Raw genomic sequence first — 144,179 nt, 5'->3', positions numbered from 1 at the left:
ATAACCCCTGACTTGAAGTACCATAGGGACTATCCAGGGAATCGCTACTGCTGATTCTCCCCTTTTGGCCTGTTTGCCGGCAGCGTGGACCAGGTGAGATGGCTTCTGGCTCTGTCTCCTTATGGGTCCCTGCGTTGCTGCTGAGGCTCGGACTCTGTATGGTTGGTGAGGTACCTCTAGTCCCCTCATCGGCAGGTTTAGAAGATCAAGAAATGGATGTCTACTCTAGGGACCTGTTCCCCATGCGTGCCTTGTCACCAGCAGTCCCCGTACTCGACTGCCTCTCTCTAGGTGTCTTTCTGACTGACTCACTGGTAAACATTTTCCCTCGCTAACGGCTACTCCACGTGCAGGGTCCGACTAGAGTGAGCGCGCGTCTGCGTCTCCTAGCAACCGCCGCTCACAGCTACCAGACTGGCTCACTCCACTTCTTTCCTGACAGCCTCTGCAGCTTAGCTTCCAGCCCCTCCACTACACCCCTTGATTAGAATTGAAGGCTAGCCTCCTCTAGAGGCTACCCAAGGGTCCCATCTAATGGTGTGGGAGACCTGGTTGCTATGTGTCTGTGTGTACACACCTCATTCTGGCCTTTGAAATTACCTGGAAGCACTGTCCCAGCATGGCTGCAGTACTCAGTGGTGCCTGACTAGGTCAGGGGCGCCACATAATGTGCTGCTGTAATTTTAACCATGCCTCTAGCCACACCCATTTACTATTTCTTTACACCCTGACAGGAGGATATGTCAAATCGGCAGTGGCAGTGAGGGACATTTAGCAGACCGCTGAGAATACAGATGCATAAACCAAATCCAGAACTGTCCAGCTATATCTAGGAAGGTTGGGACTAGAGATGAGCTGATGGATTCCCAGGACTTTAGTCCAGCATCCAGGTCAGTGGTTCCTTGTGGCTGGATGAGAGGCCTGTGAATCCCTTACCTTATGGCAACCCCAGTGCAGCTTTTGACTAACCAAGCCTGGCACGATGTCATTGGTGCATCAAGCTCATCTCTAGTTAGGGCCTATGGATTTATTTTTTTTTCATTCATTTATATTTATAACAGCCATTATCTTCTCTTTTTTACATAAGCTTGAATATATGACATCTTGATCTTTTATGTCTCTAAAACTGTGTTCACTGTGTTTTTTAATTTTATTTCAAGAAAAAATCTGACTTTAATTTTTCCTCTAGAATACAGGAATATATAAATATACTGCTATATATATACAATGTACCTCTATGTATCAGTATAATCTGTGTTGTGAATACTGTCTCATGGAGCTCCGCTCTTGGACTCCCTCTTGTGGTCATTGATGTTAGTGGGTTGGATATTGTTCCTCTGTTCTACTCACCTGGTTGGCAGCTCAAGCCTTGATTTTGAATATAGGTGTGTGCTGGCTGTTTGTCTTTGCCAGTTGTCTGAAATTCCTGAGACTATAGGAATCTGTCTCTTGTCCTCCTGGCTTCCCCACTATCAAGCTAAGCCAAGTTCTTGGTTTTGCTTCATACTTTTTGTGTGTTATTTGCTTGTTGCTTGTGTGAATTATCTCTGAAAGTTTTTTTTATTGAATCCTGTTTTGTTTGTGCCTTCAGATAAGGAAGATTTATCTTCCTAGTCAGTCTATGCTATTAATCTTCACAAAGGTTAGTCAGCAGGGTATTTGCTAGACTTTTCCTACCAGAGTCTTGTACGGATTGTGAACGTGCGAGTGTTAGATTACTCTTCTTTTTTGCACATTTCGTGTAGGAAGTTATGATAGGGTTTTTTGTTGTGAATGTCAGTTATGCTTTGGCTGTTGGGAGGCTCCCTCTTGTGGCCAGGAATGGTTTGGACATAGACCAGGTGTGTTGAGCAATGGGCGTTTCCATTACTAACTCTCTGCTTATTTAAATCCTGGTCTGATAGCAGGCTATAAAGGATGTCAGTTGTTCTTTGTTCACCAGCCTGCTTCATTCTGCTCCACACCACATCTACCTCAGATAAGTGCTTGCTCTTTAATTGTTGTTTGGTTCTTTTACTCTTATCTGAGTTTGTCATTTGCTGTGGTTGTTTTCAGTTTATTTGCATGCAGGGATCTTCCCTTTTCAGTTGCTTAGCTGGGAAACTCCCTGCAGTTATGTTTGGAGTATAGCTCCTTTATGTCCATGTGTTTGTGGCTTTTTGAATTTGTAATGATTCTAGTTTTCTGTTCATTGCTATGACAAGAGCGCCTGGTATAGGACGGAGTGCAGATCGTGCGATCTGAGGGCCTTTTTGTACTATCAGGAATTTGGAATTTTGCAGGGTTTTTCTCTGGCCACCATCAGTCCCTTTCCTGTCCTTTCCTATTTTAGTCAGTGGGGGCCTCACCTTTTGCTAATCCTATCATCTATCTGTGTATTGTGTTTTCCTATATCACCGGAGTCTTTGAATGTGGGGGGCTTGCTATACTTTATTTATTTTCTGAGGCAGAGAGTTATTCATCTTTCCTTCCTTTAGGATAGCTAGTTCTCCGGCTGGGTTCGTGGTGCACAGGATGTTAGTTCACCCCTCGGCTACTTCTAGTGTTCATGGTTAGTAAGGGGATGGCGGCCAGATTAGTTGCCAATGCTCTTGTCACCTTTTACCAATGATTTGTGGTGGTCTTCCATGGTTCCGGATCATAAGTTTTTTATGCCGACCGCAAGAGTTCCCTATCCTGTTTTTCGTATTTAGTATAGTGTGGCCTCTCTTTGCTCCATCTTGCTTTTACTGTGCATGTCTTTTCATCTTTGCTCATAGTCTGTACATGTGGGAGGCTGCCTATTTTCTTTGGGGAAATCTGCTCTGAGGCAAGATAGTTTCTTTTCACTTTCTGCCTTGTAGGTTATGTAGTCCTCCGGCTAGGTTTAAGGCATCTAGGTTGTTAGGCATGCTGCCCAACTACTTCTAGCGTGGTGTGGGCTTGCGGTCGGTACTTTATTACCTACGACTCTGGTGAATTGTGTTCATGTTAGTCATTGAACATCAGACTCTGACTCCTATCTTCAGCTGCTGCCTTGCAATGATAAAAGTTGTGGGTTTGATTCCTGAGGAGACCAAATATGTCCATGTTATTTGTGATGGGCTTTTTTCAAGTGCATAATAAATATAATTACAGTATGTAAATTGTTTTTCCTTATTTTTTTATTAATTTAATGGGGAGGTAATTAAATCTTACTTTTATTTTCCCTCTAGAGTACAGGTACATAGAAATATACTGCTATGTAAATATGTATCTCTATATACCCTTCAAATCTGTTTGTGGGTTCAGACCTGGCTGCAGCTTCAAGTAAATAAAATCATCACACTTTTCTTAGTGCAGGCTGTGGCAATTAGCTTCAGATGCTGCATGCAAGGATACAGGTTCTTGGTTCCTTTCCAAGGATAATGAGGACACAAGAAAAAAGGGAACTGTTTGTTTAATAAAATGCTGAATGTAGTGTATGCAGAGTAGACACACTGACTCTGCTCCTGAGGAGGAGGAGGAGGAGCAGCAGCAATGAAGATGCTGTAGAGAGAAGACATTACCTGAAGAGAAACTAAGTGGAAGTTGGGATAAAGCCCATACCTGGTGGGACAGCAGAACTGACCCTTCATATCAGGACAGTCTCGTTAAATCCAGAATGGCAGAGAGCTATGCATTAGGACCTGTGCAGCTGGGTTTTTTGCTTTGATTTATCGTTATTAAGTATTTGCTCTCTTTAAAATATGGTCTGTCCCAAGATTGATACTTGAAGCCTCTTGCACGACAGGCAGGAGCTTTAGCAATATTTAGATTCTAAAATATTCAGAGCACAAACAAAAGAGCTATAGAAAAACTAAATGAAAAATGGAAGAATGTGTGGAAGGAAAAAGGAAAAGGGTTAACTCTCTGCCGTGTGGACAAGAAGACATCCACCTTCGAGATAAAACTCTATTTGTGCCTTTTTATCTTTTCCAGCATAAAGTGATATCAACATCTATTGCTATGAGTAAACAATTGATAACCATTTTTTTACTGCTATACTATCTGTAGAATTTGTTCAGTGTTTTATGGCTTTCTTTCTTCATCTCTATGGCAAAGCTTTGAGTTGTGGTTCTCTCACTGTACAGATTCACCACAAAATGGCTGTTGCATTCCCTGCTTTTGCATGTATACAAATTATAATAGTTCCTCCTGTTTGTTCTGTTTATCATGAAGACTGCCGAATACAGCCAAGGTCATGCTAGCCTTGTCTGGCTGATGTAATAATTTCAATTTGTAAAATGTTGCCAACAGTAATGGGCGACTGTGGTTGGCACTGCGCGGTACTCTATCGACCATTGGGGTGCTCGAGATGCTCGATTGACTATTCTGGTACTTGTGCACTATGCTCGAGCCCCCTTCTGCAAGTTTTGCAGCTTTTATTGAGCCAGTAAACATACAAGGGTTGACTGTCAATTACGGTAGCGCCATAGCCATGCTGGCTACCGGCATTTCTGTGATTGTCCAACAGAATCGCAGCATCTGGTCTGTATAAGAGCCGGTGATGCCATGCTCAGCACATTGTACTTGGAAATAGTGTAAAGAGAAATTCAGCTAAAGAAGGGTCAGTGTGTTATAGCGTAAAAGTACCTGCTGGTGCAACATTAAACCAACAATTCTTTTGAGAGCTAATTATATAATAGCACCACTCTTAGCTGCATTTAGTTTACGACAAGCTGCTGGAGAAGCAATAGTGTATTAGAGGCATGTAGGCAGGGATTCTAGCCTTAGAGACCATGCTGCTGCCACCCAAAAATCTTTTCTATTCTTTAATAGTACCGATCTTAGCTGAATTTAGTGTTGGGCAAGTTAATGGAGAAGGGATAGTGTATTAGAGACATGTAGGCAAGGATTCTAGACTTACATACTGTGCTGCTATCTATTAAATCTATTCTATTCTCTAATAATACATGTCTTAGCTGCATTTCATGTGGGACAAACTGTTGGAGAAGGTATAATATATAAGAGTCATGTAGGCAGGGATTCTTGCTTTACAGACCTTGCTGTTGCTAACTAAAAAAAACTATTCTATTCTCTAATATCACAGCTCTTAACTGCATTTCGTATAAGGCAAACTGCTAGAGAAGAGTATTAGACACATAAAGGCAAGGATTCTAGCCTTACAGAACTTGCTGCTGCTACTTAAAAATATCTTCTATTCTTTAACAATACTGCTTTTAGCTGCATTTAGTGTAGGGCATACTGCTGGAGAAGAGATAGTGTATTAGAAGCATGTAGCCAGGAAGTCTAGCCTCAGGTCTTGTGTGCACACTATATATAGTTTTTACTGCATTTTTGGGTGCAGTTGTGGGTGCAGTTTGTGTCCCTAAACTGCATGCATTTCCTTCCCCAGCAAAGTCTATGAGAATTCAGAAAGACTGTGCGCACGTTGCTTCTTTTTTGTCTGCAGTTTTGGGTGCAGAAAAAAAACAAGTAGCATGTCACTTCTTTTTGCGTTTTTCACTGCGTTTTTTTATTGAATATAGTGAAAAAAATGCAAAGGCAAAAACGTATGGGCAAAAATGCACCAAAACACGGCAAAAACGTACTGAAAATGCAGCAAAAACGCATGCAAAGACTTGTGTTGGGTTGGAGAAGTTCTCACATGGTTCATGAATTTTCATTGACAAAGATCTCTAAGGAAATAAAAAAAAAGTTTGGAAGCCTATTCTACAGTCTGTTTGAAGCCTCGTGGCTGCCTGATGCCCTGAGTGGACACAGGAGGAATTGCCACTCACTTAGCTGGAGCAATATCAGAGTCAGATGTCTGAAGGTCCTTGCTGGCCATTTGTAATCTGAGTAGTGGGCTCTGGGACTCCTTGTTGTTGGCCAAAGAAGTTCCACTTCTTCTAAATGTAAGTCTATGTGCGCATGTTGCGTCCAGTACCTTGCAGAAATGAACGCATCCTCTGGCAGAATTTGTCATTGTCAAATTTGTTTTTGACAACATAAACGCAGGAAATATGCATGTGTTTTTATAGCGTTTTTGCCATGGTTTGACCGCGTTTTACATGCATTTTCAATGCTTAAATTGAGATGCATTTTCAATACAAATACACAACTAACTAAAGTTTAAACATTCAAACAGTAGGAAAAAATTAAAAAATAAATAATAGTTAAATCATATGTGACGCCCTGGCCGGGCCAGGTAGTCACAGATAGGCCCCTGCACTACACCTTTCCCTCACAAGTGACATCAGCCAACCTTCAAAACCCTAGTCACTCCCTTCAGGGCTAGATGGACACACCATTGGGCAGAACCAGGCAGTTGGAAGATGCCCACCAAGGAGTTTAGACAGCCCGGGGCGGAAAAGTTTGGAGTTTTTTGTTAGAGTTCAAGTTGGAGAGGAGTGTGGGCTGGAGCTGTGTGCAGCTCCAGCAGAGGCGAATACCCCAAGTTGAACGGCGCGAGGGTAGGAGCCCTGGTGCCATTGGCTAGGAGGCAGACAGCGGTCTCCGTCTGCAGGAACCGGGAAGATGGCTCGGTGGAACCAAGGTGGACCGGGACAGGGTAGTGGCCCGCCAATACCGACCCGGGGAACCGACTTGGAAACCGGAGCACATAGGGGGGTACTCGGACCCTGAAGCTGGGACCAGAAGTGACTGGAACCGGTTAATTTACCGATTGAGGCCAGGACTAGATGTCCTGTCCCACCCAAAGTCCCTATTAGAAGACAACAGCCCACCGAGGGGGATAAAAGGCCACCGCCAGGGCTCAGAGATCCCACGGGCCAGCGTCTGCGGGCAAGGGCTCCTTAGGCCACATCCAGCCGGGAGCGGACTCCTGAAGTTGCAAGCACAGGCAGTCCACCATTACACAAAGGTGCAAGAGAAAGACAGAGACCACCAGCCGGGTGGGGGACAAGAACGCAGCCGGCTGCGGGCACCGACCACCATCACCTTGATTTACCAGAGACTCGTGTGTTTCCTTCAATATTAAGTACACCAGCACCCTGCGGTCGCCCATCTCCCTGCACCACAAAACCCCCAACGGGTCCCGGGGCCACCATCCCTGCCCACGGAGGGGTTAACAACTTGCTGCATAACATCTCCCCCGGGTGCCCCGTAACTGTAGCGGTGGTGTCCGACCTCACCACACACTGTGGGTGGCGTCACAAACTTAGTAAGGCTCAGCCCATAGATATACATCCTACATCCACCACTACAAACCCCCCTTTTTGATTGAAGTGACCGCGAGACCCCCAGGTCCGGAGACCCTCGAGCCACCCACAGAAGGTCCGGATCTGAGCAGCTCGGCTACTGTGAGCAGGGCGGCACACATACACTATAATGATAATTTTACGAAAATGATTAATGAGATTTAATAATTATGTTCAAAATAAAGTAAAAGTATTGTTTGGCTCATTTTTTAAAGTCGGAATGGATGTGAGGGCAAATGGAAACCTCTTGACCTCACTATAATGCCAAAAACGCATGCTTTAATTTTGACAAAAAAAACATGCGTTTAGCATCAAAAAAAGCATGTAAAACACTATAAACTTCTTTTAGGATGCGTTTTGATAATTCTCATTGACTTCAATGTTAGCAAAACGCTGCCAAAATGGTAAAAACAATTGACATCTTGCTTCTTCAAACGCAGAGATTTTGACAAAATTTTGATACCAAAAACGCTGCATTTTTAAAAGCATCGTGTGCACCAGAAAGCCATATTTTCCATAGACTTTGCCTGGAAATCAAAACGCATGCAATTTTGCATAAAAACGCTGCAGTTCAAACCGCTGCAGAAACGCATTAAAAAACGCTACGTGCGCACATGGCCTAAATGTTTTCTGGATGCCCTACTGTATGTGTGTTCCAGGGTGTATTGTAGTTCCTCCTTATAATTTTTGGCATCCAGCTCCTTCCAAATGGGAAAAAAAGGTTTTCTTAGGCCATCATCTACGTGTATTCTAGTGTGTATTGCAATTCCTCCTTTCAATTTTTGATAGGCCTTGCAGTTAGGGCATAGGCTTCACCAGCCTACAAGTCCCACTCCTTACAAATGGGAAAACAATTTTCTGAAATCTCCTGCCCATGATTCCTTTTTTTCCTGAGTGAAATAGACCAAAATCCTACATTTTTTTTTAAATAAGGAGCATGTCAATGCTTTTGGTGTTTTTTCAACATTTAAAGCAATGAGAAATTGCAAAAAGGCAGCAAAAAAGCTACGTGTGAACATAGCCTAGGGAATGGAGGAGGTGTTTTTTTTTCTCTTGGTTTTTTTTTTAATTTTGCCTTATATACATGTCATTTTCCAAAAAAAAATGTTTCTTAATTTGTTTTCCAGTGAAATCTATTTTAGCTTCAGTTTTGTATGAAAGTGGCGTAACACTGAACAACATTGTTTTCAGAGATGTGTCCAGGTATCTTCCCCATGCTGTTCTCATTCCATTTCAATGGTGTTTCTGTTGCACAGCACAGTTTCTAGCTTCCCAGTTGCAGAAGAAAGTTCACAGAGCAGATTACATGAGATAACAACTCTTTACTTCTGGAACATGAGGTAATGATAAGCACAGCCATACAGTATTGCATCAGAAAGAGAAAGTGAAACCAAAAAGAAAAACAAGAGACTTTTTACAATTCAGTGAGTAAGGAAACTTTATACAACATCGCTATCTACTGTTAGATCAGTATAAAGTCCTCCTTTACACATATACAAAGAAGGACTTGTCTGTTGCATATACCAACACCCTTTCTCAACAGTAAGGACTTATTCAGTTAAGCATAATTTCTTCATTAGTCTCTGATGTCTATCAGTATTCAATGCCTTTGTGAAAATATCTGCTGCCATATCTTCAGTTGGACAATATTCTAATTTCAGGATTCCTACTGCTGCTGCGATGTCTGGCCTTGTAACAGTTGCTAGATACAGTAATTTTCCCATTGCTGTTCTGTACTCTTCATTATTTGGTAACACATTTTGCTCGCTAATCATCTCTTTAAGATAACTGGTTTCCATTGGAGACTTTACTGTTTTTGCATCCTACAATACAACTGTTTCGATTATGTCTTGAATCATGTGATTTTGATTAAGTAGGAAACTTCCATCGTCTTCTCTTTCTATCTGTATTCCTAGGTACTGTTTCACATTTCCCAAGTCTTTGATCTCGAAATGTTGATGCAGAATTCTTAGTATGTCCTCTTTATCCCTTTCTTTTTCAAAACAAACTAAAATATCATCAACATATATGAGTACATAGATCCATCTGTCAGTCTTTTTGTGTATAGGCAAGGATCAGCTTTGGTTCTTTGAAATTTTCATTTGTGAGCACTTCTGTGATTTTATCATTCCACGCTTTTAGCAGCTTGTTTTAAACCGTATATACTTTTCTGTAGTTTACAAACCATGTTCGGGTTACTTTTATCTTTGAATCCTGGAGGTTGTTCCATGTAAATATCTTCTGTTAAATCTCCATTCAAAAATGCTGTCTTTACGTCCAGATGCTTCAACTCCATTTGTTTCATTGCTGCAACTGCAAAAAAAGTTCTTATTGTAGTCTGTTTGACAACTGGAGCAAATGTTTCATCATAGTCTTCTCCATATTTTTGAAAATAACCTTTAGCTACGAGTCTTGCTCGGCATCATTCAACTGTGCCATCTGTTTGGTATTTTACTTTAAAAGCCCATTTACATCCTATAGCTTTTCTTCCTTCTGGTAATTCTTTCAGTGTCCATGTCTTTGAGTCATGCATGGATTCTATTTCTGTTTCTGTTGTCTTTATCCATTTATTAACTTCTTCTTCAGGAAGTCGAGATATGTCTTCCCAAGAAGTAGGCTCATAAATTTTGCTTGTACTTGCCTTGTATGAAAGACATCTTGGTGGTTTTTCTTTGTTTTCTCTTATTGGATGTCTTGGTTCTGTGTCTGTTTGTAGTTGTATCTCTTAAATTTCAGTATAATGTTTTTCATCAATTTCAACTTCTTTTTCATCAGATGTTCTTTCAGCTATATCACTGCTGTTTTTCTCATTTTTTGTTTCTAGTGAAATAGTGTCTTCATTTAGACATTTAGATCCTCAATGAATGTCACACTGTTACTCACCGTAACTCTGTCTGTTTTGGGATCTAGGATTCTATATCCTTTACAATTTTCACTATATCCAACAAATATTCCCTCTATGGATCTGTTTTGAAGTTTGGAACGTTTTTCTGTTGGAATAAATACAAAAACTTTACATACAAAAACTCTTAAATGATTCGCAATTGGTTTCCTACCTTGCCACAGTTCATATGGGGGTTTTTTCAGTTTTCTATAAAAAAAGTCGGTTTTGTAGGTAAATAGCTGTCATTGCTGCTTCACCCCAATATTTCTCTGGTAGTTTGGAATCTGTTAGCATACATCTTATCATTTCAGTCAGAGTTCTGTTTTTCCTATCTGCTACCCCATTTTGTTCAGATGTGTATGGAACAGTCTTTTGATGTTCTATACCATTTTGTCTTAAGTAGTTTCTATTTCGTGTCCTGTGAATTCACCTCCATTATCACTTCTAATGAAAATTGGCTTCCTCTGAAACTTGTTATTCGACTTTGTCACGTAGTCTACTAATTTATTGAACACTTCACTTTTGTTCTTGATCAAGTATGGGACTGTGCATTTTGAGTAGTCATCTATAAAAGTAACTATATATCTATTGCCTCCTGATGTAGTCACTTTCATGGGTCCACATAGGTCAGTATGCACCAAATCAAGTGGTCTTGTGCTTTTTGTCTCACTTTCTTTAAGTATAGATATTTTTGTAGCTTTAGATTTTATACAACATTCACACCTTATGGTAATTGAGCAATGAGCTATCAATAGATCCTTTGTCAATTCTTTCTTTTGTAGCTCCATTATACTTTCAGGATGTCTGTGTCCTAGACGTATATGCCACGTGTGAATACAATTCTTCTGATCATGTGTACACAACTTCATCTGTTCCTTTAATGAGTCTAGATGATATAATTGTTCATTACCTTGACATTGGTTATTATCTTATTTCCCGCTAGGATTGTACATTCATCATCTTTGAATTTTATAGTAAGTCCTTTAGCTGTTAGACGTTTTACAGATAACAATCCTCCTTCTAATCCTGGAACATATAATACATCCTGTACAAGTATTTTTGAATCATGCCCAAACTTATTAGAACAGTTTAGCATCCCTTGTCCAATACCTTCCGCAGTTACGGTATTTTGCTCACATCTGCAAGATAAATGGCTTCCTTCTTATTTAAATCAAGTTCAGTAAAGAAACTTTTAATACTTGTCATATGACTTGTTGCTCCTGAGTCAATAAACCAACCTGATGATGATTTCTTATCAGTTACTTTAAATGTGCCATTCCAATTATTTACACATGAATCAGAAATTGTGTTTTTCACTTTCTGTGTATTCTCTTTATGGTGTAATTTCTGTTGTACTGCTTTCCATATTGTACAGTCTTTCTTTAAATGTCCATTTTTCTTACATCTGAAACATTCTCTTGTCTCTTTATTATAGAGTCTCTTTGATTCTGTAGCTTTAAGAGCATTTCCACCATCTATTTCAGTAGAATCATTTGTTTGCTCTTTCCTTCTTTGATATTCATCTATGAGTCTGGTCTTCACAAACTCTAATGTAATGTCTCCTTCAGGTCTTGTTTCTAGTGCATTTATTAAAGCAGTGTATGAGTCTGGTAAACTGCACAATATTGCTGCTATGTGACTATCATTAATATCTTCACAAATTGATCTTAGCTGTGATACTTTCATCATAGCGAATATATGCTTTTGCATGTCATTGTCTGCACTCAGTCTCATACTGTAAAGTTTTCCTAGCAGAAATAACTTGTGATTTAAGCTGGGTCTTTCATGTAGCTTTCTTAATGCTTCCCACATTCCTTGTGCTTTATCCTCATTCCTTATGTGAATTACAAAACCTACAAAGAATTACAAGTGGATGAGCCAAATAGCTAAAAAGTATATCTTTATTAGAACATTTCTTTAAAAACATGCATATATAAAACAACATAAGGTCACTAACAGAAAACCTCAGGTGATCAAAAAAAGTTGTCTATAAGGAGCATAATGCAAAAATATGGTATGTGTGAAAAAGACTATTATTCAAGGAGCCTGAGAGAAGAAAGTGCTGAGGGTAGACTTCATGTGAAGGGTAAGTAATTAGAGCAAAACAGTAATAATGACTACTCAAGAACGAGACACACATAAAAAGGTGATAATTCATATCTATAGAAAAGAAATAACATGAAGTAACCTTTAAAAGCAAGGATAGCTGTCCCCTATTGCAAGATGTAGCTAGAGTTCCAACAGTAACAATAGAAAAAAGTGGACTGAAAACAGGGATAAATTAGGCTGCTAGTACAATGAAAACCTATTCAAAGAAAGCCACAATTTACTAAAGAAGTGCAAGAGGGAAAGATATACTTTTTTAGCTATTTGGCTCATCTACTTGTAATTCTTTGTAGGTTTTGTGATTATTTATGAGTGGAGCCACTCATTTATGACTTTCTTGGTCTAATATTGGTTTTCCTTATTCCTTATGTGAATTAATTGAGAATCTTCCACTAATATGCTGATAATAGGTCTTGCTTGTCTATTTTTCTTATCCCATGTCTGGATTATTATCATTAGGTCTATCTGTAGTGATTACTTCCCATAAATCATCTTTAGACAATAACATCTCCATTTTGAACTTCCATAACTGATAGTTCTGTGAGTTTTAGCTCTGTGCTACTCATCATTATTAACTTGTCTTGCTTGTTTGGAGAGAATTGTACTGAAGAATTCTTCTGCATTCACCAGGGTCTTGCTGAGCTTTTTGGTGTCCTGGATGTCTGAGATCTTGGGTGTCTGGGATCTTGGGTGTCTGGGATCTTTGTGTGCCTGGTATCCTGGTATCTTGGGGTGCCTGGGATACTTTGATGCCTTGTATCCTGGGAATCTTGGGGTGCCTGGGCCCATAACCTGTTTCACAGCATAGCTTCTAGCTTCCCAGTTGCAGAAGAAAGTTCACAGAGCAGATTACATGGGATAACAACTCTTTACTTCTGGAACATGAAGTAACGATAAGCACAGCCATACAGCATTAAATCAGAAAGAGAAAGTGAAACAAAAAAACAAAACAAAACAAGAGACTTTTTACAATTCAGTGACTAAGGAAACTTTACACAACATCACCATCTACTGCTACATCAGTATAAAGTCCTCCTTCACACATTTACAAAGAAGTCCTTGTCTGTTGCATATACCAACAGTTTCCATTTATTTCAGTGATTTTCAGGCCCTCTTAGACCTCTTGGATAGATCTACAGGAAAAATGCTTGAGTTTCCCATTGATTTCCATTATGCTCGCAACTCGACATGAGTACTCGAGCATTACAAATTGCTTGCCTTGAGTACCAGCATTTTAGTGCTCGCCCATCACCAGTTGGCAACCATTTTTGGCAATTTTCAAAAAGTGAATTGCAATCTGCTTGAATTTGCCGGGTTCATTGAATTCCTAACAATTCATCACAAATTATGTAATTTTTTGGAGTGGTTATTTACAGTGGTTCCCTGAATGAGCACACAAGTGGTTCCCTGAATGAGCACACAAGTGTTTCCATAAGCTTTCTGTGTCGTTTTTATTGTTTTTCAATGCCAAGTCTTAAGAGATGGCTCATATCTGTGTTTTTATTAACATATGTCCGTGTATTTAGTTTTAATTTTTGTCATACAGTTTCAATGTCACAAATATTTTAATTTTTGATGGTGTGTGCGGGTGAGTTTTTTAAATTTTATTTTGTTTCTACACTTTAATTGTTTTTGTTTTATTTTCGTAGGTAGCCTTAGATTACTGACAGCAGAACCTCAACTCATCTGTTCTCCTTGCTCTATGCCTGTGAATGTTAACTGCTGTTACCCTCTTAGGCTTTGATATGACTGATAGGAGAGATTTTGTGAGAAATTGATTTAAAGACATGCAGATGGCTGTAAAAACATTTGTATATTAGCCTAGGATATAAAAGCAAGGGGAACAAAATCTGATAAATGCCCAATAGTTACGTTTTTGTTAAATGTACTAATAATGGATGCTTTTGCAGCCCCCCCACCGGGCAGGTGGTTAACCTACTCATTGCCGGGCCATTGCAGGTTGGGCAAGGTGATGTTACGGGTGTCCTAGCTCGGTTCCGTTGCCCCGAGGTGTGTAGTAAATGAAGGGAAAGCGGTGTTATTGGGGAAACTTTGTCGTGATCCCTCCTGTGCTATGCAGCCAGGGAGTAGCCACTGCTGCATAATTCCTCACTGGGGCAGGTGTTATGGCAGCCGGAATGGTGTCGCTCCCCACATGCGGAGCGGGCCCTGGGGGGATGACAAAGGGTTTGGCAGTCCCCTGGGAGCGCCGGTGCGTGGAGCGATGGCGTTGCTAATCAAAGTCTGAGTCAGCAACTGTGGTTCCAGGTTCTTTAACTCACTGATTTAAAGCTGCATTCAGGTGCTGGTCTTTGCCGTTGTGGGCTCCGGTCAATCCCAAGCAAGTAAGGGGCCACCACCAGTGTTTGAAAAGAGAGAAAGAGAGAGTGTCCTTTTCCTAGGATGTCCCCTTCAGCAGTTAGGTACCCGGGCTGAGCTCCTGCTCCAAACCCCAAGCCTACTAAAGTCCAAGAGTTCCAGAAGTGTCTTGTCAGAACTATGGTCCCGACTCGTCTCTCTGATGTGAGTGTGTTGTGCCTATTTCTACTCCCAAGGGGAGCCCGCCCCCCAGGTGGCTGGCTTCAGTGACCGGGGAAATCCCATGCATTGTGATGGCCACCCCCCTATCTACACTTAGCCAAGCCCCCCCCCTCCGTGAGACGGCTCCTAAGCTGTATGTAGAGTGTGAATGTGGAACACCGGTGATTAACCCCACCCTTACTTGAGATGGATGCCGCATCTTAACTGAGGTGCAGTACCCTGTGGCGACCAGAGCCTCAGGGGCGCCACACTTCTAAATTCCAAAAGTATAATTAAACGAGTAAATCCAGAATCTGTCAATACATCAAGTGTTTTTGTGCATTAGTCATGGTCTTCTAGTGAAAAAATATTTGTAGCCTGAACTGGAGTTGCAATAGTCTATCACTTAAAGCACCCTGAGTGGTGCCAATGCAGGGACAGAATGAAGGACCTGATTATAAGGAGTGATTTGGCACTGTGAATGATCTGTGTTTGGTGTCAGGAACACATGCGATTGGTCTTTGGCTGTAGTTTGCCCTGTGCTTGTCTATTGGTGATGTGTTGGTATATTTAAAGCTTATTCATCACAGGTTCAATGGTGCACTCCAGGTTGTAGTGGTTTATTCATTGCAAGAAATGAGTGGTGATCTATAGTGAGTGGCAAATAGCTTAAGGAGATGCTACCTAGTGTGTCACCTGTTGTGTTAGAAGATCCATTGTTGAACAGTGTATATCACTGAATAAAGCTTGGAAGACATCACTGGAAGCAGACTGTGAGATGATCTAAAGAATAATTGCAGCTTTATAGTCTTAGTCACAAGAAAGGACAGATTGCAGAGCATTGTGTGGGCTGTTGCTGAAGCAGCGTTGGCTGAACGTGCTGTCAGCCTGCGGAATGGTCAATTCTAGTCAGTCTGTTGGGGCTGTGAGATATGTCAGCCCAGTGCAGAACTATGATAAGATATGTGGTGGTACATTAAACTCTGTTGGGTTTGCTTGGGCTGCTTCAGACTATGGCCTAGAGGAGAATGCTGACCTGACCAATGTATAACAGAAGAGTGGCCTCCCAAAAGCCTGCTGTGTTGCTTGATTATTTTGGATCTCTGATTCAGACAGAATAGGTGTGGTAGAAGTATTTGGTTAAGGACACACTCTAAGAAATAAAGCCATGGGTGGAAGTGACTAGTCTCCTGTTTAAGTATAAAAGTTGTATTGCAAAATTAAATTGTGATTGTGCTTTTACTGGTGTACAGAATTAATGTGAAGGCAACACTGTTCTGGATCTATATGAGATCAACATTGACCTGTAAGTTAAATCTTAGTTGTTGGCCCATGTCTGTTCTTGATTATGACTTGAGCAGTGCTATAAAGTGCGTCCCGCAAGCCACATCCAGTTCTTTGGCTGTTGCTGTTTAGCCCTCAGACCAGTAGTAATATATACAAGGCACTCCCGAATTCAGTAAAATATGATGATTTTTTTATTTCATACTCAGTATAGTCAAGTCAGACGTTGTGGCCCATACATGGCCTTCATCAGTAACTAGCACCTGAGATGAATAAAGATCAATTATAGTTTCACTATTTTCATTGGCAGTATTTGGAATACTTGCAGATATGTGACTGTGATCTGCAGCATGTTATTTCTGCCCTGCGCAGTTGCAGTAAGGCTATTAAGAAATTTTCTGTGGTTTTCAGCCTGTCATTAGCGGTATCCGCCGCTATGTGTTCATGGACATTAAATTGCTGCTATTGAAAGGAAATTTCAAGTCCCAGAGAGACAGGAGACTATGGGAGTACAAACTTATGATGACCTTTGACACATTCGGAGCAAGAATGAATGTGTCACATGGATTCATGTCTTTTTACATTAATTAAGAGATGTGCTCCTCAGAGCGTCTCGGGGCATCACAGCTCTGGACCAGACCCTAATCAGAAGACAATAAAACTTTCACACTGTTTATCTTTGAACTGCAGCAATATTTATGGCCACAACAGTTTGTCCTCTTGCCATACTGATAGTTCTGCTTCACATAGCTTGTCTTATTTACTGCTCTATTCTATGTCCTGTTGTGTATAAATATGTGACTCTTCAGATTTTGTGTTATACTGAGCCTGATGAAGAGACCTGAGTAGTCTCGAAAGCTTGCTATTATTACCATCTTTTCAGTTAGACATTAAAAGGTATCAACCACTGAGGACTTCAGTTCTTTTAAACATTTTTTTATGAATAGCAGAGAATCAAAGTGATGTCCAATTTTTTCACTGACATATAGACTTTCATTGCTGAGTTTGAGCAGACACTCTGACCAATATTGGACATGTTCCCACAACTTTACAGGGACCACTTAGTTCCCAAAAAGTCACGGACATATGAACAGCCCCATAGATTGTCATAGGTACTGGTGCTATCAATGAAAAAAAAGAATAGTACTTGTATGTGAAAAACTGGTGTGGGAATAAGCCCTCAGGCTATGTGTCCACGATGCGTTTTTACATGCTTTTCTGCAGCGTTTTCAACTGCACCTTTTTAATGCCAAAATGCATGCGTTGGTATTTCCCACCAAAGTCTGAGAAATAGGGATTTCTTGTGCCCACCATGCAGTTTAAAACGCTGCGTTTAATTTGCATAATTTTGGGCAAAAACTCAGCACTTAAAGAAGCAGCATGTAATTGTTTTTGCCATTTGGGCTGCGTTTTGATAACATTGAAGTCAATGGAAAGTTACAAAAAGCAAGCAACATCAAAATTCCTGCTTTTTACTTGCTTTTTAGGTGCAGAAAACATGCGTTTTGGACTAACAAAACGCATGATTTTTGGACATCAAAATAAAGATTTGATATGTCCCTTTACACACACACACACACACAATCCAACAATTAAATTAATGAAAAATATCAATTTATTGCTATTTTACCGCTAAATAGTATATAACCTCTAGAATTATATGAAATATAACTATTTTCTTTTTGTTTAATAAATTATATATGTTGTCCTTTTTTTTCTCTTTTTTCATTATGTTTGACTGTTTAATCTTTATTTAGCAGTGTCTATGTTCAAAACGCATCTGTCAAAACGTTATTGAAAAGCATTTAAAAAGCGCTAAAAACGCACCTAAAACGCGGTAAATACGCATGTGTTTTTAGCGCTATTTTATGGTAAAAAGCAACTTTGGCAATATCAATTACTGCCAGAGGGTGCGTTTAGAACTGCACCTAGCTCGACGCATCGTGGACACATAGCCTTAGACAGCAGTCACATATCCTTGTGAAATATCTGTGTGCTTACTGATTTATCACACAGCAATTAGACACATAGAGTATCGGATCAAAAAGGGATAAAAATAGGACATGTTCTAAGCTTCACGAATCTGATAAAAAAATCGGACAGCACAGGGACATACCACAAGGATATGTGAATGCACCATTTGAGACAGTGAATTTGGCCTTTAACGCCATTTTTAAGCATAAAAGATGTCAATCAAAATTAGCTTTATTAGGCTTTTAATATAGTTGATATTTTGAGTAATAGACCCCATCTTATTATATTTGTTATAGCAGCAAGATGTATCAAATTATAAAGGAATAATGCTCAAATTCTCAAACATTCTGCATGATTCTTTTACAGTAACCCTGTATCTCACTGACAACCATCCAAAAATGTGTGGTAATGATAGCAAAATAGTGAGCTTTCCAAATGTTAACTGTGAGATACTGTCACTGGTGAGTGTGATCATACTGAAGCAATGCTCACGACAGGCTGTCTAGCCTATAATATAGACAGCACTGATAGTTTTCCAGATAAATCGTCTCCAGTAGTATCAGTTCTGTCATTTATATCATATACACCTTAAAGTGTGACTGCAAATTTAACGGAGTTATTTAAAAAAAGAACAGCTAAAATGGAGATATAAAGATTGCAAGTGTATTTAACACAGAAATATGAAGATGACATGTAGAGATAGGGATTGGAGCACCAGGAAGCCTCATTTGCATATTTCCAGTGAATTCTGGGAAGAAAGAAGAATCTCCTTAAGCTGAATGATTGCTGGGGGTAGCCGTGTCTCGCTGCTTTGATGACATCGCAAAACCGCGCACCTAGCGGCACTGAAATTTGTCTGTCTCATACACTGGGACAGTGAACACACAGGTAAAGTAGAAAAAAATACACACAGGAATATTCATTTGAATTGAACAGAAATATGAAAACCCACATGGTGAGCCGCAACATGTGCGTCATGTTCACAGATCTACCGGACAAAAAGGACAACTTCACCTGCCACAAATGCAAACTAGTGGTCCTTTTAGAAGAAAAGTTGCAAGTGGTTGGAAGAAAGAATAGCGACATTGAAGCTCATTACAGAAGGTGAGGATTTCTTGGATGAAGCAAAAGCAACCCTTTAGGATATGGAAAGGGAGAAAAGCTTCAGAGCACCTACAGAGACAGAAAAATGGATACACATTACCTAACGGAGCCAGCAGATAACAAAGCTGTCACCACCCACTAGTGATGGGCAGTCCGGCTCTTTTTGGTGATCCGGTTTCCATGGCTCCACTCACCAAAAAGAGCCGGCTCACTCGGATCGTTCTTGTCTCCTTATTAAATATGTGTTCACCCCCAGGTGAACACAAATTTAAGATTATGGTAACGCCGCTGAAACCCAGCCAAACCGTGACTGAACCCCGCCTACTTAAAACGGACCAATTAGACTGTTGAGTGGGTGGGGTTTCATTCTGGTGCGCAGAGTTTCGTCCCCTGAACACCGGAGTTTTACGCCCAGTGACAGCCGTTAAGAGATTTTAGTGGCTCTCACTGGGGATCCGGCTCCTGTCCGCCACAGCAGGGAGCCAGATCTTTGTGTTAGATCGTTCCCGACCGACACATCGCTACCACCCTCACATCTTAGGAACCATTATCAAACCCTCATGCAGAATGCCAAAAATGGCACAATTCAGAAAAGAATAATATTCCTTTACTCTTTTATGTCCACTCTAGTGTTGATTTATTGTAGATTTGTAACCAAACTCCAGCCTTAAACCACTGTTCCTTTCATGTTTTTGGAGGAATCTGCCCCTTAAAAAAATTATGTAGATGGGCTATAGACTCCAGGGTAGATTGGTCACTATCCCTGGAGAACGATTTAAACAACCAGTGGATCTGATCAATGTGGATAATATTGTTTCTCACAAAATTAGATGGATATACTGATTTGCCTCAGAGATGCTTTTCAGGGTAAAGATTTGGTGACTGTAAGGGCCAAGGGAGCAAGGATAAGTCACTGTCATGTTCCTGAAATGAATCCATGAGTATCTGATTATCGTAGCATTGTGATGTTCTGCAGAAAATGTCTTTCTGCAATAAAATAAACAATAAGCTACTATTGTCTAAAAGTCCATCCCCGAGTATCAGAGGACCCAGTGTGTGCCAAAATGACACGATTAGTCTAATTACCACAACTTCTTCACCTTCACCAGCCTGAACTTCATGCTGCTGTGCTCTGCTTGTCCATCTAATCCAGTGGTCCCCAACTGTTTTGACCTTGAGAGCCATATTCAGCTCTGAGAGAGGGTTACGAGCCACATCCAGCTCCCCCCGCCCTCACAGTAGTGTCACCCAGAGCCCCCATCATTGGTATAATGACAGCTAAAGTTTCTTCACAGAAATCACACTGAGGTAGTACACCAAGATCCAGTGATCCTAGCCTACCACCATCCAGATCTTCTCTTCTATATGAAGCTACTCACAAAAGTCACTGGAGACCTGCTCTTCATAGCTGTTTGTTAGACCAGATACTTATGCACCAAGTTGCCACATGTGTCTCCCAAGCTACAAGTTGGGGACCCCTGCCTTAAAAGATGTCCTCCTTATATCCCAGGAAGATGCATATAGTGCTAAGGAAGGCACTACATTAATGTTAGCTATGTCGTTACCATAAGGAGTCTCTGCTCCCATTCTACAACAAATACCTACCCCTAGCCACACTTCTAACACCCCTGAGTGCTCGGAGTAGCTAATAAATTAGTATTAGAGATTAACAGATCAGGCAAAATTTGAATTTGCCTGTCCGCCTGTATTTGTGCCGCCCCTGCAGCGGTTGAACCGCTCGGATCAAGGGGGTCTGCTGTGGCTCGAGGGTCTCTAGACCCAGGGGCTCCCAGCCACTCGACTGTAAAAGGGGGGTATTTACAGGGGATAATAGTTTGTGACACCACCCGTGGTTCGCGGTAAGGGGAGTACTGCCACTGCCGATGGGAGTACCCGGGAGAGATGGAGTGGGGGCAGCCAGATGACATTTCCCTCCATGGGTAGGGGAGGTCCTGGGACTCTGGATGGTGGTGTTGGGGAGCGTGGTGCGGATTGGAAGCCGGGGAGGACCATGTACTCACTCAGGCAGTGTTGGTGATGATGCGACCGCAAAGCAGACTCTGACAACGAGGTGAACCAAGTCTCTGGGTGCCGCTGCACTCTTGGGGGAGCCCGTCCGGGTATCCATCCCCTATAGTACTGTCGGGTGGTCCGGAGCCTGCCTCCGTGCATAAATTAGAAGTGTTCATGTGGCCAGTTGACATAAAGCCACGGCTCACGCTTGGGATTTCTGTGGGCTGCTTGGGTTGGAAAGCCCTATCCCCCTCATTGCACTAGTGCCCCTGATCTCTGAGTTTCTTGGGGACAGTCCATAAAGTCACTATCCTCCGCAAGTTAATTGCCGGGTTGCCTGAAGCGTCTCCCCGACCTAGGGTCCAGTACCCCGCCGTGCTTTCGGCCCCAGACCGGCTATTGGACTGCAGCTGGAACGGTTATTAGACTCAGATGCCTCCTGTCCTCTAAGTCCGGGTCCAGGCACCCAGCCTCAATACCCTGCGATGGGGTCTCCGACTCCTCCGGCCCAGACCACCGTCTGCGACCCAACCTCTAACTCCCAGGGAGCTCCAACTCCCCAGCTCCTCACTACTCGAGGGCTACCACTCAACTGACCTACTTCCCTCCCACCAGTCTGCCTGACCCCTAGGTGGGCAGCCCTATTCCAGCACAGCAGCCCACTGGTGTGTCTGACAGGGTGTGGTGTGAGGTGTGGTTGGGATTTGGATGCTGATGGAGGCAGCACTATAGGTTGGGAACCCAGAACCATGGGAGGTTGAGTCCTGCACTAAGAGATAAAGAGCGTTCAGTACGCTGTGACGACCTGACTAGTCCAGGGGCATTACATATTCAATCGTAATTTTGATTCACAGAAAAGTGCTGCTTATGCATCAAGTTGCGCAGCTGTAAGCTACACATCATGGGCCCGTGAGCCACATGTGGCTCCCGAGCTACAGGTTGAAGACCCCTGATCTAATCGATTATTCTCATCTTTACCAACCCTTTTCATTAAGGAGTCCTTAGAATTCTTTTTCTTGACTTTATTTTACAAGAAAACCTCACAAGATTGCCAGGTTTTAAAATACTAACCCTGCTTATTCTTGCACCAACGATGCATCCAATGATGCTCATCAGATGACTTGATTTTCCCATTCTCATGTGGATTCACACTGAAACCGATTAATGGAAAACTTACCCGCGTGCTCTTATGCTGCGCACCCCAGTTACCTGCCTTTTTACATACATGGTTGCTGTAATCAAGAAAGTTCAAGTGTCTCTTATAAAGTGGCCATTCAGTGTCAAAAATGGAGATCTATCTGCTCTATAGGATTATTATAAAATGAATTAGCCCAGTATATTGGACCTAAACATTACATGATGCACAAATATTGATTCACTTAAAGCATTTTTAATTCTTATAGAAATATTTAAAGTGAACCTTTCATCGCATGCTCTGTGCTACTGTAGCGGTGCCGTGCACTGCGTGCACGTGTGACCGCTGGTGACGCTTTTGCGCGGGCACTGACTGCTCCGTCTGCTCCTCCCATCTATTTCCTGCTGCTGAGCAGGATGGGAAGGAGGTGACGTCCGGTCATCTGGCCAGCGAGCGTTTGCGCAGAACGCTGGAGGAATAGGCGAAAGTGCGGTCACGAGGTTATGGGCGGCACTTGCTGATGACACTCACAGCGCTGCCCATAACCTCGTGCCCGCGCAAAGCGTCACTAGCGGTCACACGTGCACACAGTGCACGGCACCGCTACAGTAACACAGCGCATGCGCGGGACCACGGGCGCCCAGGGGTGGCATCCTGAGGTTTGAAATTCAGCGTTCGGGGGCGGCGTAAATCTGAAGGAGGACAGCAACGTACATCAGGCAGCCCGCCCCCATGGAAGATTTAAGAAATTTGCATACGAAAAGGTACAAGTTTGTAAAGTATTTATTTTGGAATAAAAGGGGCCACAAAAACTATAGGAAGCTTCCTAGAATGCAGCCCAGGATCTGCAGAGGGGGAAACCTTTAGGTTTATAGCTAAATTTCTGATGACAGGTTCCCTTTAAGACTTAGGGATACTTTGCACACTACGACATCGCAGCTGCGATGTCGGTGGGGTCAAATCGAAAGTGACGCACATCCGGCGTCGCTGTCGATATCGTAGTGTGTAAAGCGTTTTTGATACGAATAACGAGCGCAAAAGCGTCGTAATCGTATCATCGGTGTAGTGTTCGACATTTTCATAATTGCGCGGCAGTGACGGTACAATGTTGTTCCTCGTTCCTGCGGCAGCACACATCGCTGTGTGAGAAGCCGCAGGAGCGAGGAACATCTCCTACCTGCGTCACCGTGGGGCACGCCAGCTATGCGGAAGGACGGAGGTGGGCGGGATGTTTACGTCCCGCTCATCTCCGCCCCTCTGCTTCTATTGACCGCCTGCCGTGTAACGTCGCTGTGGCGCCGCACGACCCGCCCCCTTAGGAAGGAGGCGGTTCGCCGGCCAGAGCGACATTGCAGGGCAGGTGAGTGTATGTGAAGCTGCCGTAGCGATAATGTTCGCTACGGCAGCGATCACAAGATATCGCTGCTGCGACGGGGGTGGGTACTATCGCGCTCGGCATCACAAGCATCGGCTTGCGATGCCGTAGTGTGCAAAGTACCCCTTAGACTATAGTTACTAAAATTCATATCCCTTCCCAATAGAAAACTGCTCTTTTGTCATTTAAAGGTGTTGTAATTGGCGCAACCTCCTGTTACCTGTAAAAGCAGTTTCAGTTGACTCTAATTACACTTCCAACATACAAAATGGAAACAACTTCCCTTAGGAGGCTTCTTTTTCACAATGATGATTATGCATCAGATTCAGCTATAATTAATCAAAGGCAACACTCCACTTACTGTCTGACAAAATAAAGAAAATGTGAGATTTATGAGTCAGTAATGCTCTTAAACAGCAAAATCATGCAAAATTAACTCTTTGCATCTATTAATAGCGACATAACATAAATATATAGTTTTGAGTGCTGTATAAATGGTAGATTTTAGACACTTCTTGTTGTGTCCCATGAATGGGAACAACCTGTTGTATATAATTCTTGCATTGCATATTTTTCCTCCTATCAGGAAATTCCTTATTGTTACTAGGTAGATTAGACTGTATGAAGTTTGTCCCTATGTACCTCCCTTAGTTGACTTCTGTATAGAAAGCTCCTCCCTTCTCCTTCAGTTTAGTCTAGAGGAACCATTACTGAAGAGACATGTCTGCAACCCTGTACAGATTATTCCTTTTCACCTGCCTTTACTTTGTACTTAATACAAGATTCTAGAAGAAAAACTACAGCGTTTCTCCTTGTCTTCCTACAAGTCATCGTTGGGCTGAGTTGAACTATCTGTGGAAGCTGGTAGAGTGAGTAAAACCATACAGTTATCTAAGGGACTGATAATTAGAGCGGTTGGATTCATTGCTACCAGAAGAGACAGAATAGTGAAAAGGACTAGCTGTGACCAGGATTAGTATTCATATATCAGTAAAGAACCTGTTTCCAGGAGTGCTGTACTGCATACAATCCAGAGAAAGGATTACCCCAAGGGGCTGATAACAAGCCACAGCATAAAACTTTATAGCAGCTTCAGACAAAGTGCCCTGTAAAGTATTAACCTGTTATCAGAACTGTGTGCAGCTATAAACATAGAATCCCCCATAAGCTAATTGTAAATTGCAGCCAGAGACTCTGCAAATACATCCTGCAAAACACAGACTGCTGGCTGCAGAGATTGCAACATTGTATTGGTTTCCATGACAACCAGTGCAGAGCAGCAGTCACCCTTCCCGATGGAGGTAAAGAGAACCCTTTCACTACCTGCTTTAAAGCAACAAGAGGAAGACATGGACTCACACTTAAATTACAGTGAAAGATCTAAGCGGTCGATCAAACCAACATGGAAGGTTAAAGAGAACCTAGAAACAGCCAGAAGTGAACTGTTTACCCAGACAGCATTATTGTGGCAAAGAGTGCAAAAACAAGTGACTGTTTTATCTGCGCCCAGTGCTCATGAGCTACCACCAGAGGGAGCCCTGGAACAACTGTACTCAGCATACCAGTCTTACAAAGAGAATTGTAAAAAATATTCCTCTACCCTGCTGAGAGAAAATACGTCTGAGTCTCATAAAGAACTACAGGCCTTCCGACAGCTTAATGCTGAACGAGACCGCACCGTGCGCGACATTGTGAGCGAGACTGAAGCAAAAATTGCGCAAATGTCAGGAGCGGCATCTTACAAATCCAGGTCCATTAAGAGCTCAAGGCACTCACTCAAATCAGGTTCATCAAGGTACTCAACCCTCAGCGAGCAGCTCATAAAGGCGCGTGCTGAAGCAGAAACAACAAAAGTACACGCCATCTTTGCCCAGAGAGAAGCAGAGATGAAAACAGAATCTGCACGCAAGGAAGCAGAGATGAAAGCAGAATCTGCACGCAAGGAAGCAGAGATGAAAGCAGAATCTGTATGCAAGGAAGCAGAGATGAAAGCAGAATCTGCACGCAAGGAAGCAGAGATGAAAGCAGAATCTGCACGCAAGGAAGCAGAAATTGAAGCCCTACAGAAGGAATGTGAACATGTGGCGGCCATGGCAAGGCTAAAAGTCTTTGAGCAAGCTCTGGGTGGGAGCCAAGAAGGCAGCGCCAGTTTGTGTGATCTCGACACAGAAGACTCACTTAAGCGTACAAGAGATTACGTGCTGAGCCAAGCCGACGAACTGCCAACTACCATCAACATTCGGGTCAGTGCTAACACTTCTCCAGAGCCTCAAGACACTGATCTACCTACAGCTTCCAGCCTTCCAGGTCAGTCCAATGCACCTCAGACTTTCAAGCCTGAACCTGCTTCATATTCCAATGCACAGCCACACCCTGCGCATCAGCAACCTCTGTATGCCCATGTCTACATGCAACCTAACATGCCGGCAAGGCGCTACACTCCCAACAACTGTGTAGTTCCAGCCCCGTATACAACAGAGATTGTACACACCAAACCGATTACTGGTCTAAACGCCTACGCCACTCCATACTTTCCCATGTTACCGAACCAAGAAGCTACGAATCACGCAACCAGCACCACGCAGCCAGCAAATGTGCCCCCAACGTCGGAAAGATCAGACATGTCCGACTTTGCGAGGTACATGATCCGCCGAGAACTCACCAACACCGGTCTCACAAAGTTCGACGACCAGCCTGAAAACTACAGAGGGTGGAAGTGTGCCTTCAAAACCACAACGCGTGACCTCGGCATTACGGCTGCCGAAGAGCTGGACTTGCTAATCAGGTGGCTAGGGCCACGGTCTACTGAGAGAATCAAGAGACTCAGATCCGTCTACATCAGCGACCCAACAACTGGTCTCGCAACCGCATGGGACAGACTAGAGAAAGGCTTCGGCAGTCCTGAAGCAATTGAAGATGCATTGCTGAAACAACTATACGACCTTCCCAAAATATCTGGCAAGGATGCTTCAAAGTACCAGGAACTCAGCGACCTGCTGTCCGAGCTCCAGCTGGCCAAAACAGACACACACCTACCTGGCCTCAGCTACCTGGACACCGCTCGTGGGGTGAAACCCATAGTCGCCAAGTTACCTTACAACTTGCAGGAAAGGTGGACCACAGTAGGAACAAACTATAAAAAAGAGCACCAAGTGTCCTTCCCTCCATTCTCCTACTTCTGCGAGTTCATCAACGGTATCGCGGAACGTAAGGCAGACCCCAGCTTCACCTGTGGAGAACCCACCGACTCCACTTCACCGGCTCCCAGATATGAGAGCCCTCATCAAAATGACAGCTACACCGTCAGCACCAGTCAATGACACTGAAGGCGGGAAGGCGGAAAATCCGAACCGCCAATGTCCTATTCACAAACTGCCACACCCCCTGAAGAAGTGCATTGGCTTCAGGAAGAAACCCCTTCAAGAACGAAAGGAACTCTTGAAAAGGTTTGGGGTATGTTTCAGGTGTTGTGCCTCTACAGAACACCTTGCCAAGGACTGTAAGGTTACAATTAAGTGCATGGAGTGTGACAGCACAGATCACATACAAGCGCTCCACCCATCTCAGCCTGATCCTGCACCTACACCTTCTCCTACCACAAGTCATGGCGGGGAGAGTACAGGCCAAGCTGCAAACCACCTCACAGTATCCTCCTTGTGCACCGCAGTCTGCGGAGAAGATCTCTGGGACAAGTCTTGCGCGAAAATATGCCTAGTAAGGGTATATCCCAAAGGTCACCCAGAAAGGGCCGTGAAGGTGTACAGCATCCTGGACGACCAGAGTAACAGCTCACTTGCCAGGTCTGAACTCTTTGACTTGTTAGGCTTAAAAGGAAATGCCTACCCTTATACACTAGGTACTTGCAGCGGCATCTCAGAAGCTTGCGGAAGAAGAGCCTGTGGTCTCGTGGTAACATCTCTTGAAAATACCGTAGAGATACCTCTACCGACACTCGTCGAGTGCAACCAGATACCGGCTAACCGGGAACAGATTCCAACACCAGAGGCAGCTCTTCACCACCCTCACCTGAGAACTATCGCCAGCAAGATCCCACCTCTTGATTATAGCGCAAAAATCCTGATTCTGATTGGAAGGGACATCCTCCGGCTACACAAAGTACGCCAACACATCAACGGGCCACACGATGCGCCATTCGCTCAGCGCTACGACTTAGGCTGGGTGATCATAGGAAACATCTGCGTAGGCAAAATGAAGAGTCCTGACGTGATCTCCTCCTACAAGACGCACATCCTCCCAAACGGTTGCGGCACTCACTTTCAACCATGTCCGCATCACTACGGGGTGAAAGAGAGGCTGAGCGACACCAGGTGGCGACAGCAGCCTCCCGACTGCGCGGACGCATATCATCTCTGGGATGACGACTTCGGGTCAACAGCGTTCGAGTCTACAAACAAAGACAACAAATTGGCTCCAATGAGAGAAGACAAAGAATTCATAAAGATTATGGATAAAGAGTTCTCTCAAAATTACTCTAAAGGTCCAGTCACACTAAACAACTTACCAGCGATCCCAACAACGATAGGGATCGCTGGTAAGTTGCTAGGAGGTTGCTGGTGAGATGTCACACTGCGACGCTCCAGCGATCCCACCAGCAACCTGACCTGGCAGGGATTGCTGGAGCGTCGCTACACGAGTTGCTGGTGAGCTCACCAGCAACCAGTGACCAGCCCCTAGCGCCGCGTGGAAGATGCTGCGCTTGGTAACTAAGGTAAATATCGGGTAACCAACCCGATATTTACCTTGGTTACCAGCGCACGCAGCTACACATGCAGAGAGCAGGGAGCAGCGCACACTGAGCGCTGGCTCCCTGCTCTCCTAGTTACAGCACACATCGGGTTAATTACCCGATGTGTGCTGCAGCTAAATGTGCACAGAGCAGGGAGCAGCGCACACCGCTTAGCGCTGGCTCCTTGCTCTCCTAGTTACAGCACACATCGGGTTAATTACCCGTTGTGTGCTGCAGCTAAATGTGCAGGGAGCAGCGCACAATGCTTAGCACTGGCTCCCTGCTCTCCTAGCTACAGCACACATCGGGTTAATTAACCCGATGTGTCCTGCAGCTACATGTGCACAGAGCAGGAGCCGGCACTGACAGTGAGAGCGGCGGAGGTTGGTAACGAAGGTAAATATCGGGTAACCAAGGACAGGGCTTCTTGGTTACCCGATGTTTACTGTGGTTACCAGCGTCCGCAGAAGCCGGCTCCTGCTGCCTGCACATTTAGTTGTTGCTGTCTCGCTGTCACACACAGCGATCTGTGCTTCACAGCGGGACAGCAACAACTAAAAAATGGCCCAGGACATTCAGCAATAGAGTTGAGCACGGTTCGAGGTTCGAGGTTCTCCAGTTCTAGGCTCGAGTGATTTTGGGGCCTGTTCTAGATCGAACTAGAACTCGAGCTTTTTGCAAAAGCTCGATAGTTCTAGAAACGTTCGAGAACGGTTCTAGCAGCAAAAAAACAGCTAATTCCTAGCTGGCTTTCCGCTGTAATAGTGTAAGTCACTCTGTGACTCACACTATTATGAAATTTCAGTGTATACTGTGCGTGAACAGTGCCTTCAGATCACTCCTGTTTGTATAATGGCGATCGCCATTTTTTTTTTTTTTTCCTCGTCTTCCTTCCCTAAGCGCACGCGTGTAGTGGGGAGGGCCATTATGTCAGCCAATCCCAGACACACACACAGCTAAGTGGACTTTTAGCCAGAGAAGCAACGGCATGTGTGATAGGATGTCCATGTCACATGTCCCTGCATTATAAAAACGAGTATCTGGCCGTCCGGACGCCATTATCTCTTCTGCGTCCTTGGTGTCAGACATCACTGGCGCAGCTCCGTCCTTTGTCCTATCGCCGATACTGCTGTATGCGCTCCATACACAGCGCTGGACAGCATAGGGATAGCACTTTCCATCAGTCCTTTTAAGGGCTCGTACCGGCAGGGTCAGAGCCATAGGTGACAGGTCCTGAAAACAGAGACAGCGTCTGTGTAGCTAAGGTCAGGGATTTCGTCGCTGCATTTCCCCATTAGAAGGGAATAGAAAGACAGGCTTCCATTCCTCTACCCAGAGCCCCACAATCCTGGCACTGTACCCTCCTGTCCTCTGCACACTCCAACTCATTATAACTAAGCCATTATACTAGCAAACACTCAGTGTACCTAGTGGCATCCTAAACGTGGCTATTGGACTTTGCTATAGTCCCACTAGTGCAAAGATATTTGCAGCACCTCTGCCTGCATTGCACACTCCAACTCATTATAACTAAGCCATTATACTAGCAAACACTCAGTGTACCTAGTGGCATCCTAAACGTGGCTATTGGACTTTGCTATAGTACCACTAGTGCAAAGATATTTGCAGCACCTCTGCCTGCATTGCACACTCCAACTCATTATAACTAAGCCATTATACTAGCAAACACTCAGTGTACCTAGTGGCATCCTAAACGTGGTTATTGGACTTTGCTATAGTCCCACTAGTGCAAAGATATTTGCAGCACCTCTTCCTGCATTGCACACTCCAACTCATTATAACTAAGCCATTATACTAGCAAACACTCAGTGTACCTAGTGGCATCCTAAACGTGGCTATTGGACTTTGCTATAGTCCCACTAGTGCAAAGATATTTGCAGCACCTCTGCCTGCATTGCACACTCCAACTCATTATAACTAAGCCATTATACTAGCAAACACTCAGTGTACCTAGTGGCATCCTAAACGTGCCTATTGGACTTTTGTCTAGTCCCACTAGTGCAAAGATATTTGCAGCACCTCTTCCTGCATTGCACACTCCAACTCATTATAACTAAGCCATTATACTAGCAAACACTCAGTGTACCTAGTGGCATCCTAAACGTGGCTATTGGACTTTGCTATAGTCCCACTAGTGCAAAGATATTTGCAGCACCTCTGCCTGCATTGCACACTCCAACTCATTATAACTAAGCCATTATACTAGCAAACACTCAGTGTACCTAGTGGCATCCTAAACGTGGCTATTGGACTTTTGTCTAGTCCCACTAGTGCAAAGATATTTGCAGCACCTCTGCCTGCATTGCACACTCCAACTCATTATAACTAAGCCATTATACTAGCAAACACTCAGTGTACCTAGTGGCATCCTAAACGTGGCTATTGGACTTTGCTATAGTCCCACTAGTGCAAAGATATTTGCAGCACCTCTGCCTGCATTGCACACTCCAACTCATTATAACTAAGCCATTACACTAGCAAACACTCAGTGTACCTAGTGGCATCCTAAACGTGGTTATTGGACTTTGCTATAGTCCCACTAGTGCAAAGATATTTGCAGCACCTCTTCCTGCATTGCACACTCCAACTCATTATAACTAAGCCATTATACTAGCAAACACTCAGTGTACCTAGTGGCCTCCTAAACGTGGCTATTGGACTTTGCTATAGTCCCACTAGTGCAAAGATATTTGCAGCACCTCTGCCTGCATTGCACACTCCAACTCATTATAACTAAGCCATTATACTAGCAAACACTCAGTGTACCTAGTGGCATCCTAAACGTGGCTATTGGACTTTTGTCTAGTCCCACTAGTGCAAAGATATTTGCAGCACCTCTTCCTGCATTGCACACTCCAACTCATTATAACTAAGTCATTATACTAGCAAACACTCAGTGTACCTAGTGGCATCCTAAACGTGGCTATTGGACTTTGCTATAGTCCCACTAGTGCAAATATATTTGCAGCACCTCTGCCTGCATTGCACACTCCAACTCATTATAACTTAGCCATTATACTAGCAAACACTCAGTGTACCTAGTGGCATCCTAAACGTGGCTATTGGACTTTTGTCTAGTCCCACTAGTGCAAAGATATTTGCAGCACCTCTGCCTGCATTGCACACTCCAACTCATTATAACTAAGCCATTATACTAGTAAACACTCAGTGTACCTAGTGGCATCCTAAACGTGGCTATTGGACTTTGCTATAGTCCCACTAGTGCAAAGATATTTGCAGCACCTCTTCCTGCATTGCACACTCCAACTCATTATAACTAAGCCATTATACTAGCAAACACTCAGTGTACCTAGTGGCATGGCATCCTAAACGTGGCTATTGGACTTTGCTATAGTCCCACTAGTGCAAAGATATTTGCAGCACCTCTGCCTGCATTGCACACTCCAACTCATTATAACTAAGCCATTATACTAGCAAACACTCAGTGTACCTAGTGGCATCCTAAACGTGGCTATTGGACTTTGCTATAGTCCCACTAGTGCAAAGATATTTGCAGCACCTCTGCCTGCATTGCACACTCCAACTCATTATAACTAAGCCATTATACTAGCAAACACTCAGTGTACCTAGTGGCATCCTAAACGTGGCTATTGGACTTTGCTATAGTCCCACTAGTGCAAAGATATTTGCAGCACCTCTGCCTGCATTGCACACTCCAACTCATTATAACTAAGCCATTATACTAGCAAACACTCAGTGTACCTAGTGGTATCCTAAACGTGGCTATTGGACTTTGCTATAGTCCCACTAGTGCAAAGATATTTGCAGCACCTCTGCCTGCATTGCACACTCCAACTCATTATAACTAAGCCATTATACTAGCAAACACTCAGTGTACCTAGTGGCATCCTAAACGTGGCTATTGGACTTTGCTATAGTCCCACTAGTGCAAAGATATTTGCAGCACCTCTGCCTGCATTGCACACTCCAACTCATTATAACTAAGCCATTATACTAGCAAACACTCAGTGTACCTAGTGGCATCCTAAACGTGGCTATTGGACTTTGCCATAGTCCCACTAGTGCAAAGATATTTGCAGCACCTCTTCCTGCATTGCACGCTCCAACTCATTATAACTAAGCCATTATACTAGCAAACACTCAGTGTACCTAGTGGCATCCTAAACGTGGCTATTGGACTTTTGTCTAGTCCCACTAGTGCAAAGATATTTGCAGCACCTCTTCCTGCATTGCACACTCCAACTCATTATAACTAAGCCATTATACTAGCAAACACTCAGTGTGCCTAGTGGCATCCTAAACGTGGCTATTGGACTTTGCTATAGTCCCACTAGTGCAAAGATATTTGCAGCACCTCTGCCTGCATTGCACACTCCAACTCATTATAACTAAGCCATTATACTAGCAAACACTCAGTGTACCTAGTGGCATCCTAAACGTGGCTATTGGACTTTGCTATAGTCCCACTAGTGCAAAGATATTTGCAGCACCTCTGCCTGCATTGCACACTCCAACTCATTATAACTAAGCCATTATACTAGCAAACACTCAGTGTACCTAGTGGCATCCTAAACGTGGCTATTGGACTTTGCTATAGTCCCACTAGTGCAAAGACATTTGCAGCACCTCTGCCTGCATTGCACACTCCAACTCATTATAACTAAGCCATTATACTAGAAAACACTCAGTGTACCTAGTGGCATCCTAAACGTGGCTATTGGACTTTGCTATAGTCCCACTAGTGCAAAGATATTTGCAGCACCTCTGCCTGCATTGCACACTCCAACTCATTATAACTAAGCCATTTTACTAGCAAACACTCAGTGTACCTAGTGGCATCCTAAACGTGGCTATTGGACTTTGCTATAGTCCCACTAGTGCAAAGATATTTGCAGCACCTCTTCCTGCATTGCACACTCCAACTCATTATAACTAAGCCATTATACTAGCAAACACTCAGTGTACCTAGTGGCATCCTAAACGTGGCTATTGGACTTTTGTCTAGTCCCACTAGTGCAAAGATATTTGCAGCACCTCTTCCTGCATTGCACACTCCAACTCATTATAACTAAGCCATTATACTAGCAAACACTCAGTGTACCTAGTGGCATCCTAAACGTGGCTATTGGACTTTGCTATAGTCCCACTAGTGCAAAGATATTTGCAGCACCTCTGCCTGCATTGCACACTCCAACTCATTATAACTAAGCCATTATACTAGCAAACACTCAGTGTACCTAGTGGCATCCTAAACGTGGCTATTGGACTTTGCTATAGTCCCACTAGTGCAAAGATATTTGCAGCACCTCTGCCTGCATTGCACACTCCAACTCATTATAACTAAGCCATTATACTAGCAAACACTCAGTGTACCTAGTGGCATCCTAAATGTGGCTATTGGACTTTTGTCTAGTCCCACTAGTGCAAAGATATTTGCAGCACCTCTTCCTGCATTGCACACTCCAACTCATTATAACTAAGCCATTATACTAGCAAACACTCAGTGTACCTAGTGGCATCCTAAACGTGGCTATTGGACTTTGCTATAGTCCCACTAGTGCAAAGATATTTGCAGCACCTCTGCCTGCATTGCACACTCCAACTCATTATAACTAAGCGATTATACTAGCAAACACTCAGTGTACCTAGTGGCATCCTAAACGTGGCTATTGGACTTTGCTATAGTCCCACTAGTGCAAAGATATTTGCAGCACCTCTGCCTGCATTGCACACTCCAACTCATTATAACTAAGCCATTATACTAGCAAACACTCAGTGTACCTAGTGGCATCCTAAACGTGGCTATTGGACTTTTGTCTAGTCCCACTAGTGCAAAGATATTTGCAGCACCTCTTCCTGCATTGCACACTCCAACTCATTATAACTAAGCCATTATACTAGCAAACACTCAGTGTACCTAGTGGCATCCTAAATGTGGCTATTGGACTTTGCTATAGTCCCACTAGTGCAAAGATATTTGCAGCACCTCTGCCTGCATTGCACACTCCAACTCATTATAACTAAGCCATTATACTAGCAATTGATGCTGCCAGTTTAAGGGCCGTAGTTGCATTGTCAGGGATATTTATTCTTTATTTTTCTGCTGTTAATAAAGCTAGACCACCGCTGCAATCTACACCACCTCTCAATTTTTACTACCACATTTTAAGTGCACAATTTTGTCGCAATCAACATGAGTGGCAAAATGACAGATGCTGGTGGAAAGGGGAAGAGGCGTGGTGGAAAAGGAAAAAAAGGGTTTGTCCGTGGGAAGGTGGCAAAGCTCCATTATCATCTGCTGAAGAGAGACCATCTACCAGCAAAAGTAAGATGTCTACTACTTACCGTGGACAATCCGATGTGCTCCCTTTTTTACGGACACGAACAACAGGAACAAAGGTAGATGATGGCCAAAAAAGGAAAATGCTTGAATGGATCTCAAGTGGTCCAACAAGTGCCCTCTCAGCCACTTCAAGTACCGCATCCAAAAAACACCAGTCCTCTGAGTTGTCATCCCAATCAAACTTGCTTTCTCGCAGCTCTGAAGTCTCCATCAGCCCTGCACAGCATGGTGGAACTGAGATGGCTGAGTCTGCAGAGCTGTTCAGTCACACTATAGCCTGGGAATCAGAGGTCTGCTCCCAAGCTACAGTGAGTACAGAACAGGAAATGGTCTGCAGTGATGCCCAGAACCTTTGTGACTCTGATTCAGGCCGTGAGGACCAAGTTTCTGAGCATAATGTTGACCCTTTGTCACAAACTGTAACACCTGTGGTTATAGACAATGAGGAACATACTGATGAAGATGAGACGCAGATACCCGATTGGGATGACAACTTAAATATTTGGTCAGGGCAAGAAGAGGCTCGGTCTGAGGGGGAGGGGAGTGCAAACACAACAATTGATGATGAAGTTCTAGATCCCACCTACTGTCAACCCACAGTCAGGCACTCGAGGAGGTCAACATAGGTGGTGGAGGAGGATGCAACTGATGACGAAGTTACCTTGCGCCTTCCTGGACACAGTCGGAGTACTGGTAGCACGTCTACAACTGCATCCTCAGCCACCACTCTGCCTCTGAGCATTATTCGGGGTGGATCAACAGGTCGCATGGCCTCTAAGCCTTGCCTAGCCTGGTCCTTTTTTGACATAGAAAAAGATCGCCAAAATTATGTGATCTGTAAAATTTGTCATGGTTCTCTTAGTAGAGGTCAAAACCTCAGTAGTTTGACAACTTCTTCCATGAATCGTCACATGAATAAATATCATATGTCCCGGTGGGAAGCTCACCGTGCTGCAATGCGGCCTAGCGGAGTGAACCATCCACCGCCTGCCCCTTCCAGTGCATCCGCGCGCTCTTCATCTTCTAGGACTGTGGGGACAGCTGTCACACCTGTTTTTCCACCCACAACTTCCACCACTGTAACCGCAACAGGCAGTTTGCTTGGTAGGTCGTCAGTTGGTTTGGAAGGGGAAATAAGTGAGTGTGTACAGCTCTCTCAGACATCGATAGCACCAACGTTGGATGAAGGCAACATCATGTCTCCGCCTGCACTTTCCTCACAAACCTGCATTTTTCCAGGGACACCCTACTCAACACCGTCTACACACAGCAGCCAGATCTCTGTCCCTCAGATGTGGTCAAATAAAAGGCCACTTCCTGTGACCCATGACAAAGCTAAGAGGTTGACTCTATCCCTCTGTAAGCTGTTGGCTACCGAAATGCTGCCTTTCCGCCTAGTGGACACACAGGATTTTAGAGACCTTATGTCTGTCGCTGTGCCCCAGTACCAGAGGCCTAGTCGCCACTACTTCTCTAAGAAAGGTGTGTCCGCGCTACACCAGCATGTCGCACACAACATCACCGCTTCCTTGAGAAACTCTGTGTGTCAACAGGTGCATTTCTCCACCGATACTTGGACCAGTAAACATGGACAGGGACGTTACATGTCGCTGACTGGGCACTGGGTAACTATGGTGATAGATGGTGAAGGGTCTGCTGCACAAGTCTTGCCGTCCCCACGACTTGTGTGTCAATCCTCTGTCTGTCCAAGTTCCGCCACTGCTTCTGCATCCTCCACCTCATCTGGGTCCTCCACCTCTGCCCCAAGCCTGCCTGGTCAGGCCACCAGCGTTCTCACTGCGCAGAAGGAATCACGCACCCCTCATTACTATGCTGGCAGCAGAGCACAACGGCATCAGGCGGTCTTTAGCTTGACATGTCTTGGGAATAAGAGTCACACAGCTGAGGAGTTGTGGTCAGCTCTGCGGTCCGAGTTTAATAAATGGTTGTCTCCACTCAACCTGCAGCCTGGTAAGGCCGTGTGCGACAATGCTGCAAACCTGGGTGCGGCCCTTCGCCTGGGCAAGGTGACACACGTACCTTGTATGGCTCACGTGTTGAACCTTGTCGTCCAGCAATTTTTAACACACTATCCCGGCCTAGATGGCCTTCTGAACAGGGCACGAACACTGTCTGCTCACTTCCGCCGTTCAAGTGCCGCAGCTGAGCGACTTGCATCGCTCCAGAAGTCTTTCGGCCTGCCGGTTCATCACCTGAAATGCGATGGGGCGACACGCTGGAATTCAACTCTCCACATGTTACAGCGACTGTGGCAGCACCGCCGAGCCCTGGTGCAATACGTCATGACGTATAGCCTGGGCCAACGAGATGCAGAGGTGGGTCAGATCACCCTGATGGAGTGGTCTCAGATCAAGGACCTATGCACCCTTCTGCACAGTTTCGACATGGCGACGAATATGTTTAGCGCTGACAATGCCATTATCAGCATGACGATTCCAGTCATTTACATGCTGGAGCACACGCTAAACACTATTCGGAGTCAGGGGGTGGGACAACAGGAAGGGGATGAACTACAGGAGGATTCATATGCGCAAGACACAACAACATCACCAAGGTCCAGACGTTCATCATCACCAAGGCGCCAGGCATGGGACCATGGGGGACAGGGATCAACAAGGGCGCATGGTAGCAGGCGAGATGTTGAGGAAGGTGCAGGAGAACATGAAGAAATGGAGGACGAACTGTCCATGGACATGGAAGACTCAGCAGATGAGGGAGACCTTGGTCAAATTTCAGTTGAAAGAGGTTGGGGAGAGATGTCAGAGGAAGAAAGAACGGTTAGCACCTCTATGCCACAAACACAGCGTGGACTTGGTCCGCATGGCTGCGCAAGACACATGAGTGCCTTCTTGTTGCACTACCTGCAACATGACCCTCGTATTGTCAAAATTAGAAGTGATGATGACTACTGGCTTGCCACACTATTAGATCCCCGGTACAAGTCCAAATTTTGTGACATAATTCCAGCCATAGAAAGGGACGCACGTATGCAAGAGTATCAGCAGAAGCTGTTACTCGATCTTAGCTCGGCTTTTCCACCAAACAACCGTGCAGGTGCAGGGAGTGAATCTCCCAGTTGTAACTTGACAAACATGGGACGGTCTCGTCATCTTCAACAGTCTACCCGTACCAGTAGGACCGTATCTGGTGCTGGTAACAGCAATTTTATGGAATCTTTTCATAATTTTTTTAGACCCTCTTTTGCAAGGCCACCAGAGACAACAAGTCTGACACATAGTCAACGGCTGGAGAGGATGATACAGGAGTATCTCCAAATGAACATCGATGCCATGACTTTGCAAATGGAGCCTTGCTCCTTTTGGGCTTCAAATCTAGAAAAATGGCCAGAGCTCTCCAGTTACGCCTTGGAGATTTTGTCGTGTCCAGCTGCCAGCGTTGTCTCTGAACGTGTCTTCAGTGCTGCTGGGTGTGTGCTGACAGATAAGCGCACGCGTCTGTCCAGTGACAATGTGGACAGACTGACGTTCATCAAAATGAACAAGTCATGGATCCAGAAGGAATTTACTACCCCTGTGTCATCCTGGGGAGAGTAAATGCTTGTGGATTTGGAATGTGCTTGATGCAAATCAAAACATCCTGTTTGCAACTAGGGCACAACTGCTGCCACTGAAGGCGTGGGTGTGTGTGGGGCCCAATTTTTGGAAAAAAGGGAGACTCCGCTTGGAGTAACCCTTGCTTACATTGTTTTTAAAAGAAGCCAAGATGAACAGAGCTGGGATCAGGAAAGACTTTGCTACCTACCCTGGTGTCATCCTGGGGACGGTTAATTATGGCGTATTTTTGAATGTGCTTGATGCAAATCTAGCTGTGAAGTGTACAACTGGGGCACAAGTGCTACCACTGAAGGGGTGGGTGTGTGTGTGGCCCAATTTTTGGAAAAAAGGGAGACTCCGCTTGGAGTAACCCTTGCTTGCTGTGTTTTTTAAAAGGAGCCAAGATGAACAAGTCATGGTTCAGCAAAGACTTTTACCTACCCTGGTGTCATCCTGGGGACGGTTAATTATGGCGTATTTTTGAATGTGCTTGATGCAAATCTAGCTGTGAAGTGTACAACTGGGGCACAACTGCTGCCACTGAAGGGGTGGGTGTGTGTGGGGCCCAATTTTTGGAAAAAAGGGAGACTCCGCTTGGAGTAACCCTTGCTTGCTGTGTTTTTTAAAAGGAGCCAAGATGAACAGAGCTGGGATCAGGAAAGCCTTTGCTACCTACCCCGGTGTCATCCTGGGGACGGTTAATTATGGCGTATTTTTGAATGTGCTTGATGCAAATTTAGCTGTGAAGTGTACAACTGGGGCACAACTGCTGCCACTGAAGGGGTGGGTGTGTGTGGGGCCCAATTTTTGGAAAAAAGGAAGACTCCGCTTGGAGTAACCCTTGCTTACATTGTTTTTAAAAGGAGCCAAGATGAACAAGTCATGGTTCAGCAAAGACTTTTACCTACCCCGGTGTCATCCTGGGGACGGTTAATTATGGCGTATTTTTGAATGTGCTTGATGCAAATCTAGCTGTGAAGTGTACAACTGGGGCACAACTGCTGCCACTGAAGGGGTGGGTGTGTGTGGGGCCCAATTTTTGGAAAAAAGGGAGACTCCGCTTGGAGTAACCCTTGCTTGCTGTGTTTTTTAAAAGGAGCCAAGATGAACAGAGCTGGGATCAGGAAAGACTTTGCTACCTACCCCGGTGTCATCCTGGGGACGGTTAATTATGGCGTATTTTTGAATGTGCTTGATGCAAATCTAGCTGTGAAGTGTACAACTGGGGCACAACTGCTGCCACTGAAGGGGTGGGTGTGTGTGGGGCCCAATTTTTGTCAAAAAGGAAGACTCCGCTTGGAGTAACCCTTGCTTACATTGTTTTTAAAAGAAGCCAAGATGAACAGAGCTGGGATCAGGAAAGACTTTGCTACCTACCCTGGTGTCATCCTGGGGACGGTTAATTATGGCGTATTTTTGAATGTGCTTGATGCAAATCTAGCTGTGAAGTGTACAACTGGGGCACAACTGCTGCCACTGAATGGGTGGGTGTGTGTGGGGCCCAATTTTTTGAAAAAAGGGAGACTCCGCTTGGAGTAACCCTTGCTTACATTGTTTTTAAAAGAAGCCAAGATGAACAGAGCTGGGATCAGGAAAGACTTTGCTACCTACCCTGGTGTCATCCTGGGGACGGTTAATTATGGCGTATTTTTGAATGTGCTTGATGCAAATCTAGCTGTGAAGTGTACAACTGGGGCACAACTGCTGCCACTGAAGGGGTGGGTGTGTGTGGGGCCCAATTTTTGGAAAAAAGGAAGACTCCGCTTGGAGTAACCCTTGCTTACATTGTTTTTAAAAGAAGCCAAGATGAACAGAGCTGGGATCAGGAAAGACTTTGCTACCTACCCTGGTGTCATCCTGGGGACGGTTAATTATGGCGTATTTTTGAATGTGCTTGATGCAAATTTAGCTGTGAAGTGTACAACTGGGGCACAACTGCTGCCACTGAAGGGGTGGGTGTGTGTGGGGCCCAATTTTTGGAAAAAAGGAAGACTCCGCTTGGAGTAACCCTTGCTTACATTGTTTTTAAAAGGAGCCAAGATGAACAAGTCATGGTTCAGCAAAGACTTTTACCTACCCCGGTGTCATCCTGGGGACGGTTAATTATGGCGTATTTTTGAATGTGCTTGATGCAAATCTAGCTGTGAAGTGTACAACTGGGGCACAACTGCTGCCACTGAAGGGGTGGGTGTGTGTGGGGCCCAATTTTTGGAAAAAAGGGAGACTCCGCTTGGAGTAACCCTTGCTTGCTGTGTTTTTTAAAAGGAGCCAAGATGAACAGAGCTGGGATCAGGAAAGACTTTGCTACCTACCCCGGTGTCATCCTGGGGACGGTTAATTATGGCGTATTTTTGAATGTGCTTGATGCAAATCTAGCTGTGAAGTGTACAACTGGGGCACAACTGCTGCCACTGAAGGGGTGGGTGTGTGTGGGGCCCAATTTTTGTCAAAAAGGAAGACTCCGCTTGGAGTAACCCTTGCTTACATTGTTTTTAAAAGAAGCCAAGATGAACAGAGCTGGGATCAGGAAAGACTTTGCTACCTACCCTGGTGTCATCCTGGGGACGGTTAATTATGGCGTATTTTTGAATGTGCTTGATGCAAATCTAGCTGTGAAGTGTACAACTGGGGCACAACTGCTGCCACTGAATGGGTGGGTGTGTGTGGGGCCCAATTTTTTGAAAAAAGGGAGACTCCGCTTGGAGTAACCCTTGCTTACATTGTTTTTAAAAGAAGCCAAGATGAACAGAGCTGGGATCAGGAAAGACTTTGCTACCTACCCTGGTGTCATCCTGGGGACGGTTAATTATGGCGTATTTTTGAATGTGCTTGATGCAAATCTAGCTGTGAAGTGTACAACTGGGGCACAACTGCTGCCACTGAAGGGGTGGGTGTGTGTGGGGCCCAATTTTTGGAAAAAAGGAAGACTCCGCTTGGAGTAACCCTTGCTTACATTGTTTTTAAAAGAAGCCAAGATGAACAGAGCTGGGATCAGGAAAGACTTTGCTACCTACCCTGGTGTCATCCTGGGGACGGTTAATTATGGCGTATTTTTGAATGTGCTTGATGCAAATCTAGCTGTGAAGTGTACAACTGGGGCACAACTGCTGCCACTGAAGGGGTGGGTGTGTGGGGCCCAATTTTTGGAAAAAAGGAAGACTCCGCTTGGAGTAACCCTTACTTACATTGTTTTTAAAAGAAGCCAAGATGAAGAAGTCATGTTTCAGCAAAGACTTTGCTACCTACCCCGGTGTCATCCTGGGGACGGTTAAGAATAGCATATTTTTGAATGTGCTTGATGCAAATCTAGCTGTGAAGTGTACAACTGGGGCACAACTGCTGCCACTGAATGGGTGGGTGTGTGTGTGGCCCAATTTTTGGAAAAAAGGAAGACTCCGCTTGGAGTCACCTTGCGGTGTTTTACATGATTTTAGAAGGGCGTGCCATGCCTATATCTGTGTCTCCTCCTCTTTTTCCTTGCCCTGCTCTTTTGTTTTCACATGAGTATATGTCCTTGTCACTTTCTCATGTGTTTGTGTTGTGTTGTGAGTTGTTTGTCACCTTTTGGACACCTTTGAGGGTGTTTTCTATGTGTTTTTATGTGTTTGTGAATGCCTGCCATTGTTTCCTATGCGGTTCGAGTTCGGTTCGTCGAACGTTCGACGAACCGAACTCGAACGGGACCTCCGTTCGGCGAACCGACCTCGAGCCGAACCGGGACCGGTTCGCTCATCTCTATTCAGCAACAACCAACGACCTCACAGAAGGGGCCAGGTTGTTGCTGGATGTCACACACAGCGACATCACTAGCAACATCGCTGCTACGTCACAAAAGTTGTTCGTTAGCAGCGATGTTGCTAGCGATGTTGCTTAGTGTGACGGGGCCTTAACAGTTGGGTAGCCCCATTACCCTTTCGGTCTCCAAGGCCAAGGTTGCCAAACAACTCCCAGCAAGCAACCGCAAGGTCCTCCTCTCTAAAACGCACTTTGGAAAGACATCCAGAGATGGAGAAATGCTTTGTCGAGATTACGCAAAATATCCTCGACAGAGATCATGCTGAACAGTGGCACCACATTCCCACCGAACAAAACCCAGCTGACCGAGGAATGAGACTCACTGCAGCGGCCAAACTCGGCGACATGTGGCTGACACCTCCAAGTATCTTATACGAGGAGACCTGCGATAACTACGCCGGCAACATGTACGAGCTGGTGGAACCAGAATCTGACAAGGAAATTAGACCGGTCATCTCCGCTCGCTATACTTCAGTGACATCAGAACAGAAGTTGAGACCTCATCGCTTCGAGCGCTTCTCAAGTTGGTCATCTGAGGTACGAGCCGTAGCTTGTCTTATTCACATTGCTCACTGTTTCACCGACTACAAGTTTTCAACGTGCCACGGCTGGCACTTCTGTGTGATTCGTCTAGTCACCGAACTCGTGCTACTTTTACCAAAGGAGGACGTTACATGAACTAACTTTGTCGTTGGACACTGCCATGGCGGGGAGCGTACCTTTCCTTACCCCTGCTGTGCGGAGACACAACTGTCCGTGTCCAATTGAACCTTGAACTTTTCCGTTGGATTATTGGGTTGGAGGAAGAGTTGGCATGTTTGCGGCTTCCCCAATCTGAAGATGGGTTTGTTGAACTTGGATTCATTTTTTACATTTTTCTACTTTTACATTTTTACGCAAGGACAATGCGTCATCAACCAAGCATGGACTTGAATTCAGTGCATTACTGTTGCATTTTTTGTGTTTGTCTCTTTCCTCGTTACAGGTTTCGTGACATCGAGGGACAGGATCGACTCCTTACGTCGTAGAAGGACTTGTGAAATCATATGATTTCAGACGGGGAGTGTTGTGTCCCATGAATGGGAACAACCTGTTGTATATAATTCTTGCATTGCATATTTTTCCTCCTATCAGGAAATTCCTTATTGTTACTAGGTAGATTAGACTGTATGAAGTTTGTCCCTATGTACCTCCCTTAGTTGGCTTCTGTATAGAAAGCTCCTCCCTTCTCCTTCAGTTTAGTCTAGAGGAACCATTACTGAAGAGACATGTCTGCAACCCTGTACAGATTATTCCTTTTCACCTGCCTTTACTTTGTACTTAATACAAGATTCTAGAAGAAAAACTACAGCGTTTCTCCTTGTCTTCCTACAAGTCATCGTTGGGCTGAGTTGAACTATCTGTGGAAGCCGGTAGAGTGAGTAAAACCATACAGTTATCTAAGGGACTGATAATTAGAGCGGTTGGATTCATTGCTACCAGAAGAGACAGAATACTTCTTATTATACATTAACCCTTTTCAGTGCCTTTTCAGGTTCCATTGAGGTTTTTTATTTTATCGCCAAGAATAACATTCATGAAATTAGAGTAATTTAGACTTTTTTTTGCTGTACAATCAACATTTGTCAATTAGTGAACATTATGCAGTACGCAATCTCCCAGCAATATAGCCTATTAACTATAGCTTGAGCCAAACTTTGATTGCACAAGTGCCCTGGGTGCAATTTTGTAATGTGACACTAACCTCCACTGCTACCTGGATAGCGTAGGGTTAATTTATATTAAACACGATTTGCCATAGGCAACTAGAGGTACCCTAACTTAAAACCTTTTTAAACCTTAACATTTATTAAATTACTTAAATTCTATCATTGTGATGCCTAATAATTAACATTAAAACTACAGCAATGGGGAAACATTATTCATATTGTCTCTTAGGGAATAACAGGCCGTGGACCTGAATTTCCTATATTAATCCTTTTAGATTGTCTCTCCCTTAGGCTATGTGCGCACATGTGCGCTCTGCACCGCACCTAAAAGGTGCGCTTCAGAGCGCAGCTGAAAAGCTCTGTTCTGAAGCGCATGGTGCCGGCAGAGAACGTGCGCTCTGCATGCAGCTCCTGCCATAGACAGAGCAGGGGCTGCCGGCAAAGCGCACGGAAGAAGTGACATGTCACTTCTTAGAACGCGCACTTCGGGCAGCAGTCTAAGACGCCACGTGCGCACGGCCCCTGCACAATCTCCATAGATTATGCAGGGGACGCAGGACGCATGCAGTTACGCTGCGCTACAAAGCGCAGCGTAACTGCATGTAATACGCACACGTGCGCACATAGCCTTATGCTGATGCTAAAACCTATCAGCTCATAGCCTCCCCTAATGTTTCACCATGTCTGGCTTCATCAGGGGAATGAGGCTACATTTCCCTGATGAAGCCAGACATGGTGAAACTCGGACCATTGTATTTACATTGAATTATATAGATTTTCAAAGCTGATTGAAGCATTGTGAAATTCAGTATATCCAGTGATTTAAATTTTTAACAACAGGTTCCCAATTTGTGTTTCTAAACCATGCCCATTGATAAAAATACGCCCTTTTGAATGTCACACCCATTTTGTTAGCCACACCCATTTTCACGCACTTTTCTTAACTACAAAATACAAAAAAAAGCAGCTAAAAATAAAAGCGCTTTCACTGTACCTTCATGTATAGTCTTTTTCCCTCCTGCCAAGTCTTTGCAGAAAGTAATAGAATTGCCCTCTCTCTCTCATTATTCTGGCATTTGACAAATATAAATAATTTTGGTTCCTAATTGACATAAAATGGGAAAGATTTATTCTCATTTCATGTCAGATAGTGAGAAAGACATGCAGATGTGTTTTTATACAGCTTATTTGTAGGTTACAGAGTTGAGTTTCTCTGCTACTAATGTGATTGTCAAACTCAAGTCCTGGGTTGTGGCTTCTCATTCCATGTCACTGTCTTTAGTACTTCATTTCCTCTCAGGACAATTTACTGTAGGGGAATATACTGATCACAGGCCAGCAATCTCCATAATTACAGATAGCACGACATCCTGAATAGTGAATTACAATAATATCACTATAACCAGTAGTTACGTTTTCAGCATTAATGCCATGGTTAAAGGAATGGCATATGCATAAGACGGAATGATGGCAGGTTGAGGTGGCGGCAAACATTTTAAAGAAACATGAATGAGATATCACATTATGCTACTAAATTGTAAAAAATACTTTAAGCTTTTGAAGAGTTATAACAGAGAAGCAAGATGTGTGTAAAAAAAGGGGGTGGTTTATCTAAACTAAGACCAAGGAACAAGCTTAGATTTGTTAGTGTCAACTGCAGTGAAATCCGTACAGTGAGGAGCCTACAACCAGGGCCACCATCAGGGCATTACTGCCATTTCTGGTGTATGGGGCCCAAGGGGGCATGGCCCCTACCTACTACCCATCAAACAGTGGCGCTCTGGCTCCAGAGGACGACGCGTGCGATGTGGGAGCAGAGAGAAGGTGAGTAGAATGTTTTGAGTTTTTTAAAATGCGTTTGAGACAGAAGGGTGACTATATATACAAGGATGTAGATGCATATACGAGCATAAGGGCCCAGGAAGAGGACATATATACCAGGATGTGGATATACAGTTAGGTCCAGAAATATTTGGACAGTGACACAATTTTCGTGAGTTGGGCTCTGCATGCCACCACATTGGATTTGAAATGAAACCTCTACAACAGAATTCAAGTGCAGATTGTAACGTTTAATTTGAAGGTTTGAACAAAAATATCTGATAGAAATTGTAGGAATTGTACACATTTCTTTACAAACACTCCACATTTTAGGAGGTCAAAAGTAATTGGACAAATAAACCAAACCCAAACAAAATATTTTTATTTTCAATATTTTGTTGCGAATCCTTTGGAGGCAATCACTGCCTTAAGTCTGGAACCCATGGACATCACCAAACGCTGGGTTTCCTCCTTCTTAATGCTTTGCCAGGCCTTTACAGCCGCAGCCTTCAGGTCTTGCTTGTTTGTGGGTCTTTCCGTCTTAAGTCTGGATTTGAGCAAGTGAAATGCATGCTCAATTGGGTTAAGATCTGGTGATTGACTTGGCCATTGCAGAATGTTCCACTTTTTTGCACCCATGAACTCCTGGGTAGCTTTGGCTGTATGCTTGGGGTCATTGTCCATCTGTACTATGAAGCGCCGTCCGATCAACTTTGCGGCATTTGGCTGAATCTAGGCTGAAAGTATATCCCGGTACACTTCAGAATTCATCCGGCTACTCTTGTCTGCTGTTATGTCATCAATAAACACAAGTGACCCAGTGCCATTGAAAGCCATGCATTCCCATGCCATCACGTTGCCTCCACCATGTTTTACAGAGGATGTGGTGTGCCTTGGATCATGTGCCGTTCCCTTTCTTCTCCAAACTTTTTTCTTCCCATCATTCTGGTACAGGTTTATCTTTGTCTCATCTGTCCATAGAATACTTTTCCAGAACTGAGCTGGCTTCATGAGGTGTTTTTCAGCAAATTTAACTCTGGCCTGTCTATTTTTGGAATTGATGAATGGTTTGCATCTAGATGTGAACCCTTTGTATTTACTTTCATGGAGTCTTCTCTTTACTGTTGACTTAGATACAGATACACCTACTTCACTGAGAGTGTTCTGGACTTCAGTTGATGTTGTGAACGGGTTCTTCTTCACCAAAGAAAGTATGCGGCGATCATCCACCACTTTTGTCATCCGTGGACGCCCAGGCCTTTTTGAGTTCCCAAGCTCACCAGTCAATTCCGTTTTTCTCAGAATGTACCCGACTGTTGATTTTGCTACTCCAAGCATGTCTGCTATCTCTCTGATGGATTTTTTCTTTTTTTTCAGCCTCAGGATGTTCTGCTTCACCTCAATTGAGAGTTCCTTAGACCGCATGTTGCCTGGTCACAGCAACAGCTTCCAAATGCAAAACCACACACCTGTAATCAACCCCAGACCTTTTAACTACTTCATTGATTACAGGTTAATGAGGGAGACGCCTTCAGAGTTAATTGCAGCCCTTAGAGTCCCTTGTCCAATTACTTTTGGTCCCTTGAAAAAGAGGAGGCTATGCATTACAGAGCTATGATTCCTAAACCCTTTCTCCGATTTGGATGTGAAAACTCTCATATTGCAGCTGGGAGTGTGCACTTTCAGCCCATATTATATATATAATTGTATTTGTTACGTCCGGGTGGTGGAAACCCTGGACCGTACACCGGTTTCCTTTGAGGAGGTCACCTCGCCAGAGGGTCTGGATGCACGGCAGCCGAAGCACTGTTGGTAGTCAGGCAGTCCGTAGGAGAGCTGGAAAGGTGGATGTCGTGGAACAAACGGAGTTCTGAACGGTAGTCCGGGTGACGAGGCTCAGGGTCCGAGGCCGGGTAGTAGGGTCAGGCGGGATCCGGAACCTGCTGAGCGATGGGACGGGTCACCAAACGGAGCCAGGGACTGGAGACTGGCGGAGCTGCAGAGGTGGTGGAACATCCACCGAAGTCACCGTCAGGGTACTGTAGTGGACGTGGTTCGGAGCGGCTGGCGTGGCAGAACAGGCTCTACGAGACAGGACAGGGTTAATACAGAGCAAGCAATATGGGGACCTGAACTCCTAGTCTATCAAACACGTAGAACAGGCCCCGCCCACCAGGAAAGTGAATCTTAACCCCTTAACGACCTTGGACGTACTGAGTACGTCATGGTGACATGCTGCTAAACGACCCATGACGTACTCAGTACGTCCTGGCGAAATCGCGGTCCCGGAGCCCCGGGGAGTGAAATTTGTTTACTTAAATGGTGGATTCGGGAAGGAGGGGACCTCTGCCTGACCTCAGGAGGGGTGGTGCCTCCTCCCCGAACCTACAGAGGCTGTGATTGGCTGACGAACGCCGCTCAGCCAATTACAGCCACTGTAATGTTCCAGCCATTGAAAATGGCTGGAACATTGAAATCCAGCCCTGATCAGTGCTGCTGTAGCACTGGCCATTGGCTGGAGCTGGGTGATCGATGCTTCACCCGCCCCCAGCTCTGATTGGAGAGACCGGTCTTGTGACCGCTCTCTCCAATCAATGTGGATCTGCGGCCTGTGACCGTCCCTGGAAGCCGAGGAGAGCGGTAAGTTGCTGTCCCCGCCGCCCGCCCCTGTCCCCGCCGCCCGCCCCTGTCCCCGCCGCCCGCGTCCCCGCCGCCCGCCCCGCCGCTGTCTCCGATCCCCCCGCCATGCTCCCGCTCCACCGCCGCTGTCTCCGATCGCCGCGCCATGCTCCCGCTCCACCGCCGCTGTCTCCGATCGCCGCGCCATGCTCCCGCTCCACCGCTGTTCCCGCCGCTGTCTCCGCCGCTGTCTCCGATCGCCCCGGCGCCATGCTCCCACTCCTCCGCTGTCGCCGATCGCCCCGGCGCCATGCTCCCGCTCCGCCGCTGTCGCCGATCGCCCCGGCGCCATGCTCCCGCTCCGCCGCTGTCGCCGATCGCCCCGGCGCCATGCTCCCGCTCCGCCGCTGTCGCCGATCGCCCCGGCGCCATGCTCCCGCTCCGCCGCTGTCGCCGATCGCCCCGGCGCCATGCTCCCGATCCACCGCTGTCCCTGCCGCTGTCTCCGATCCCCCCGCCATGCTCCCGCTCCGCCGCTGTCTCCGATCGCCCCGGCGCCATGCTCCCGCTCCACCGCTGTCCCTGCCGCTGTCTCCGATCCCCCCGCCATGCTCCCGCTCCACCGCCGCTGTCTCCGATCGCCGCGCCATGCTCCCGCTCCACCGCCGCTGTCTCCGATCGCCGCGCCATGCTCCCGCTCCACCGCTGTTCCCGCCGCTGTCTCCGCCGCTGTCTCCGATCGCCCCGGCGCCATGCTCCCACTCCGCCGCTGTCGCCGATCGCCCCGGCGCCATGCTCCCGCTCCGCCGCTGTCGCCGATCGCCCCGGCGCCATGCTCCCGCTCCGCCGCTGTCGCCGATCGCCCCGGCGCCATGCTCCCGCTCCGCCGCTGTCTCCGATCGCCCCGGCGCCATGCTCCCGCTCCGCCGCTGTCTCCGATCGCCCCGGCGCCATGCTCCCGCTCCGCCGCTGTCTCCGCCACTGTCTCCGATCGCCCCGCCGCAGCTCCCGCTCCACCGCTGTCCCCGCCACCATGCTCGCCACTGTCCCCGCCGCCGTCGCACTCACCTTTTTCAGCCGCTGCTGCCACCGAATCGGCCCCCACTGTTCCCGATCGGCGGCCGCCGCCGCCGCCTCCTTCATCGGCTGCCCCTTCTCCATCGCCACACCTCCTATCCCTCCATGTGCTGCAAGCCACCCTCCCCCCACGTGGGGGGAGGGTGGCTTGCAGCACATGTGGGGGGAGGGTGGCTGGCTTGCAGCACATGTGCTGCAAGCCACCCTCCCCCCACATGTGCTGCAAGCCAGCCACCCTCCCCCCACATGTGCTGCAAGCCACCCTCCCCCCACGTGGGGGGAGGGTGGCTTGCAGCACATGTGGGGTTAGGGTGGCTTGCAGCACATGTGGGGGGAGGGTGGGTGGCTTTCAGCACATGTGGGGGGAGGGTGGCTGGCTTGCAGCACATGTGCAGCAAGCCACCCTCCCCCCACATGTGCTGCAAGCCAGCCACCCTCCCCCCACATGTGCTGCAAGCCACCCTCCCCCCACGTGGGGGGAGGGTGGCTTGCAGCACATGTGGGGTTAGGGTGGCTTGCAGCACATGTGGGGGGAGGGTGGGTGGCTTGCAGCACATGTGGGGGGAGGGTGGCTGGCTTGCAGCACATGTGGGGGGAGGGTGGCTGGCTTCAGCCACCCTCCCCCCACATGTGCTGCAAGCCAGCCACCCTCCCCCCACATGTGCTGCAAGCCACCCACCCTCCCCCCACATGTGCTGCAAGCCAGCCACCCTCCCCCTACATGTGCTGCAAGCCACCCTCCCCCTACATGTGCTGCAAGCCACCCTCCCCCCGGGGCCCCCCTCCTCCATGTGCCATCTCTCTCTCCCATCAGACTCTGCCCCCCTCCCCGATCTGCTGCCTCCTCTCTCCCATTTTCCATCTACTGCCCCCTCTCACCCTCCTCGATCTGTTGCCTCCTTCATCTGCTGCCTCTTCTGTCTGCTGTGATCCTGCTGCCTAGATCCATCCTGTAAGGTAGGTATCCCCATCTCACCTCCCCCCCCCCCATCCTCTGCCGCTCCTCCATCCGCTGCGCCATTTCCCATCCATCCGCTGCGCCATTTCCCATCATCCATCCGCTGCGCCCTTTCCCATCCTCTGCCGCTCCTCCACCCGCTGCGCCCTTTCCCATCTTCCATCCGCTGCGCCATTTCCCATCATCCATCCGCTGCGCCCTTTCCCATCCTCTGCCACTCCTCCACCCGCTGCGCCCTTTCCCATCTTCCATCCGCTGCGCCCTTTCTCATCTGCCGCCCCGCCCTCTCGCATCGCATTATCCAGCGCAGTTGCTCGCTTCCAGACTGCAGTGGATGATGCGATGCGAGACTCGTGCATTGCTCTCACGTTTGGCACTGGTCTTGGCAGGCGCTCATTTTTTTTTTTTTCTACTGATGTCTGTATTTTTTATTTCGCCAAACTAATTTTTTTTGTATGGGGGGGGGGTCTAGTTTCCAAAATGGGATCACATGTGGGGGAGCTCCATTGTTTAGGCACCTCAGGGGGTCTCCAAATGAAACATGGCGTCTGCTAATAATTCCAATCAATTTTACTGTGAAATGGCGCTCCTTCTCTTCTGAGCCCCGCCGTACGCCCAAACAATTGATTTCCACCACATATGAGGTATCGTCGTACTCAGGAGAAATTGCACAATACATTTTATGGTGCATTTTTTCCTGATACCCTTGTGGAAAAAAAAGCTACCTGTTTGAAAAAACAATTTTGTGGTAAAAAAAATAAAATATTTTCACGGCTCAACATTACAAACGTTTGTGAAGCCTCCAGGGGTTCAAAGTGCTCCCTAAACAGCTAGATAAATTCCATGAGGGGTCTAGTTTCCAAAATGGGGTCAATTGTGGGGGAGCTCCATTGTTTAGGCACTTCAGGGGGTCTCCAAACGCAACATAGCGTCCGCTAATAATTCCAACCAATTTTGCTGTGAAATGGCGCTCCTTGCCTTCCGAGTCCTGCCGTGCGCCCAAACATTTGATTTCCACCACATATGGGGTATCTGCGTACTCAGGAGAAAATGCACAATACATTTTATGGTGCATTTTTTCCTGATACCCTTGTGATAAAAAAAAGCTACCTGGTTGAAGCAACAGTTTTGTGGTAAAAAAAATAATTTTTCTTTTCACGGCTCAACGTTATAAACTTCTGTGAAGCCCCCAGGGGTTCAAAGTGCACATCAAACATCTAGAAAAAATATTTGAGGGATCTAGTTTCCAAAATGGGGTCACTTATGGGGGAGCTCCATTGTTTAGGCACCTCGGGGAGTCTTCAAACCCGACATGGCGTCCGCTAATGAGTGCAGCTAATTTTGCACTCAAAAATTCAAATGGCGCTCCTTGCCTTCCGAGTCCTGCTGTGTGCCCAAACATTTGATTTCCACCACATATGGGGTATCTGCGTACTCAGGAGAAAATGCACAATACATTTTATGGTGCATTTTTTCCTGATACCCTTGTGATAAAAAAAGCTACCTGGTTGAAGCAACAGTTTTGTGGTAAAAAATTTTTTTTTTCTTTTCACGGCTCAACGTTATAAATTTCTGTGAAGCCCCCAGGGGTTCAAAGTGCACATCAAACATCTAGAAAAAATATTTGAGGGCTCTAGTTTCCAAAATGGGGTCACTTATGGGGGAGCTCCATTGTTTAGGCACCTCGGGGAGTCTTCAAACCCGACATGGCGTCCGCTAATGAGTGCAGCTAATTTTGCACTCAAAAATTCAAATGGCGCTCCTTGCCTTCCGAGTCCTGCTGTGTGCCCAAACATTTGATTTCCACCACATATGGGGTATCTGCGTACTCAGGAGAAAATGCACGATACATTTTATGATGCATTGTTCCTGATACCCTTGTGAAAATACTAATTTTTATGGCTAAAGTAACATTTTTGTGTTAAAAAAGTAAAATTTTCATTTTTTCGTCTACATTGCTTTGGTTGCTGTGAAGCTCCTAAAGGGTTAATAAACTTCTTGGATGTGGTTTTGAGCAGAGTGAGGGGTGCAGATTTTAGAATTGGGTCACTTTTGGGTATTTTCTGTCGCCTAGGTTTCTCAAATCACTCCAAATGTGATGTGGTACCTAAAAAATTTTTTTTTGTAAATTTTGTTGGAAAAATGAGAAATTGGTGATGAACTTTGAACCCTTCTAACTTCCTAACAGAATTTTTTTTTTTTCAAAAATTGCGCTGGTGTAAAGTAGACATGTGGGAAATGTTATTTAGTAACTTTTTTGTGTGACATATCTCTCAGATTTATGGGCATAAAATTTCAAATTTTGAAAATTGCAAAATTTTCAAAATTTTCGCCAAATTTCCGAAATTTTCACAAATAAACGCAAAACATATCGGCCTAAATTTACCACTGACATGAATTACAATATGTCATGAAAAAACAGTCTCAGAATCGCCAGGATCCGTTGAAGTGTTCCAGAGTTATAACCTGTCAAAGTGACACTGGTCAAAATTGCAAAAAATGGCCGGGTCTTTAAGGTGAAAACAGGCTGGGGGCTGAAGGGGTTAATATACCCTGTACCTGTCTAAGCAATTTCCTGTTTCTAGGTGCTGGCCCTTTAAGAAAGGGTCAATGGCCGCGCGCGCGCCCTAATGCGCATGCGCGAGGCCCGAGTACCAGAAGCCAGTCCAGGGAGCAGTGCAGAGGAAGCAGGAGTGCCCGGCTGGGTGTCCCACGTCGCAGAGGAGCGCCGGGAGCGGGGAGCTGGACGCATGGAGGGCGCAGGCGGGGAAGAGGAGGCCGGGACCGGAGTGGTGAGCAGGGGACGCCGCCGGGGAGCGGGGAGCGGGCCACAGGGACCGGAGAGCGGGGCCAGGGGACCGGGAAGCGTGACAGTACCCTCTCCCCCACGCCCCCCTCCCCGCAACCGGGACAGGAAGGCACGAATCAGAGGAGTGCCAACATTCTCCCGGGGCTCCCAGGACCTATCCTCGGGACCATAACCCGCCCAGTCCACCAGGAAGTATTGCCGACCTCGCACGGTCTTCATGGCCACGATATCCCTTACCGCATAGATGTCATCGTCAGCAATAGGAGGAGGAGCAGTACCGGCATCAGCGGAGAAGGGACCAAGGACAACAGGCTTGAGCAAGGAGACATGGAAGGAGTTGGGTATCCGCATCGTGGCCGGGAGCTGCAGCTTGTAGGAGACTGCATTGATCTTGCTGATGACTTTAAACGGCCCGATGTAGCGAGGACCCAACTTGTACGAGGGTAACTTCAATCGGACATATCTGGATGCAAGCCAGACCAGATCACCTGGGGAGAAACACGGGGGGTCCAGGCGTCTCTTGTCCGCATGTCTCTTCATCCGCAAAGAAGCACGTGCTAGGGAAGACTTGACAGAGTCCCATATAGCTGAGAAGTCCCGAACCAGAGCATCTGCTGCGGGGACATCAGAAGCCGAGGATACTGGCAATGGGACAGAAGGCTGCAGTCCGTAAACGACCTGAAAGGGAGAGCTGGAGGTGGACTCACTGATGTGCTGGTTATGGGAGAATTCAGCCCAAGGTAGGAGCGTGGACCAATCGTCATGATGGATGTTGACGTAGTGGCGCAGGAAGGAGGTCAGGATCTGATTGACACGTTCCACTAGGCCATTCGACTGAGGATGGTAGGCCGAAGAAAAGTCCAAGGACACTCCCAGATGTTTGCAGAGAGCCCTCCAGAAGCGCGAGGTAAACTGAGTTCCTCTGTTGGACACAATGTGTGCGGGGAAGCCATGTAATCGGAATATGTGCTGTATGAAGGAGTCAGCTAGCTCCTGGGCAGAGGGCAGCCCTGCCATGGGAACGAAGTGAGCCATCTTTGAGAAGCGATCCACCACAACCCATATGACCGTATGTCCGGAGGATAAGGGTAAGTCCGTAATGAAGTCCATTGCAATATGTTGCCACGGAACGGAAGGAATAGGCAAAGGCAGAAGACGTCCATATGGTAGGTGCTTGGGTGTCTTGTTCCGGGCACAGGATGGACAGGCTGAGACGAAGGTTGCGACGTCTTTACGAAGGGACGGCCACCAGTAGTGACGGACAATCGTACTCCAAGTCTTCTTCTGACCAGCATGGCCGGCGATCTTCGAGGCATGGCCCCAGTGCAGGACTCTCTGTCTGTCGGTATCTGAGACATAGGTTTTCCCAGGGGGTATCTGAGTTAGAGCGACAGGATTCACCGGAATGACTTTACTGGGGTTGATGATGGGCCGGAACGTCTCCTCCTCCCACTCCACGGACACGAAGGACCTGGACAAAGCGTCTGCCCGCACGTTCTTATCCGCAGGCCGAAAATGGAGTTGGAAATCAAATCGAGCAAAAAACAAGGACCAGCGGGCTTGTCGTGGGTTCAGTCTTTGGGCAGACCGCAGGTACTCCAGATTCCTGTGGTCCGTGTATATGATCACAGGGTATACTGCTCCCTCCAAGAGGTAGCGCCATTCCTCCAAGGCCAGCTTCACGGCCAGTAGCTCCCGATCCCCGATGGTGTAGTTGCGTTCGGGTGCCGAGAAGCTCTTGGAGAAGAATCCACAAGTGACCATCTTTCCGGAGGGGGAGTTCTGCATCAACACTGCCCCGGCTCCTGAGGAGGAGGCATCCACCTCTAAGGTGAACTGTCGGTTCAATTCAGGGCGATGGAGAACCGGGGAAGAAGCAAACGACTGTTTCAAGGAGCAGAACGCGGCATCGGCCGCCGGTGGCCAGTCCTTAGGATTAGCTCCTTTCTTAGTCAAGGCAGAGAGAGGCGCAGTCAAGGCAGAGAAATGCGGGATGAATTGACGATAATAGTTCGCAAAGCCGAGAAAGCGTTGAATAGCCTTCAGTCCGGAAGGAGGAGGCCAGTTGATGATGGCAGACACTTTCTCTGGGTCCATCTGCAGGCCAGTGTCCGAGATTACATAACCCAGGAAGGGAAGAGATGACTTTTCAAAGATGCATTTCTCGTACTTGGCGTACAGACGGTTCTCTCTAAGCCTCTGGAGAACTAGCTGCACGTTCTCTCTGTGGGTCTGTAGATCCAGAGAGAAGACCAGGATGTAATTCAGATATACCACGACACAGACATAGAGGAGATCTCTGAACACGTCGTTCACCAATTCTTTGAAGACTGCCGGAGCATTACACAGACCAAAGGGCATGACACAATACTCGTAGTGCCCATCCCGAGTGTTGAATGCGGTTTTCCATTCGTCTCCAGAGCGAATGCGAACCAGTTTATAGGCCCCACGGAGGTCCAACTTGGTGAATACACGGGCTCCTCGGAGCCGATTGAATAGTTCGGGGATAAGCGGCAGAGGGTATTTGTTTTTTACGGTGATCTGGTTTAATCCCCGGTAGTCAATGCAAGGGCGCAGATCACCTTCCTTCTTCTTGACGAAGAAAAAACCTGCTCCGGCAGGGGACAAGGATCTCCAAATGAACCCCTTAGCCAGGCTCTCGGTGATATAGGCAGACATAGCCCGTGTTTCAGCAGGGGACAAGGGGTATATCCTTCCTCTAGGAGGCGTAGTTCCTGGCAGTAAATCGATGGCACAGTCGTAGGGACGATGAGGCGGTAGTACCTCTGACTCTTTTTTATCAAAAACGTCCGAGAAGGACCAGTAGGCAGAAGGCAGTCCTGGTAGAGACGCTGGAACCGGAGGGCGTCGGACGGGCTGGATGGATTTCAGACATCTCTCGTGACACGAGGAGCCCCATCGGGTGATTTCACCTGTACTCCAGCTGACCGACGGTTCGTGTGTCCGTAACCATGGGACTCCCAGCAGGATCTGATGAGACATGCGCGGGAGGACATAGAAGGTGATCTTCTCGGTGTGCAGAGCACCGATCCGTACTTCCACAGGCTTGGTGATCAGTGAGACGGTGTCAGAGAGGGGTCTCCCATCTACAGAGGCGATCACCAGCAGTTTCTCTAGTGGGAGGACAGGCACCTGGTACTTATCCACCGTGGCCTGCTGGATGAAGTTGCCTGCTGCTCCGGAATCGAGATACGCCTCTGCCGTGAACCGGGTCTCTTCTGTAGTGACTTGAATAGTCCAGGTAACGGAGTCTGAGAGAGTCCCAGCACCTAGGGTGGCCTCTCCTACCAAGCCTAGGCTTTGGAGTTTCCCGGCTTCTCGGGACAAGAGCGTAGCAGGTGTGTGCCATCACCGCAGTAGAGGCAGAGACCCTTTGCTAGTCGTTCTGCTCGGCGTTGCTCCGACTGCCTCAGGCGGTCAATCTGCATGGGCTCGTAGGTAGACGCGCCAGGTGACGCCAACTGGGGAGCGATGGACTTCTGGGGTGGAGAGGAGTGCCTTATCGGACGCCTCTCGCGGGACACCTCTTTGGATCGTTCCTGAAAGCGAAGATCCACTCGAGTCGCTAGAGCAATCAGGGCATCCAGGGTGGAAGGCACGTCACGACCAGCCAGCTCATCTTTAATACGACCCGAGAGTCCCTCCCAGAAGGCGGCGGTTAGGGCCTCATTGTTCCACCCGAGTTCCGAGGCCAAGGTGCGAAAACGAATGGCATATTGGCCCACCGTCAGAGTCCCCTGACATAGCCGGAGGAGGGATGAGGCAGACGCGGAGGCGCGTCCGGGCTCATCAAAGGTGCTACGAAAAGCCTGCAGGAACTCCTGGATGTCGGTGGCTACCGGATCCTCCTTCTCCCACAAGGGGTTCATCCAGGCCAGTGCCTCTCCCTTTAGATGGGACATCATGAACGCGACCTTGGCTTGGTGAGAGGCAAAAAGGTGCGGCAGCAGCTTGAAATGGAGGGAGCATTGATTTATGACTCCCCTGCAGGTCTTGGGATCTCCGGCGTACCGGGGTGGTGAGGCCAAACGAAGCTTGGAAGCATCCGAGGAGGCTGCCACGGGAGCTGCGGCCGTGGATTGTGCAGTGGAAACCTGAGATGCCAAAGACGTGGCCGTTGCTTGCAGCGTGTTCAGGCGGGTATCCACAGAAGACATGAAAGACAGCATGCGGGTCTGGGTCTCGCGATGCCGTGTGAGTTCCTGCTGCAAGGCTGCTAGTGCTTCGGCGGAATCCATGGCCTGTTCTAGCTGTTACGTCCGGGTGGTGGAAACTCTGGACCGTACACCGGTTTCCCTTGAGGAGGCAGCCAGGCCGGTCACCTCGCCAGAGGGTCTGGATGCACGGCAGCCGAAGCACTGTTGGTAGTCAGGCAGTCCGTAGGTGGAAAGGTGGATGTCATGGAACAAACGGAGTTCTGGACGGTAGTCCGGGTGCGAGGCTCAAGGTCCGAGGCCGGGTAGTAGGGTCAGGCGGGATCCGGAACCTGCTGAGCGATGGGACGGGTCACCAAACGGAGCCAGGGACTGGAGACTGGCGGAGCTGCAGAGGGGGTGGAACATCCGCCGAAGTCACCGTCAGGGTACTGTAGTGGACGTGGTTCAGAGCAGCTGGCGTGGCAGAACAGGCTCTACGAGACAGGACAGGGTTAATACAGAGCAAGCAATACGGGGACCTGAACTCCTAGTCTATCAAACACGTAGAACAGGCCCCGCCCACCAGGAAAGTGAATCTTAATATACCCTGTACCTGTCTAAGCAATTTCCTGTTTCTAGGTGCTGGCCCTTTAAGAAAGGGTCAATGACCGCGCGCGCGCCCTAATGCGCATGCGCGAGGCCCGAGTACCAGAAGCCAGTCCAGGGAGCGGTGCAGAGGAAGCAGGAGTGCCCGGTTGGGTGTCCCACGTCGCAGAGGAGCGCCGGGAGCGGGGAGCTGGACGCATGGAGGGCGCAGGCGGGGAAGAGGAGGCGGGACCGGAGTGGTGAGCAGGGGACGCCGCCGGGGAGCGGGGAGCGGGCCACGGGGACCGGAGAGCGGGGCCAGGGGACCGGGAAGCGTGACAGTATTTCTGAACATGTTTTTGTAAACAGCTAAAATAACAAAACTTGTGTCACTGTCCAAATATTTCTGGCCCTGACTGTATATACACCAAGATGGGGACATGAATACCAGAATGGACCCAGGATAAGGATCATATATACAAGGATGGGCTAAGGATGAGGACCATATATACCAGGATGCGGACAAATATGCCAGGATGGGGAGATATATACCAGGAAAGGATGTGTATACAAGAAGGGGCCGAGGATGAGGGCATATATACCAGTATGGGAACATACAGTGCCTACAAGTAGTATTCAACCCCCTGCAGATTTAGCAGGTTTGATAAGATGCAAATAAGTTAGAGCCTGCAAACTTCATACAAGAGCAGGATTTATTAACAGATGTATAAATCTTACAAACCAACAAGTTATGTTGCTCAGTTAAATTTTAATAAATTTTCAACATAAAAGTGTGGGTCAATTATTATTCAACCCCTAGGTTTAATATTTTGTGGAATAACCCTTGTTTGCAATTACAGCTAATATTTGTCTTTTATAAGACCTGATCAGGCCGGCACAGGTCTCTGCAGTTATCTTGGCCCACTCCTCCATGCAGATCTTGTCCAAGTTATCTAGGTTCTTTGGGTGTCTCATGTCGACTTTAATCTTGAGCTCCTTCCACAAGTTTTCAATTGGGTTAAGGTCAGGAGACTGACTAGGCCACTGCAACACCTTGATTTTTTCCCTCTTGAACCAGGCCTTGGTTTTCTTGGCTGTGTGCTTTGGGTCGTTGTCTTGTTGGAAGATGAAATGACGACCCATCTTAAGATCCTTGATGGAGGAGCGCAGGTTCTTGGCCAAAATCTCCAGGTAGGCCGTGCTATCCATCTTCCCATGGATGCGGACCAGATGGCCAGGCCCCTTGGCTGAGAAACATCCCCACAGCATGATGCTGCCACCACCATGCTTGACTGTAGGGATGGTATTCTTGGGGTCGTATGCAGTGCCATCCAGTCTCCAAACATCACGTGTGTGGTTGGCACCAAAGATCTCGATCTTGGTCTCATCAGACCAGAGAACCTTGAACCAGTCTGTCTCAGAGTCCTCCAAGTGATCATGAGCAAACTGTAGACAAGCCTTGACATGACGCTTTGAACGTAAAGGTACCTTACGGGCTCGTCTGGAACGGAGACCATTGCAGTGGAGTACGTTACTTATGGTATTGACTGAAACCAATGTCCCCACTGCCATGAGATCTTCCCGGAGCGCCTTCCTTGTTGTCCTTGGGTTAGCCTTGACTCTTCGGACAAGCCTGGCCTCGGCACGGGTGGAAACTTTCAAAGGCTGTCCAGGCCGTGGAAGGCTAACAGTAGTTCCATAAGCCTTCCACTTCTGGATGATGCTCCCAACAGTGGAGACAGGTAGGCCCAACTCCTTGGAAAGGGTTTTGTACCCCTTGCCAGCCTTGTGACCCTCCACGATCTTGTCTCTGATGGCCTTGGAATGCTCCTTTGTCTTTCCCATGTTGACTAAGTATGAGTGCTGTTCACAAGTTTGGGGAGGGTCTTAATTAGTCAGAAAAGGCTGGAAAAAGAGATAATTAATCCAAAAGCCTGAAATACTTTTTAATACTTTAGGGGAACCAAACAGAATTCTTGTGGTTTGAGGGGTGGAATAATAAATGACCCTCTGAATAAACTTTTCACAATTTAAAAAAAGAAATAACATTCTTTTTTGCTGCAGTGCATTTCACACTTCCAGGCTGATCTACAGTCCAAATGTCACAATGCCAAGTTAATTCCGAATGTGTAAACCAGCTAAATCTGCAGGGGGTTGAATACTACTTGTAGGCACTGTATATACCAAGATGGGGACATATATACCAGGATGGGTGACATACATACCAGGATGTACCCAGGATGAGGACAATATTGTAATACCGGTATCTCTATGCTATCCTGATTTTCCACTGCAGCAAGAATGTCGACATACCACTGGGACCATTTTACATCCTGCCCTGCTTCTCTACAGCCATCCACTTGTGCTCCTGTTGCCTCCTGCTCTTTGGGTCTGTGCACACCACACAGGTCTCCAGGGACTGCGCCTAGGGTGAACACAGGTGCTCCTTCCCTGCTCTTAAAGGGCCAGCGCCCTATTACCCAAAAGTGCCTCTCAGCATATAGCTGAGAGGCACTAGCTATTTAAAGCATCCTTCCACTAGGGGAGGTGCCTGAGCAACATTGATATTTAGTTTCTGTCTAGCTAGCTAGTTATCAGGTTTTGCTTCTTTGTGTCCGTTACCTGTACCTGTGCCCGCCTTCCCATTCTTGTCAGTTACTGCCATGCCCTCCATAACCACCTGTACCAGCCATCCTGTCCTCAACAGCCTTCCTGGCTGCACCTGTCTGCACCGGAGACTGTACATGATCCCGTCTCTACCCTTGGGTTCAGCTGGACACTGCCCTGAGAGTGGCACCTGGCATCTACCAGCAGCCAAGCCCATCATCACCATCTGAGGCTCTGGTGCATACACGGTGGGCACTTAGTTAAGCCCCTTCCATGTTAAGGTAAGCCCGGGTCCTTCCTGTGGTCCAGTGGGTCCACTCCCACTTGATGTCTCAACACCAGTAAGCGTTATACATATATATAGCAGTATAGACTCAGGATGAGGACCATATATACCAGGATGGGCCTAGGATGTGATCTAAATCATGATGAAGAGTTACATCCTCAAAGATTAAGGGGTTAAAGGGGACCTGATATAGCAGATTCATGGTGCTTGCATGAATCAGACATTGGCTTTGTCATTTCATCCAGGTATAGTCAATTATGAAATGCCATTTCAGAAAAAAACCCACACATTTACAGTATGCGCTGTGACTCTGAAGCTCGGGTGATTGGTCTAAGAGGCATGTCCAGAGCTTCCCCTGTACTGTCCCTCATCGATGTATCTATCTACAGCTAGATTTTATTACTAAGGCCCTGTGCGCCCACTGCATTTTTATCCGAGTTTTTTGAGCGTTTTTGCTGTAGAAATTTCTTGAGAAAATGGTTTTAACCTTTCTGCAGACATTGCCCAGCAAAACCTATGGAAAAAAAATTAGCTGTGCGCACACTGCATTTTTTCTCAAGAAAATTCTTTTAGCAGATTTTCTTGAGAAAAAGAATGAGCATGTCACTTCTTTTCTGCAGCTAACTGTGTTATTCACTCCATTGACTGTAATGTAATAATGAAATCATGCAGGGAATAAAACAGTTAGCAAATTCTTTGCGTTTCATTGCGTTTCCTGCGTTATTCCCGCATTAGTTCACGTTTTTTGGGACATAATGTTCATCACTGCCCTGCTTTTTGCAAGGAAGTGATGTCATTATGACAGGAAGAGGAAGTTGAGCAGAGAGTAAACACACACATCACACTCACACACAGACATAGACATATAGAATACACATAGAAATCAAACGTACATATTAACCCCTTCACCCCCGGCCACTAAAACACCCTAATGACCGGGCCATTTTTTGCAATTCTGACCAGTGTCACTTTGACAGGTTATAACTCTGGAACGCTTCAACGGATCCTGGCGATTCTGAGATTGTTTTTTCGTGACATATTGTACTTCATGTCAGTGGTAAATTTAGGCCGATATGTTTTGCGTTTATTTGTGAAAATTTAGGAAATTTGGCGAAAATTTTGAAAATTTCGCAAATTTCAAACTTTGAAAATTTATGCCCATAAATCTGAGAGATATGTCACACAAAATAGTTACTAAATAACATTTCCCACTTGTCTACTTTACATCAGCGCAATTTTCGAAACAAATTTTTTTCCGTTAGGAAGTTAGAAGGGGTCAAAGGTCATCAGCAAATTCTCATTTTTCCAACAAAATTTACAAAATAATTTTTTTAGGGACCACATTACATTTGAGGTGACTTTGAGAGGCCTAGGTGACAGAAAATACCCAAAAGTGACCCCATTCTAAACACTACACCCATCACACTGCTCAAAACCACATCCAATAAGTTTATTAACCCTTTAGGTGCTTCACAGGAACCAAAGCAATGTGGAAGGAAAAAATGAAAATTTTACTTTTTAACACAAAAATGTTACTTTAGCCATAAAATTTTCATTTTTACAAGGGAGAAAAGAGAAAGTACACAATACAATTTATTGTGCATGTTCTCCTGAGTACGCTGATACCCCATATGTGGTAAATATCAATTGTTTGGGCGCACGGCAGAGCTCGGAAGGGAAGGAGCGCCATTTGAATTTTTGAACGCAAAATTAGCTGCACTCATTAGCGGACGCCATGTCGGGTTTGAAGACCCCCTGAGGTGCCTAAACAATGGAGCTCCCCCACAAGTGACCCCATTTTGGAAACTAGAGCCCTCAAATAATTTTCTAGATGTTTGGTGAGCACTTTGAACCCCTGGGGGCTTCACAGAAGTTTATAGCGTTGAGCCGTGAAAAGAAAAAAAATTTTTTTTACCACAAAACGGTTGCTTCAACTAGGTAGCTTTTTTTTTCACAAGGGTAACAGGAAAAAATGCACCATAAAATGTATTGTGCATTTTCTCCTGAGTACGCAGATACCTCATATGTGGTGGAAATCAAATGTTTGGACACACAGCAGTGCTCGGAAGGCAAGGAGCGCCATTTGAATTTTTGAGTGCAAAATTAGCTGCACCTGTTAGCGGACGCCATGTCGGGTTTGAAGACCCCCTGAGGTGCCTAAACAATGGAGCTCCCCCACAAGTGACCCCATTTTGGAAACTAGAGCCCTCAAATAATTTTTCTAGATGTTTGGTGAGCACTTTGAACCCCTGGGGGCTTCACAAAAGTTTATAGCGTTGAGCCGTGAAAAGAAAAAAAAATTTTTTTTACCACAAAACGGTTGCTTCAACTAGGTAGCTTTTTTTTTCACAAGGGTAACAGGAAAAAATGCACCATAAAATGTATTGTGCATTTTCTCCTGAGTACACAGATACCTCATATGTGGTGGAAATCAAATGTTTGGACACACAGCAGTGCTCGGAAGGCAAGGAGCGCCATTTGAATTTTTGAGTGCAAAATTAGCTGCACCTGTTAGCGGACGCCATGTCGGGTTTGAAGACCCCCTGAGGTGCCTAAACAATGGAGCTCCCCCACAAGTGACCCCATTTTGGAAACTAGAGCCCTCAAATAATTGTTCTAGATGTTTGGTGAGCACTTTGAACACCTGGGGGCTTCACAGAAGTTTATAGCGTTGAGCCGTGAAAAGAAAAAAATTTTTTTTTACCACAAAACGGTTGCTTCAACTAGGTAGCTTTTTTTTTCACAAGGCTGTCAGGAAAAAATGCACCATAAAATGTATTGTGCATTTTCTCCTGAGTACGCAGATACCTCATATGTGGTGGAAAGTAATTGTTTGGGCGCATGGCGGGGCTCAGAAGAGAAGGAGCGCCATTTGACAGCAAAATTGGTTGGAATCATTAGCGGACGCCATGTCACGTTTGGAGACCCCCTATGGTGCCTAAACAGTGGAGCTCCCCCACAAGTGACACCATTTTGGAAACTAGAGCCCTCAAATAATTTTTCTAGATGTTTGGTGAGCACTTTGAACACCTGGGGGCTTCACAGAAGTTTATAGCGTTGAGCCGTGAAAAGAAAATTATTTTTTTTTACCACAAAACGGTTGCTTCAACTAGGTAGCTTTTTTTTTCACAAGGGTAACAGGAAAAAATGCACCATAAAACGTATTGTGCAATTTCTCCTGAGTACGACGATACCTCATATGTGGAGGAAAGTAATTGTTTGGGCGCATGGCGGGGCTCAGAAGAGAAGGAGCGCCATTTGACTTTTCAAACGCACAGACGCAGTGCACTGATCGGCCGCTGCAGGACGCACGGTCGGATGCGATAAAAAAAAGCGTCGGGGATACGTAAAAAAAAAAGTCACGCCAAAAATTGACCATGGATGCAGATACGTTATGTGCATTCCTGATCAGCGCTTGGCGGGACGCACGGACGGATGCGATACAAAAAGCGTCGCAAATACGGAAAAAAGTCACGCCAAAAATTGAGCAGGGATGCCGATCTGTTATCTGCATCCATAATCAGCGCTCGGCGGGACGCACGGACGGATGCGATACAAAAAGCGTCGTGAATACGGAAAAAAGTCACGCCAAAAACTGACCACGGATGCAGATCCGTTATCTGCATCCCTGATCAGCGCTCGGCGGGACGCACGGACGGATGCGATACAAAAAGCGTCGTGAATACGGAAAAAAGTCACGCCAAAAATTGACCATGCATGCCGATCCGTTATGTGCATCCCTGATCAGCGCTTGGCGGGACGCACGGACGGATGCGATACAAAAAGCGTCGTGAATACGGAAAAAAAAGTCACGCCAAAAATTGACCATGGATGCCGATCCGTTATGTGCATCCCTGATCAGCGCTTGGCGGGACGCACGGACGGATGCGATACAAAAAGCGTCGTGAATACGGAAAAAAGTCACGCCAAAAACTGACCACGGATGCAGATCCGTTATCTGCATCCCTGATCAGCGCTCGGCGGGACGCACGGACGGATGCGATACAAAAAGCGTCGTGAATACGGAAAAAAGTCACGCCAAAAATTGACCATGGATGCCGATCCGTTATGTGCATCCCTGATCAGCGCTTGGCGGGACGCACGGACGGATGCGATACAAAAAGCGTCGTGAATACGGAAAAAAAAGTCACGCCAAAAATTGACCATGGATGCCGATCCGTTATGTGCATCCCTGATCAGTGCTTGGCGGGACGCACGGACGGATGCGATACAAAAAGCGTCGTGAATACGGAAAAAAAAGTCACGCCAAAAATTGAGCAGGGATGCCGATCCGTTATCTGCATCCCTGATCAGCGCTTGGCGGGACGCACGGACGGATGAGGTGTAAAAATGGACAGGGGATACGGAAAAAAAAAAAAAAAGTTATACTCACAGTACCCAGAGGACTAGCAGGAGGATCACTGACCAGAAGAGCTGCAGAGGAACAGATGGCAGAGAGATGGACAGCTTTACAGGAGCAGCAGGCAGATCAGCAGAATGCCCAGGAAGGACCCAGCGATGGACGCAGATGTGATCAGGCCGGTGAAGACAGGTAAGAGGACGTCGGGGGAGAGCAGAGGGGGAGAGGGGGGGTGAGAGCAGAGGGGGGGGGGTGAGAGCAGAGGGGGGGTTGAGAGCAGAGGGGGAGGGGGAGAGCAGAGGGGGAGACCGGAGAGGGAGCTGCAGAAGCAGAATAGAAATAATGGGGGAGGCAGTCAGATCGCGGGGGGAGCGGATCGGGATGTCGGGGGGGGGGGGTGGTTGGGGGGAGCAGATCGCGGGGGGGGGCACGGCAGGGGCTATCACGGCAGCGTGCAGGGGCACCACGGAAGCGCGCACGGGCTGCAAAGTGAGCACAGTACTCACTTTGCAGCAGCAGCGGTGACCTCAGCAGCAGCGGTGGTAGCAGATCGGGATGCCGGGGGGCAGATCGGGGTGTAGGGGGGCAGATCGGGGCGTAGGGGGGCAGATCGGGGGGGGCACGGGCAGGGGCCTTCACGGGAGCGCGCAGGGGCCTTCACGGGAGCGCGCAGGGAGCGGAATACTTACCATTAGAGCTGCAGCGGCGGTGACATCAGAGGCGGCGGCGGCAGCAGCAGCGGTGGCGTGGTACCAAAAGTACCAGCCACTCCACGCTGCAGACATGCTGGGGGAGGGCTCACAGGCCAGCACAGGCCTGGGGAGGGCGGCCACCGGCAGATCAGACCGCCCCACTGCACACTGATTGGAGCGATTGCGCGTCATAGCACGATCGCTCCAATTAGTGCTGCAGGGGCTGGGGGCGACATGTTTGAGGTCCACCTATGATATGCTGCTGCAGCTGCGGCATCTCATAGCTGGATCTCACAGGATCGCACTAATTCGGGCATTATTTTTGCCGAAATTAGTGCGATCGATGTGGTTGGCGGTTCAGATTTGAACAGCCAATCACATCGATCGTCGATAGGGGGTGGCGATGCCGCCCCCCCTGGGGTCAAGCAAAGGTCCCCTGCTGTAAGAAACAGCAGGGGACATCATTTGAAAGCCGTTGCTATGGCCACGGCAATCAAATGAAGTTTAGGCCGTAAAATTACGTCCCTGGTCGTTAAGTCACGTTAAAATAGGACGTAATTTTACGGCCCGCGGTCGTGAAGGGGTTAAAAAAATAAAAACCGAAAAAAAAAAAAAAAAACGTTTGCTCCGCCGTATTTTTACCGTCCAGCCAAGGCAAACACACAGCGGTGGCCTGGTATTCTCAGGCTGGGGAGGGCGAGGGCCAGGGTTAATGCCCCCCTCTCCCACAGCTGAGAATATCAGCCCACCGCTACCCCTAGAATGTCGCATCAATTATGCGACAGTCCCGGCGTGTTGCCGGCTCTTCCCGATTGCCGTGATGCGGTGGCAATCAAGGTAATCACGAGTTAATGGCAGCGCATCGCTGCCACTAAGTCCTAGCTTAATCATGGCAGCGTCTATGAGCCAGCTTCCACGATTAACCTGTAAGTAAAGTGAATAAACACACAGTGAAAAATCCTTTATTTTAAATAAAATAACAAAAAAGCCCCCTCTTTCACCACTTTATTATCCCCCCAAACACACAGCTCCGGCGTAATCCACGGAGGTCCCCTGACGCTTGCATCCAGCCACGTCTGTCACATACTCAATGCAGCCTCGTTCAATGAGCGATGCTGCAGGGTTAATTACAGGTAATTTCTCACGGTCGGTAATGTGAACACATTACCGCTCGCGAGAACTGCAGTGTGTCCTCACAGGGACTCTATGAAAAGAGATGAGAAGGAACAGACCGCACTCCGTCCGCTGTGTAGGATATCTCATTTAATCATCAATGCAGGTAAGAGCCTGGACGCAGCCGGTGAACAGGCTCCTACAAGAGAACGACGGCCGTTTCTCCTATCAATTAGGCTTCCACGGGTCCACATGTGGAGCTGAAACAGCACGCCTTATGTAGGAGTGTTCACAGGCAGCATCACAGAACCACATAAAAACAAAGAGGAATGTACATACATATAAAAAGCGGGTAATTGAGCAATATACAAAAATACCAAAATACAGATACAAAGATACAATTCAAACGGACATGATGAGTCAAAAAGGATTCATAAAAATATCGTGAGGTTCAAGCGATCATTTAGACCCAGAGCGCCATGTGCCCCATAATTAATAATCAATTTGGCCTCAGCCTGTAACAAGAGTTTGTGTAAGTCACCCCCTTTGGGAGGGAGGGTGACCCTCTTGAGGCCCGCAAAGCGCAAGACGTTTGGGTTGCCTGCATGTTGATCACGTAAAGAGCGATCAGCCTAGGGGAACCTTTGCCAGATGTAACAGAATTATAGTGCTCCCTAAATCTTATATATAGACATCTTATGGTCTTTCCTATATAGAATCTGCCGCAAACACAAAGAACCACGTAAACAACAAACTTGGTTTTGCAAGAGATAAATTGGTGCACCTTGTGTACATGCGAACCAACCTGTACGGAACATCCAGTAAGATGGAGAGTACAAAACCTGCAGTTCCCACATCGAAAATTTCCTGGTGGGCAACATTTATCAAGCCAAGTAGTGGGAGTACTCAATCTATTCTTAACCAGCATGTCCCGCAAGTTGTTGCAGCGTCTAAAGGTAACCAAGGGGTTGGAACCGGTCATTTCAGATAAATCAGAGTCCTTTTCCAAAATGTGCCAGTGCTTCCGCAAAGTTCTCCTTATTATCCCATCCAAGGGTCCAAATTTAAAACTAAAAATAAACCTCCCAGGATTGCCCCTGTCAACGTTGGTGCGGTTGTTACGAACAGGTCTGGGGCGATCAGCAATAACTCTTTCAAAGGCAGTATCAACCAGACCACTGGGATAGCCCCTCTTCTGCAGTCTACTTTTAAGATCAGACGCTTGTTGGAAAAATGAGTCGTCAGTATCATTGCACCTGCGTACTCGCAAAAATTGGCTATAGGGTAAAGCCGTTTTTGTATATAGCGGGTGAGCACTCTGATAGTGTAGGAGCGAATTAGATGCCGTGGGTTTGTGATGCTGCCTGTGAACACTCCTACATAAGGCGTGCTGTTTCAGCTCCACATGTGGACCCGTGGAAGCCTAATTGATAGGCGAAACGGCCGTCGTCCTCTTGTAGGAGCCTGCTCACCGGCTGCGTCCAGCCTTTTACCTGCACTGATGATTAAATGAGATATCCTACACAGCGGATGGAGTGCGGTCTGTTCCTTCTCATCTCTTTTCATATGGACCTTCTCCTGTGACGAGCACCCCCGCTTTGGATTCTATTACTGTACAACCTCCCTTTGGAACATAGGCGGTACCGCAGGTAACACATGCGTTGAACATTGGTGCAGGACCGCCCTCACTCCTTCTACTATTCTGGACTCTTTGCTGCTTTGGGTCCTTTTGCACATTGCTGTTTCGCTGTTACCCGGCATAATATTGTTTGGCGGTGCATTAGCCACGATATAAGTTCCTGACATGGAGGTTTCTATCAGCTGTAACGATCAGTCACCAGGTGCTTCGGGACTGCAGACTGGACGAGCTGACGCTGGCTATTTCTTTGTGGAATGTAATTCCAAGAAGGATACTGAGGTTTTGGGCATTAAAACCCTTGAATACAATATACAGAATCTGGCAGAAAAGGAGGTGCGGCTATTTTGGACGGTACAATCTTTACAATCTTACGTGGAATGCGACCGTGTTCCACGTGGACTTCGTATCATCAAATCACTTTCCCACTTCCAGGATGATAGTGCCTTTACCCAGGAATGGGAAAATATTCAATGTGAGTGTTCCATGAAGTTATTACACTTGGTGTTAAAAAAGAATGAAGACAATTATGCTGCTCTGGTGACGGAGTTGGACACATTGAAACAAGAGACTTGTGCGCGTATGTCTGGTGATGACTGGACATCCTTCTGCCAGAAATTGGATAAAAGGTTGGTAGTTGTACAAACTGACATAAAAAGTAGGAAACGGGAGAAATTCCTAAGAGATAAGAACGATTATGAGAAAGGGCAGGTCTTTTGTTGGACCAAAGATAAGACCAGGGGTTATAGACAGAGACCCTATATTAAGAAGAGAGGCACTGGAAATGTCAACAGGGGGGTACTGGACCACGGATTCGAGTCTAGTGGCTCTGAGGACGTGGTTCCAGGTCCTTCTGATGCGACCCCTGCTCCAAGGAAGTCTACCGTCCCTTTAGAAAACGCACCCGACGTGGGGGCAGGAAGGGGCACAAGGGGCAGGGGTCGCAAAAGGAAAACGGTCTCTTGGAGGAGTTAAACAGTGAACCTGACCCTCAATTGTCTGTCAGTACAATTATCAACCTTTCCTTCCATACCTTATCTCCGGACATGGTTTCTGTTTTGTCTAAAGGCTTCAAGTTTTGTGTGTTCGAAAATTTCGATTTTGTGGACTTTAAAGTTGATCTTTTTAAAGCCATAAAAAAAAATACATTTATATAAACATTTTCGATCTGTGCCTAGTGTATCTGATACCATTCCTGAGGGGCATATACCATGCACGGTGTTGGATGACCGGTTTGATATAACAGGATCCTTTGATTCTGATCTTGTTCATGATGCTGCTGTTTTGCTTAGTCTAAATGATTCCCTCTCTGAACCAGGTCCGGTTACCAATCCTGCACCTCCGGAGCATGCCAGGTTCACCAAGGGCGGGAAATCGGATTTCTACCCCCCTACTGTGCCGGGCAATTTGGTTGATGTATTCCAGGACTCTGTCCTGAAAGACATTGGAGCACTCACTTATACAAGCCCCACTCCTAATTTGAGTCGAGGGGAACTTTCTGCCATTCACACCATGCGGGGTTGGAAGGACACGGTTTTCCGAGAGGCTGATAAGGGGGGAAACGTTGTCCTCCTAACCCACAAGAATTATGTCCAAGAATGTTTGAGACAGTTGGCTGACAGAACTACCTATATTCCCCTTCCCTCTAATCCGATTCAAGGCTTCAAGAAGACGTTGGTGCGGTTTTTGAACGGCTATGTGACGCAAGGCTTTCTCTCTCATACGCAGGCTGACAAACTAATTCCCCTCTATCCATCTAAACCCTGCTGGCATTGTATCCCCAAGATACAAAAGGATAAAGATAACCCACTGGGTCGTCCGATAGTGGCTGGGATTGGTTCCCTCACTGAGCCACTGTCGCACTACCTGGATTGGTTACTTAGACCAATGTTATGTCATATCCCTTCCTATGTAAAGGATACTGGAGATTTTTTAACACTCCTTAGGGGCATAACTTGGCAGCAGGGTTTCAAGCTGACGTCTATTGATGTTGAGAGCCTGTATACTCGCATACCCCAGAGGTTGGGGGTTCAAACCGTGAGAGATATGGTTGCACAGTGTGGGAAGAGCGACCTTTTTTGCAATTTCGTGGGAGAAGCTTTAGAATTCGTTCTTTCTAAGAATGCCTTTATGTTTTTGGACCAATGGTACTTGCAGTGCGGGGGTACCGCTACGGGTACCCCTGTCTCATGTGCTATGGCCAATATATTTTGGGGCTCCTTCGAATGCGAATATCTGTTTTCTGACTCCAATCCTTTTTTGAAGCACATTTGCCACTATTTGAGGTATGTGGACGACATCTTCATTGTATGGGACGGTACGGAAGCTTTATTTAATAGTTTTGTTTCCCATCTAAATACCGTCAATACAATGAATATGTCTTTCACTTCCTCTTATGGTGGCGATGTCCTCAACTTTCTTGATGTTGAGGTCTCTATTGTCGATGGTGGGGTCCACACCCGGTTGTTCAGAAAACCCACGGCATCTAATTCGCTCCTACACTATCAGAGTGCTCACCCGCTATATACAAAAACGGCTTTACCCTATAGCCAATTTTTGCGAGTACGCAGGTGCAATGATACTGACGACTCATTTTTCCAACAAGCGTCTGATCTTAAAAGTAGACTGCAGCAGAGGGGCTATCCCAGTGGTCTGGTTGATACTGCCTTTGAAAGAGTTATTGCTGATCGCCCCAGACCTGTTCGTAACAACCGCACCAACGTTGACAGGGGCAATCCTGGGAGGTTTATTTTTAGTTTTAAATTCGGACCCTTGGATGGGATAATAAGGAGAACTTTGCGGAAGCACTGGCACATTTTGGAAAAGGACTCTGATTTATCTGAAATGACTGGTTCCAACCCCTTGGTTACCTTTAGACGCTGCAACAACCTGCGGGACATGCTGGTTAAGAATAGATTGAGTACTCCCACTACCTGGCTTGATAAATGTTGCCCACCAGGAAATTTTCGATGTGGGAACTGCAGGTTTTGTACTCTCCATCTTACTGGATGTTCCGTACAGGTTGGTTCGCATGTACACAAGGTGCACCAATTTATCTCTTGCAAAACCAAGTTTGTTGTTTACGTGGTTCTTTGTGTTTGCGGCAGATTTTATATAGGAAAGACCATAAGATGTCTATATATAAGATTTAGGGAGCACTATAATTCTGTTACATCTGTAAAAGGTTCCCCTAGGCTGATCGCTCTTTTACGTGATCAACATGCAGGCAACCCAAACATCTTGCGCTTTGCGGGCCTCAAGAGGGTCACCCTCCCTCCCAAAGGGGGTGACTTACACAAACTCTTGTTACAGGCTGAGGCCAAATTGATTATTAATTATGGGGCACATGGCGCTCTGGGTCTAAATGATCGCTTGGACCTCACGGTATTTTTATGAATCCTTTTTGACTCATCATGTTCGTTTGAATTGTATCTTTGTATCTGTGTTTTGGTATTTTTGTATATTGCTCAATTACCTGCTTTTTATATGTATGTACATTCTTCTTTGTTTTTATGTGGTTCTGTGACGCTGCCTGTGAACACTCCTACATAAGGCGTGCTGTTTCAGCTCCACATGTGGACCCGTGGAAGCCTAATTGATAGGCGAAACGGCCGTCGTCCTCCTGTAGGAGCCTGCTCACCGGCTGCGTCCAGCCTTTTACCTGCACTGATGATTAAATGAGATATCTTACACAGCGGACGGAGTGCGGTCTGTTCCTTCTCATCTCTTTTCATATGGACCTTCTCCTGTGACGAGCACCCCCGCTTTGGATTCTATCACTGTATAACCTCCCTTTGGAACATATGCGCTACCACAGGTAACACATGCTTTGAACATTGGTGCAGGACCACCCTCACTCCTTGTACTCACAGGGACTCTATCTATTGATTGATTGATCTGTCCTCTATTGATTATCTATCCATCTATCAATCAATCTATCTATTCATCTATCCATCTATCTATCTATCTATCTATCCATTATCTATTTATCTATCTGTCTATCCATCTATCTATCTATCTATCCATTATCTATCTATCTATTCATCTCTCCATCTTTCTATCTATCCATTATCTATCTATCAATTCATCTATCCATCTTTCTATCTATCCATTATCTATTTATTTATCTATCTGTCTATCTATATTCATCTATCCATCTTTCTATCTATCTATTCATCTATCCATCTTTCTATCTATCTATCTATTCATCTATCCATCTATCTATCTATCTATTTATCTATCTATATGTCTATACATCTATCTATCCATTATCTATCTATCTATTTATCTATCCATCTTTCTATCTATCTATCTATCTATCCATTATCTATCTATTTATTTATCTATCTATTCATCTATCCATCTTTGTATCTATCTATCCATTATCTATCTATTTATCCATCTATCTATCCATTATCTATCTATTTATCTATCTGTCCATCCAGCTATCTATGATCTATCTATTCATCCATCCATCTTTCTGTCTATCTATCTATCCATTATCTATTTATTTATCTATCTATCTGTCTATCCATCTATCTATCCATTATCTATCTATTTATCTATTCATCCATCCATTTTTCTATCCATCTATCTATCTATCTATCTATCCATTATCTATCTATCTATCTATCTATCTATCCATCCATTATCCATCTATTTATCCATCTATCTATCCATCTATCTATCCATTATCTATTATCTAACGCCAAGCACCAACGTGCAAAAAACGCACCAAAATGCGGTTATTGGTGCGTTTTTTAATGCAGGTGCGCTAATCTTTCACTCTCAAGAAATTTCTTAAGAAAAATTTCTTGAGAAAAATCCTTTTTCTAAGATGATTGAATCTTTTGACATTCTAATATGCCAGCTTCAGGACATTTTTCCACAAAAATTAGATTTGCGGCTAATTTCAAGTATTCCATTTGTCTGTAAAAGATGTGTATAATACTCTCAGGTCTCCTACTCTAAAGAACTTTCAAGCTTCTTAACGCGAAACCCAACTTTAGTAATGTCTAAGTGATCTTCACATATATGGCTATGAGCAACAGATGGTAATAGACGGTAAAGGGGGCTTTACACGGTAGTGATATCGCTAGCAATTTCTAGCGATAGCGACCGTGTAAGTACCCGCCCCCGTTGCGCATGCGATTGTTTGTGATCACTGCCGTAGCGAACATTATCGCTACGCAGCGTCACACATACTTACCTGGTCGGCAGGGTCGCTGTGACTGCCGAACAATCCCTCCTTCAAGGGGGAGGGACGTTCGGCATCACAGCGACGTCACCGCAACGTCACTAAGCGGCCGACCAATCAAAGCAGAGGGGCGGAGATGAGCAGGACGTAACATCCCGCCCACCTCCTTCCTTCCTCATTGCGGCCGGCGGCAGGTAAGGAGACGTTCCTCGCTCATGCGGTGTCACACATAGCGATGTGTGCTGCCGCATGAGCGATGAACCACAACGATAAACAACCCTTACCGATTTTTGACTTTGGGACGACCTCTCCATGGTGAACGATTTTCACCATTTTTGAGGTCGCCTAAGGTCGCTGGTAAGTATTACACGCTGCGATATCGTTAATGACGCCGGATGTGCGTCACTAACAACTTGACCCCGGCGACCAAACATTAACGATATCGTAGCGTGTAAAGCCCCCTTAACTGTTCTTCACTGCTGTATTGTCACAAACACTATGTGTAGAATAAATTCAGAGGGTTTTTTTTTACTGTTATTTTTTATTCTTATTTTTTATCCTTATTTCTATTGCTAAGCTCTGAGCTGTGACATCCTTTCACTAATCTGATTAACTCTTAAATAAAATGACTGCTGCACTGTGTTCTCTGCCTCGGCTTTTATACAGGCTGTTAGGCTGTGCTATACTAAGTTATGTGCTATTTTATGTGATGGTGTGCTATACTATGTAATCTAATAGCTGCAAGGTAATATTAGGAAGTCCACCCTGTTATACCCAAGCTCTGGCTGATGCAGTCTTCTGTATTGTGAAGAATTATAGCATGCAATTCTAGTATTTCATGCAAATCAAAAGTCAAATTCACATAGTCCAGCTTGTTTCCTAAAATTTTGAACAAATTTGTTTAGCATAGAATCAATTCGCTCATCTCGATTCAGTACTTTTCTTATCTTTTGTTTACATTTCGTTGCCCAGAAGACCAACCACTGCTACTGTCTGGCTTGAAAGCACTGCACTGACACTAACCATGATTAGGAGAAAACAACGCACTCCAATTATCCCAGTCCGCTTCTGAGGAGTATTTACAAGCTCAATAAAAAGCAGCTTGTAAGCACTGTGTATGTTCAGCTAGAAAATAGTGGTGGTCAGTCACCTAGGCAATGAGCTATAAACGAAAAGAAAAATGTTAATATCATAACTGCTAAAAATATTAATAAATAGAAAATTGCAAGAGCGCTTGTTTTTACAAGCAGTACACCCAACAATACCCATCTCTAAAGAAGGGAATAAGCGTATAACAGTTAATGTGTGGCACTCAACGACAGCTGATCAGCAACTTGTTTGCTGATTAGCAGTCTTTTAACTTTCCGATTATACAGGCAGATCACATTTTAGATGCAGGATGATGCACATATCCACAGGACAATGTACTGCCAAACATGTTGATCTTTTCATCACAAAAAAGGCAAACAGATATTGGGGTGATTGGCAGAATATTTAGTCTGCAAGGTTATCATGCATTGAAAATTAACCGCATCCCTTTAAATAGAGCTAAGTCTCTATAGCATATACCCACTTCAAACAGTGCATCCAAAAAGATTGGGCACCCCTGGTCAAACTTACTTTTATTGTGAACAGTTAAGCAAGTTGAAGATGAAATTGTCTCTAAAAGTTAAAGATAATACATTTAATTTGTATTTTAGGCAAAAAAAAATTTAATATTTTTTTACTTTCATCTTTAAAATTTTTAAGTTAACAAAAAAGGAACAAGGGGCAATGCAAAAGTTTGGGCACCCTACATGGATGGCCCCTAGTAGCATCCTATTGACAAGTATCACAGCTTGTAAACGCTTTTTGCAGCCAGTCAAGACTCTTTCAATTCTTGTTTGAGGGATTTTCATTCATTCTTCCTTGGAAAAGTCTTCCAGTTCTGTGAGATTCTTGGGTTGTCTTGCATGCTCTGCTCTTTTGAGGTCTAGCCACAGATTTGAAATGATGTTCAGATCATGGGAGTATGAGGGCCATTGTAAAACCTTCAGCTTGCTTTTTCAGGTTGTCTATTGTGGATTTGACGTGCATTTAGGATCAGATTAATTTTCCTTTTGTTGAAGCATTCTCTTTTCAACTTAAGGTTTTTTACAACAAAATTTCTGTAAGAGCTACTTGAAGCATTGCTAGAGAGGCAAATCAGAATACCCACCTGACTATATAGGACATTCAGGAATATTTAGCAGACTCTGAAGTAGTGGTACATTGTTCAACTGTTCAGAGACACCTGCACAAATATAGCCTTCATGGAAGAGTCATCAGAAAAAAACTTCTCATGTGTCCTCATCATAAAATTCAGCTTTAGAATCATGCCAAAGAACATTAAAACAAGCCTGATGCATTTTGGAAACAAGTCCTGTGAACAGATGAGGTTAAAATATAGCTCTTTGGCCACAAAGATCAAAGATATGTGTGGAGAGAAAAGGGCACAGAATTTCAGGAAAACAATATATCGCCAACCATTAAGCATGAGGGTGGATCAATCATGCTTTGAGGTTGGGTTATAACCAATGACACAGGGAACAATTTATGGGTAGATTGAAGAATGGATTCAATGATTATTTAAAAATTCTGATGTAAACATAACACCATCTGTAAAAAAGTTGAATTTGAAACCAGGATGGCTTCTACAAATGGATAATGATCCTAAACACACATCAAAATCCATAATAGACTACCTCAAAGGATGCAAGCTGAAGGTTTTACAATGACCCTCACAGTTCCTTGATCTGAATATCATTGCAAATGTGTGGCTAAGTCTCAAAAGAGCAGTGCATGCAAGACAACCCTCAGGGAACTGGAAGACTTTTCCAAGGAAGAATGGATGAAAATCCCTCAAACATTAATTTAAAACGTTTATCTGGCTACAAAAAGAGTTTACAAGCTCTGATACTTGTCAAAGGGGGTGCTACTCGGTACTCACAATGCCAGGTGCCCAAACTTTTGCATTTGCTCATTTTTCTTTTTGTGCTAATTTTAAAATGTAAAAGTATTTTTTTTCCTAAAATACAAAGGGAATGTGTCATCTTTAACATTATGCCTTTTTAGAGATAATTTTATCATCAACTTGCTTAACTGTTCACAATGACAGTCATTTTGACCAAGGGTGCCAAACTTTTGCATGCCACTGTCTGAAATGTTGATATTGTAAGGAGCTAATAAGTTTCCAAAGAACAAAAAAAAAAGCAAAAAAAAGCAATGGGGTCAGCATAATCAGCATAGGGATTAACAATACTCTAGGTTTTATCATTCATGGAGCCTAACTGAACAATAAAGTGCCCCTGAGAATCAATTATAGTAAAAGTAACCTGAAATAGAAACATGTTATGAAGCAAAGTCATTGCCCTCCTTTCTCAATGCTTTATTGAAAGACAAATAATCCACAGAGAGAGGGGGAAGGAGATGGGTCTCAAGCCTTTTCTATATTGATATCCAGACTGTAGAGAGCTGTTTTAGGTTCTAACCCAATGTCAATAAAGAGCAGGGTACTGGTTGGCTGGGTGGGAAGCATTTTATTTAGCTCCCATGTGGTACTGTTTCTCCTTGCAGAGACTACAAGATGGTATATAGAGTCTTATAGCCAGTGCTCCTTGGAAAATACATAATTCCTGCAGAAGGGAAAAAACATGTCTCTCTAAAGAAGTGCTCCCCACTCTCTCATGAACTGAAGTCCTCAGGTAGGAAAAAATGATCAAAATGTTATAGCTTTCTGATGTGAAGTGCCTATTTTATGTAATGCTCAGTATGCCCTAAATTTAGGACTTTTTATCCTGTAAACAGTGGAGGGTGGGGCGGGGAAAAGGGCATAACTCTCCCCCCAGCCGACCCCCAGGGAGCTGATCAAGGCCACTATGTGCCGCCACTTTACTTGGAAATAAGTAAACAGCTGACTCGTCCACATCATGGTATTGCAGATACAGCACGTTGAGTGTGCTGTGTCTGCTGCAGAGACGTCAGGTCACACATTTGGTCCCGATTCTGCCCATGAGAGGGGTATAGGACTCCAGGAGACGAGACATGGTTGGCTTTTCATGAGTTTAGCCTCCACATGTACATGGGGCTGGAGATTTCTGCTGTGCACAGTGAGGAGATACGTCTAGATTCAAGTTCCAAAAGTACATTTTTCCACAAATTTTTGATACCTTAAGACTCCAAAAATAGATTGAAACCAAGAGAACTTTGAGTCAGTCCATTGTATTGACTGGGATCATATTTTGAGGATAATCACTTTTTATGAATATACTTTTGTATGTCTATTAACTTTAATAAAACTGACTCAAAGTTCTCTTAGTTTCAACATCTGGATTCTTGTCTTGTGTCAGTGGACTCCATGTGAGGCACAACAGGCTTATGACAGCTGATTGAACTTTCTCTGTCAGTGAGAGTATTTCCCGATCTGTGTGAGATTTCAAACATCTGCCATAAGTCTCATTGTACCTCAGACAAATTGACTGCAGACCAGAATTGTGCACTGGACTAATAATTATGACCCTGTCTGCAAAACACCACTGATTAGACAATCGGTCTCCCTACCTCTTAATACATACACTACTCACAAAAAGTTAGGAATATTTGGCTTTCGGGTGAAATTTATGTAAAACATAAAAAGTTCACCCTACAGTGATATTTTATCATGACAGTAGGGTATTTAAATAGAAGCATGCAATGGTGATTTCCTCATCTAAAACAATTTATTGAAACAAAAATAAACAACAGTGAAGGATAGACCCCTCCAAAAATGACAATGTCTCAATAACTTGTCACATGGCCTTGAGCATCAAATAAAGCTTAACAATGACGTCTCATGTGGTTTGCAAGCAGGTGATCTGATGCAACAACACAGACAATCTAAACAATACTATACAGTGTACAGGCCTTGGTGGCTGTTGGAGATGTTACTCACTGTGCCGCACTGTTATCCCTCTCCACTGACTGGCTGCTTTCGTGCTCTAAAGCATGGCCTAAATCACTACTCAATACCGTATCTCTGCTCGGAAGCAATGGCCAACGAACAAGGTCTTCTGCTACAGCTGGGTCATCTCTCTGGCCTGGGTAGGATCAAGTCAATTTTCTACGGGCTCTGATCACAGGTCTTCCACTGGTGCAGGTTACGGTCTTCTACTTGTGTATGTCACATTCTTCTACTGATGCAAGTCACGGGATTCTACTGGCATTGGTCACAGCCTTCTACTGGCATGAGTCACGGGTTTGTACTGGTGCAGGTTATGGTCTTCTACTGGCACGGGTCACAGGATTCTACTGGCTTCGGTCACCGATATTCCTTTCTGCTCAGGTCATGGATCTTCCTTTCTCAGGTATAGCTCAGACCTAGAGTTGAGCGCGGTTCTAGGTTCGAGGTTCTCCAGTTCTAGGCTCGAGTGATTTTGGGGGCTGTTCGAGATCGAACTAGAACTCGAGCTTTTTGAAAAAGCTCAATAGTTCTAGATACGTTCGAGAACGGTTCTAGCAGCAAAAAGCAGGGCTTTTTACAGCTACAGTGTGCAGGAGCCATCGCTGGCAGCCTGCCAGAAGCTGGTAACCAAGATAAACATCGGGTATCCAACCAAAGCGCTTTGGTTAGTAACCCGATGTTTATCCTAGTTACGTGCAGGAAGCCCACACTTCCCCGCTCAGCTCGCTCCGCCCCCTCCTGCCCGCGGCATGTACACATACATACACACACACACACACACACGGTCCCGCTCGGCTTACCTGCGGTGATGAAGTCCCGCCATCCCGACCTCAGCGCTGTCACTGTCCTCCATGGCCGCCGCTTGTCACATCACCTTCTCTCGCTTCCGACCCGAGACTGACTAGCGGTGACGTCACGGACCTCTCGCGATACTTGGTGTGAAGGCGCCGGTCATTGAACTCAGTGACAGGGGCTGTCAGTGTGCTGGAGATCAGCGCAGGTAATGTACCTCGCTGACAGAAGCACTTGTCATGCCCTGCAGTGACCTGGGCTGACCCCTTGATGTTAGCTCAGGTCACTGCACAGCCAATGAGGAACATCCTGCTCTTCATTGACTGGGACAGTGTGGATCGTCATGGCAACCCCTTGGATTACACCAGACCTGGATTTGTTTTTCATTCTAATAAATTGGTTAAAGAGGGAATGTATTGGGGAGTGTTTTTTCAAATAAAAATGTGGTTGTCGTCTATTTTTTTTTATTACTGACTGGGTTGGTGATGTCGGGTATCTGATAGACGCCTGACTTCACCAACCCCAGGGCTTGATGCCAGGTGACATTACACATCTGGTATTAACCCCATATATTACCCCGTTTGCCACCGCACCAGGGCGCGGGATGAGCTGGGGCGAAGCACCAGGATTGGCGCATCTAATAGATGCGCCACTTCTGGGGCGGCTGCGGCCTGCTATTTTTAGGCTGGGGAGAGTCCAATAACCATGGACCTCCCTAGTCTGAGAATATCAGGCCCCAGCTGTCTGCTTTACCTTGGCTGGTGATCCAATTTTGGGGGACCCCTACGTGTTTTTTTTTTAATTATGTATTTAATTTAAAATAACAGCGTGGGGTGCCCTCAGTTTTGGATTACCAGCCAAGGTGAGGTTGCCAGCTGTGGTCTGCAGGCTGCAGCCATCTGCTTTACCCTAGCTGGCTACAAAACTAGGGGGAACCCTACGTCATTTTTTTTTTTTCATTTTTTTGGCTAAATACAAAGCTAAGCACCCCTTAGTGCCACATGAAAGGCACCAAAGGGTGCTCCACTTTTTCTCCATTTGTTCTCCACTTTTTCTACATTTTTTCTCTACTTTTTCTACATTTTTTTCTCCATTTTTTCTCCACTTTTTCTCCACTTTTTCTCCACTTTTTCTCCACTTTTTCTCCACTTTTTCTCCACTTTTTCTCCACTTTTTCTCCATTCTTTTTCTCCATTCTTTTTCTATGGTCGGTCTACCCATTAGCTCTGCCATGCATAGTGTAGCTCTACACCTACTGCACATGTTACTTTATGATTGACATCTCTTTAGTACCAGAGCTGTCTAAGTCTACTCTGACCCCATATTTGTCATTACTATATTGTCCTTGTACTGTATTATGACATTTGTATCATGTGTTTCATTTCTTGCTGTGTTGCAATTTTTTTGCTGCATCCCAATTGTACCTCTACATTTTTCGAGTTTATGTTATTGTTCTCTCACTCTTATGTGATACTGATTATTGTCATTTTTCATGATTACATGCAGATAAGTCCAATCTGACGAAGGCTCAGGCCGAAACGTCATTTGTAACTTGTTTTGGACAAAAACATATATGCTTATGAAAATTTTTTTTTTCTTAATACGGACCAATAAAGAGTGATTTTGCATTACTATCCGTTGTGACTTACTGACTTAGTCTGGGAGATTTAGAGTGCCGAGGTTACTCACTAATTTTATCTATTATTACCTCTGAGCACCTATATACCAGTGAGCAGAGCTTCCTCTACAGTAGTTCTCCTGATTAGGCATGCCCTTACCTCATGAGCAGGGCATTGCAGCTTTGGTAGCAACCATTACGACATGGACTCTGCTGCTGTGGACCCGAGAAGAGTGAGTGCAGATTCATTGCACCCACACTCCTCACATGAAGGGTCCGCACTCCTAGAAAATGGGGGATACGTTCCCTGAGTGTCTCCCCCCCATATTCTAGACGGTCCAGAGTCGTCGTGGGACCCCTTTATTTTTTTTCTTACAATAAATTGGTGAAAGAGGAAATGTTTTGGGGACTGTTTTTTCAAATAAATTTCTTTTGTCGATTTTTTTTTTTTTGTTAGTACTGATAGTTTATGATGTTGAGTATCTAATAGACGCCATGACATCACAAACTGCTGGGCTTGATCTCAGGTTACTTTACAGCTAGTATCAACCCGATTTATTACCCCGTTTGCCACTGCACCAGGGCACGGGATGAGCTGGGGTGAAGCGCCAGGATTGGCACATCTAGTGGATGCGCCACGTCTGGGGTGCCTGCGTCCTGCTATTTTTAGACTGTGAAGGCCAAAAACTGTGGACCTTCCCACCCTGAGAATACCAGACCACAGCTGTCCGCTTTACCTTGGCTGGTGATCCAATTTGGGGGGGACCGTACTTTTATTGTGTAATTATTAATATTTATAAAATAATTATAAAAAAGAGCCTGAGGGGACCTCCACATTGGATCCCCAACCACGGTAAAGCTGCCAGCTGTGGTTTTCAGGCTACAGCCGTCTGCTTTACCCTAGCTGGCTATCAAAAATGGGGGGACCCAACGTCATTTTTTTTTTAACTATTTTTTAAATAGAAAAAATTAATGGGCTTCCCTGTATTTTGATTGCCAACCAAGGTAACGGCAGGCAGATGGGGTGGCAACCCATAGCTGTCTGCTTTATCTGCGCTGAGAATCAAAAATACCGCGGAGCGCTACTTCATTTTTTTAAAGTTTTTTTTTTACAGCACTGTGATGTCCAGCAATCAAAATACAGGGAAGCCCATTTTATTTTTAGTTATTTAAATAAATAATTAAAAAAAATATATATGGGCTCCCGCTGCATTTTTTGTATTGCTAGCTAAGGGTAATCCAAGCAGCTACTGGCTGCTAACCCCCACTGCTTGGTGTTACCTTCACTGGCAATGGAAAATCCAGGGAAGCATTTTTTATTTTTTTTGCCAAAAAACTACAAAAAAAGGACGTGAGCTTCGCCATATTTTTGTATGCTAGCCAGGTATAGCAGGCAGGTGCTGGAAGAGTTGGATACAGCGCCAGAAGATGGCGCTTCTATGAAAATGCCATTTTCTGAGGCAGCTGCAGACTGCAATTCGCAGCAGTGGGGTCCAGAAAGCTCAGGCCAACCTGTGCTGCGGATTCCAATCCCCAGCTGCCTAGTTGTACCTGGCTGGACACAAAAATGGGGCGAAGCCTACGTCATTTGTTTTCTAATTATTTCATGAAATTCATGAAATAATAAAAAAAGGGCTTCCCTTTATTTTTGGTTCCCAGCCGTGTACAAATAGGCAACTGGGGGTTGGGGGCAGCCGTACCTGCCTGCTGTACCTGGCTAGCATACAAAAATATGGCGAAGCCCACATAATTTTTTCAGGGGGCAAAAAACTTCTGCATACAGTCCTGGATGGAGTATGCTGAGCCTTGTAGTTCTGCAGCTGCTGTCTGTCTGTATGGAGAAGAGCAGACAGCAGCTGCAGAACTACAAGGCTCAGCATACTCCATCCAGGACTGTATGCAGAATTTTTTTGCCCACCAAAAAAATGACGTGGGCTTCGCCATATTTTTGTATGCTAGCCAGGTACAGCAGGCAGCCACGGGCTGCCTCCAACCCCCAGTTGCCTATTTGTACCCGGCTGGGAACCAAAAATATAGGGAAGCCCGTTTTTTTTTAATTATTTCACTTATTTCATGAAATAATTAAAAAACAAATGACGTGGGCTTCGCCCCATTTTTGTGTCCAGCCGGGTACAACTAGGCAGCTGGGGATTGGAATCCGCAGCACAGGTTAGCCCGAGGTTTCTGGGTGCCTCTGCTGCGGATTTCAGTCCGCAGCCATCCCAGAAAATGGCGCTCTCATAGAAGCGCCATCATCTGGCGCTGTATCCAACTCTTCCAACAGCCCTGGAGCCGGGTAGCTTGCTGGGTAATCATGAGTTAATACTGGCTTTGTTTTACTAGCCAGTATTAAGCCAGAGATTCTTAATGTCAGGCACGTTTGACCCGGCCATTAAGAATCTCCAATAAAGGGTTAAAAAAAACACCACACAGAGAAAAAATACTTTAATAGAAATAAATACACACACACATTAGAGACTCCATCTTTATTACCCCCTGTCAGCCCTCCACGATCCTGCTCTTCTGTCTTCTTTCTTTCTAGTGTAGTAGTAGTGACGATTGTAGTGAGGATGAGGTTCCCCAGCTCATCACTTGGGGCTGGGGAACCTCATCCTCACTACAATCGGGAAGCAGCGTGCAGCCTTCACTCCGTGAGTGATCAGTGCTGGCTGTCAGCGGTAACAGCGGTAACGCTGACAGACGTGTTACCATAGCAACGGTGCTCTCGGAGCCGCGGTGACGTCACCGCTAACTGCGTTGCTATGGCAACGGTGATCTCCGTTAATGACCGGCTGTGTCAGCCGGTCCCTAACGGAACGGGGAGTCGACCGTGTGCTAGAGCATGTCGCCGGTACACGGTGATACACATATGTGCACCGTGTACCGGAGAGATGCACTCGCAGGTCCTACATGACGCGTCATAGTCATGTGACCAGTCTGTAGCCAATGAGATAATAGCCACGTGACTGGTCACATGGCTATTTTGACGTCACGATAGGTCCTGCATCTCTGCTGGCAGTGCCGTCACCGGGAGGATTCAGCGATCATCGGATGGAATAGCGGCAGGAGACAGAGTGCAGAAGGGATCGTGAGGACCGGTAAGTGTTATGGCAATGTTTATTAACTGTTTGTGTACATTTATAATGCATTTTTATGTGTTTGTGATTGCCTTTCATTATAGCCTATTGGTTCGAGTTCGGTTCGTCGAACGTTCGACGAACCGAACTCGAACGGGACCCCCGTTCGGCGAACCGACCTCGAGCCGAACCGCGACCGGTTCGCTCATCTCTACTCAGACCTTCTCTGGGATCTGACTGCTCTATGTCCCTTTTTAGGTGATCGGGCTGTAAGCCAACTTTGATGCCACATGACCTTCCTGGAACAGGATTCTGGTGCCAACGCCTCCTTCTTGGCCCTGCCAGGCCTTTATATTTAGTAATTGTGATACAACTATCACCTGACCTGGTGTCTCTTCTTATCCCTTCCTTCTAGGAAAGTGACAATTTATTTTGTAGTTTCAGCTTCTTTCTCTTTTTTCTTCTGCTCTTACAATTTCTGGAAATCAGAATGTTTACTTATTTAAGATTCAGAGATCCACAACTCCCTTACACTGTTCACAAGTCGAATTATTGTCTGCTGGAGCGTGGCATCTCACTCTTCTTGAAGGGTATCCCTCAAGTCATTGAGATTCAGGTGTAGGGAGTTATAAGCCTCTACATGGAGACTCAGCTGATCCCATATGTTTTCTATGGGATTCAGGTCTGGGAAAAGTGCAGGCCATTCCATTCGTGGTACCCCAGTTCCCTAATTATGCAACCTCAAGCATTGTCAACCATGAAGATGAAATTAGGCTTGGGCTGTTCATATAGAGGCACAATTACTGGATTAATTATTCAAGTGGTAGGGGCTTGTCACTGCACCATTAAAAGTGTAGGGCAGTTATGTATTGACTAAACACAACTTCCCACACTGTAAGACCAACACCACCAAAAGCTCGTCTTGTGACAGCAGTGGCTGATGCATAGCGCTCTTCTTGACGTCTCCAACATCGTTAATGGCCATAAGTTGCCTTGCCTTTGCTCATGTGATGGTATTTAAGCGTTTGATTATTGTGACCTGTTAAACTGTATAACACATGTTATCAATTAGGGAACCAGATATACTGACATGTGTCAAATGTCATTTATATACATTTGTATGATCCCGATATTGTATTAATGTACTGCGCTATTACATAGTAAGTGTGATTAATCATCTATCTTCTAGGGCAATTTATACACATTATCCAGGGGCACAAAGGGGCAAGATGTACATGGAGTAACATTTTTTTCATAATTTGGGTTAGATTTTATCTCCACCTCTTCCTTTTGGTCTCCTCTTTCTTTTCCCTTCCCCTCTTTGGGGTCTTATTATCCAGACACAGTATTGTTTTAGGATTATCTGCATACATTCAGGGACCTACACCTATATGCTGCCTCTGTACATACCTACCAGCTTTTTGTTTGGCTCTTTAAAATATATAACATCCTCAAACTTGTGGAGAGACTTACATTTGCTATTAATCTATCTACAGTATATACAGTGGGGAAAATAAGTATTTGATAGACTGCCGAATTTAAAAGTTTTGCCAACTTCAAAGAATGCAATTTTTATAGTAGGTACACTTCAACTATGACAGCCAGAATCCCCAAAAATCCAGAAAATCACATTGTAGGATTTATAAATAATTTCATTTCATTATTGAATGAAATGAGAATTTGATCACCTACCAACCAGCAAGATTTCTGGCTCTCATAGACCTCCTAATCTGTACTGATTACCTGTTTTAATTCCACATGTTTGAACTCATTACCTGTATAAAAGACACCAACCCCCACACAATCAATCACACTACAACCTCTCCACTATGGCCAAGACCAAAGAGCTGTCTAAGGGCACCAGGGTCAAAATGGTAGACCTTCACAAGGCTGAGATGGGATACAGAACAATAGGCAACCAGTTTGGTGAGAAGGCAACAACTGTTGGCACAATTACTAGAAAATGGAAGAAGCACAAGATGACTGTCAATCTTATTCTATCTGGGGCTCCATGCAAGATCTCGCCTCATGGGGTAAGTATGACTCTGAGAAAGGTCAGGAATTGGCCCAGAACAACAAGGAAGACTTGATGAGAGCTGGGAACACAGATGTAAGGGCTTAAGCGGGCTTTACATGCTGCGATCTCGCTAGCGAGATCACAAGCGATCGTACCCGCCCCCGTCGGTTGTGCGTGCCGCACAACCTCACTTAACCCCGTCACACGCACTTACCTGCCCTGCGACGTCGCACTGGCTGGCGAACCGCCTCCTTTCTAAGGGGCGGTTTGCGCGGCGTCACAGCGACGTCACAGGCATCCCATAGAAGCGGAGGGGCGGAGATGAGCGGGACATAACATCCCGCCCACCTCCTTCCTTCCGCATTGCCGGTGGAGGCAGGTAAGGAGATGTTCGTCGCTCCTGCGGTGTCAAACACAGCGATGTGTGCTGCCGCAGGAACGAGGGACAACATCGCTAAGAAGCAGAAAACGATTTTTTGTTTCAGGACGACCTCTCCGCGGCAAACGATTTTGACCGCTTTTGCGATCGTTTAAGGTCGCTCATAAGTGTCACACACTGCGATATCATTAATGACGCTGGATGTGTGTCACAAACACTGTGACCCCGACGATAATTTATTAACGATATCGTAGCATGTAAAGCCCGCTTTAGTCCAGCTGTGCTGGCACTCAGAGCTTTTGTTCCTATTTCCTCTCACCTCTCCTCACCAGCACCATTTCTATGCGCATCATTTAAATAAACAGTTCTTTTCTTTGGTCAAACTCGTGACTCCATGTTTTAAGCAGCAGCTCTACCAATAAGCCACTGCCCAGAGTGAGAGAGATAGAAAGATTTGGTACTTGACCTGTAGTGCAGACAGTGAACCAAGAAGTAGATTATACAGATACAGGGAGATACATCTGGATATAGCAGTGTATATCTATGTAACTGTATTCTAGAGGTAATAAAATAATCAGATTTTTTTGTTTATATAAATTGCTAAAAAAAAATAAATAGCAATGACAAAAATGTCAATTTCTTTCTAATTGCAAAAAAGTTATTTTCTCTTTTTTTTATTGTGTCACTAGGCCTTAAATCAACAACGTCTACAGTTGCAAGTAGGAGCTACACCTATGAGACACGGACTCTGCTGATGTCACTGAGAGAATTTTGTATACTTGAAGCTGTATTGCAGCCTTTGCTTGAACAAGCAGATTTTACTGTTACATAGAGAAACATTGTACATAAAAATACTTTACCAAGTTTCTGCATTTTAGAGGGAGAATAAAAAAGATTTTTTTCCTTCTATAAAATTTCTAAAAAAATAAATAAATAAAATATTGTCATTTTAATGCACTTTAAAAAAAAAAAAATAAAATAATTAACATCAGCAAGTAACATGTACGTACTTGGTGTCCCTGTAGTCATAACGATCCACACAACACAGCAATCAGAATATTTATGGTGATTGGAAAATAGCATAAAAACATCGTGTGGTTGATTGATTATTTTTCACATATAGCATAAATGCTGCATTTTTTTTCTGCTTATGTTTTGTAAGTGTTCTGCAGGTGTGCACACCACACAACACCAATTTACTCTGATTATTGCGTGTTTGTTGGGTTTCTTTTATGTGTTTTCCTCCTTATTTGATGCATTTTTGCTGCAGATGTGAATCTGCTTTTTACTACTACAGAAAAACTTTCTGTGCTTAAAAATGGCATTTTTTTTTACCTGCATTTTTTTCAGGATAAACGTAGCCATAGAGGAAAAAAAGCACAGTTTATCAGCGTCTTTAGACGCACCAAGGTGGGAGAGTTCATGAAATTGCGTGTACCTTTAGTGTAAATACTGCATTTTTTCTGCTACATTTTTTGCACAAACATTCTCCTGTGTTAAGCGGGCTTTACACGCTACAATTTATCTAACAATGTGTCGGCGGGGTCACGTCGTAAGTGACGCACATCCGGCATCGTTAGTTAAATTGAAGTGTGTGGAACCTCCGTGCGATTGTGTCAAAACGTTCATCGCATGCACGTCGTTCAATTCCTAAAAATTGAACGTCGCGTTGTTCAATGTTCCCGAGGTATCACACATGGCAGTGTGTGACACCCCGGGAACGATGAACACAGCTTACCTGCGTCCCGCAGCTCCCGCCGGCGGCTATGCGGAAGGAAGGAGGTGGGTGGGATGTTTACGTCCCGCTCATCTCCACCCCTTCTATTGGCTGGCTGCCGTGTGACGTCGGTGTGACGCCGGCACGGCGGGGTACACGGACCCTAGTTCGGGGAGAAGCTTTAGGCAACCTGGCAATTAACCTGCGGAGAGTGGAGCCTTTATGGACTGTTCCCACTTGCTCCAGAATCCGGGCACTAGTGCAACGAGGGGGATAGGGCCTTCCATATAAGCAGCCCACTAAAATCCCAAGCGTGAGCCCTGAGAGCAGGCTCCCACACTTAGCCACAGTGGGGAGCAGGGCCCAGCAAGTTCCAGACCAACTACAGTGAATCTAAACTTTGTGCCAGGAGGCAGGTCACGGATAATCAGGCAGCACTGCAGGGGGCGGGACCCGAATGAGCTCCCCTTAAGAGGCAGCGGCACCCAGAGACTTGGTTAACCCAGTTGTCAGTGTCTGCTTACTGGCTGAGTGAGTACATGAGTGATCTCCCCGTCACGGCACCCAGTATCATCTTCCAGAGCCCCGGGGCATACCCCTACCATGGAGGGTAATGATACCTTGCTGCCCCATGCCATCACCCCGGGTACTCCCAACGGCAGCGGCGGTAGTCCCAATTACCGCACACCACGGGTGACGTCACGAACTATAATCCCCCTGTAAATATCCCCTTTTACTTTAGAGTGTGGCCCCTAAGCCCCCGGGGCTGGAGACCCTCGAGCCACGAACAGACACTGCCCATGGATCTGAGCGGTTTGATTCGCTGTTGGGGCGGCACATACGTATATTTATATGTATAATACAGACGATATAGGTGTACTGCCCCACGCTCGGCTGCAGCCAAGCCGCGTGGATCCGGTCTCGTTGGTGGGTGGCTCGATCGCCTCCAGACCCGGGGTCACTTCGCTCTGAAAGGGTGCTAGCGCTACTTAGGGGTGTGGTAGGTAGGTGTACGGCCGGAGCCATGTTTGAGTTCGTGACGCCACTCACGGGTTGTGGTGAAGGTGTAGACACCACCGCTGCAGTTACGGGGCACCCGGGGGAGATGGTGATGCAGCAAGATGTTAACCCCTCCGTGGGCAGGGATGATGGCCCCGGGACCCGTTGGGGAGAGTAGCTGGGCAGTGCCGGGCGGTGCGCGGCTGGATGGCACTGTTGTACTCACTGTTATTGACACATACAAGTCTCTGGTAAACAAAGTTGATGGTGGTCGGTGCGCGCAGCCGGTTGCGTCTGGTCCCCCACACAGTTCGGTGGTCTTTGCCTATATGTGTAGACTGCCGGCGCTTCAGCGACAGGAGTCCGCTCCCCGGCTGTGTATATGTCGGAGGAGCCCGTTTGCCCGCAGACGCTGGCCCATGGGATCTCTCTGCCTGTGCGGTGGCTTTCTATCCCCCTCGGTGGGTTGTTGTCTTCAGTCGGGACTTGGGTGGGAAAGGACCTTTAGTCCAGACCGCAATCAGTGAATTAACTCAATCCAGTGGCTTCTGGACCTCGTTTCAGGGTCTGAGTACCCCCCTGTGTGCTCCGGTTTCCAGTCAATTCCCCGGGTCGGTACCGGCGGGCCACTACCCTGTCCCGGTCCACCACGGTTCCACCGAGCCGTCTTCCCGGTGGCTCATGTAGGCTAAGCCACCGTATGCCTCCTAGCCAAGGTGTGCAGGCTACGACCCTCACACCTGTCAGTCCGTCACAGGCCTGTACCACAGGCCTGACCTCCTCACTCCTCGACACTCAAACTGAACTCTCCTTAGAAACTGACTGTGTTTCCTGCCTCAGGCCCTCTGAACTCCTCGGTGGGCGTGGCCAACTGCCTGGCTCCGCCCCCTGGTGTGTCCATAAAGCACTAAGGGAGGTGACTAGGGTTTATGTGGTTGGCTGGTGTTACCTTCTGCGGGACTGGTGTTGTGCAGGGCGCTATCTGTGACTACCTGGCTAGTCCAGGGCGTCACATAGGCTGCTGGCTGTATATATATTTATATAAAGTTGAAACCAGAAGTTTACATACACAATCTACAAAGACACATCTGCAGGTTTTTCTCACTATCTGACATGAAATCAGAATATACCTTTCCTTTTAGGTCAATTAGGAACCAAAAGTATTTATATTTGCCAAATGCCAGAATAAAGAGGGAGAGAGAATATTTTATGCCAATTCTATTACTTTCTGAAAAGTCAAAAGTTTACATACATTTCATTAGTATTTGGTACCATTGCCCTTAAATTGTATGATTTGGGTCAAATGTTTTGGATCTCCTTCCATAAGCTTCTCACAATAGTTGGTAGGAATTTAGGACCATTCCTCCTGGCAGAACTGGTGTAACTCAGCCATGTTTGTAGGCCGCCTTGCTCGCACCTGCCTTTTCTGCTTTGCGTGCAAATTTTCAATAGGATTCAGATCAAGGCCACTTCAAAACATTTTACTTTGTTATCCTTTGTTATCCTTATTTCCGCCCAAGCTTTAATTTCCTGGCTGCTGTCTTGAGATGTTGCTTAAGTATTGCCACATAATCTTCTTTCCTCATGATGCCATCTATTTTGTGAAGTGCACTAGTCCCTGCAGTAAAACAACCCCACAACTAGTGATGGGCGGACTTGCAGATAACCGGGACCAGAGGACCTAACCGGATTTAAAAAAAAATCTGGTTCCGGCCTGGAATTGATCCCGGTTATCTGGCTGGATGCCATTCCCCATGTAAGTCTATGGGGAGCAGAGTTTGGTAATTAAAAATGGTGTTAGAAGGGACAGTGGGATAGGAGCAAGTGCTCTAAACTTACCGAGTCTCTGGCGTGGCTAGAACTGCTTCCTGGCCACTCATTCACTTCCGGGGCCACTTTTTTCCAAAACGTTTGGACACAAGTCATACAGTTTAAGGACAATGGTACCAAATACTAACAAAATGTATGTAAATGTTGCGGACGGGGGCCGGGCCGCTGCAGGGGCTGCTCGGATCTGGGTCCGTTACTGCAGCTCGAGTGGTAGCCGGACCCGGGCTCGTACGGCCGGCTGTCCTCACAGCCGTAGGAAAGGGGGGTATTGACAGGGGATGTAGTCTTTGTCAGTGACGCCACAGGTGGGTTGCGGTGAGAGTTGGTAGCACCGCCGCTGCCTGGTGATGGGATGCCCGGGGCTGATGGAGCAGGGCTGCAGGATGGAATCCCCTCCACGGGTAGGGAAGGTGTAGTCCCGGGGCCCAGGGTGTACGGGAGCAATGACTGCTGAGGATGACGTGCAGGGTTGGACTGGGGATGAATGGTGTACTCACAGTTCAAAGAATCACACACAAATCCAGTGGTAAACCAAATTGCCAGTGACCGGTCGCCTCCGGCGGGTGTATTCGGGTTCCAAACCAGGGTGTAGCAAACAACTCCACTTGGAACGGGGAAGTCCACTCCCGGTACTGTGTATGTTGGGAGCTGTGGCCCGTGGAATCTGACCCTTGGGATTTCTGTGGGTTCTGACGAACACCCTATCCCTCGCGTTGGGCTGCCATTTCGCTCTCTGGGCTTCTGTGGAACAAGACCTGAAACCTTGTCCCTGGCTGGTTAATTAACAAAGGGGCTTGCAATCTTCCTCGTCCTAGGGTCCAGGCACCCCGACTGTGCACGGCCTCCGAACTGGATTGCCGCTGTCAGCACCAGCGGGCTACAACCCTGCCCCGGTCCACTTTAGGTCTCCTGCAACCGGAGGAGGGGCCCCTACCCCTGACTTCGCTGCTACTCCACACTCTTCCACTGTCAACTGTCAGTATTGTTCTGTTGTGTTCCCTCTCCTGACACCTCAGGACCCCTAGGTGGGCGCTCCCATCTTCCTGGTCCCGCTCACTGGTGTGCCCCTATTGTCCTGGGGGGTGACTAGGCTTTACTGGCTGTGTGGTATACCTGGGTGTGGGTTTTTATGTTGGTCTGCCAAGGAGGATGGAGTATTGTACCTGAGAGATTTGTACAACCTCTGTGACTACCTGGTTTTGCCAGGGCGTAGCATAAACTTTTGGCTTTGCAGAAAGTAATAAAAGTGTCTTAATACATTCTCTCTCGTTATTCTGGGATTTTCTAAATATAAATAATTTTGGTAATCCCAATTGACCAAAAAAAGGGAAATATTTATTCTGATCTCATCTGTATTTGATGTATATTTGAATAATTTATGCTTTTTCTTAAGTCCATTGTAGAAATATTTCCATTTTATGACGTGGAGGTTAAAAGTGTGTATTATAATTAACCAATTAATTTATTGTTCACTCATGTGTGTAGGATGTGATGTGTTATAAATGTGTGTGTTTTGTCCATTTTTGTATGACTAAGGAGCAATCCAAAATGCGTAAGGCGTGGGCCCTGCGTTGGCATGGGACTTACGTTTTTAAATTTTTTGCATGTATGATTTTCTAAATAAATTTGGATATCACTTTTACGAAAGAACCTGATGCTGGATTTCCTTCCTTCCTCACTCATTGCCACCACCTGACACCTCCTCCTCCTGCCAGGGTAGAAAAAAATGGCAAAATGTGTCTAAGGGCATGTTCAAAATTTGCAGTAATGCGCTATGCGCGTAGTATAGTTTTTTCGTCTTTCTCTTCTAAGTTGGGAGGTATGACAAAGTAAAGAAAGGTTTATAATTCAATTTACTGAAATAGCAAAACCTGTAACTGTACTGGCAGATCTCAGAGACCCTCCCCATTACTAATCTAGAGCTTAGTGGCAGCTGTCAGCCATCATTAACCCCGATTGTCACCGCACCAGATCAATTGGGAAGAGTCGGGTAAAGTTCTGGGATTGTAGCATCTAATGGATGCGTGACGCCCTGGCAAAACCAGGTAGTCACAGAGGTTGAACAAATCTCTCAGGTACAATACTCCATCCTTCTTGGCATACCAACACAAAACGCACACCCAGGTACACCACACAGCCAGTAAAGCCTAGTCACCCTCTCATGACAATAGGGACACACCAGTGGGTGGGACCAGGCGGATGGGAGTGCCCACCTAGGGGTTCTGAGGTGTCAGGGGCGGGAAAACAAAAGATGAGCTCAGACAGTTGAAGCTGACAGTTGACAGTAGAGGAGTGTGGAAGTGCAGTGGAGTCAGGGGTTGGGGCCCCTGGACTACCAGACTAGGTGGCAGACAGCAAGCAGGACCACAGGCAACAGAGATCCGGTCGCGGGAGACCTAAAGTGGACCGGGGTAGGGTTGTAGCCCGCTGAGTCGATAGCGGGAATCCGGTCTGGAGGCCGTGCACAGTCGGGGTACCTGGACCCTAGGATGAGGACTGTTGCAAGCCCCCTTGTTAATTGACCAGCCAGGGACAAGGTTTCAGGCTTTGTTCCACAGAAGCCCAGAGAGCGAGATGGCAGCCCAATGCGGGGGATAGGGTGTCCGTCAGAACCCACAGAAATCCCAAGGGTCAGATTTCACGGGCCACAGCTCCCAACATACACAGTACCGGGAGTGGACTTCCTCGTTCCAAGCGGAGTTGTCCCAGTGAAGACACAGACACTAAGTGCAGGAGGAAGGGACCCCTGTTTGCTACACCCGGGTGTGGGACCCGAATACACCCGCCGGAGGCGACCGGTCACTGGAAATTTGGTTTACCACTGGACTTGTGTGCGATTCTTTGAACTGTGAGTACACCATTGACCCCCGGTCAAACCCGGCACGTCACCTCCAGCAGCCATTGCTCCCGTGTACCTGGGCCCCGGGACTACACCTCCACTACCCGTAGAGGGGATTCCATCCTGCTGCCCTGCTCCAACAGCCCCGGGTGCCCTCCTACAAGGCAGCGGCGGTGTTACCATCCCTAACCGCAACCCATGGGTGGCGTCACTGACAAAGACTCTATCCCCTGTAAATAACCCCTTTTCACTCGTGGGCGACGGACGGCTGTGCAAGCCCCGGATCCAGCTGCCACTCGAGCCACAGCCACCGCCCGAATCCGAGCACCTCGAGCGGTCCCCCGGTTGTGGTCTGTCCCCGCCCACGACATCTTGGCGTCACGAACAGGATACTTACCCCATCTACTAACCTGGGTGAAGTGCGCCTTTTCTGGACTGTAAACCGTGAAACGCTAAAACTTTTTGGACTGCCGCCATCTTGCCCACCATATTTGGCGCCAAAAACAACATCGCCATCTTCTTCCCCAAAAAGGGCGTGAAACTGAAGCCCCGCCCCCTAAGAACACGGGTGGAACCCGGTGATTCTAAAAGCAGGAAGTTGCAAAGGACAGTGGGTCCCGGGGGACTGCTGTTGAAAACCAAGGGGGAGGGCAGAAGAGAGCGGCATGGGACCAGAGAAGATAAAGGGCAGGGACACCAGGACTGCAGAAACCCGTTCCTGGACACCAACGCGGCAAGATGTATCAGCGGTCCAGAAACCAATGTGCAGAGAGTCCCGTTCCCGGAACCACCGACTGGATTGAGAAGCAGACGGAGAAGATGTGCCGAAGAATCCAGGCCCAGGCTCACTTTATCCTGACGAGGTGGACGACTGCGATGAAGGGCCTGGCTGCTGCTGTCTGGGCGCGCGAGATGGAGATGGCCTCGGAGGAGCGAGTAAGCAGTGACCCATGCCCCTATGTCCCCCAGGAACCGGCCATCCCGGCTAAGGGGTCCGGCCTGCCCCCGTCCGCCAAGTCGCCTCCCTCATCGCCCGTGTCTGTGGCCAGTGCATCGATCGCCCCGCTGCCTCAACCTGTGGCAGCAGAACCCGTCTCACCTGTGGAGGAGGACCCAGCAGCAGGGACCTCAGGCCTCGTTTGTACCACCGCCTCGGCACCCGTCCCGGCCCCGAGCCAGGCCGCAAACCCAGATGACATCCCGTCCGGTCCCGAGCCAGGCGGCAACCCAGATGACATCCCGTCCGGCCCTGAGCCAGGCCGCAACCCCGATGACGTCTTCCCCGGCCCCGAGTTTGACCGCACCAGTGATGATGTCGGCTCCGGCAGTCTGCCCAGCTGCAACGGAAGTCTACCCCAGCTGCGGCACCAGCCGCTTCCAAGTACCCCGTCCCGGCTGTGGAGCAGCCGGGGTGCACCTGCAGAGAGGCAGAGCAGGCCACTGATCGATGGGGTCCACAGCAGAGTGAGAGGCCGGTCGTCGCCGGCGCCGAGGACATCCGAGTGGGCCTGGCTCCCGAGCAGGAGGCGGAGCATGGAACCCATGCCCCGTACTGGGAGCGGCAGCAACAGCAGTTGCGCCGATAAATCACTGCCAGAGAGAAGCACAAGGCTGAGGTGCTTGCCCTCACCAACAGGGGAAAAGATTGTCTGCGCCAAGCTACCTTCTGGGTCCGGGGCCCGACATACAGAGGACAGATCTGATACTTTGACCCCCAGAAAGGGTGGGGTTGTATTTATGAGCCGGGACTGGAGTCTGAATTCTTTGTGTCCCGGAGGGGTGTGGCCCCTCACTTGCCAACCGCCCACCCAGACCGAGATCTGGAAACCGGGGATATGGTGAGCTACACCTGGCATTGTGGAGAGCGAGGGTGGTTTGCCCTGGATGTTAAGAAGTGGATCGTGGTTGATGAAAAACCATGCCTCGCCTCCCACCGTCACCTTTTTGACCATAAAAAAAGTAAGGTAGCGGATTCCGGCTACCCTTTCCCCAGTTAACCTGTTTTTCCCTGTTTTAAAGTTATCATGGACCATGGCCTCTGGACTGGAAGAGGCCACCTAAAAACTTTCTTGGGTCTTGTACATAACCCCCATCTACCTTCTTGTTACCCCACCACCAGGACTGTAACACCTCTGGAGAGGTTGATTGGAAGAAGGGCCTGTGGTGGAGTCGGCCGAGGCCCAGTCACCAGCAAAACCGGTGGCTAACCTCCAGGCCAAGGGTTTCGGACCGTGGAACTCTTGGGGTGGACTGGTGGGTAAGGAACTTTTACCCGGACACTATGGACACCCACAGGAACTCGGGGCGGTGTGACACCTGTGCTAGCGGTGGCACCGAGGGTGGGTTCAGGTGTTTTGGGTGGCGGTTGAAAGGGAAGAAGGGGGATAATGTTTTGCAACGTTTAAGAGATGTGCCTTCCTAAACGGATGAAAAGTTTTTGAAAATGTTTTAAATGTTTTTATATGTTATACTTTTTCAATTGCAGAAGCAGAAAAAATAACGTCAGTGGACGGACAGCCCGAGGACGGGCTGTATTCAACCAAGAGGGAGTGTGATGCCCTGGCAAAACAAGGTAGTCACAGAGGTTGTACAAATCTCTCAGGTACAATACTCCATCCTCCTTGGCATACCAATACAAAACCCATACCCAGGTACACCACACAGCCAGTAAAGCCTAGTCACCCCCTCATGACAATAGGGACACACCAGTGGGCGGGACCAGGCGGTTGGGAGCGCCCACCCAGGGGTCCTGAAGTGTCAGGGGCAGAAAAACAAGAGACGAGCTCAGACAGTTGAAGCTGACAGTTGACAGTGGAGGAGTGTGGAAGTGCAGTAGAGTCAGGGGTTGGGGCCCCTGCACTACCGGACTAGGTGGCAGACGGCAAGCAGGACCACAGGCGACGGAGATCCGGTCGCGGGAGACCTAAAGTGGACTGGGGCAGGGTTGTAGCCCACCATTGCCGACAGCGGGAATCCGGTCCGGAGGCCATGCACAGTCGGGGTACCTGGACCCTAGGACAAGGACGGTTGCAAGCCCCCTTGTTAATTGACCAGCCAGGGACAAGATTTCAGACCTTGTTCCACAGAAGCCCAGAGAGCGAAACGGCAGCCCAACGCGGGGGATAGGGTGTCCGTCATAACCCACAGAAATCCCAAGGGTCAGATTTCGCAGGCCACAGCTCCCAACACACACAGTATCGGGAGTGGACTTCCCCGTTCCAAGCGGAGTTGTCCCAGTGAAGACACAGACACTAAGTGCAGGAGGAAGGTACCCCTGTTTGCTACACCCGGGTGTGGGACCCGAATACACCCGCCGGAGGCGACCGGTCACTGGCAATTTGGTTGACCACTGGACTTGTGTGCGATTTGTTGAACTGTGAGTACACCATTGACCCCCGGTCCAACCCGGCACGTCCCCTCCAGCAGCCATTGCTCCTGTGCACCTGGGCCCCGGGACTACACCTCCCCTACCCGTGGAGGGGATTCCATCCTGCTGCCCAGCTCCATCAGCCCCGGGCCCCTTCCACAAGGCAGTAGCGGTGTCACCATCCCTCACCGCAACCTACGGGTGACAAAGACTCTACCCCCTGTAAATAACCCCTTTTCACTTGTGGGCGACAGATGGCTGCGCGAGCCCTGGATCCGGCTGCCACTCGAGCCACAGCCACCGCCCTGATCATAGCATAGCGCCTCGAGCGGCCCCCCGGTTGTGGTCTGTACCCACCCGCGACAGATGCGACAATCCTGGGCAGCTGCAAGCAGCTTTTTTTAGTCTGGAAGAGAGGATGTTTTCTGCAAATTGAACATTAACGACTTTTGGGTCAATTGTTCGGATTCCGAACCTGAACTGAACCGGCCAGGAATAGTACAATTTTTAATTTCCTTTACCGATCAAGATGACTTATTTCTAGTGCCAACACTTTTGGTCAAGACTGTATAAAATGTGAGGTATTTTTCATACATTTTGTATAAAGTGTTTAAGCGCATTGGCCAATGACAAGACAATGTCTTTCCGACAAGACCGTTTACTAAGTACCCTCCTCTGTTTGTACACTAGGTCTCAAATCTTGGAAAGATGGGTGAATAGGGTGCACAGCCTTTCAGGTAGGCCAGTTCATGTAAGGCCTAGGGAAAACAGAGATGTGCCTTTAATATAGGGTCTTATATGAAAGTGATCACTTTTTCATGGATGTTGGCATCCTGGATGCTACCATGTTAGAAGGCTGTGTACAGAACAAAGTAAGATTAGTCTGAGAGAAAGGGTATAAAAGACAACTGGGATCCCCATTCTTGCTCTTTTAAATGCCCGCATGCTATGGGAACCTTTGTTGAATTTAATGCTTAAAAGTTCCTTAATGCCAAAGTCAGCACAAAGTGACAGCAAGCACATTCCTCATAGTGAACTGCTTTACTCCCCTGTGGATTTTACATAAATATATTCTACAGTATCTGAAGGATCTAGTTACAGCAGTAATCTGCCGATACCACCGCATTTAATTTAAAATTGATTACAACCCATTTGCGCATAATTCCTGTTAGATGTGTCAATATCATCCGAAGATCAGGTGATTGCACTCATACACAACACTTATCTTCTGATAATGGCTGTCAGTGACAAATGCAACTGCATTAATGGAGAAAGAATTTTTTTTTTCTGACCTCAAGATGTGCTCCAACACAATTTAATAGTAAAAAGTGCCGGATAACAGGAAATGTATCATAATTCTTTTGTAAGAATGCTATCAATTGTGGCTTAACCCCTTGAAGGGAACCTGTCAGGTGCAATATGCACCCAGAACCACGAGTAGTTCTGGGTGCATATTGCTAATCCCTGCCTGACAGTCCCTGTATCTAGTAGCATAGATAAAGAGATTTTTAGAAAAAGTGTTTCTAAAGATTGTAATGAAGCCAGCGACTGGTCGGAAGGACGTTACTTCCCCCGGCTAGTCCGCCCTCTTAGCATGGTAATACGACCACAGGAGCGTGCTAACATGCTATTCAATGCAATGTTGCGGGCAGGGGCGTAGACCATGGCAGGGGGGCTACTCGAGACACTCGGATCCGGGGTCGTGGCTGTGGCTCGAGTGGCAGCCGGATCCGGGGCTCGTGCAGCAGCCCGTTGCCCACAACTCAATAAAGGGGTTTATTCACAGGGGACAGTTTGTCAGTGACGCCACCCGTGGGTTGCGGTGATAGTTGGTGACACCGCCGCTGCCTTGGTATGGGGCACCTGGGGCTGATGGAGCCGGGCAGCAGGATGGTATTCCCTCCACGGGTAGGGAAGGTGTTGTCCTGGGGCTCAGGTGTGGGTGGAATGGAATGCTGGGACACAGTCTGCAGGGCTGGACCGGATGATACTGGTGTACTCACTGTTTTTGAATAAATCACACAGAGTCCAGATAGTAAACCAAGTGCCCGATACCGGTAGCCTCCGGAGGGGTGGGCTCGGGTCCCGCACACCGGTGAACAGAACAGGGGCCCTTCCTCCTGCACTCTGGTTTGGTGTCTTGTGTCTTGACTAGTCCGCATGAAACTGGAAAAGTCCACTCCTGGTGGGAGCTGTGGCCCGCGAGATCTGACCCTTGGGATTTTGCAGGCACTTGCAGACGCCCTATCCCCCGCATTGAGCTTCCGCCTCGCTCTATCTGGGCTGCTGGTGGGACAAGACTTGGAACCTTGTCCCTTGCTGGCTAATTGACAAGGTGCTTGCAGCTGTCCTCGCCCTGGGGTCCACGTACCCCGACTGTGCACGGCCTCCGGACCGGATTCTCGCTGTCGGCACCGGCGGGCTACAACCCTGCCCCGGTCCACTTAAGGTCTCCCGCGACCGGATCTCCGTCGCCTGTGGCCCTGTTCACTGTCTTCCACCTAGCCGGGTAGTCCAAGGGCCCTGTCTACGCTTCTCAAGGCCCTGTTACACGCAACAATGTATTACGATATATTGCTGAGGTCACGGATTCCGTGACGCACATCCGGCACCGTTAGCGACGCCGTTGCGTGTGACCCCAACAAACGGCCATCCACTTAAGGTCTCCCGCGACCGGATCTCCGTCGCCAGTAGCCCTGCTCTGCCGTCTGCCACCTAGTCAGCTGAGGTAGTCCAATAGTCCGGGAGCTACAACCCCTGAGTACCACTTTACTCCTCTCACTTCCACTGTCAGCAGTAGGCTAACTGTGTTGTCTCTGTGTTCCCTCCCCTTCACACCTCAGGACCCCTAGTTGGGCGTCACCATCTGTCTAGCCCCGCCCACTGGTGTGTCCCTATTGTACTGGGGGGGTGACTAGGCTTTTGTGGCTGGTGTATGTAACTGTGTGGGGGTTGTGTTGGTAGGCTAAGGAGGAGGGAATCCTGCACCAGGAGAGGGGTGCAGTTTTCTGTGACAACTTGATTTTGTCAGGGTGTCACACAATGTCACGGGCGGTGCATTTCCGGTCATGCGCAGTATGATGCCGGGTGTACACGTCCCGGCTTCAGACAGGTCTAGTGCACATGACCGGAAGTGCGGGGCGTTCAGCTTCAGCGTTCACCGCGGTCACAGATACGCGCATCACTGCTGGTGAAGCTGCATTGAATAGCATGTTAGCATGCCTTTGTGGGCATACTAACATGCTAAGAGGGCGGACTAGTCGGGGAAAGCAATGCCCTTATGAGTAGTCCCTGGCCTCATTAGCATATTATAAAGAATCTTTACAATTACTTTTTCTAAAGATCTCTCTTTATCTATGCTACTAAATATAGGGACGGTTAGGCAGGGATTAGCAATATGCACCCAGAACTTCTCATGGTTCTGGGTGCATATTTCACTTGACAGACTCCCTTTAAGGAATGAGCCACTTTGTACGTTCATGACCAAGCATCATTTTTTTTAAATCTGACCAGCATCACTTTATGAGTTAATATATGTGGAATGCTTCAACATACCCCAGTGATTGTGAAAAAAAAAATTCGTGACATGTTGTACTTCATGTTAGTGGTAAATTTTGGTCTATATCATTTGTGTTTTTTTTATGAAAATATTAATAATAAGCCAAAAAAAATTAATCCATTACCGCCTTTGGTGCTATATACACTATCAAACATTTACACAAAAACTGCATATGTAATAGCCAATCTAATACATGGAATATTACAATATGAATAAGGACATCTGTACAGCAAATCTGCTGAAATTGAAGAACTTCAATTCTCAGCTTTCCACTAAATAGCATACAATCTTAAACAGTAGATGGATAAGATTTTTTTTGACACTGATGTAAATGGATTACTGCATAAATAATTTAGCTGCAACTATATTTAATTTTGAGCAAAAATATTTAATCAATTGTGCCCATGCAATATTAACGAAAAGCATAAGTAAACAGCATTGTTTGAAAAATGTTAGCACAGGGATAGTTAAGCTTGACTTTTGACTCTACAGTAATGGCCAAAAGTTTTGAGAATGCTACAAATATTAATTTTTACAAAGTCTACTGCTTACGTTTTTCTAATGGCAATTTGCATATACTCCAGAATGTCATAAAGAGTGATCAGCTTAACAGCAATTACTTGCAAAGTCAATATTGGCTAAGAAAATGAACTTTAACCCCCAAAACACATTTCAACATCATTGCATTCCTGCCTTAAAAGGAGCAGCTAACATTGTTTTAGTGATTGTTCCATTAACACAGGTGTGGGTGTTGATGAGGACAGGGCTGGCAATCTATCAGTCATGATTAAGTAAGAATGACACCACTGGACACTTTAAAAGGAGGCTGGCGCTCGGTATCATTGTTTCTCTTCAGTTAACCATGGTTATCTCTAAAGAAACACGTGCAGCCATCATTGCTCTGCACAAAAACGGTCTAACAGGGAAGAATATCGCAGCTACAAAGATTGCACCTCAGTCAACAATCTATCGTATCATCAAGAACTTCAAGGAGAGAGCTTCCATTGTTGCCAAAAAGGCTCCAGGGCGCTCAAGAAGGACCATCAAACGCCAGGACCGTATCTTAAAACTGTTTCAGCTGCGGGATCGGACTACCAGCAGTGCCGAGCTAGCTCAGCAATGGCAGCAGGCTGGTGTGAGTGCTTCTGCATGCACTGTGAGGCGGAGACTGCTTGAGCAAGGCCTGGTTTCAAGGAGGGCAGCAAAGAAGCCACTTCTCTCCAGATAAAACATCAGGGACCGACTGATATTCTGCAAAAGGTACAGGGAGTGGACTGCTGAGGACTGGGGTAAAGTCATTTTCTCAGATGAATCCCCTTTTCGATTGTTTGGAACATCTGGAAAACAGCTTATTAGTAGAAGAAGAGGTGAGCGTTACCACCAGTCTTGTCTCATGCCAACTGTTAAGCATCCTGAAACGATTCATGTGTGGGGTTGCTTCTCAGCCAAGGGAATCGGCTCACTCACAGTCTTGCCTAAAAACACAGCTATGAATAAAGAATGATACCAGAATGTCCTCCAAGAGGAACTTCTCCCAACTGTCCAAGAGCAGTTTGGCGCCCAACAATGCCTTTTCCAGCATGATGGAGCACCTTGCCATAAAGCAAAGGTGATCACTAAATGGCTCATGGAACAAAACAGAGATTTTGGGTCCATGGCCTGGAAACTCCCCAGATCCTAATCCCATTGAGAACTTGTGGGCAATCATCAAGAGACAGGTGGACAAACAAAAACCAACAAATTCTGGCAAAATGCAAGCATTGCTTATGCAAGAATGGACAGCTATCAGTCAGGATTTGATCCAGAAGTTGATTGAGAGCATGCCAGGGAGAATTGGAGAAGTCCTGAAAAAGAAGGGTCAACACTGCAAATATTGACTTGCTGCATTAACTCATTCTAACTATCAATATAACCTTTTGGTACTCATAATATGATTGCAATTATATTTCTGTATGTGATGTAAACCTCAGACGAACACAATTAAAAACCAGTGGGAAACAGATCATGTGAAAATATAATTTTGGTGTCATTCTCAAAACTTTTGGCCATGACTGTAGAAATAAGCAAATCAATTCTAAATGTTTAGAATTTCCAAGATATCGTTTATTCAGGGGAATCCTAATTTTGAGCAATTTACTTTGCATGAATCCAGCAAAATGGCTGCCAGTCAGCTGCAGTTCTCCTGGATTTGTAAGAGCTGGAAAGGAGTTAAAAATTAAAAACAAATATACTCACTGCAACCTTTATCTGTCCAGTTGTGTAGTCTCTGCCTTTGGCATTCTAGTCTTGATACAATTTTTCTTGACATGTGCCCACATCTTCATCCCCTCTGCCCTAACTAAATCTCAAAGTCATGATATCGGAAGAAGCCTAGTCACTAATATGGGTCATTACCCACAAGTCACCGACTAGGCTTCATGCAATGTTATGATGTTCTGAAGCCTAGTCAGTGAGTAGGGGTTGAAGATGTCAAGGCCGCCATCAGGGCATTACAACCATGACTAGTGCACGGGGCCCAGTGAAGAGGGGGGAGCCGGGGTAATTGCATAGCTTTATGAAGCCTCGACTCCCCCTCTTCACCACACCCCAGTCACAATTGCAGCAGTGGGGCCCGGCAGTGTTGATTCAGGCATTGCACACACAGCTAAATTGCATGAGAAGCCCTTCTAAGCAAGGTGAGTGGAGCAGAGCAGGGAGGCGGCATGTCATCCCACGGCCCACCGTGATGACGTCATCACTCTGCACCTCATGATCACACTGCTGCGGTCAATGTTTAGGTGGCGAGGACTCTGCATCCGGCGGGGAAAGGTTGGTGCTCTGTGAGCTGAAGATTGCCTGGGGTGGTGGCTGAAATGCATCGCAGCTTAGAGAGGACGTCGCGCGATGTGGGAGTTTTGTTTTTTTTTTGCTGCAGACAAACATACAAGGAGAGGCCCTGAAAGGGAATATAAACAAGAAGGACATATATAGCAGGAAGGGGACGCAAACCAGGATGGGGACTTTATACCAGAATGGGATATGTATACACCAGGAGGGGCCCTGGAAGGGAACATATATACAAGAAGGAGGTCATATACACTGGGAAGGGGAAAAAAAAATCAGGATGGGGACATTATACTAGAACGTGCCCAGGAGGTGGATTTTATATATATATATATATATATATATATATATATATATATATATATATATATATATATATATATATATATATATATATATATATATATATATATATATATATATATATATATATATATATAGACACACACAGTGTGCACAGGAGGGGGATATGCATACCCGGATGGGTTATGTATACTGGGATGGGGACAAATAAACTAAGCTGGGGATATATATACCAGGAGGGTCCCTGGATGGGGACATATGTACCGGGAGGACGACATATATGCTAAGAAGGGGAAAATAAACCAGAATGGGACATACATACCAGGAAGGGCCCTGAATGGGGACATACATACCAGGAAGGGAACAGGTTGGGGACATATACTATATACCAGGATGGGGATACATTTTCCAGGAAAAACACACATATATACACCAGGAGTAGGACATATATACCTGGAGGATATTATACAGAGGGGAAATGTGTGTGGGGGGATGTGTGGGGGGATAGTATACAGAGGAACAGTGTGTGTGTGTGTGTGTGTGTGTGTGTGTGTGTGTGTGAAGATTTACATATATATATACACACACACACATATATATATATATAAAAAGGGGCATCTTGTGTGGAAGGTTATATTTTACAGAGTAGCAGTGTGTGTGGGAGGATATTATACAGAGGGGCACTGTGTATGGGGATATTATAAAGAGGAGCAATGTGTGGCGGATATTATACAGAGGAAGAGTGTGTGGGGGATATTATACAGAGGAGCAGTGTGTGTGGGGACATTATACACAGGGGCATTGTGTGTATATTATACAGAGAAGCACTGTGTGTTGGGGGATATTACACATGGGGCAGTGTGGGAGAGAGATTAATTTTCTGAGGGAAATACTTCATTTTCTGCAACTTCAAGGGTGCTAACACTTTTGGCCATGACTGTGTGTGTATGTATATATGTATGTACAGACACACAATAAATATATATGTATATACATACACGAACACACACGTTTTTCCAAGAATGGTGGTGAGTGTGGAAGGTTTGAGGGGTGGAGGTGGAGCCTGAGTGGAGTCTCATGGGGGCCCCAAAATTATGCCAGTATAGGGCCCTGAAATTCCTAGTGGCAGCCCTAGAAGATGTTGAGATATGGCAGGGGAAGACCGGACTGGAGCGGAGAGGAGATGGACAACTAAACCAGTTAGGGTCAGGGCAAGGTGAGTATAATTTTTTTAAGCTACAGAGATCACACAATAAACCACATTTGATTTGCAGCAAATATATTATATGCAAATCAAATTTCCTGGCCAAATTTGAGCAACTCTAAAGAATAAAATTTCAGCAGATTCGCCCATCACAACAAAGCACACTAGTTGCTTGAGACACAAGACCTGACAACTATTTGAGGTTATTGGGCAGGGTATCCCTTCCCTAGCAACAAATCTGTCTCATATTACTCAGGACTTCAGCTCAAGGCTAAGATGGCAGACAGAAAATAACAGAGCTTGGTAAAAGGCAATCCACACTTTCTTTAAAAATGTAATATTAAGGGAATACCAAAAAATAATACTGATAAATGACTACATAAATTATTTAGAAACAACAATGTTTAGAAATATACTCTATGCCAGGGCTGGGCAAAGTGCGTCCCGTGGACCACATCTGGACCTCTGCCTGTTGCAGTCTGGCCAACGGACCGAGACAGGTGAAGAGCTAAATCTCTGTGCCCTCCCTGGTTGCCCATTTGCCGCCACTGCTGTCCGACTCCCAATGTCACCGCTTTTTGCATCCTGAAGATTCAGACAGCGGTGAACATATTGGTGGAGAAGGTGCTGCTGGCTTTTCAACCAATCAGCAGGAGGCATAGCAGATGTAATAAAGTCCCATCATCGCATGTGCTGTGCGAAGAGTGAATGCACTGGAGGTTTGAGCAGAGCGCCAGGGGAATGGGAGCGAGGTGAGATTATGATGTTTTGCTTTGTTTTTTTCATGTACAGGTGCATCACAATAAATTAGAATATAATTAAAAGTTAATTTATTTCAGTAATTCAGTACAAAATGCATATATTACATAGAGTCATTACAAACAGAGTGATCTGTTTCAAGTGTTTATTTCTGTTAATGTTGATGATTATGGCTTTCAGGCAATGAAAATCCAAAAGTCATTATCTCAGAAAATTAGAATAATTACCACGAATGGTCCCTTTGTCTGGAGCAGTAGGCTACATAAACATGGGGAAGACTGCTGACTGGACAGATGTCCAGAAGGCAGTCATTGACACACTCAACAAGGAGGGTAAGCCACAAAAAGGCATTGCTAAAGAAGCCGACTGTTCACTGAGTGCTATATCTAAGCATATTAATGGAAAGTTGAATGGAAGGAAAAAGTGTGGTAGGAAAAGGTGCACAAGCAACCAGGATAACTGCAGCCTTGATAGGATTGTTAAGAAAAGGCCATTCAAAATTTTGGGGGAGATTCACAAGGAGTGGACTGCTGCTGCAGTCAGTGCTTCAAGAGCCACCACACACAGACATATCCAGGACATGGGCTACAAGTGTAACATTCCTTGTGTCGAGCCACTTCTGACCAATATACAACGCCAGAAGAGTCTTACCTGGGCCAAGGAGAAAAAGACCTGGACTGTTGCTCAGTGGTCTAAGGTGTTGTTTTCAGATGAAAGTAAATTTTGCATTTAATTTGGAAATCAAGGTCCCAGAGTCTGGAGGAAGAGGACACAATAATAATAATAATAATAATAATTTATTCATTTATATAGCGCTATTAATTCCATAGCGCTTTACATACATTGGCAACACTGTCCCCATTGGGGCTCACAATCTAAATTCCCTATCTGTATGTCATATCTTCTTTCTCTCACAACCCTAAACAGCTATTCAACACTTTCAATTCTCTCCTCCGTCCTCCGGCACCACCTCCCTCTCCTCTCATCTCAGCTGAAGACTTTGCCTCTTTCTTCAAGCGGAAGATTGACAACATCAGAGCAAGCTTTGGCCCGCAATCACCACAGCCCCTCATCATAGCTACTCAGCCATCTTCCTCCAAATCCAGCTTCTCCACCATGACAGAAAACAATCTCTCCACTCTACTCTCAAGATCACATCTAACCACCTGTGCACTGGACCCGCTCCCATCGCACCTCATCCCCAACATCACCGCAGTCCTCATCCCAGCCCTAACCCATCTCTTCAACCTATCACTAGCAAGTGGTGTAGTCCCTTCATGCTTTAAACATGCCTCTATTACACCCATCCTCAAAAAGCCCTCCCTTGACCCATCCTCTGTGTCAAACTATCGCCCCATATCCCTTCTCCCCTACGCCTCAAAACTACTGGAACAGCATGTCCATCTTGAATTGTCCTCATACCTCTCCTCCTGCTCCCCCTTTGACCGGCTTCAATCTGGCTTCCGATCACATCATTCTACCGAAACTGCCCTAACCAAAGTCACCAATGATCTACTAACCGCCAAAGCCAAGCGACACTACTCTGTCCTCCTCCTCCTGGACCTGTCCTCTGCCTTCGACACAGTAGACCATTCCCTCCTACTACAGATTCTCTCATCTCTGGGCATCACAGACTTGGCCCTATCTTGGATCTCCTCATACCTAACCGACCGAACTTTCAGCGTCTCCCATTCTCACACCACTTCCTCATCTCGCCCCCTATCTGTCGGTGTCCCTCAAGGCTCAGTTCTTGGACCCCTGCTGTTCTCCATCTATACCTTCAGCTTGGGACAGCTCATAGAGTCCCACGGCTTCCAGTATCATCTCTATGCCGATGACACACAGATCTACCTCTCTGGACCTGACATTACCTCCCTACTAACCAAAATTCCACAATGTCTGTCTGCTATTTCATCCTTCTTCTCGGCGCGATTCCTAAAACTTAACATGGACAAAACAGAGTTTATTGTCTTTCCTCCGCCTCACTCATCTCCTCCAACAAGCCTTTCCATCACACTTGATGGTTGCTCACTCACCCCAGTCTCACAAGCTCGTTGCCTTGGAGTGACCCTCGACTCTGCTCTATCCTTCAAGCCACACATCCAAGCCCTCTTCACCTCATGCCGATTACAACTCAAAAATATCTCCCGGATCCGTGCTTTTCTTAACCAAGAATCTGCAAAAACATTAGTGCATGCCCTCATCATCTCCCGCCTCGACTACTGCAACCTCCTGCTCTCTGGCCTCCCTTCCAACACTCTTGCACCCCTCCAATCTATCCTAAACTCTGCAGCCCGCTTAATCCACCTCTCCCCTCGCTACTCCCCAGCCTCGCCACTCTGCCAATCCCTTCACTGGCTTCCCATCGCCCAACGACTCCAGTTCAAAACATTAACCATGACATACAAAGCCATGCACAACCTGTCTCCTCCCTACATCTGTGACCTAGTCTCCCAGTACCTACCTGCACGCAACCTTAGATCCTCACAAGATCTCCTTCTCTGCTCCTCTCTTATCTACTCTTCCCACAATCGTGTACAAGATTTCTCCCGTGCATCCCCCATACTCTGGAACGCTCTACCTCAGCACATCAGACTCTCCACGACCGTGGAAAGCTTCAAGAGGAACCTCAAGACCCACCTCTTCCAACAAGCCTACAACCTACAATTTGTCACGAACAGGCGGGGAAGTCCCTCAGAAATCCGCAGCTGTTCACTGATTTGTCACACACGACTACTCTCTAGCGCCCCCTTGTCTGCAGGCCACTTTTGGTACTGCAGGACAATGCATAAGATGAGGCTGCTGAGCTGAGAATGCCAAATATTGGAGGTCTCACAGCAAGGGTAAATGTATATCTCTGATTCCTGCTGGTGGAATATTTATATACCTCGGTACCCTTAATGATAGCACTCCAATGATTCTATGCAATAACAATTACGCTGCCACCACCCAGACTTTCTACAGGTAGCTGGGAACCCGTTTCAGATAGCATAAGGCCCTTCGGGGTTTTGGATTCGTATATAAAGCATAAGGAAAGAAACTCTTAAATTTTTATATATTTAATCCGAAAATAGGCAGTGTTTAAAGAATATACAAGAATTTACAAAAGGGAACAATACACATTACGGCATAGACAGTTACATAAAATAAAAGGTATAAACGTGAAACTTACTAAACTCGTGCCATAGAAGTGACGTCCAAGCTTAGGGAGGGAGGGACTCCAAGAGAAGAAGATGTTATAATCGGCCAGCATCACCCTTCATGATGCCCTCCTAAGTACTGCTGCTTGAGGTTTGGTGTGAAGTTTCCACAATTAGTAATGGTTTGGGGAGCCGTGTCATCTGCTGGTGTAGGTCCACTGTGTTTCATCAAGACCAATGTCAGCGCAGTCGTCTACCAGGAGATTTTAGAGCACTTCATGCTCTTCATCCTCTGCCGGAAGGCTTTTTGGAGATAGACATTTAATTTTCCAGCAGGACGTGGCACCTGTCACCTGTCCACACTGCCAAAATTACCAATACCTGGTTTAATAACCACAGTATCACTGTGCTTGATTGGCCAGCAATGTCGCCTGACCTAAACCCCATAGAGAATTTATGGGGTATGGTCAAGAGGAAGATGAGAGACACCAGATCCAACAATGCAGACGAGCTGAAGGCTGCTATCAAAGCAACCTGCGCTTCCATAACACCTCAGCAGTCCCACAGACTGATTGCCTCGATACCACTCCACATTGATGCAGTAATTCATGCAACAGAAGCCCCAACCAAGTATTGAGTGCATTTACTGTACAGACTTTTCAATAGGCCAACATTTCTGAGTTTAAAATATTTTTTTCAGTTGTTCTTATATAATATTCTAATTTTCTAAGATAATGACTTTTGGGTTTTCATTGGCTGTAAGCCATAATCATCAACATTAACAGAAATAAACACTTGAAATAGATCACTCTGTTTGGAATGACTCGATATAATGTTTCCCTTTTTGTATTGAAATACTGAAATAAATTAATTTTTTGATAATATTCTAATTTATTGAGCTGTACCTGTATATTGAATGTTTGCATGTACTGTATGTAGGAGTCTATGTGGGGGCTCATATTTTATATTACAGGGCTACGTGGGGGCTCAAATGTATATAGGAGCCTATGTGGGGGCTCATAATGAATTCAGGAGGCTATGTGAGGCTCATAATGTATTTAGTAGGCTATGAGGGACTCATCAATACAGGAGACTATGTGGAGCTCATGCTGTATATAAGACTCTATTTGGGGGTTTATACTGTATGTCGGAAGCTATATGGGGGCTCACACTGTATGCAGAGGGACTATATGGGGGCTCACACTGCATATAGAATGGCTATGTGAGTGCTCACATCGTAAATAAGGGCTATGTGGGGGCTCAGTGCACCATAAGCTTGAGTAGAGTAAAAGGGGAATGAGAATGAGGTGAATATATGTTGTTTTGTTTTGTTTTTTCACGTATATGTAATGTTTGCATGTACTGTATATAGGGGTCTATTTGGGGGTTCATACTGCATATACAGGTTTATGTGGGGACTCAGATGTATATAGGAGGTTATGTGAGTGCTCAGAAATGTATATAGGAAGCTATTTGGGGGCTCAGAAAAGTATACAGAAGGCTATGTGGTGCTCATAATGTATTTAGGAGGGTATGTGGGGCTCACAATATATAGGAGGCTATGTAGGAGCTTATAATGTATATAGGGGGCTATATAGGGCTCACAAATGTATATAGAAGGCTATGTGGAGGCTCACAATGAATACAGGAGGCTATGTGAGCATCATGATGTATTTAGGAGGCTATGAGTGACTCATAATATTTATATAGGAGGCTATGTATGACTTATAATGTGTATAGGAAGCTATATGGGACTCATACTGTATATAGGTGTCTATTTGGGGGCTCATACTGTAAATAGGAGGCTATATGGGGCCTCACGCTGTATACATAGCGCCTAAGTGGCGGCTCACACTGTATATAGAATAGCTAAGTTACAATGTAACTAGGGGCTATATTGGAGCTCACATTGTATATAAAAGGGCTATTTGGGGTCTCATACTGTATATAGGGATAATGTGGGGGCTCATACTATGTATAGGGGCCATGTGGAAGCTCAGATTGTATGTAAGGTCTGTCTATAGGCACATACTGTATATAATGGGGCTGTGGTGGATTCATGTTGTATATAGAGGGGCTGTGTGTGGACTCATACTGTGTATAGGGGAATGTGAGCATACTTAATTCTGCTCAATATTAAACAGGTGGTTCACCCATTTTCATTATTGGCCACATCAATATTATTTTGAAAAATAATGTTTCTCTCAAATACGCCTGTGAGTGGCGCTATTGCGGACTTCTCTTCCCCGTCGCATGACCCCTGGGCTCCGTGACCTCTGGGATCCGGTGATGTCACATCAACTTCTTGTTGACCTGACATCACCGCGGTCGGCCCCAGTCTCCGTGAGTCACTGGGTTGTGGGCGGCGTTTTACCGCTTGTCACAGCCCAGAGTGTCTCCTGCTTGTGCGCTTTGCAGTGAAGAAGGAGGGAGCAGGGAGATGCTGGGCTGTGACACTGGGCTATGAAGAGCGGTGAAATGCTGCCCACAGCCCAATCACTCAGGAAGACTGAACTGCCTCAGTTGACGTGACATTACCAGATTCCAGAGGCTATGGAGCCCAGGGGTCACGCGAAGGTGGTGAGTGGACGGCACAGGCACTACTGGCAACACAAGGTATTTGAAAGAAGCCTTGTTTCTCAACATATTATCGATGTGGACAGTAATAAAAAGGGGTGAACCACCCCTTTAAGTGGTACAAGTAATATTAATATAAAGTAATAATTATGATTAATATGTTAATATGAATATTGAGCAAAAGTACCTCTTGGTATGGCCCTCCACACTAGTCAAGGTCTCTCATGTGGTCCTTGGGAGAATTAATAGCCTACCCCTGCTCTATGCTTATGATTATGTGTTATCACAAGACTACTTGATTTAACTGATGTCATAATTCTGCAATATATGAATATTTCGCCAAACAGATCTATAAGATAGGACAAGGAGCTGACCAAAGTGCTGGAGTACAGGATTCCAAGCTCCACTAGTAAATACATACACTATGTGGACACAAGTATTGGGACAGTTACATGTTATACTGTATGTACAGGAACTTGTAAGAAACCTTAAGAATACACATCAAGGGAAGTAAGGGACAAAATACCACATAGTATACTGCTTCCACCAAACCATGTTTCCCCAAGATAAGACAGCGTCTTATATTATTTTTTGCTCCGAAAGATGGGTTAGGGTTTATTTTCAGGGAGTATCTTATTTTTTCCCATGAACAACTATCCACATTTATTCTTGAAAAAAAAAAATCAACATTTATTTAAATATAGTCTTATGGAATTCTGCCCCATCAACATAACTCTCCAAACTCTGTGTAACACGTCTTTCTATCTATCTATCTATCTATCTATAATCTATTTATCTAACTATCATCTATTTATCTATCTATCCATCTGTAGTGCCCCTGAAGCCATCAGGGTGCTACAAGTTTCTGTATCCCCACAAGGATGCAGGGCCTACCCCCTAGGGCACCGGGAGACCAGTGCCGGTAACACCAAAACCCCAGGTAATGCCAGTTTTTCCCCAACATTCCCCCATACAATGGTACTTAGCTAGGGTCGGACCAATAGATGGTCGCTTAGAGGTGGAGCCAGACCAGTCCACTAGTTTACCAGGTGGGAGGGGCAGACTGTGGAGAGTAGTTAGTAAGTTGACAGCAGGAGAGGAGTGAAGGTGGAGGTGAAGCGACGCCCTGACTGAGGTTAACGGTAACCTGGTACCCAGGAGAGTAGTTGCCAGTGGAGTACGGTGGAGTACTCCCGGAACTACGCACCGACTGGGTACAGGACCCTAGGACAGGAAAGAGCTCCAAGCCGACCTGTTAACACCTGCACAGCGAGGGGACCATCAACGACCTCGCTGACCCTAAGAATCCAAAGACTCAGTAGCAAAGGGAGAACCGGGGACAGGACCAGAGACTCCAACCCCACAGGGTTCACGCTACCGTCAGGTGGACAGAAGTGGACAAACCACCTGGACGGGGACCCCCAGCTGCTCTATGCCATCAATCCCTTTTACCAGAGACAGGTGCAGGGGAAGAAGGTACCAGAGTACTAAACTGGAACTGGGGGATCTGGAGGTGAAATCTTTAACCTGTTACCATCAACCAGCTGTGATTAAAAAACAGTTGCACCATACCTCTTGTGGACTACCTTCTTCTGACGCCCGTCACATCACCCATCCTCTGGGGTCCGACCCTGCTTGCGGAGGGCATACCATCCAGGCTGCAATTACCAGCAGCCCCAGTAATGACATTCTGCAGTGGCGGCTCCCCATATATATAGCCGCAACACCGCAAGTGGCGTCACGTATGAACACTAACCTAAATCCCCTGTAAATACACCCCACCACAAAAAGGGCCCAGGACATGGAACCGGGCAACGGCCACCACCGTGACATTCCCAAGAGAGACACTGCCCGGGACCGAATACCCCATATCCCTGGACGCAACACATCCATCCACACACACTGCCCATACATACCGCTGTGTGAATACTGACTTGAAAAATCCAATAGCTATATGTAAGAGTGAAAATGTGAAAAATGGAATCTGCATTACTGCCATGAACATATGAATCAAGAGAAATTTAGCTACTGAATTGATCAATGCAATAGAGCCCCAACACTACGCCAAAGTATTTCTCTACGTTGGGGTCCCTAGCTTGTGTGTGTCCTCTCATGCAGTTAAAAAACTTACCGTGTATGGGAAGCTGAGACCCAGGCTATTTATGCGTATGATATGGATTGGCAATAGGTGTGGTTGGGGAGGGTTCACAAACGAAAAACTACTAACAAATAAGGAATAACGTTTGGAACACCATTCTAAGTCTGAACTGGGTGCAAAAACCTAAAAAACATCATATGTTCATGGCAGTAATGCAGATTCCATTTTTCACATTTTCACTCTTACATATACAGTTAGGTCCAGAAATATTTGGACAGTGACACAATTGTCGCGAGTTGGGCTCTGCATGCCACCACATTGGATTTGAAATGAAACCTCTACAACAGAATTCAAGTGCAGAATTGCACTGGGGGCGTGTCTCACTGTAACCAATCATAGGCGCCGGTGGGCGGGGAAAGCAGGGAATACGAGATTGTTTAATGGGCGGCCGGCTTTTTCAAAATAGTAAAAGCCGCCGGAGCAGTGTGAATGCCGTGCAGAGCCGGGCCGGTGATCGGTGAGTATGAGAGAGGGGGTAAGAGGGATAGACTGACAAGGACAGAGAGAGAGGGACAGAGATAGTGACCGACTGACAGAGATTAGTGAATGACAGACATTGTGAGGCGCTTCAGAACGCAGCTTTTCAGCTGCGCTGTGAAGCGGACCTTTTTTAAGCTGCGGTGCAGAGCGCACACCTGCGCACATAGCATCAGACACCAAAATCGTATGAGGGATGTCACACGTTACAATTGACTAGGTTCATACAACAAAACGTCCAATGTATGAGGAATAAACGACGTGTATGCGATCACCGTATTTTCGTTCAATCTTGATTGCACGTAGGTGTCACACGCAAATACGTCATGAACGATGCAGGATGTGCGTCACTTACAACTTGACCCCGACGACGGATTGAAAGATTTATTGAAGCGTGTAAAGCAGGCATAAGGCCTCCTTCACATATCTGAAAAAACACATACATTAAAAAATTGTAACGTGTCATCAGTGTTTTGGATCAGTGTGTCATCAGTGTGTCTGTTTCTAACAGACTTCCCTGACAAAGCCGCAGCAGCGGCGATACGCGTGGGGTCTGCCTGTTCACCCATCCCTCCTGTCTCTTGTCACTTTACTTGCGTTGGATGCCCTGTTTTTCACAAGGTATTGTGGCAGGTTTCTGCACTTCCCAGGGTCCTTGGTTAACGCCAGTTCGGGCTGGGTTTGTATGCATATCTTGATTGCTGTTTGGGCTGATTTGCTTACTCATCGCTTTATAGCTTCCTCACAGTCATGTTATGGCTTGTTGTTTAGCCTTGTATGTAGCGCCCAGAGATATGGGGTACTCGGTCCCAGGCAGTAACAAATGGGAATGTCACTCTGGTGGCCGTTGCCCGGTTCCGTGCCCTGGGCTCCTTTTGTAATGGGGGTATTTATAGGGGAGTTAAGAGTTTTTGTCATGTGACGCCACCTGCGGGTTGCGGTTAAGGATGGAGAACCGCTGCTGCTGAATGTGGGTACACCCAGGGCTGGTGGTAATGGCAGCTGTGATGGTAGGTCCTCCGCAGGTAGGGCTGCGCCTGGGAGATGTAACGGAGGCAATAACGGAGACCACACTAGGTTGTCTTTAACAGTCTCTACTCACTGTGGACCCAGGGGTAGCTGGTTCAGGTTCCTTGGAGGACCAGTGTCAATGTAGTGACCCAGGTTGCTCTGTCCCCGGCACTCTTAGTTGATTAGGTACCCGTATCATAGAGCATTTGGGGGCCCCGACTGTCCCTTTTGGGGTACAGTCTCCTTCTCCGTACGGCGGGCAGTGCGGACCCTGCGGGGAGGTAAGTGTCCGAATCCCGATCCTAGTTTACTGCTAATGCCCCCGGATTATTTGGTTCAGTGAAGTCCGTGAAGGTGTCCTCACCGAGCAGGTATTTGCCAAACAGTCTAAAACTTGCGCTTGACCTTGGGCCCTGTGTCCTGTACATGCTCTGGTCCCAGCGGTATCCCCGGTACCCATCCTGGTGACCTCTCTCCTGTGCCTGTGACCCCGGGGTCACCATTACACGGACCCAGCTCAGGCACGTCCGCACAACTCTCCTGTGTGCTACTCTCTGTTATCACTGCACTCTCCATATATGCAAGTGTACCGCCCCGCGGGCTCGGCTGCGACTGCCGAGCCGCTCGGATCCGTGCTCGTACTGTGGGTGGTGGCTCGAGCCTCTCACGGACCCGGGGGTCACGTCGCTCTGCAAGGGAGTTGGCGCTACACGCGGGGATTTGGGTGTTTGATTTGGAATGACAGTTCGTGACGCCACCCACGAGTTGTGGTGATTTTGGACACCACCGCTGCGGTGAAGGTACGGGGATCCCGGGAGCGGTGTAATGGCGCAGCTAGGTGTTGACCCCTCCGTAGGTAGGGGGTGTAGGTCCCGGGGCCTGGTAGGCGAGGGCCAAGGTGCAGGGTGAAGTGTTGCGGTGCAGTGCGGTGCGGTGCCTGATGGCACTGGTGTACTCACTCTGACACAAGAAATTGGAGTCACTGGTAAACCAAACGGAGTGATGAACGGGGCCCGCAGCCGGCTGCAGCTTCTTCCAGATTAGGTTGGTGGTCTCCACCTTTCTCCTGCACCTCTGTGGAAATGTTCTGACTCCTGTGCCTAGACACCGGTAGTCCGCTCCCCGACTGGTATTTGCCGGAGGAGCCCGTTTGCCCACAGACGCTGGCCCTTTGGGTCTCTATGTCTTGGCGGTGGCGTTAACCTGTATGGCTGGGCTGTTGTCTTCTAAAGGGACTTGTGTGGGGTAGGTCCTTGAGTCTAGCTCGCAATCAGTTGATTCGTCTCGGCCCTGTCAGTTCAGGGCTTTGTACGGGGTCTGAGTACCCTGCCTGGTGCTCCGGTATCCAGTTGGCTCCCCGGTTCGGTTCCGGCGGGCCACTACCCTGTCCCGGTCCCTTACGGTTGCACCGGTCGTATTCCCGGTCTCCTGCAGGCGGCCACTACCGTCTGCCTCCTTGCCAATGGTGACTGGGCTCTGACCCAGCCACCTGGTAGTCTATTATCAACGCACGGACACAGAGCTGCCCGTGACCTTGTCTGCTCTCGACTTGCACTTGAACTAGTGTCTCTCAGAGTAACTGTTTTCCCGCCTCCAGGCCTGTGAACTCCTAGGTGGGCAGAGCCTACCGCCTGGCTCCGCCCCCTGGTGTGGACATCAAACCTGGAGGGTGGTGACAAGGGTTTTGGTTTGGCTGGTGTTACCTAACTGGGAGGGGGTGTGGTGTGGTGTATGACTACCTGGGACGACCTGGATAGTCCAGGGCGTCACACAAGCATTGTTCTATGACAGTATCAACCCTGTTTTTTTTTTTTTGCAAGTCCTGCAGGGTTTAAATAGGGGTGTCGGGTTTCTGCACTGTGTTTCATGTTGTAATTGATTTTAATGGATATTTGTAGTTGAATAAAGGTTGTTATTATTATCTTTATCCAGGTTGTGTTGTTTTCTTGTGCTATGTTTTTTTCTCCTTGCTCCCCCTGTTTTTAACATCAGTCATCAGTGTTTTTCCAGCATCACGTTCCCATAGAATGGTATTGGCCTTTGTCATCTGTGCTGCTGGTAAAAATCGGACATGTCTCCGTGTGCTTTGCACAGACACATGTGACGCCCTGGCAAAACCAGGTAGTCACAAAAGAGGTCCACCCTCCTTGATACCACCAAAAACCCACACCCAGGTACAACACACAGCCATTAAAGCCTAGCCACCCCCTCATGATAATAAGGGCACACCAGTGGGCGAGATCAGGCGGATGAGAACGCCCACCTAGGGGTCCTGAGGTGTCAGAGGCGGGAACACAGCAGTTGAGTGAAGTTCAAGTTGGAGAGTTGAAGTGTGGAGTTTTAGCCGAGAGGAAGTGAAGTACAGACTGAAGGCCCCGTCACACAGCGATATCGCTAGCGATATCACTAGCGAGCGTACCCGCCCCCATCGTTTGTGCGTCATGGGCAAATCGCTGCCCGTGGTTCACAAAATTGTTAGGAGCCATCACACGGACTTACCTGCCTAGCGACGTCGCTGTTGCCGGCGAACCGCCTCCTTTCTAAGGGGGCAGTTCGTGCGGCGTCACAGCGACGTCACATGGCAGCCGTCGAATAGAAGCGGAGGGGCGGAGATGAGCGGCCGTAACATGCGCCCAGCTACTTCTTTCCTTATTGTTGGCGGCCGCAGGTAAGCTGTAGTTCGTCGTTCCCGAGGTGTCACACGTAGCGATGTGTGCTGCCTTGGGAACGACGAACAACCTGCGTCCTCAACAATCAACGATTTTATGAAAATGAATGACGTGTCAACGAACAACGATAAGGTGAGTATTTTTGATCATTAACGGCTGTTCGTTGGTGTCACACGCAATGGCGTCGCTAACGGTGCTGGATGTGCGTCACGGAATCCGTGACCTCGGTGATATATCATTAGATACGTCGTTGCGTGTAACGAGGCCTTGAGAAGTGTAGTCAGGGGTAGGGGCTCTTGGACTACCCGGCTAGGTGGCAACAATGAAAAGGGCCACATGCGATGGAGATCCGGTTGCGGGAGACCTTAAGTGGACTGGGGCAGGGTTGTAGCCCGCCGGTACCGACAGTGCGAATCCGCTCCGGAGGCCGTGTACAGACAGGGTGCTTGGACCCTAGGACGAGGAAGGTGCATGCCCCTTGTTAATCAACCAGCAGAGGACGAGGTTTCAGGCCTTGTTCTCCCGAAGCCCAGAGAGCGAAACGGAAGCCCAACACGGGGGATAGGGTGTCCGTCAGAACCCACAGAAATTCCAAGGGTCAGATTTCGCGGGCTCCCAAACATACACAGTACCGGGAGTGGACTTCCAAGTTCCATGCGGAATTGTCCCACAGAAGAGACAAACACAGAGTGCAGGAGGAAGGGACACCTGTTTGCTACACCCGGGTGTGGGACCCGAACACACCCCCCAATGGCGACCGGTCACTGGCAACTTGGTTTACCACTGGACTTGTGTGAGTTTACTGAACTGTGAGTACACTATTGATCCCCGGTCCAACCTGGCACGCCACCTCCAGCAGCCATTACGCCTGGGTCCGGTCACCACTCGATCTGCAGAAGTGAACCCGGATCCGAGCGGCCCCAGAAGCGGCAGCAGCCCCCGCCCGCAACACACATGGTTCGTGCAAAAATATGGAAATGTGAGCAGACCCATGCACTCTGTGGGCGTGATTCCATGGATTTACATAAGCAACTTAACGGTCGCTCCCTGAGATCCTGCACGTGCGCACTTACCATTCATGCAGCCTTCTTATCTGGGTGCTTGCTTCTCGGCTTCAGACGCGCACTGTGCAAGCTCAGAATACTGCGGTTCCGGTAAAAGTGAATTATATGGTTTTGATTAGCTTCCACTGCCCACCAATTTGATTTCACAGGTAACGTCATTCTTAAGGCCCTGTCACACACACAGATAGATTTGTGGTAGATCTGTGGTTCCAGTGAAATTGTGGACAATCAGTGCCAGGTTTGTGGCTGTGTACAAATGGAACAATATGTCCATGATTTCACTGCAACCACAGATCTGCGAAAGATTTTTCTCTGTGTGTGACAGGGCCTTTAGGATGCAAATTCCGGTGAATGCGTTGGAGAAATAAGGAGCAGCTGACTCCCTGTTGCACCACTCAGTCTGTGGGTCATTTTCCAGTACAGCATTCACAATGATGTCACTAAGTTGTGCCTGCATTGCAGTGCCTCTATTTACACACGCTGTGCAGATTGTAACATGACATAGGATGAATTAGGTTAGGCCGGGGCCACACAGGGCTCTACTGCGATGCTCGTGTCGCGGGCGGGGAGGAGGGTGTCAGCACTGCGCTCACCCCTTTGCTCGGATCCGGCTGCTGCTGCTCAGTGGTGGCTCGAATGGTGGGCCGGATCCCGGGGGTCTCGAGCGGCGCTCCTCGCCCGTGAGTGAAAGGGGATTGGGTTTTGGGATATAGTCTATTGTCCGTGACGCCACCCACGGTTGTGGTGATTTGTTGACACCACCGCTGCTCTGTATGGGGATCCCGGGAGTGATGATGTGGAGCAGCCAGTTGTTGGCTTGCCCCTCCGTGGGTAGGGGTTAGTGATCCCGGGGCCCAGTGATGAGGTGGGAGATGTAGGGCTTGGTGGGCGCAGGGACGCGGGGGCAGCACGGTGCCTTGCGGCACTGTGGTACTCACTCAGCCTGAAACGATGACACAGTTCTCGGTAAAACACACGGCTGGAAAGACGGTTCCCCCGGACGGCTGCACTTGCTTTCCCCAGAAGGTGACGGTCCCTCTGTCCTGCACCTATGTTGATGATGGTTGCGATGGGTTCCCACCGGTAACCCGCTCCCCAGCTTGGATATGGGCCAGAGGAGCCCTACTTTGCCCGCAGGCGCTGGCCCTGAGAAACTGGTGCCCTGGCGGTGGCGGTGTCTCTCTTCAATGGTTGGACTGTTGCCTTCAATCGGGACTTGGTTGTTTGGAGACAGACGTCCCCTTCACTGACGGATTTGGCAAATTATGGCGACTCCTAGCCTTGCCGGGGTCCGAGAGGCCCCTGCCCTGGTGCTGACTGTCCTTCGTATACTGCTCCAGACCGCCGGGTCACCACCCGTCCGCGGTCCTTCCAGCAACCTCCGAGCAGTCACCCCTCCAGACAATCACTGCCATCTGCTGACCTTGCTGACACTGTCCGGGCACACAGCCGGACTCACTTCAGGCTTTTCAAACTCCGCAGCTCCTCTACCACTTCACTTCCTTCTACTTTGAACTTCCACTTCTATCTTACTCCTCACTCGAGCTCTTCCCTGAGCTCACTCTAACACTGATCTGACTGGTTCCTCCCGCCTCCAGGGCTGTGTACTCCTCGGTGGGCGGAGCCAACCGCCTGGCCCACCCCCTGGTGTGAACATCAGCCCCTGGAGGAAGGCAACAAGGATTTTTGGGTTAGCTGTATGTGCCTAACTGGGGTGTAGGGTGTGGTGGTGTGATGACCTGTGACCCCTGGCTTGCCCAGGGCGTCACATTCCCCCTTAGCAAAATGCAGACCGTCCGCGAGCTGCCCGTCCAACACCGGTTTTATTTTCTGTAAAGCATAAAAAAGGTAAACGGTAACATATTTACATTTTATAACATCTTCCCATATCGGGAGGCACATTTCTTAAACGTTGCAAACGGTTTACGGCTACGGTTTCCGCTCTCTCCCACCCAAGCAACCTGGCCCTGATGCTGCCCCTAAAGCCCAGGCAGCACCCCTTGTCCCCAAGTCCAGCATACGTTACCCGAGCGGGATCTGTCCTTCCCCTCCAGAGGGTAGCCACCGGTCCCTGTGGTGGCTGGGCCCCAGCCTGCTCTACTGCGGGCCCTCCCTCCAACCTGCCTCTCCGGAGGCGGCAACTGCGGAAACGGTAACGGTAAACAACTTATTTACAAGCCACTAACGTTTGTGGTTGCCCTGCAAGTTCACGGGCTTGTCCATGAGCAGTTCCTCATGCAAACTTTTTAAACGGTCCCCTTGGGGACAACGGTGCCGGCAACGGCCGGTTTTCTTAATCATGGTAGAATCAGGTTACTGTTCGGTAATCATCTTTGCTTATCATCTCTCAACTTTTTCAAACAAACTCAACTCAGACAAACACCTTTCCTCCCATTTTTAAAGAACGGTCTCCCTGTACCTAAGTGGGGGTCTACCTAGGTTGGGACGGGTGGACCTCCGGGGTCCGGTGTCAGTGTGGCTAGGCAGTGGGGCAGAGGGAACAATCGGTTCCTCCTCCCGGCTATCATGTGGGGCAGGCGGAGGCATAGGGGATCTGGGCACAGATTCATCCCTGGGCACTGGCACTGGTTCTGGCTCACGGTTGACCGCTTCCACCACTTCTTCATCCACAGGTTGTGGGAACAGTATCACTGGTAGAATCACCGCGCCGTTCTGTGTAGGCCAGTCTGCTGGGAAGTCACCCATCACAGTGTGGATCACCTCTTTTGCCTTCTCTGCTGGTGGAGGAACCGGTACTTCAGCCGTCGCCCTCAATGCGGGTGGGCACCTTTTTAGATGGTCTCAGGAAACCGTGGCCAAAGTGCCCCCTTGGTCACGACTGATCTGGTAGGCTTTTCCATCTTCCCATCCTGTGGGTTGTATGACGTATGGGATCTGTTCCCATTGATCATCCAGCTTGTGGGTCTTCCTCTTCCGTTTTAACACCACATCTCCAGGCTGGAAAGGGCCCGCAGATGCTTTCTGGTTGAACCGCTGCTCCTGTTGTTCTCGACTTCGACTTAAGTTCTTCTCCACATACTCCTGAATCTGCCGGTATTGTGCTCTCCGCCGAGTTTCCCATTCAGCTGTCGAACGGAGTGCTTCTGGGGATTCCAACCCCATTTCCAGGTCCACCGGCAGGCGGCCGGGCCGAGCCCTCATCACATAGGCTGGGGTGCACTTTGTCGAGCTGGACAGGATATTGTTGTACATATCGACCAAGTCGGGTAGCTTCTCCGGCCACAGGTTCCGCTCTTCCAGCGGTAACGTCTTGAGGAGTCCCAGGACCAAGTGGTTCATCTTCTCACACATGCCGTTGGTTTGGGCATGGTAAGGGGTGGTCCGGATCTTCTTACAGCCGTACAACTGGCAGAACTCGTGGAACACCTCCGCTTCAAAAGCCGGGCCTTGGTCAGTAAGCACCTTTTCCGGATATCCATGTGGTCGGCAAAAATGAGCCTGGAATGCTCAAGCGGCAGTTCGACCAGTTAGGTCCTTGACGGGGACAACCACCATGAATCTTGAATAGTGGTCTACGATGGTCAACGCGTAGGCGTACCCACTTCGGCTGGGGGTGAGCTTGACATGGTCTAGGGCGACCAGTTCCAGCGGCTGATGTGTGATGATTGGGTGTAGGGGCGCCCTCTGGCTGGTCTCGTCCTTTCTCCTCAGCGTGCAAGGACCACACTCCCGGCACCAGGCCTCTACCGACTCCCGCATCCCACTCCAGTAGAACCGCTCTCTCAACAGCATCTCCAGCTTCTTTCACCCGAAGTGTCCGGCACCATCACGGTATGCCCGCAAAACAGTAGCCACATCAGCTTGGGGAATAACCAACTGGCAGATTTTCTCATGGGTCTTCGGGTTGATCAGCTCATGGTACAGCTTCCCTTGATGTAGATAAAGCCATTTCCGTTCCTTCCACAAGCGCTGGGCTTCAGCTGGAGCGGCAGGGTCCATTCCAACAGCACCTTGTTCCACCAGGGTCTTGACGAGGCGGACAGCCGGCGCCTGGTTTTGAGCTTCCTGCCACTCTTGACTGGGCCGTGGGTCCAGATCCACCCGTTGTTGGTGTACTTGTACCTTCTCCGTTGGTGGCTGGTGAAATGCAGACAACTCAATCTCTTCGAGGTCATCATCCTCGCACCCTTCTTCTGACAAATGGGGCATTCGGGAGAGTGCATCAGCATTAATGTTGACACGACCAGCTCGGTACTTGATGGTGAAGTCGTAGTTGGCTAGCCAGGCCACCCACCGCTGCTCCAATGCGCCCAGCTTGGCCATGTCCAGGTGAGTCAATGGATTGTTGTCCGTGAAAGCGGTGAATTTTGCTGCAGCCAAGTAGTGGCGGAACCGCTCTGTGATAGCCTATACCAATGGCAGGAGCTCGAGCTTGAAGGAACTGTAGTTCTCGGGGTTCCTTTCAGTTGGCCGAAGCTTCCGGCTAGCATAAGCAATCACTTTCTCCTTCCCATCCTGGACCTGGGACAGGACTGCTCCTAGTCCCACATTGCTGGCGTCGGTGTAGAGGATGAATGGGCAGCCATAGTCAGGATACGCTAGGACCTCTTCCCCAGTCAAGGCCGCTTTCAGCTGGCAGAAGGATTCTTCATGCTTTTCTTCCCACACCAGTGGGGCCCCTATGGGTCTACCACCTTTGGTCTGTCCCATGAGGAGATCTTGCATGGGAGCAGCCATCTTCATGTACCCTTTGATAAAGCGCCGGTAGTACCCCACCAGACCCAGAAACTGCCTTACTTCCCTCACTGTGGTTGGTCTCGGCCAGCCCTGGATGGCAGTGATCTTCTCAGGGTCAGGGGGCGACACCTTCTGCACTTACCACGTGCCCCAGGTATTGCACTCTGGGTTTCAGCAGGTGACACTTAGAGGGCTTCAACTTCATCCCGTATTTGGCAAGGGACGAGAACACCTCGGCCAGGTGCTCCAGATGGGCTTCATAAGTCTGGGAGTAAACAATCACGTCATCCAAGTACAATAGTACGGTCTCGAAGTTTAGGTGTCCCAGACAGCACTCCATCAGCCGTTGGAAGGTTCCTGGGGCATTGCACAGCCCGAACGGCATACTATTGAATTCACAGAGCCCCATCGGGGTGGTGAAGGCGGTTTTCTCCCGGTCATCCGGGGCCACGGCCACTTGCCAGTACCCACTGGTGAGGTCAAGGGTAGAGAAGTAATTTGCAGTTCTCAGTGCGGCCAAAGACTCTTCAATACGAGGCAGTGGGTAGGCATCTTTATGGGTTATCTGATTAATCTTCCGGTAGTCCACACACATCCGCATGGTACCATCCTTCTTCTTGACCAGTACCAACGGAGCAGCCCAGGGACTACAGCTGTCCCGAATAACCCCTGCCTCCTTCATATTCCTCAACATCTCTTTGGCACACTGGTAATGTGCAGGGGGAATAGGCCTGTACCTCTCTTTGATAGGGGGGTGTTCACCGGTGGGGATGTGGTGTTGGACCCCTTTGATCTGCCCAAAATCTAATGGATGTTTACTGAAAACCTGTTCATACTCCTGCACCACCCTGTACACCCCTGCTTTGTGATGTGTAGGGGTATCGTCAGTGCCCACGTGTAGCTGTTGGTGCCACTCCTTTACCCCCCCTTGAGGCGGGGAAATGCTGGTGGTAGGTGGGGAGGCTGAGGGACTGGCTTCATGGATGGTGTGGGGATCCAGGGTGAGCAGCTTGGCAATGGTGGCATACCGGGGAAGCCTGACTTCTTCCTCCCCACAGTTCAACACCCTCACAGGCAACTCTCCCCTTCTTTACATCCACCACCCCTCGGGCGGTCATTACAGTGGGACAGTGCTCGGAGGGTATGGGCTCCATCATGGCAGGGTAGTCACGCCCCTGAGGCCCTATTGCTGCCCTACACCAAATCATCATCTCACTCCTAGGGGGCACAGTCAACGGAGCAACATCCATCACTCTCACTCCACCAATCTCCCCTCCTGTTGAGTTTACATGCTGGCGGTACATCAGGGCTCGGATCTCACGCTGCACAGCTCTCTGCCGGCTTCCCGCCGCTGTGGCGGCCAGCTGTTGCAATAGGGTCAACACATCAGCCATGCAGTGCTCCATCACATTGGTTCCCAGCACTATCTTCGGGTTATGATCACTGGGCTCATTCATGATCACAATCATACCCTGGTGTTGCAGTTCAGCTTGCCCCACTGTCATAGCCACTTGTTTATACCCCACTTGGGTCAATGGGAGTCCATTAGCAGCAATTAGCGTTATACTAGTATCTGGGGGTGCCAGCTCGTCTATTCCCCAATACCGCTGGTACAACGTGATTGGTATGGTGGTTACCTGTGATCCAGTGTCCAAGAGAGCCATCACCGGTATGCCGTCCACAGCCACGGGAATGATGGGCCGGGCCCCGATATATCGGTCCCGCCAGTCCGGGGGGCCACGATGTTCTACTCCTGAGGATTGGCCCGGGGCCCCAGGGGTTGCTCGTTTAACGGGCACTGTCGGAAGTAATGACCAGGCTTACGGCACTTGTAGCAGATTGGAGGTCTGCTCCGCGGGTTATTAGCACTTCTCCGCTGCATCCAGGGGACATCCTTGGGGCTGTCAGCAAGCTGTATCTGTGCTGGAGGCTGAGATCTGGTCAAAGGTTGTAGTGCAGCAAGGATCTTGGCGAGGTCTCCGTCCATGCGACGGACCTGGGCTGCCAGTTCTTCCACTGTGCTGCTTGGGGCTGCAGGTATTGGAGAGGTTGGTAGGGCAGGGGCCACCACAACGGGGGCCGTCTCGACGGGCCACGGGGCTGGCTCCAGGACTTCTGAAGCTGGGGGCTGTAGTGCTTTAATGGCCCGTTCCTTTAACACAGCAAAGTCCACATCAGGGTGTTCTAGGGCCCACAGCCGGAGTTGTTTGCGATCCTCAGGGGATCTCATCCCCTGCACAAATTGCTCTACTAACATCTTGTTGCTATCCGCCTCGTTGATAGGGTTCACCCGCTTTAGCGTGCGGAGGGCGGTCTGCAGACGTAAAGCATAGTCCCGAATGCTATCCACAGCCCGTTGCCGGCACTGGTAAAACTGCATCCTCAGCTCAGCTTCAGTCCGGGTCTCAAAGGCAGTCTGTAGCTTCTCAAAGATGGTGGCTACAGAGAGCCGGTCCCCCTCGGCCCAGGTCTCCGCCTCCTGCTCAGCGGCGCCGGTTAACTGGCCCAGCACTACCGCCGCACGTTGCTTATCGGTCAGGGGGTACAGTTCTAGCAACGGGTTAAGCTTTTTCCGGAAGACCTGTAAAGCATCAGATTTCCCGTCATACTGCGGTAGCCAAGTAGCTCCGGGCGCATAGGGCAAGGAGAACAGCATCACCTGAGCGAGTGCGGGGGCCGCGGCACCTCCCGCTAGCGCGACCGGGACCTGGGCAGACCCATTCCCATCCGCGGGTGCCACTGCGGCTGCGACCGCCGCTCCTCCAGCGGCTCTGTCGGGCGCAGACATCTTGTTTCCGTCCCCCTTAGCTTCTCTTCAGCCACTCCTCTATCGGGGCGGGGTTTTGGCCTTCGCGCCTCTGCTACTCGAGAAGACGCTCAAGCGGGGACTTTTCGCGCCAAAGATGGCGGCTTCTGAAATTTTTCTGCCGGACACCTCCGGCGGTAACAAGGCGCACCTCTACCAGACGGCAGAGCGGTAAGATCCTGTTCGTGACGCCAAGTTGTCGCGGGCGGGGAGGAGGGTGTCAGCACTGCGCTCACCCCTCTGCTCGGGTCCGGCTGCTGCTGCTCAGTGGTGGCTCGAGCGGTGGGCCGGATCCCGGGGGTCTCGAGCGGTGCTCCTCGCCCGTGAGTGAAAGGGGATTGGGTTTTGGGATATAGTCTATTGTCCGTGACGCCACCCACGGTTGTGGTGATTTGTTGACACCACCGCTGCTCTGTATGGGGATCCCGGGAGAGACGATGTGGAGCAGCCAGTTGTTGGGTTGCCCCTCCGTGGGTAGGGGTTAGTGATCCCGGGGCCCAGTGATGAGGTGGGAGATGCAGGGCTTGGTGGGCGCAGGGACACGGGGGCAGCGCTGTGCCTTGCGGCACTGTGGTACTCACTCAGCCTGAAATGATGACACAGTTCTCGGTAAAACACACGGCTGGAAAGACGGTTCCCCCGGACGGCTGCACTTGCTTTCCCCAGAAGGTGACGGTGACGGTCCCTCTGTCCTGCACCTATGTTGATGATGGTTGCGATGGGTTCCCACCGGTAACCCGCTCCCCGGCTTGGATATGGGCCGGAGGAGCCCTACTGGCCCTGAGAAACTGGTGCCCTGGCGTTGGCGGTGTCTCTCTTCAATGGTTGGACTGTTGCCTTCAATCGGGACTTGGTTGTTTGGAGACAGACATCCCCTTCACTGACGGATTTGGCAAATTATGGCGACTCCTAGCCTTGCCGGGGTCCGAGAGGCCCCTGCCCTGGTGCTGACTGTCCTTCGTATACTGCTCCAGACTGCCGGGTCACCACCCGTCCGCGGTCCTTCCAGCAACCTCCGAGCAGTCACCCCTCCAGACAATCACCGCCGTCTGCTGACCTTGCTGACACTGTCCGGGCACACAGCCGGACTCACTTCAGGCTTTTCAAACTCCGCAGCTCCTCTACCACTTCACTTCCTTCTACTTTGAACTTCCACTTCTATCTTACTCCTCACTCGAGCTCTTCCCTGAGCTCACTCTAACACTGATCTGCCTGGTTCCTCCCGCCTCCAGGGCTGTGTACTCCTCGGTGGGCGGAGCCAACCGCCTGGCCCACCCCCTGGTGTGAACATCAGCCCCTGGAGGAAGGCAACAAGGATTTTTGGGTTAGCTGTATGTGCCTAACTGGGGTGTAGGGTGTGGTGGTGTGACTAGGGTGTGGCTTGCCCAGGGCGTCACACTCGCATGACACTCGGCTCGCGCTGGCAGCACAGCAGGAGCTGAGTGTCATGCTAGTATCCTTGTGACTGAGGTCCAACTGTGCGTGCGGACCTCAGCTGCGGGGGGCAGGCCGGCTGTGCAGAGCGGCGAGTTGGCACTGAGGAGGTGAGGGATTTCTCTCCCTCTCTCCTCCGTAGCCGGCTATTGCGCTTCTCACTCTGCACCGGTGTACCGCGAGTGCAGTGTGATTTTTCTCTCGCTCCATTCACTTGAATGGGTGCGAAAGAAAAGAGACTCGCCTTACAAACGCACCATGCTGCGTTTGTTTTCTCGGTCCGATTAGGGCTGAGAAAATAATCGTTCATGTGTGCTGACACACAGGCTAGAATTGGTCCGAGTGTAATGCGATGTTTTATCGCACTCCACTCACACCAATTTTCTCGCTGTGTGTCTTAGGCCTTAGATGAGTAGTTTTTTTGTTTGGTTTTTTGTCAGTCAGTAGTTTGTGGAAATTGAGACGGCCATCATAGTGTGAGTGGGACTGTGTGGGTGTCACATTGGGGGGGCTGTTGGCCATCACACTGTGTGTGAAAGGCTGTTTGGTTCATCATGCTATGTGGGGAGCAGTGGGGTCATCATACTGTGGTGAGAGCTCTGGGGGTCCACCATAGTGTATGGGGGCTGTGAGGTCAATTATTACCGTATTTTTCGGACTATAAGACGCACCTGACCATAAGACGCACCCTGGTTTTAGAGGAGGAAAATAGGAAAATAAAATTTTAACCAAAAAATATGGTCATGACACACTGTTATGGGGCGAGGATCTGCTGCTGACACTGTTATGGGGGTAATGTCCCCAAATTCTCTACTAAGGTACCCCATTCTGATAAGGATCCTCCTGCCTTGTATATGATCCTGCTCATATACCCCCCATCCTGCTAATAATATACCCCCCATCCATCCTGCTAATAATATACCTTCCATCCATCCTGCTCATGATATACCCCCATCCATCCTGCTCATGATATGCCCCCATCCATCCTGCTCATGATATACCCCCATCCATCCTGCTCATGATATGCCCCCATCCATCCTGCTCATGATATGCCCCCATCCATCCTGCTCATGATATGCCCCCATCCATCCTGCTCATGATATGCCCCCATCCATCCTGCTCATGATATGCCCCCATCCATCCTGCTCATGATATGCCCCCATCCATCCTGCTCATGATATGCCCCTATCCATCCTGCTCAAGATATGCCCCCATCCATCCTGCTCATGATATACCCCCATCCATCCTGCTCATGAAATGCCCCCATCCATCCTGCTCATGATATGCCCCCATCCATCCTGCTCATGATATGCCCCCATCCATCCTGCTCATGATATGCCCCATCCATCCTGCTCATGATATGCCCCATCCATCCTGCTCATGATATGCCCCCATCCATCCTGCTCAAGATATGCCCCCATCCATCCTGCTCATGATATACCCCCATCCATCCTGCTCATGAAATGCCCCCATCCATCCTGCTCATGATATGCCCCCATCCATCCTGCTCATGATATACCCCCATCCATCCTGCTCATGAAATGCCCCCATCCATCCTGCTCATGATATGCCCCCATCCATCCTGCTCATGATATACCCCCATCCATCCTGCTCATGAAATGCCCCCATCCATCCTGCTCATGAAATGCCCCCCATCCATCCTGCTCATGAAATGCCCCCATCCATCCTGCTCATGAAATGCCCCCATCCATCCTGCTCATGAAATGCCCCCATCCATCCTGCTCATGAAATGGCCCCATCCATCCTGCTCATGAAATGGCCCCATCCATCCTGCTCATGATATGCCCCCATCCATCCTGCTCATGATATGCCCCCATCCATCCTGCTCATGATATACCCCCATCCTGGTAAATGGCGTGTATCCTGTGGCACAGGAAAAAAAAAAATAAACGTTTATACTTACCTTTCCTCACTCCCTGAAGCACCGATCTCTGTCTCAGCTGCAGCGCCGCTGTGTGGAGCCGTCACCGTTGTCTGCAGCATCGCGTCTTCCTGTCTGTGCCGGCGGTAAACTGATCGATTCTGGTGGATACTAGCGGCGCGCACAGCGATGACGTCATCGCGGTGCGCGCCGCTAGTGTCCAGATCAGCTGACCGCCGGCACAGACAGGAAGACGCTATGCTGCAGGGGGGCGGCTCCACACACGGTGACGGGTGAGTACACTGATTCACTGCACCCCGCGCTGATAATGATGCACGGGGGGCAGTGAATACAGCCGCACATGATCACTCCAGGCTGTAGTTGCCAGGGGTGATCACGGCCGGCTGCTATTTATGCACGCACCCCCCCCCCCGCCCACCTGTCAGCGCCGGTTTCGCTGAGAGATGATGGGCGGGAGGATGGGCGTGCATATGTAATGAGCGGGCCCACGTGGTCACGGCAGGCTGCTACAGCCTTCTGGTGCCGCCGATGACCCGCTCCACCGCGGCACCCTCATTCCCCACACCCGCAACCTTATAGTCAGACCATAAGACGCACCCCCCACTTTCCCCCAACATTTGGGGGGAAAAAAGTGCATCTTATGGTCCGAAAAATACGGTAACTGTGGGGTTTTGTGAAGCCTTCAAATGGCATGAAGCTGTGTGAGCCATCATACTGTGTGTGGAGGGCTGTGGGATCATCAATGTGTGGTGAGCTGTGTGGGCATCATACTGCGTAAAGGAGCTGTTGATCATGGTACAAAGGCTAAAAAATAAAAGTAGTATAATTAACCACTTTTTAACATCTTTAAAGCAAATTATATGCTTTTAATTAGATTCTGTCACGCTCCCGGTGTCCCGGCAGCCCTCCTTACCCACTGAGCCGGTTCCTGCATCGCACCACCGCTCCGTACCCACTGATTCAGTCGTACCTGCATCGCACCACCGCTCCATACCCACTGATCCAGTCGCACCTGCATCGCACCACCGCTACGTACCCACTGATCCAGTCGCACCTGCATCTCACCACCGCTACGTGCTCATGGCTGCCGCTCCCGCTCGTGCTCTCCTGTGTCCTGCTCCTGGTCTTATGAGTCTGACTCTGAGTCTTAGCCACATGGTTCTGTATACGACCAGGCCGCGCCCACTCTCCTGGTCTTATAGGCCCAGCACACCTGCAGCAGGAAATGACATGAGGCTGTGCTGGGTATATAAGACTGGCCTTTCCATGTGGGCAGAGCCTGATCAACGTGTCTTGAAGCTTTGTCTTGTGAGCTAGGTGCTCAGGTCACCTTGTGCCGTGTCCTGTACTACTGCCTGTCTTTACTACCCGGCACCTGTACCAGTGTCCTGCACTGTCTCTTAGGAACCCCGTGACCCCAGTGACTTTGTTCTTCCCGTCCCCTATGGGACGCGGCTCCCGTCCCAGCCACGCTAGTGCTCCGGCTGCCGTGTACCCTGCCCCCCGGTGGGGTTCTCGGTCCAGCGGATCCACCTCCTGGGTCTACCAGTCCTCCCGGTCCTGACAGATTGAGCAGGCCATGGATCCCGCTGGAGCACAAACGTCTGAGCTGGCTGAACTACGCCAGGAACTGGTGCAACAGCGTGACACCTTACACCACATACTGAAGTTCCTGACGTCTGTGGACCACCGATTGTACACGTTACAGACCGCCGCCTCGTCTCAGTCCACGCATCAAACGGTGTCTGGATCCGAACCTGTTGTCTCCACGGTCTCGCAACTTCGCCTCGCTGCTCCGCCTCACTATGCGGGGGATCCCAAGACCTGCAGAGGCTTCTTGAACCAGTGCTCCCTGCATTTCAAGTTGCTTCCCCATTTGTTTGTTTCAGACCAAGCTAAGGTGGCCTTTCTAATGTCCCATCTGGAAGGCGAAGCATTGGCCTGGATGTATCCTTTGTGGGAGAATGAGGACCCAGTGACCACCGACCTCCTGGAATTCCTGCAGGCCTTTCGGGATACCTTTGATGAACCGGGCCGCACCACCGTGGTTACCTCCTCGCTCCTCCGGCTACGCCAAGGAACCCTGACGGTGGGCCAGTACGCCATCCAGTTCCGCACGCTTGCCTCCGAGCTAGGCTGGAACAACGAGGCATTGACGGCAGCCTTTTGGGAGGGCCTGTCGGGCCGCATTAAGGACGAATTAGCCGGTCGTGATGTTCCCCGTACGTTGGACGCTTTGATATCCCTAGCCACCCGGATTGATCTCCGTTTTCAGGAACGGACCAAGGAGGTATCCCGGGAGAAGCGACCAGTCCGTCACGCCTTTGTCCTGCAGAGGTCTACCGTTCCCCCACCATTGCCTTCCTGTGATTCAACTCCCGAACCAATGCAAATTGACCGACTGAGCCAAGCTGAGCAACGCCGTGCAGAGCGACTCGCCCAAGGCCTGTGTTTCTATTGTGGAAGCGGTTCACATCTGCTCCGCTCATTCCCTGAGAGACCAGGTAGACTCCAGGTCCAAGGGATGGTGGGAACCGCCACCCTTAGCACCGCAATCCCCCTTCGTTCCAGTTATGCATACTGTCCAGGTGACGACGGAGAAGATCAGGATCACAGCAGAGGCCCACATTGATTCTGGGGCAGCGGGTAATTTCATACACCAGTCTGCAGTGAACCAATACCAGGTACCTGTGATCCCGCTTGCCAAGCCCCTCTGGTTCGCCTCCGTGGATGGTAAACCACTATACGAACCTGTCCGGTATACCACTGAACCCGTGAGACTTCAGGTTGGCACGTTGCATACTGAGACCATTGCCTTCTATGTCATCCCAAGAATGGCTCCTGCTGGGTCTGCCCTGGCTTCAACTCCATGACCCTGCCATTAGTTGGCGCTCTGGCGCTATTACTCGCTGGGGGCCCTTGTGTCATGACCACTGCCTACAGCCCGTTCCTCGGCCCCTGTCACCTGAACCTGTTATGCCGCAGGAAGAGGAAGAGGTGACAATGCAGTCCAGTGCCGTACCACAACTCCTGTCACTTGTGCCTGTGGTGCCACCGGAACCAGAAGAGACGACGCACTCCAGCGTCGTTCCACCGTCCCTGACAATTGAGACTTTGATGCCACCGGCTACCGAGGATGAGACACTGTCCTGTACCCGGTCCGAGACGCCCGATCCGGTCGTCCAAGACTCCAGTCCTGCTTCTGACTGTCTTCCCCTTTCTGTTGCCTCCGTTGCCGCTGACTTGGGTTCTCCGATACGGGACATAGTGGCCATGAAAACGGTCCGGGGTAAGCAGTCCTTCCTGGTCGATTGGGTGGATTGCGGTCCTGAGGCCCGGTCCTGGTTGTCCCGGAAGTACGTTGCTGCCCCTCTTCGGCGCGCCTACATGTCCCGGCCGCGGGGAGGGGAGCTTCGAGGGGGGGTACTGTCATGCTCCCGGTGTCCCGGCAGCCCTCCTTACCCACTGAGCCGGTTCCTGCATCGCACCACCGCTCCGTACCCACTGATTCAGTCGTACCTGCATCGCACCACCGCTCCGTACCCACTGATTCAGTCGTACCTGCATCGCACCACCGCTCCGTACCCACTGATCCAGTCGCACCTGCATCGCACCACCGCTACGTGCTCACTGATCCAGTCCACGTGTCCACCGGTCATGGCTGCCGCTCCCGCTCGTGCTCTCCTGTGTCCTGCTCCTGGTCTTATGAGTCTGACTCTGAGTCTTAGCCACATGGTTCTGTATACGACCAGGCCGCGCCCACTCTCCTGGTCTTATAGGCCCAGCACACCTGCAGCAGGAAATGACATGAGGCTGTGCTGGGTATATAAGACTGGCCTTTCCATGTGGGCGGCGCCTGATCAACATGTCTTGAAGCTTTGTCTTGTGAGCTAGGTGCTCAGGTCACCTTGTGCCGTGTCATGTACTACTGCCTGTCTTTACTACCCGGCACCTGTACCAGTGTCCTGCACTGTCTCTTAGGAACCCCGTGACCCCAGTGACTTTGTTCTTCCCGTCCCCTGTGGGATGCGGCTCCCGTCCCAGCCACGCCAGTGCTCCGGCTGCCGTGTACCCTGCCCCCCGGTGGGGTTCTCGGTCCAGCGGATCCACCTCCTGGGTCTACCAGTCCTCCCGGTCCTGACAGATTCCCCCATGAAGCATTTCGATTTCCCAGGTTTCTTCATTCTTATACTAAGGGGCACTTTGCACACTGCGACATCGCAGGTGCGATGTCGGTGGGGTCAAATTGAAAGTGACGCACATCCGGCATCGCATGCGACATCGCAGTGTGTAAAGCCTGGATGATACGATTAACGAGCGCAAAAGCGTCGTAATCGTATCATCGGTACAGCGTCGGCGTAATTCATAATTACGCTGACGCAATGGTCCGATGTTGTTCCTCGCTCCTGCGGCAGCACACATCGCTGTGTGTGAAGCCGCAGAAGCGAGGAACATCTCCTACCGGCGTCACTGCGGCTTCCGTAGGATATGCGGAAGGAAGGAGGTGGGCAGGATATTTACATCCTGCTCATCTCCGCCCCTCCGCTCCGATTGGCCGCCTGCCGTGTGACGTCGCAGTGACGCCGCACGACCCGCCCCTTTAACAAGGAGGCGGGTCGCTGGCCACAGGGACGTCGCACGGCAGGTGAGTGTGTGTGTGAAGCTGGCGTAGCGATAACTTTCACTACGCCAGCTATCACCACATATCGCTGCTGCGACGGGGGCGGGGACTATCGCACTCGGCATCGCAGCATCGGCCTGCGATGTCGCAGTGTGCAAAGTGCCCCTTAGTTTCAGAGCAGCAGGCACAATGATGTCACTCGATTGCACCTGCTGCATGGAGCTTATGGCCCCATGCTGCACAGACTGGAGTATAGCATCAGAGGGAATGATGTTGGGAATGTAGGATCCTTTATACTGTGTATAAGGAGGCTGTGGGGGCATCATACCATGCTAGGAGTTGAGGGGGTCATCATATTGTGTGTGGGTAGCTCTATGTGCAGTGGCGTAACTAGAGTTCGATGGGCCCTGGTGGAAAATTGGACCTGCCCTGTCCCTTATGTTGGTCAGATGTATGCATATGTGTGTATACATTTTAAATCCTATAAAGTCATATGAGTTGCCACCCTGCCATTATGTAGTAATGTCCCCCACCCTGTTCTAATTTCCCCCATCCTGGGCTCCTTCCTCGTAAATGTGTCCCCCATCCTGGTATATATGGTTACCCATTTTGGCAAGTATGTCCCCCATACTGGCATATATGTCTCCCATCCTAGTATATATGTACCGCCCCCGTGTCAGCAGCCGGGCTGCGCGAATCCAGATCCGCGGTGGCTCAAGGGGCGTCCGGACCCAGGGGTTCTTGTGGCCACTCGAATAGAAAAAGGGGGTATTTACAGGGTAGTAGTTCGTGACGCCACCCGTGGTGTGTGGTAAGGTGGAGTACCACCACTGTGGCTGGGAGTACCCGGTGGCCATGTAGTGGGCAGCCAGGTGTTTAACCCCTCCACGGGTAGGGGGAATGCCCCGGGACTCGGTGGTGGTGACAGGGATGTGCTGTTGGGGTGGTGACAGGGATGTGCTGTTGGGGAGGTAACGTCCAATAATGCTGACACCGACAACTGTAGTAAACCAAAGTTCAGGACACCGCTGGGGCTGAGGGGGAGCACGCCTGGGTCCCGTTTCCGTTGGTGTTGCCTGTTGATCTGTGACCTTTTCCTTGGCACCTCATTTCTCTCTGGTTGGTCACTGTAGCCTGAAACTAGTTGGGTCCCAATTCCAAGTATGGCTAACTGGGGAAGCTTGCTCTCAGGGTTCACACTTGGGATTTCTTGGACCATATTTGTGGAAAGTCCTATCCCTCTCGTTGCGCTAGTACCCCGATTTTGGAGTGGATGGAGAGCGGATCTTGAAGGCTCCATTCTCGTCGGGCGAATTGTCAGGTTGCCTGAAACTACTCCCTGACCTTGGGTCCACGTACCCCGTCGTGCCCTGGTCCCAGCCCGGTGATGGTACAAGGCCACCGGGTTTCCTCCACGACAATGCCGTGCCCCTTGTTACGATCCCCTGCGACTGGGGGTCCAGCTCCTACCAGGCCCAGACCACCGTCTGCTACCTAGTACTTCACGGAGCCCAACTCCTAACCTCCTGTCACTTTCACTGACTCTCACTGTCTGAACTGAACTGCTCCCAACACTCCTGACCCCCCCTTAATCACCCCCCCAAGTGGGCGACCCTATTCCACTCAGGCCGTTCACTGGTGTGTCTGGTGGGTGTGGTGCAGACTGTTCCTAGGATTTTGATTAGCTGGTCTTGGCAACACCAAATATTAGAGACCCGTAACCAAGGAGGAGGTAGATATTGCACAGAAGGGAGATTGCACAATACCCTGTGATGACCTGATAGGCCAGGGCGTCACATTTATGTTCCCCATTCTAGCCCACACCTTGGTGTATATATAACTCCAACCTGGTAAAAATGTCCCCATACTGATATATATGTCCCCATCATTTGACCCTCCTGGTATATACTGTCCCCCTCCTGGTATATACTGTCCCCCTTTTGGTATCTACTGTCCCCATCCTGGGGCCCTCCTGGTGTATACTGTCCCCCTGCTGGGCTCCTCCTGGTATATACTGTCCCCTTACTGGTATATACTGTCCCCTTCCTGGTATCTACTGTCCCTCTCCTGGCATATATGTCCCCATCCTGATAAATATGTCTGCATTCTGTCTAATGCAAAAAAACAACATAACAACATTATACTCACTATGCCTAGCTCCAAAATCGCGCAGCAGCCTCCTGTGTAGCCAGCGCACAGTGGCTGGCAGCTTTCATAGGTGTCGGTGCTATTGCAATGCATGACGTCATTGCCATGTGCCGCCCTCAGTCACTGGGACACAGATGAAAGCCGCCAGCTTCTGTTTAATCTGCAGCATGTATCGCAGTACAGGGACCCAACGGGTTTCTTCACCACAATGCATTTCAGCTGGATGTGCAGCCTTGGACGCATATCCAGCTGAAGCAGTGGCTAAGCTTGGCAGAGCCCCTGCACTCCCATGCCCGGTTGCAGATGTGATCCCTGCGACCGCGATTTTTCTACCCCTGTCTATGGGCCATCATACTGTGTGTGGGGATGTGGGTGCATCATACTGTGGGGGAGTCTGTTGCTACACAAAATTGTGACTATTGGGGCATCTTACGGTGGCTGTGTAGAAAATCATGCTGTGCAGAAGAGTTGTGGGGGCTTCATACTGTGTGGAAGAGCTGTGGAGGCATCATACTGTGTGTGTGTGTGTGCATGTGTGTGTGGCTCTGGGGACATTATATTATGTGGGGGAGCTGTTGATCATTGTACACAGGTATGAATACATGTTGCATTAAGCCCTATCATAATATGAAATAGCAGTAGCAACTAGTTAATTCTGCTCAATATTAAATTACAAAAACTAATAATACAAAATAAACAAATAAATAATAATAAACAAAATTAAAGTGCACCAATCACCAGGATTTTCCTATATAACCTAAAGCCAGTGCTATGCAGGCGCTATCATACTGATTCTATACTTACCTTTAGTTGTCAGATTGGATGTATAGTTTTTGAAATATAGGCAAGTAAAGTTACAGAAATGCACAGCTTTTTGATTGGCAGCAGCTGCTGAATAGCTAATATGTGGTTCGCGTTTTGCTATCTATTCCCACCCCTGTCTGCTGCCTGGCCTCTGTAGATGCTAGCCCAGGGGTCTCAAACTCAGCTGGGGGAATGGGCCGCACATAGAAAAAAAAAGGGGGGGCGCATTCCTTGCAGGACAAAGTGACATTTTTAATGATTCCATGGGTTTTTTCTCTACATCTTTGGATCACTATTTTGAACATTTTTTCCTTGATTATAACAAACCAGCTCTTTTTTGTTTAGTTAAGTTTATATATATAAAATAATTTTTAATTGCAAAAAAAGTCATTCTTTATCTTGAATATTTTTTTACATTTTATCCCCTTCTTCTAATATTGTTTTACAATTAGCAGCATCATACAGTCATCTTAGCCAACATCTTGTAGTAATGTCTCCCATCCTGTAGTAATGTCCCCCTTGTGTCCTGTATAATATGCACATCCTTGTGTCCTGTAGTTATGTCCCCCATACTGTAGCAATGTCCCCATCCTTGTGCCCTGTAGTAATGTCCCCATCTTGTCCCCTGTAGTAATGTCTCCCATCCTTGTGCCCTATGGTAATGTGCCCCTTCCTTGTAACCTGAGTAATGTGCCCAAATTTGTGTCCTGTAGTAATGTGCCCATCCTAGTACCCTGTAGTAATGTCTCCCATCCTTGTGCCCTGTAGTATTGTGCCCATCCTTTTAGTATTGTCCATACTTGTGCCCTGTAATATTGTGCTCATCCTTGTGCCCTGTAGTATTCGACCCATTCTTGTAGTATTGTGCCCATCCTTGTAGTATTGTCTATCCTTGTGCCTTATAGTACTATGCCCATCCTTGTAGTATTGTGGCTATCCTCATGCCCATCCTTATAGTATTGCGCCCATCCTTGTAGTATGGTGCCTATTCTTGTAGTATTGTGCCCAGTAGTATTGTGCCCAGTAGTATTGTGCCCATCCTTGTAGTATTGTAGCCATCCTTGTAGTGTTGTGCCAATCCTTGTAGTATTGTGCCCATCCTTGTAGTATTGTGCCCATCCTTGTAGTATTGTGCCCATCCTTGTAGTATTGTGCCCATCCTTGTAGTATTGTGCCCATCCTTGTAGTATTGTGCCCATCCTACTAGTATTGTGACCATCCTACCTACTAGTATTGTGCCCATCCTTGTAGAATTGTGCCCATCCTTGTAGAATTGTGCCCATCCTTGTAGAATTGTGCCCATCCTTCTACTATTGTGCCCATCCTTGTAGTATTGTGCCCATCCTTGTGTTCTCATACTTGTCCCCTATTATGCCGCTCTTCACAGACGCCAAAAAAAACAATTCTTCTCACCTTTCCTTCCGTTCCCTCAGGGCTGCGTGCTGATCAGTGTTTGCAGCGTTTTGGATGCAGAATGTTTCAGCTGCATCCAGAGCGCTGGGTTGTACAATACAATACAGTGGATGGGATTTCTAGAAATCCCATCCACTGTGCAAGTGCGGCCCGCAGCAAACACTTTCAGGGTCGCAAGTGTCCTCCGTACTGAGAATACAGCGAGGGGACCACAGCGGCCCGAACCCTGAAAGTGGGTATGAGCAGCTGCGGTCTCCTGTATTCTCCTGCGGAGAAGACTCGCGGCCCCGCAGTCAGGACCCGCCGCGTCCAGGACACATACATACCTGCTGTTTGCATTCCGCAGACCCTGTGACGATCGCAGCTCTATGCCGGGAGCTGGCGCCGGCAGGTACAGTTGAATTATTTGTGCTCTGCGCACTATACCAATGGCCAATCAGATGCAAGGAGGTGACATCATACAGCGACATCACCTCCTTGCATCTGATTGGCCGCGTCACCATTGGTATAGTGCAGACAGCTGCCCTGCGTGGCACAACAATTGATTCAAGTGTACTGTGGCTGACGGCGCCGGCTCCTGGCATAGAGCTGTGATCATCACGGGGTCTGCAAAAAGCAGCCTCAGAGGCCGCATGCGGCCCGCAGACCGTGTGTTTGAGACCTCAGTGCTAGCCTGTATGGGCTCCTTCCAGATATGAGTCATTTCTGTCACATGATATGGGCGTGTTAGAAATGCAGCCCCTACAGTCTAGCATCTACATAGGCCAGGCAGCAGACAGGGGCAGGTAAAGATAGCAGAACTCCACCCACATATTAGCTATTCGGCAGCTGCTACTAATCAACAAGCAGTGCATTTCTGTAAATGTTCTTGCCTGTATTTCAAAAACTATAGATCCTATCTGACAACTAAAGGTATATTTAGAATCAGTATGATAATGCCAGTATAGCACTGGCTTTAGTTTACATAGGAAAATCCTGGTGGTTGGTTCGCTTTAAGTATGTCTGTTGGTTTGGCCCTCCACAACAGTCACAATCCCTCTTGTGCCACCTTGAAACAATTAACTGTCCACCCCTGCCCTAATTTGTACCAGGACCTGCTTTGGTCCCACTCTAGTAACCAGAATGAATGGAGAGATGCCATATAGGTGTGCCACCTTTACTTGCAAACCCAATTGTTTATTACTTACATGATTGAACATTTATTTGAAGACACAGAGATAACACAGGATATAATTGTTATATGTGAGTGCTTCATCAATACCATGACATATGCCAATGTGATCAGCATCATTGACTATCACCTTAACTGGCCTCCAGGCAAGTGTAGCATTTGCAAGAAGGGTTACATTATCTTCTTGTTAGCGTTCAGCCTTATGCTCTTTTGCTCCTAACATTATTTCATCTTTTTCAGTGGTTTGGTAGGTAAATGTCACATCCATTAAACTAGTATTTGAGCAATTCATAACACAAATAGTAGTGATTTAATATAATATTTTCCAAGTTTTCAGTACATGTGATGCAGCATGAAAGATCTTGATGAATACTGTATGTAATATAATATGGCTGAATGTGGAAAAGTTTGTATTCTGTCCAAGTGTCCATGCAGGTAATTGGTCCCTAGTTCTGTGCACAAGAGATTGACAAGCATGAACGCCAAGCACTAGACTTTAAGAGAGAGAGTGACATCTTTAGTGCAGCCCTGTCACTGTATGGTAAGTTGTTGTTCTGCAAGTGGGTTATTGTCATCCGGTGTCAGTCAGTAGGGCTTAGCACATGCCGGGAATGCACTTGCAGAATCACAGCTTTATTAGCATTCACAAAACATTTCAGAAACAGCTCCTTTCCTTTGGGTTCATTACAAGAGAAGGGCTCAGACAGCTGTCATTTCGATAACAAGGCACCTGTTTTAAAAATATCACATTTTACATACTTGGAATGATTGATCACACAGTTCTGACGTGATGAGTATAAATAAAACAAAAAAAGTGGAATTATCTGGAGCAAGGAAGGAGAAAACACAAATATTCTGCTGATTTGATTGCAGCTCATAGCCTTTCGGAGTTAAAGCAGGTATGAAGCAATAAACCATATGCTTTATTTTCCTTCCTGCAGTAGACTTGGAAGTAGAATATCCTCTGATCTGCAAGGTTGTTACAGGCAGATTTCACATTTTCTTTCAACAAGGGCTAATCTTATATTACAAAAAGGACAGACAGCAAAGTGTATGACATGGAAGGCACTAGAAACTCATTCGTTAGGATATGTCCTACAATTTCCTTTTATATTACCGTTAGCTCATGAAAAAAATTACATATTTTTCTTCAGAATTTTTATTTTGTTTCCATTGATCAAGCTTAAAGAAATGCTTTTGTGTCCAGGATTGTCATTAGATAAAGCTGGACCCCATACATGTCAAACATTTCAATGTTCCCCTGAGCTAGGCCACACAGATCAGTCCTCTTAAGGTACAATTCGACTGGAAGATTATCACGATCAATAAGAACACTCATTTCATAACATCTTTCAGTGTAAATAGGCCGCCGTTCAGAGGGTAAAATGATCTTTTGTGTTGCACAAAAGAACATTATTCTCGACAGTTTGTCATCTTGTGTAAACAGAACAATAGCAGTCCTTGTGCACCAAATGATCTGCTACAGATCGCTAGTGTGCTTACCACAATCTGCCTGTGTAAACAGACTATTAAATGACCATTAAGCAGTAATTGTTCAGTGCCACCAGTTGGTCCATGTAGAGAAAGCTTTATTCATACCACAGACCAGTGTTATATCATCGGCACCTTCCCCAGTGGCATCAACCCTCTTGTTCACTCATCTCCTCATTACCCACAGTAAGCAAGCAAGCAGTTCTTTCTCGATGTGGATGCTTCTTATTCTTGGGCTCGAGCGGTACTCATGCAGAAGTCTTCGTCTGGACTTATGGTTACCTGTAAATTCTTCTCAAAGGCTTTCTCGGCTCCTGAATGCAATTATTTCACTGGAGATGATGAGATGTTGGCTATCAAGCTTGCCTTGGAGGAATGGTGTTATCTTCTAGAGGGTGGTGGTTCATCATGTGGTAATCTACTGTATACCAAGCACAAAAAACAGGCAAATTTGCACTCGGCATGAAGATTGAAACCTTGGCAGGGTAGGTGGTCTTTGTTCTTTGCCGTTTTAATTTCCTTCCACTTTACTACCCGGTGGACAAGAATATCAAGGCTGATGTGCTTTCCAGGTAAGATGATTCCTGTGGCTCCAGTTAATCTGTCTCAGATACCTCCTGGAAAGACCTCTGTTTCAGAGTCCTACAGGAGTAGGGTTCTACAGTGTGGCCATTCATCAAAAGTGGGCAGTCACGCTGGTCTGAAAAAGACTCGTCTTCTCATCTCCTGACACTATTGGTGAATGGTGCTTCATAAGGATATGATGGACTTCATTGCTTCCTGCTCCTGGAATAAGACCCCAAAACAACTTCCCACCAGACAACTACTGCCTCTACCCGTACCCTCCAATCACTGACAGTACATTGCCATGAACTTCATCATCCTGTGTCCTTCAGCTGTCCTCCAGCTGCTACGTCATTTGAGTGATGGTAAATCGCCTTTCCGTGAATGCTCATATCATCCTGTTACCTGGATTGCACTCTGCTCCTAAGCTTGCATGAGATTTTATCCAGCACACCTTCTGACTTCATGGGTTTCCATAGCACATTATATCTGACAAAGGAGTTCAATTCACGTCTTGATTCTGGAGGGCGATCTCTAAACTCCTGCAGGTGCTTCTGGACTTTTCTTCAGCTTACCATATGAGGTCAAATGGAACGAGTCAATCAGATCCTGACTTTGTTCCTTCAGCACTTAACTAATGCAGTGACTGGATCAAATTGCCACCTTGGACTAAGTTTTCATATAATAATCATGCCAGCGAGTCCACTGCAAGGTCCCCATATTTTATTGTCTATGGACAACAGCCTTACATTCCTCTTCCGGTATCCTCCACTTCCAGTATCTCAGCTGCTAATGATCTCTTCCGGGAATTTTCCAAGATCTGGGAGGATACTAAACTCTCTCTTGACAACTCAGACCTCAGAATTAGAATTAGTAGATCCATACTGTCTTTATAGCATTATTATTTCTATACTATGGTTCCCAAACCTTACATTAATCCTACAATCAACTCATAGTATTTTCAAAAAAATTTCAAGAAAATTATTCTCCAAGTGGATTCAATATCAATTTTATTATATTTGTATTTTTTATTTTTATATTTTTTGGATACACAAAGTGCAAAAAGTGCAGCATAAAAACACCATACAATCGGGTAAACAGAAAAACAGGACAGTGCGACCCAAGTAACAGGCTATAATCAAAGATTCGTATACTGAGCTTATATGCAGCATACACAGGGCAATAAGTATACATATGGCGGTACCCAAGGATATGTAACCACGGATTAAAGTGCTTATTTATAGTGCTATTAGTCAAATGACATATTTCATATTATTGCACCTCAGTCATATAGTACATATCATACTCTGTGCAATATAACATACAAAAGGGCATCAGTCTGAATACAGCAAATATGCATGTAGCTAGTATAAAGATATTGCACAGTTCCCATGTAAATATAAATACATATAACAGCACCCAGGGGCATATGAACATGGATAAAAGTGCTTATTTACAGTGCTGTTAGTCCAAGGACATATTTCATATTATTGCACTTCCATCATAATGCACATACCCCACCATATGCAACATAACACATGTACAAAGAGTTACTTAAGGTATGATGAAAAAATATTAATGATATCACACGTAATTGCTCATAATTAAAGTGTGGGGAATTTTACCCCTCGAACCACCACCTTAAATCAAAGAGCCAGGCCTCAGGTCGCACTGCCCCGCACCCCTGTGTATGCTGCATATAAGCTCAGTATACGAATCTCTTGACAACTCGTCTGGCTGGATGAAGAGACATGTGGACAAAAGACAGTTGGATTCCCCTCGCTTTCTTCCTGCCAACAAGGTGTGGCACCATCCTTTACCTCATCCAAACCGGCTCCTGGTCTCTGCTCTGTGGTGCCAACTGCCAAGGTACTGGAATTCCCTGGGGATGCCTCCTGTCAGCTACTTATCTGCGTGTGTATCTATTTACACCTACTGTAGTTGTAGTGAAGACTCAGTGGCTGCTTAGGTCCACTCCTCTGGGTCAGTGAACGGTATCTTGGACCAGTGGACTCACTTTCTCCTTGTCTAGTTCACCGGGCGTGACAACCAGACCCCTAAAGGTCCTACTAGACAGAAACATATTTTAATGCTAGTGTGATGCCCCTGAACTAGTTACGGTGTCACAGGGTACTGCACTCCT

The sequence above is a fragment of the Anomaloglossus baeobatrachus genome, chromosome 1 (assembly GCF_048569485.1).
Source record: "Anomaloglossus baeobatrachus isolate aAnoBae1 chromosome 1, aAnoBae1.hap1, whole genome shotgun sequence".
Classification (NCBI taxonomy): Eukaryota; Metazoa; Chordata; class Amphibia; order Anura; family Aromobatidae; genus Anomaloglossus; species Anomaloglossus baeobatrachus.
This window is presented reverse-complemented; position numbering follows the sequence as displayed.